Raw genomic sequence first — 144,179 nt, 5'->3', positions numbered from 1 at the left:
TTATTATAATCATTGCTTTACATGATTGGATATATTGAGAGTCTCTATATTTGTGCATGGTCCTTAATTCATATCCTTTATCACATGCCTTTTGTGAAGTTGACCTCAAACTCTTAAAATATACCACCGGAAATTTATTCCAATATTCTTATTGTCCTTGATAAATTGATACTCTTGTATGTGGTTGAATTTGTGGATCATCTACATATTGGATTGATTTCTATTTTCTTATCTTCTTTCCAAGAAATCTTTGTTTCTCCCATGTGTCTTCCTTTCTTTCCTCTTTGAAAAATCATTTTGACAAAACCTATTGATTCATATCAATTGTTTGTTCTTGGAAGACAAATGTTTTCTTTTTGGTACTTTGTGCCATTGTGAAAAGTGTAGAGGGTTTGGTTTATTTGTTGGAACATTACTCTTTTTGGAGTTTTCAATCTCGTTCCTTCTTCTATGTTTTATTTGCTTAAATGAGATAAATCTTTGAGCATGTTTGCTTTATTTCATCCTTTATGCTCAATGGTTTCTTCTAAGTTCATTTGTTCAAATTTTTTGAACAAGTCTTTTGTGATTTGCTTCTTTGATATAATTTGGACAACAAATTTGTTTGGTCACACCTTTCTGCCTTCTTGAATTCATTTGGTGTTTTTGTCCAAAGTGTATCTTTCTTGGATCTTTAAAGTTTTTGTGCATGTTTATATGTAATTTGTTTATATTTGTAGCTTGCTTTCTTTATTTGATCAAATATATAGGGTATACTCCATCAAATCCTAAATTGCTAATATGTGCATGAAATTCTAACTTCATCTATATTTATGCACATATATTGATATGGAGTGTATCCTATGTATTGTGGTTAGTCTAACCACTTTGGACCCAATAAGTTTGGGGACCAAGATGTACTTGAATGTTGTTTTAGGTACATTGGAGATGCAATGGAGGCTTGTCTCATCTATAAGGAAGGTGTTGTCACCATATGAGAACTGGAGCCAAGCTAGGATGATCGATGAACTCTTATCTACTACATCATGACATTTCTATCTCGGTAAAAAATATCTTTTTCATGTATACTCATATAGCATCCAACCTCTTTTAGGTTGCATCTTGGCATGAAATTCTTTATTTCGAAAATATTGCGGTTCTTGAAAAATCCTTTTAAAGAAAACTCCTTACTGTACATTTGAGTAATTTGAGAACATGCATACAATGGGAATATATATATATATCATGTTTATGATTCACCTATCCCAAATATGAAATTTATTGCATATCAATTCCTCGAAGAGCACTTATATGCAATATTGATGAAATTGCGAAATGAATCCCTATTTGTGATACTTGTTGCCTTTTCTCAAAACATTCCAACTAACTTTACTTCCCTTATTGTTAGTTGTGATGTTTTTGAGATTTTCTTGGTTGAAGTTCATTCATATACCATAAGTAAAATTGGAGCCATAGGCTATATATGCTTTTAAGCAAACATCCTTTGATATATTTTATGACTTCATCTTGGATATCATGTCTTATTTATTTTATTAACCTCTTGTGTGTGCTTGTTTCTTTATGGATCATCTTGTCCACTTTAGAAACTTATATACATGAAAACTTTAATCCATTACCTTGATATCCTTGTTCTTTGCCGACCATCTTTTTATCCTTGTGGTTTTAGTGGTGTTGGTAAGGACTTGATTTATGAGCGCTTGGCTTAATTTTATTGTATCTACATGCACTCATATCTCGTAAATATTTTAGACTAAAGTTATCCTCTTTATCTTGTTTGTCTTCTAAATGATATATAGGGAGTGAGGATTCCATGTTTGTGCATATTGTATTCAAATGCAAATATTATAATTTATGCACGAACCTTGGGGAGCTTTATTATTTCATTTAGAGCACTATATCTCTCTTATCATGGTATCTTTGTTTGTCCAATTGGATCTTTGATTTATTGCTTTATTTGTTGAAGATTTCTTCACCATGTTATCTTTGTGCAATCTTTGATCCTCAATATAGTTGAATTCCTTCAAGTATTCGACATTGGATATGTGTATTTGATTCCACTCAAATTATGAGAAGTGCACACCTTGGGGAGGAAATCATTGTATTGGCTTTCTAAATTTTTCACCCATTTTGGCACTTGTTGCCAATGGGGGAGAAGTTTAGAGGGTTTAAGGGAAATGGTTTTATACTTAAGTTTGGTTTATGCTTAAGTGTTTTGCCTCTCATGCATTCCATATTTATCATGTCCTGCATGGTTGATTATGTAGTGGAAACTCTCCCAAATCTTAATCTTGACAATGTATGTAATGAATTCATGCTCATCACACGTGCATACATTGTGGGGGAGTTTGCTCTATATATGTTGGTTCTACTCACATCCCTTTCATTAGTTGTAGTTGTGTGAGTAGAGCTGGTTTTCATATGGGCTAGTAGCTTCGTGTCACTTGAACATATCAAATACAATCTCTTGCATTCAACTTATTCTCGGATAAGTTGCATACTTGTTTCTAATATTCATCATATAAACCCTCTTGTTGTGGTTGTCATCAATTACCAAAATGGAGAGATTGTAAGGGTACATTGCCACTATGTGTGGTTTTGGTAATTAATGACAAACCCTATGGACTAATGTTTTCATTGAGTTTATATGAAGGAATATTACATAGGTACTACTTGTAGTCCATGTGTTGGATTCAAGTATGGATGCCATGAAGATAAAGATATATATTGAGTATTGGCATCGAGATCATTGATTTGAAGACATATATGTGATATGATCAAGAAGAAGAAATGAAGATAGAGTTCTTATGTGGAACTCAATATTAGCCATGTTCTAGCTTGTGTGTTAAACAATGAATGGTCAATATCTTGAGTGCTTGTTTCCAAGTGAAGAATTCAAGATATGGCTCTAAATCGGTGTCATGATAGTCTCATAAGTTGATCTATGGTTGATTAAGATTTAGAGCATGCAAACAAATAAAGAGCTCTTTATACACCTCAAGATAGTATGATAGAGTATGAGAAGATACAAGGTTGACCGATACAAAGAGTGAAGATTAGATTCAAGTCTGGTCAACACATGAAGCATGAAGAATGTGCCACGTGAAGTCATGTGGTATGGTAAGCCTTGTAAATTATGCTTTATGAACCAACCCGTCATATACATGCCCTTGTGTTGTCTATGTGGGCTAGGTATCTTTCCATGGGCATGCATCAAAAGTGAGATTTAATATAGCCCAAGAGAGGATGAGATCAAATGGTGATCATCATCAAGGTTGAGTTGGGAAAGTTCAAGATGAGCATCTCAAAAGGACCATATGCTTGAAGTTGTGTCGTCCATTTGGTGATAATGGACATGTGAAGATGTGCATCAATAGAACTTTCCCATCATGGTGTATGGGGGAGCATTTGTGAGTCTTTACGAAGCAATAATGACCAAGTGAGGCATTTCGGCTTGAGTGGAGCTTGAAGAGTTATCATCAAAATCAAGCGGGATGGGCAAGGCAAAGGTATGGCCTTGCTATGTTTTCCTTTTACCGGTCTCAAGGTGGTTGTTGGGAGACTGGGTTATAGGATAGAGAGCCGCACTATCAAGAGGGGCTTTCGGTTGGGTAACTTGATCACATCGTCTTAGGGAGCTCAACCATTTGCATGATTTTTATTCCATAAATCTTATTTCTTCTTGGTGTTTCTTTATTTGAGGTTCCTGATCTTTTTGCTAGCTTTACAACAAGTCCAACTTCATCTAAAACGGAATTCGTATGGATCTTCTATGCGTTTTCATGTTTTGACGTTTTACCGGTTTGATGTTTTATAGATAGGCCAAACCTTTTATATTATTTTTCTTACTCAATATTTGGACTATGATGTTTCTATGCATAATGTTTTAGAGCTCGTTGTCGTGATTCCAATGACCCCAAAATCATCGAAATCGGAGTCCGGATGTAGAAGTTATCGCAATTTCGCGTGTGGCTCGGCAGGCCGGGTGCTGCTGCCGGGCAGCCCCGTATCTAGCCCGGCATGACGGGTAGGATACCGGAAATTGCAGTACATGCCGGGTTCAGTGTCGGGTTGGCTCGGTTTTGGCCCAAACGGTCATATTTTTAGGGGCTCTAAAAGGGGCTTCTTCCCCATTGTTCTTAGGGTTCTTTGCCATGTTTTTGACTACCATTGTTGACCTTCTTGAGCTTGCTTCCCATCTCATTCCTCCCATGATTATTTCATATTATTGAGGGATTTGGAAAATGAGATCTAGATCTACAATCCCCACCAATCCATTTCTCCTCTAAGTGAGGGGAACCCTTTGGATCTAGATCTTGGAGTTATTTGTTGATTTCCTACATTGTTCTTCCTCTCTAATCTCATCCTAGCATTTGTTGTTTTGGTGGGATTTGGGTGTGAAGGATTTGAACACCTTTGGTGTTCTTGCTTTGCATCATTGCATAGTGTTGAGCTCTCCACCACGATTAGTTCGAGTGAGAGACCATGAGCTTGTTACTCTTGGAGGGTGACCTCCTAGTTGGCTTGGTTGGTGTCCCGGTGACCTCTTCGTGGAAGGTTGTGAAGGGACCCGGGCTTCTCCTTCGTGGAGATTGTGAAGTGGTTGTGGAGCTTGCCATATCCGGAGTGGAGGAAAAGCTAGCCATAAGGAAAGGGTTGTTCCTTCGTGGGATAGGCTCGGAGAAGAAGGTGAGCCTTCGTGGCGTCGGGAAATCCTTCGTGGGAGCCTCACCTCTCCAAACGTGACGTACCTTCTTGCAAAAGAAGGAACACGGGAATACATCTTCATCTCCGCGTGTCTCGGTTATTTCTATACCCGAGTTTACTTTCCTTTGTGATAGCCATCGAGCTTGAAGTATTTATTATATCTTGCTATCACTTGTTGTTGTGTGCCTATCTTTCTTAGCTCTAGTTGTTGTTATTGCACTTAGTTGAGCCTAGTATATTTAGGATTTGTGCTCGTAAATAAATATTAGTATAATTCCGCATTCTTACAAGCCAAATCCGTAAGAGTTTTAAAAACGCCTATTCACCCCCCCCCCCCCTCTAGGCGACATCTCGTCCTTTCAGGTTTTCTACGCATGAATGAAATGCACGCCTCTAATTTCTAGTTCCAAATGCTGGGGTGTTACAGTGCCTTCTCACCTCTCCAATATGGCTCTCCTTCTTCCCAACGCGACGAAGGCTCACCTTCTTCTCCGAGCCTATCCCACGAAGGGTACTCCTAGGCAATGCCCTCCGATTGGAGCTTAGGGTTGATGGAATCCTGTAGGCTGACACGAGACATCAGTTAACAGACAAGCGGGGAGAACGATTTACCCAGGTTCGGGGCCCTCGATGAGGTAAAACCATTACGTCCTGCCTATCTGATCTTGATTATGAAAATATCGGGTTACAATGGGGTGCCGAAGGTTTCGGCTGTGGTCTTGTCGAGAAGCTAAGTGCTACGTGGACCTAGCTCTAGACTTGCGGTGGGTAAAGTTGCTAAGATTGATTGTGTGTCCCTCGGCAGCCCCTCTCCTGGCCCTTATATAGGGGGCCAGGTCTCAAGAGATCTGTCCGGGTACGACTAGGTTACAAAAGACCTAGCTCTAAACTTTCCTTGTTCGGTTCCTCTTCGACTTGTTCTTCAACGAATCTTCTTGCACCGCCATAGTGGCCCACCTTGCCATCGGGTGTCTTCATGGGCCTCCAGTTGGGCCGTACAAGATAGGGCAATACCAGTTACCCGAAGGGTAATGCCACGTCAGTAGCCCCCGAGTGTCTAGCCGAAGATATTTTGGGTAGAGACTAAAGCATGCCTCCACCGAATGTTCTTCTCTCTATGATAGTTCTTGTCTATCTTGTAATAGCATCATCTTCTTCTATCAGGTGCGCGTTCAGCGCTCCCGATGGGAGTAGCCCCCGAGTCTAGGTACGGATGCTTGCAATCCGTGCGTAGACTCAAGTTGTGCCACTCGACTGTTTTATTCTGCCGAAGTTTTCGACAGGTCTTCATAGGCCAACCGATACATTAGCATCGGCGCATCAATTTTCCAAGTAAGATTTTAATGCGTAAAGGATATTGAGCAACGTGTCCAGCTTTGCTGGTTAACTACCGATGGCAAAACAACGTTACCCTACACAGAATCAAGTCCCCGGGCATGATCCTGGAGTGCAAAAAAGTTTATTGGGTGCGCGTTCAGCACTCCCGATGGGAGTAGCCCCCGAGTCTGGGCACGGGTGCTTGTGACCGGGTGCAGACTCGAGCTGAGCATTCCATCCTTTTCTTCAAATATTTCTTCACGCCCTTCTTTGTAGGAAAGTCTTCGAGTCCAAGTTTATCGGGTGCGCGTTCAGCGCTCCCGATGGGAGTAGCCCCCGAGTCTAGGTACGGATGCTTGCAATCCGTGCGTAGGCTTAAGGTGACCACCCGATAATTTTGACCTTTCTTTGGATACTTCAAGAGAGCTTCACAACGTCACTGATGACGTAATTACTGTTGCAATTATGACTGATAGGACACGACCTGTTGGGCCCATCCTACTTCTGCACGGTTCTATTTTAAGAAATGACCGCTACTTGCGTGCAGTTACCAAGGTGTCTCCTCGATTTCCGCGATCAATGATAAAAGAGGTCCTCTTAATAAATTGGACACAATGACACGTGCCCGCTCAATCCTCAAGTTTCCTTGTACTTTATAATCTTTCGGGGCAAACTCCTCCCTTTCCACACTCCATCCTTGCGTCCTCTTCTTCTTCATTCATCTTCTTCACCCATAACCACTGCGCCGCCACCGCCGTTTCTAGATCTTCCCCAGATCTCAAAATGGTGAAGAAGAAGGACTCCACTCGTCACCAGTGCCGCGAGCAGCGGCGCCGCCGCCAAGGCTTCTCCAAGTCCGTCGAAGAGAGGCGCTCAGGATGCTCCTCCTCCGGCTTCGGCGCCGCCGGCGCCATCGAGCTCCACGGCTAGGCCCAACCCCGGCGATTGGCCAGCGTCTACCACCACAAAGCGTGATGAGAAGAAGGCTCGAAGCCTTGGATTAATTTCTTCTGATGAGGGGAATGTCATTCTCCCAGGTGCGATTTCACGGCCCAATCCTCCCGCTGGTTTTACCGTGATGTTCTTATCTTTCTTGTATCGAGGTCTTTCACTCCCTACTCACAAATTCCTTCATCACCTCCTTCGAGTTTACGAGATCCAACTGTGGCAGTTGACTCCCAATTCAATCCTTCACCTTGCTATTTTTATCACCCTCTGCGAAGCGTTTTTGGGCATTGAGCCCCACTTTGGTTTGTGGAAGAAATTTTCTTCGTGAAAAGGTACAACAGTATTGGCGGATCCTTTGTCATTGGCGGAGTTAACTACTTCAAGTTTCCGATGAGAGAGTATGTGCAAGGGTGGAGGCTGAAGTGGTTCTATATTAGGGACTCTTCAACAATTGAATCCCAGCTCCCTCGCTTCTCCGATGGTCTTGAAGCCAAGCCCAAGAAGTCTTGGAAAAATATCCTTTCTCCCGATGAAAAGCCAGCAGTCGAAAAGTTGTTTGACAGATTTCTTCGGATCAAAGAAGACGATGGTCAGACCATGTAACACCCCAAATTTCAAAACAAAGAGAAAATAAATTTCCTTTTTTCCAAAAATGAGAACTAACAAAAACTTTTCCTATATAGAGTGCTATGCTTAGTGCTCCTACCTATTACTTGTGTTTTTGCCATGATGAGTGTTATTATGCTTATGTGATAAACCATAAAACCCTAAAGTGATCAAGTGAAGATCACAAACCAAATAAAATTAAAAGAGAAAGAAATCAAATAGGAAAAACCCTAAACCCTAACCTTCCCAAAAATCAAATTGATCTATGTTGAGAAACCTAAAATAAAGGAAAAGACATATGTGGGCATATAGCCCTAATATGGAGGTTTTGAACTCTACTTTTCTTACTTTGCTAAAATGGTGTTGAACCCTTGCAAAACTTACTAAACCCTAAACCTCATCCCTCTTGTCATCAATCTTTGAAAAATAAAATAAAAAGAAAAGATCTTATTTAAGAAAAAGGCATATGCAAGCCTATGGATACTTGTTGAAAATGATGAGCTTTGCCTTGTCTACCTTGAGTAGATGAATTGAAATACCTCAACACACTCAACAAAGCACTTACCAACCAATTCAAGTGTGAAACAAAATAAAATCAAACATATGAATAGAGGCATATGTGCCTATGGCTACTTTTGTAAAACTTTACCCTAGGCCTTTCTACTTTATTTAGAGGATTGGAAAACCTTCATAAACCTTATCTAGTACTTCTCAAACCCAATCCAAAGTGAAACAAAAGATTTTAAAAAGAAAGTAATAATGCCATAGAGGCATATGAGAGCAAAATATCAAATTTGTGAAATTGAGGATCTTGACCCTAAGACTTGTAGTGAATGGTTGGATCACTCCTATATACCATTTCAACACTCAACAACATCAATTGGGTCAAGCCTAGTCAAATTAAAAATCAAATGCCACATGTGCATAGAGGCATATGTGACACATAGCCATTTTTCACCAATTCTTGTGCTATGCACTTCTACTTTGACCAAATGGTGTGAAACCATCTCTAAACCTAATCTAACCCTAAATTGACCCTCAACCTTGCCCAAGTGAAGCAAGGGGAACACATTACAAGAATAAGAAAAATTGACATGTCACCTCTCATGTGTTATGGCCAATTTTGCAAATCTTTGAGCTAGACCTTTTGGAATGGTTTCAATAGTTGGGAAATGTTCCTAAACTAGTAAGAATCACTTTGGAGTCAAGAAAAATCAAATCAAAAAGAGAGAAAACAAATAGGGAGAAAATCTCATTTTCACTCACATACACATTTAGCCATTTTTGCAAATCTTCAACCAAGGCCACTTTGGCTTGTGCCATTAGTTGTAAAACACTTATATATCAATAACAAACACAAATGCATCAAAGAAACCAGAATCAAATCAAAGAAAAATGCAAGTTCAACTCACATAAGTCAATGGTCACTTTGCCCATTTATAAAATGTTACCCACTTTGCACCCCTGGTTTGGACTTTTTCTAAACCAACCTGGACCAACTCTTGCCATGTCATCCAAGACCTCATCAAGATGAACAAGTTTGATGTTGACCATCAGGGTTGACTCTGCCTAGGTTGACCAGAATAAAGGAGACAAGTAGAGACATTGAAATAAAGAGGAGATTCACCCCAATTTGAAATCTTGCAAACTTTCACCAAATTAACCACCACCACCACCTTTCTACTTCAAATAATATATGAATGCAATCCCCCAAAAATATTTCCAAAATTTGAAAACATTTTTCTTTCGGCCATCATAGCAAACACCTTGTGAGCAAATCTTACCCAAATCCAATTTCACTATTTGCAATAGTGTATAGCCAATTTCTGGTCACCACTTGCTCAGGCCTTGTCCCCTGGTCCTCTCCAACCCCAATGCCACCTGCTCAAACCCTAAGAACTAGGTAGACATGGCAATGCCATGCCATGCCGGCCATGTCCCCCATGGACATGCTTCCCCTCTCTCCCCACCTATCTAGCTTGGCCGACCATGTCCCTCTGCTTCTCCACACTCTACTGAGCCTGCCTATCCTAGCACTGGTCGGAGAGAGACACGGCAACGCCGGGGACGGGTCGTGCCCGACGCGGCCAGAACGCGCCAGGCGCGCGCCCAACACGCTCCGGACGCGCCAGTGCGTCGACGAGCGCCGTCGACCCAGGCCCCCTCTCGCCCTTTCCCATCTCCCACGCGCTCCCCTGGACGATAGCCGCCTGCCAGACACGCTCCCGTGCCGGCGCACGCGCCGGAACCGTCGACGTCGCGCCATGGCCTCCACGCCGCGTTCCCACCCCTGGACGCTATATAAACCCTGCCCCTGCTCTTGGACAACACCACACCACCCAGCAGCATCCTCCTCTCCCTCCTAGAGCCTCCCTCTCTCCCTCCCTGCCGCACACCGGAGCAAAGAGCTCGCCACGGCCACCGGCGGCAACCCTCAAAGCCGCCCAAACTTTCGCCACCCTAGCCTCCAACTCCTACCCCATCTTGTAGCCCTTGGAAAGAGCTTTCCAACGCAACCAACCCCGCCGTAATCCGAGCTCCGAGGTGAAAGTTATGGCCCCCGCAAGTTGGCAGCATCGGGAGGAAGATGACGGCCCAGCGCCGTCGGATCCCGATCCGACGCACCGCGTGCGTCGCCCGCGCCCGACGTGCATGCGCCATGCACGCGTGGCCCAGGCCGCAGCTGGGCCGGCCCACTTCTTTTCCCGCCCCCAGTTTGAATTCAAATTTCGTTATTTCTTTTTCAGTTAAATTGCAAACTGATGATGTGTTTAAAATTGAATAACTCCAAATCTACTTGGCCAAATTTTACAAATTTTATATATTTGGAAAGCCTATAGTTTTCTCTAGACAATGCCATTGGATTCAAACCCATATATATTATATAATTAATGTAGAAAAATAAACAAGACAGGGACTTTTCTGCCTTAGAATAATTATTAAAAATCAACCACAAATGATTTTAAGTCAATTCCAACTCCTATAAATCACATTACACTTGTACTAATTGTTTATGCAAAAATATACCATGCTTACTTTGAATGATCATGGCCTAGATTAATTAAAGACCTATATGGCTATTTCTAGTCAAAGATATTGTCCAAAACTATTAATAAATCATAGGGGAGTTTTTCTCTCACTTAAATCTTGTCATGAACAATTCAAAATGAGGTAGAGACTCTGGTCATATATGTCTCAAATGAATTGTTGATGATATTAAATCACCTCAATAGTAGTTGTTAACTTAGTTACAACTATGTGTTAAATCATATGAGAGGGATTCCTCTCATTTAAATCTCGTTCTCAAGTAATTCAACATGAGGTAGTGACCATGGTCTATAAAATCTCATATTGAGTTATTTGGTGACATTAAATCACTACCATGTTAGTATTAAATTGCATGAGGTATGGAACCTCATTTAAATCATTTTCTCAGATGATAAGTATGAAGAGGTTGACTTTGGTCAACCTAGGTCATATATTATTCATAAGAGAAATTAAATCTTAATAAGATAATGAGAGGAAATTATTTCTATAAGTAATTAAAAGTAACACCTAAGTTAGTATGAGAGGAAATTATTTTTCTTAAATAAGAAAAACACATTCACCAACTTAATAGTAAGGTGTGATGCTAGTTTAAGTTGTGTGAATCATGTGTGTGCTTAGTTTAGTAAATAAGTTTGGTATGATGATTGTGTATCCCGTATTGTATTTTAGACGCTAGTACCGGAGACTATCAGGAGGAGGAGGTCTTCTACAAAGAGGAAGGAGAAGAAAACTTTGACCACCACCTCAACCACCAAGGCAAGCTAGACTATTGCAAGTTATAATGTTGCAAGCTAACACCAATGCAAGATAATACTCTTGCAAAGTGCAAAGCTCACCATGAGCAAGGCATTACCCCATTTACTTTATGCTTATGAGCATATTTCCCAGTTTTACTTTACAAGCTTTATTTACTTTTGTTTATCAAAGTACTTCTGATTTATGATTCACTTGATTAGTATTGGATTTGTACTAGAGTATCAAGGGTAGCCTAGAAGCAAAGCAAAGTACTTAGCACCCCTCATACTTAGATGCTAGTGCTAAATTAAAAGTGACTACCTTAGTTGGGAACTTGTGAAATGAAATGACTTTGAAAACCTTGGAATGATGACTCATTCTATTTGAAAGATTTTGAAGGTGAATATGATCTGTGAATGACTTGGTGAACTTTACAAAAACTGATGGTTGGGTTTGGATGCGATACCATTCCAATTTTACAAGTACCCCCACAATACCTGAATTTGGGTAAGGCTTAGCTGGAAATTTAGGTGTCTTAGTATGGGTTCCCTCTGAACAAGCGTCATAGGGGTTATGCCGAGGCTGCCTCCGTTGAAAGTGAAATGACGTGAATTGAGGTGAATTGTACGGCCAAGCCCTGTGCAGCTCCCGGGTTGGCGGTTTGCTTTCACCGGGAGGCCAAGCTCATGGGGAGAGGTGCCTATACTAGGGTATGTAAATGAAAGGTTAGGATTGGTAGTTCGCGTACTGCGTACGATAAATCAGGGCCAGTTACCCCTGACGAGCTATTGCAATTGTTGTGGCACAAGTGTACAACCTCTGTAGAGTTAAACCTATTCGAATAGCCGCGTCCCCGGTCATGGACAGTTGGGAAGGCCATACTGTTCCGTCATCAGAACTTTTCTAAAAACTATGAATGGTGACTTGTGAATTTGAACTTGAAAGGTGACATTGATTTGAATCACAACGAAGTTGTGGGAATGACACTAATGTTCCCACTTGAGTTAGTTAGCACATGAAGAGTTGTTTACTAAAATGTTTGTGAACTAAAATTGGCTTTATGCAAAATAAACTAGAGCTTAGCACCCCTTACTAGAATTGTTAGCACTTACATTAGTATTAGTTTGCGAGTACTTTAAAGTACTCACGGCTGTGTCCCTGGCTATTCAAATGGCCAGACTATGAAGAGGAGCAGAACTATCAAGATGACGACCAGCAGGACGCCTACGACAACTAGGGAATCTTCTGACGTCAGATGTTGGCCTGTGGACTAGAGAGTCCCTTCTACTTACGCTTCCGCTATGAAACTATGAACTTTGTGTCTGTTGATCAATAGATCAACTATTTGTGTAATATTGGATCATGTGATCTCTATTTGTAAGACGACTATGGTATGTAATGAATGATGACTTATGGTATTCAACTGTTATGTCTCGCAACAACAATATTCATGGGATTACGATGTATGGCATAACAGGCATCTGGACTTAAAAATCCGGGTGTTGACAAGTTGGTATCAGAGCCATTGTTTGACCTTAGAAGACCCTAGTTAGAATGGACGTCTGAAAAACTTAGTTTCAAAACCAAAGAAGTGAATACTTGGAAAAACTTATTCCCCCTCTCATCCTTGAGATCTTTTTCAAAAATGAGTAATTCATGCCCTAATTTTTCCTTGTAGAACTACCTAAAAATTTGCACACTTAACTACTTCTTTAACTTACTTATCCTAATTGCTCACAGATGGAGTACCAATGGGAGTTCTATCAGCTTGGTCCCGGAGGCGACCTAAGGTTCGAAAAGGATTTGAAGCAACTAGTGGAATATCTAGGACACCCGTATCCCGAGTTCTTCGGAATACCCCTCAACAACCACTCCGGAGAAACACCTCGGTGGGAAGTTTCTACTGATCTATGAAGAAAGCTTGGAGCCCCGGTATGGGAAACCATCTGGATTTCTGTAACGGGAAACACTTGGAAGGAAGGACTAGTCAGAGCTATGCAAGAAGCAATTTCCCGTCTGTGTGGACAAAATGATAACAAGATCAAGAACACTCGCTTCATCTACTACCCAAGACATGACTCCATGGGACGATCGATGACCATGCCCCCACACACGGAGATGAACCCCTATGTAGCACACCAGGACTTCAGGCTGTACAAAACCCGCAGGGATTTTCGACAACGCCCTCGCCTCTCGCCAAGCACATCACCCGTGAAGACGAAGAATCCACCCGGAAGAGTAGTATCACCCTAGCACTTAAGTAGGTGTGAGTTGTATCAGGATCCCCTTGTATCGTAGAGCGAATGAATGGTTCTTCAAACCAACGGTGTGTTAGATTTGTCATGTGTGATGTTTGGTATGAATGAAAAAGTGTTGTTGGTTTTTACCCCCTCAACACTACTCAATTTTCAAGTTTTGAACTTCGTGAACTATAATTCAAAACAAACCGTAGAAATTTCCCTCTTATCTTATCATCCACTCCGATGTTCAGATGGCCCCACCAACCCGCAACGCCACCCAAGACGCCATGCTGCAGATGCTAGAGATGATGATGGCCGACCGAGAAGCCGAGAGAGCTGAACGCCAAGCCAACATTGCTGCACTGCAACAGCTCGCTCAGGACAACAACGGCCATGGGAACCACGACCACCCTGGGTCAAAACTGAAGAACTTTCAGAACACCAACCCACCTATCTTCAACAAGACCGAAGAGCCCCTCGATGCCGATGACTGGCTCCAGACGATGGAGAATAACTTGGAAGTAGCTGGAGTGGAAGCCAATGAGAAGGTCTTGTTCGCAACCCACTATCTTGCCGGACCAGCCCGCGCTTGGTGGACAAGCACCCGTGCCCTGAACGGAGGTCAGTTCATGACTTGGGAGGATTTCAAGCTCAAGTTTAGCAAGTACCATGTGCCCCAAGGACTGATCAAGATGATGAGAGACGAGTTCCGGGAACTCAAGCAAGGAAGAATGTCCGTGGTGGAATACCGCGACAAGTTTCTTACTCTGTCAAGGTACGCCCCGGATGAGACCGACACCAACGAGAAAAGGAAGGAGAGATTTCTGAACGGATTACATGATGAAATGCAAACTGTGTTAGTCAACATTCCCTTTGCTGACCTAGAAGCCCTGGTGGACTCCGCCATTCAGATGGAAGGGAAGCTTCACCAAGCCAACGAGAACCGCAAGCGCCGGATGATGAACCAGCATGGGTCCAGCAATACCCAGAAGTACCGCAACAACTCATCTGGAGGATATACTCCAAAATACAACAAGCCCCCTGCTCAGAACTACCGCCCAAGCTACACCAACAACCACGGAGGACCCCCGAAGCCCGGAGGTAACCACAACAACACCAATCACACCAACAACAACAACGGGAACAACAACAACAACAACAACAACAACATTGGCCCTAGGACTGGAAGCAACGCCATCCCCGTCGCCAACAAGGATAAGGCCACCATCACTTGTTATGAGTGTGGAGTGGTTGGGCATTACTCCAATGAGTGCCCCAAGAGACTCGCCAAGATTGCCGGCAACACCGCTGCACCTGCTCAGAACCAATGCCGCTTTGCCGCAAGAAAGAACCAGAACAACAACGGCTGCTACTACAACATGACTGCCACAGAAGCTCAAGAAGCACCTCAGAACATGCCAAGTATGTTCCCTGCTAAATCATATCGCCCAATCTCTCTTAGGAACCTAACTTTTCTTAAAATCTCGGGACGAGATTTGTTTAAGGGGGAAGGGTTTGTAACACCCCAAATTTCAAAACAAAGAGAAAATAAATTTCCTTTTTCCAAAAATGAGAACCAACAAAAACTTTTCCTATATAGGGTGCTATGCTTAGTGCTCCTACCTATTACTTCTGTTTTTGCCATGATGAGTGTTATTATGCTTATGTGATAAACCCTAAAACCCTAAAGTGATCAAGTGAAGATCACAAACCAAATAAAATTAAAAGAGAAAGAAATCAAATAGGAAAAACCCTAAACCCTAACCTTCCCAAAAATCAAATTGATCTATGTTGAGAAACCTAAAATAAAGGAAAAGACATATGTGGGCATATAGCCCTAATATGGAGGTTTTGAACTCTACTTTTCTTACTTTGCTAAAATGGTGGTGAACCCTTGCAAAACTTACTAAACCCTAAACCTCATCCCTCTTGTCATCAATCTTTGAAAAATAAAATAAAAAGAAAAGATCTTATTTAAGAAAAAGGCATATGCAAGCCTATGGATACTTGTTGAAAATGATGAGCTTTGCCTTGTCTACCTTGAGTAGATGAATTGAAATACCTCAACACACTCAACAAAGCACTTACCAACCAATTCAAGTGTGAAACAAAATAAAATCAAACATATGCATAGAGGCATATGTGCCTATGGCTACTTTTGTAAAACTTTACCCTAGGCCTTTCTACTTTATTTAGAGGATTGGAAAACCTTCATAAACCTTATCTAGTACTTCTCAAACCCAATACAAAGTGAAACAAAATATTTTAAAAAGAAAGTAATAATGCCATAGAGGCATATGAGAGCAAAATATCAAATTTGTGAAATTGAGGATCTTGACCCTAAGACTTGTAGTGAATGGTTGGATCACTCCTATATACCATTTCAACACTCAACAACATCAATTGGGTCAAGCCTAGTCAAATTAAAAATCAAATGCCACATGTGCATAGAGGCATATGTGACACATAGCCATTTTTCACCAATTCTTGTCCTATGCACTTCTACTTTGACCAAATGGTGTGAAACCATCTCTAAACCTAATCTAACCCTAAATTGACCCTCAACCTTGCCCAAGTGAAGCAAGGGGAACACATTACAAGAATAAGAAAAATTGACATGTCACCTCTCATGTGTTATGGCCAATTTTGCAAATCTTTGAGCTAGACCTTTTGGAATGGTTTCAATAGTTGGGAAATGTTCCTAAACTAGTAAGAATCACTTTGGAGTCAAGAAAAATCAAATCAAAAAGAGAGAAAACAAATAGGGAGAAAATCCCATTTTCACTCACATACACATTTAGCCATTTTTGCAAATCTTCAACCAAGGCCACTTTGGCTTGTGCCATTAGTTGTAAAACACTTATATATCAATAACAAACACAAATGCATCAAAGAAACCAGAATCAAATCAAAGAAAAATGCAAGTTCAACTCACATAAGTTAATGGTCACTTTGCCCATTTATAAAATGTTACCCACTTTGCACCCCTGGTTTGGACTTTTCCTAAACCAACCTTGACCAACTCTTGCCATGTCATCCAAGACCTCATCAAGATGAACAAGTTTGATGTTGACCATCAGGGTTGACTCTGCCTAGGTTGACCAGAATAAAGGAGACAAGTAGAGACATTGAAATAAAGAGAAGATTCACCCCAATTTGAAATCTTGCAAACTTTCACCAAATTAACCACCACCACCACCTTTCTACTTCAAATAATATATGAATGCAATCCCCCAAAAATATTTTCAAAATTTGAAAACATTTTTCTTTCGGCCATTATAGCAAACACCTTGTGAGCAAATCTTACCCAAATCCAATTTCACTATTTGCAATAGTGTATAGCCAATTTCTGGTCACCACTTGCTCAGGCCTTGTCCCCTGGTCCCCTCCAACCCCAATGCCACCTGCTCAAACCCTAAGAACTAGGCAGACATGGCAATGCCATGCCATGCCGGCCATGTCCCCCATGGACATGCTTCCCCTCTCTCCCCACCTATCTAGCTTGGCCGACCTTGTCCCTCTGCTTCTCCACACTCTACTGAGCCTGCCTATCCTAGCCCTGGTCGGAGAGAGACACGGCAACGCCGGGGACGGGTCGTGCCCGACGCGGCCAGAACGTGCCAGGCGCGCGCCCAACACGCTCCGGACGCGCCAGTGCGTCGACGAGCGCCGTCGACCCAGGCCCCCTCTCGCCCTTTCCCTTCTCCCACGCGTTCCCCTGGATGACAGCCGCCCGCCAGACACGCTCCCGTGCCGGCGCACGCGCCGGAACCGTCGACGTCGCGCCATGGCCTCCACGCCGTGTTCCCGCCCCTGGACGCTATATAAACCCTGCCCCTGCTCTTGGACAACACCACACCACCTAGCAGCATCCTCCTCTCCCTCCTAGAGCCTCCCTCTCTCCCTCCCTGCCGCACACCAGAGCAAAGAGCTCGCCACGGCCACCGGCGGCAACCCTCAAAGCCGCCCAAACTTTCGCCACCCTAGCCTCCAACTCCTACCCCATCTTGTAGCCCTTGGAAAGAGCTTTCCAACGCAACCAACCCCGCCGTAATCCGAGCTCCGAGGTGAAAGTTATGGCCCCCGCAAGTTGGCAGCATCGGGAGGAAGACGACGGCCCAGCGCCGTCGGATCCCGATCCGACGCACCGCGTGCGTCGCCCGCGCCCGACGTGCATGCGCCATGCACGTGTGGCCCTGGCCGCAGCTGGGCCAGCCCACTTCTTTTCCCGCCCCCAGTTTGAATTCAAATTTCGTTATTTCTTTTTCAGTTAAATTGCAAACTGATGTTGTGTTTAAAATTGAATAACTCCAAATCTACTTGGCCAAATTTTACAAATTTTATGTATTTGGAAAGCTTAGAGTTTTATCTACACAATGCCATTGGATTTAAACCCATATATGTTGTAGAATTAATGTAGCAAAATAAACAAGACAGGGACTTTTCTGCCTTGGAATAATTATTAAAAATCAACCACAAATGATTTTAAGTCAGCTCCAACTCCTATAAATCACATTACACTTGTACTAATTGTTTATGCAAAAATATACCATGCTTACTTTGAATGATCATGGCCTAGATTAATTAAAGGACTATATGGCTATTTCTAGTCAAAGATATTGTCCAAAACTATTAATAAATCATAGGGGAGTTTTTCTCTCACTTAAATCTTGTCATGAACAATTCAAAATGAGGTAGAGACTCTGGTCATATATGTCTCAAATGAATTGTTGATGATATTAAATCACCTCAATAGTAGTTGTTAACTTAGTTACAACTATGTGTTAAATCATATGAGAGGTATTCCTCTCATTTAAATCTCGTTCTCAAGTAATTCAACATGAGGTAGTGACCATGGTCTATAAAATCTCATATTGAGTTATTTGGTGACATTAAATCACTACCATGTTAGTATTAAATTGCATGAGGTATGGAACCTCATTTAAATCATTTTCTCAGATGATAAGTATGAAGAGGTTGACTTTGGTCAACCTAGGTCATATATTATTCATAAGAGAAATTAAATCTTAATAAGATAATGAGAGGAAATTATTTCTCTAAGTAATTAAAAGTAACACCTAAGTTAGTATGAGAGGAAATTATTTTTCTTAAATAAGAAAAACACATTCACCAACTTAATAGTAAGGTGTGATGCTAGTTTAAGTTGTGTGAATCATGTGTGTGCTTAGTTTAGTAAATAAGTTTGGTATGATGATTGTGTATCCCGTATTGTATTTTAGACGCTAGTACCGGAGACTATCAGGAGGAGGAGGTCTTCTACAAAGAGGAAGGAGAAGAAAACTTTGACCACCACCTCAACCACCAAGGCAAGCTAGACTATTGCAAGTTATAATGTTGCAAGCTAACACCAATGCAAGATAATACTCTTGCAAAGTGCAAAGCTCGCCATGAGCAAGGCATTACCCCATTTACTTTATGCTTATGAGCCTATTTCCCAGTTTTACTTTACAAGCTTTATTTACTTTTGTTTTATCAAAGTACTTCTGATTTATGATTCACTTGATTAGTATTGGATTTGTACTAGAGTATTGATGTCTACGGGAGCTTCTATTCTTGTAGACAGTGTTGGGCCTCCAAGAGCAGAGGTTTGTAGAACAGCAGCAAGTTTCCCTTAAGTGGATCACCCAAGGTTTATCGATCTCAGGGAGGAAGAGGTCAAAGATATCCCTCTCATGCAACCCTGCAACCACAAAGCAAGAAGTCTCTTGTGTCCCCAACACACCTAGTAGGTGCACTAGTTCGGCGAAGAGATAGTGAAATACAGGTGGTATGAATAAGTATGAGCAGTAGCAACGGCACCAGAAAAGTGCTTGCTGGCGTGTAGTTGATGGTGGTAATATTGCAGGCAGTAGAAACGTAGTAAAACAGTAAACAAGCAGCGATAGCAGTATTTAGGAACAAGGCCTAGGGATCATACTTTCACTAGTGGACACTCTCAACATTGATCACATAAATAAATAGATAGATGCTAGACTCTACACCCTTGTTGGATGATGAACATCATTGCGTAGGATTACACGAACCCTCAATGCCGGAGTTAACAAGCTCCACAATATTCAATGTTCATGTTTAAATAACCTTAGAGTGCATGATAGATCAACATAACCAAATAGATCACATCAATACCATCATAGTAATAGTTAACTTCACAATCCACAAGAGATCACGATCATAAACTACGCCAAGTACTACATGATGCACACACTGTCCACTTTACATCATGCAGGAGGAATAGAATACTTTAATAACATCACTAGAGTAGCACATAGATGAATTGTGATACAAAACTCATATGAATCTCAATCATGTAAAGCAGCTCATGAGATCATTGTATTGAAGTACATAGGAGAGAGATTAACCACATAGCTACCGGTACAGCCCTGAGCCTCGATGGAGAACTACTCCCTCCTCATGGGAGACAGCAGCGTTGATGGAGATGGCGGTGGAGATGGCAGCAGTGTCGATGGAGAAGCCTTCCGGGGGCACTTCCCCGTCCCGGCGGCATGCCGGAACAGAGACTCTTGTCCCCCAGATTTTGGCTTCGCGATGGCGGCGGCTCTGGAAGGTTTCTCGTACCGTGGCTTTTCCGTATCAAGGTTTTAGGTCGAGGACCTTTATATAGGCGAAGAGGCGGCGTCAGAGGGTCGAAGAGGCGGTGAGATGGTAAGGCGGCGCGGCCAGGGCCTGGGCCGCGCCGGCCTACCTCCTGGGCCCACCAGGGCTCCCCTCTGGCGACTCTCGGGTGTTCTGGAAGCTTCATGGAAAAATAGGATGCTGGGCGTTGATTTCGTCCGATTCTGAGAATATTTCCTTACTAGGATTTCTGAAACCAAAAACAGCAGAAAACAGCAACTGGCCCTTCGGCATCTCGTCAATAGGTTAGTTCCAGAAAATGCATAAATATGATGTAAAGTATGCATAAAACATGTAGATATCATCAATAATGTGGCATGGAACATAAGAAATTATCGATACGTCGGAGACGTATCAGCATCCCCAAGCTTAGTTTCTGCTCGTCCCGAGCAGGTAAACGATAACAAAGATAATTTCTGGAGTGACATGCCATCATAACCTTGATCATACTATTGTAAGCATATGTAATGAATGCAGCGATCCAAACAATGTAAATGACATGAGTAAACAAATGAATCATAAAGCAAAGACTTTTCATGAATAGTACTTCAAGACAAGCATCAATAAGTCTTGCATAAGAGTTAACTCATAAAGCAATAATTCAAAGTAAAGGCATTGAAGCAACACAAAGGAAGATGAAGTTTCAGCGGTTGCTTTCAACTTATAACATGCATATCTCATGGATATTTGTCAATGCAAAGTAATATAACAAGTGCAATATGCAAGTATGTAGGAATCAATGCACAGTTCACACAAGTGTTTGCTTCTTGAGATGGAGAGAGATAGGTGAACTGGCTCAACATAAAAGTAAAAGAATGGTCCTTCAAAGAGGAAAGCATCGATTGCTATATTTGTGCTAGAGCTTTGATTTTGAAAACATATAGAGATCATAAAAGTAAAGTTTTGAGAGGTGTTTGTTGTTGTCAACGAATGGTAGTGGGCACTCTAACCCCCTTGCCAGACAAACCTTCAAAGAGCGGCTCCCATTTTATTTTATTTTTGTGTGGCACTCCTTCCAACCTTTCTTTCACAAACCATGGCTAACCGAATCCTCGGGTGCCTGCCAACAATCTCATACCATGAAGGAGTGCCTTTTTATTTTAGTTTTATTTAGATGACACTCCTCCCCACCTTTGCTTTCTCAAGCCATGGCTAACCGAATCCTTCGGGTGCCATCCAATCAATCACATACCATGGAGGAGTGTCTATTTTTATTAATTAATTTGGGACTGGGAATCCCATTGCCAGCTCTTTTTGCAAAATTATTGGATAAGCGGATGAAGCCACTAGTCCATTGGTGAAAGTTGCCCAACAAGATTGAAAGATAAACACCACATACTTCCTCATGAGCTATAAAACATTGACACAAATCAGAGGTGATAAATTTTGAATTGTTTAAAGGTAGCACTCAAGCAATTTACTTTGGAATGGCGGAGAAATACCATGTAGTAGGTAGGTATGGTGGACACAAATGGCATAGTCGTTGGCTCAAGGATTTTGGATGCATGAGAAGTATTCCCTCTCGATACAAGGTTTAGGCTAGCAAGGTTATTTGAAACAAACACAAGGATGAAGCGGTGCAGCAAAACTCACATAAAAGACACATTGTAAACATTATAAGACTCTACACCGTCTTCCTTGTTGTTCAAACTCTTTACTAGAAATTATCTAGACCTTAGAGAGACCAATTATGCAAACCAAATTTTAGCAAACTCTATGTATTTCTTCATTAATAGGTGCAAAGTATATGATGCAAGAGCTTAAACATGAGCACAACAATTGCCAAGTATCACATTATTCAAGACATCATACCAATTACTACATGTAGCATTTTCCGTTTCCAACCATATAACAATTAACGAAGCAGTTTCAACCTTCGCCATGAAAATTAAAAGCTAAGAACACATGTGTTCATATGAACCAGCGGAGCGTGTCTCTCTCCCACACAAGCATTTATTCAAACAAAAGCAAAAAACAAAAACAAAAACAAACAGACGCTCCAAGTAAAGTACATAAGATGTGACCGAATAAAAATATAGTTTCAAGAGAAGGAACCTGATAATTTGTCGATGAAGAAGGGGATGCCTTGGGCATCCCCAAGCTTAGATGCTTGAGTCTTCTTGAAATATGCAGGGGTGAACCACCGGGTCATCCCCAAGCTTAGAGCTTTCACTCTTCTTGATCATAGTATATCATCCTCCTCTCTTGACCCTTGAAAACTTCCTCCACACCAAACTCGAAACAAACTCATTAGAGGGTTAGTGCATAATCAAAAACTCACATGTTCAGAGGTGACACAATCATTCTTAACACTTCTGGACATTGCTCAAAGCTACTGAAAGTCAATGGAATCGAAATATCCATCGAACATATCAAAACAGGCAATGCGAAATAAAAGGCAGAATCTGTCAAAACAGAACAGTTCGTAAAGACGAATTTTATTGAGGCACCAGACTTGCTCAAATGAAAATGCTCAAGTTGAATGAAAGTTGCATACATATCTGAGGATCACTCACGTAAATTGGCATAATTTTCTGAGTTACCTACATAGAATTAAGCCCAGATTCGTGACAGACAGAAATCTGTTTCTGCGCAGTAATCCAAATCTAGTATCAACCTTTCTATCAAAGACTTTACTTGGCACAACAATGCAACAAAATAAAGATAAGGAGAGGTTGTTACAGTAGTAACAACTTCCAAGACACCAATATAAAACAAAAGTACTGTAGCAAAATAACACATGGGTTATCTCCCAAGAAGTTCTTTCTTTATAGCCATTAAGATGGGCTCAGCAGTTTTAATGATGCACTCGCAAGAAATAGTATTTGAAGCAAAAGAGAGCATCAAGAGGCAAATTCAAAACACATTTAAGCCTAACATGCTTCCTATGAAAAGGAATCTTGTAAATAAACAAAGTTCAAGAAGCATAATGCAACAAGCATAGAAAGATAAAACAAGTGTACGTTCAAAAATTTCAGCACATAGAGAGGTGTTTTAGTAACATGAAAATTTCTACAACCATATTTTCCTCTCTCATAATAACTTTCAGTAGCAACATGAGCAAACTCAACAATATAACTATCACATAAAGCATTCTTATCATGAGTTTCATGCATAAAATAATTACTGTCCACATAAGCATAATCAATTTTATTAGTTGTAGTGGGAGCAAATTCAACAAAGTAGCTATCATTATTATTCTCATCATCAAATATAGGAGGCATATTGTAATCATAATCGAATTTATCCTCCATAACAGGCGGCACCAAAAGAGTACTATCATTATAATCATCATAAATAGGAGGCATATCATAATCAACATAAACTTTCTCCTCAATACCCGGAGGGCTAAAGAGATCATTTTCATCAAAACCGACCTCCCCAAGCTTAGAATTTTCCATAGCATTAGCAACAATAGTGTTCAAAGCATTCATATTAATAACATTCCCATTAGCATGCATATAAAGTTCCATGGGTTTTTTAATTCTCTCTTCAAACACATCATGTCCTAATTCAAGATAAAGTTCATAAAGATCTCTCATATTTTTGTTGTTTTCCATTATGCCTAACTAGTGTAAACAAGAAACAAAAAGATGCAATTGCGGGATCTAAAGGAAATAGCTTCGAGCACACACACAATGGCGCCAGAAAAGTACTGTTACCTGGAACCGGAGTATGAGTGCCTTTTACCTTTCCTCCCCGGCAACGGCGCCAGAAAAGTGCTTGATATCTACGGGAGCTTCTATTCTTGTAGACAGTGTTGGGCCTCCAAGAGCAGAGGTTTGTAGAACAGCAGCAAGTTTCCCTTAAGTGGATCACCCAAGGTTTATCGATCTCAGGGAGGAAGAGGTCAAAGATATCCCTCTCATGCAACCCTGCAACCACAAAGCAAGAAGTCTCTTGTGTCCCCAACACACCTAATAGGTGCACTAGTTCGGCGAAGAGATAGTGAAATACAGGTGGTATGAATAAGTATGAGCAGTAGCAACGGCACCAGAAAAGTGCTTGCTGGCGTGTAGTTGATGGTGGTAATATTGCAGGCAGTAGAAACGCAGTAAAACAGTAAACAAGCAGCGATAGCAGTATTTAGGAACAAGGCCTAGGGATCATACTTTCACTAGTGGACACTCTCAACATTTATCACATAAATAAATAGATAGATGCTAGACTCTACACCCTTGTTGGATGATGAACACAATTGCGTAGGATTACATGAACCCTCAATGCCGGAGTTAACAAGCTCCACAATATTCAATGTTCATGTTTAAATAACCTTAGAGTGCATGATAGATCAACATAACCAAATAGATCACATCAATACCATCATAGTAATAGTTAACTTCACAATCCACAAGAGATCACGATCATAAACTACGCCAAGTACTACATGATGCACACACTGTCCACTTTACATCATGCAGGAGGAATAGAATACTTTAATAACATCACTAGAGTAGCACATAGATGAATTGTGATACAAAACTCATATGAATCTCAATCATGTAAAGCAGCTCATGAGATCATTGTATTGAAGTACATAGGAGAGAGATTAACCACATAGCTACCGGTACAGCCCCGAGCCTCGATGGAGAACTACTCCCTCCTCATGGGAGACAGCAGCGTTGATGGAGATGGCGGTGGAGATGGCAGCGGTGTCGATGGAGAAGCCTTCCGGGGGCACTTCCCCGTCCCGGCGGCGTGCCGGAACAGAGACTCCTGTCCCCCAGATTTTGGCTTCGCGATGGCGGCGGCTCTGGAAGGTTTCTCGTACCGTGGCTTTTCCGTATCGAGGTTTTAGGTCGAGGACCTTTATATAGGCGAAGAGGCGGCGTCAGAGGGTCGAAGAGGCGGTGAGATGGTAAGGCGGCGCGGCCAGGGCCTGGGCCGCGCCGGCCTACCTCCTGGGCCCACCAGGGCTCCCCTCTGGCGACTCTCGGGTGTTCTGGAAGCTTCGTGGCAAAATAGGATGTTGGGCGTTGATTTCGTCCGATTCCGAGAATATTTCCTTACTAGGATTTCTGAAACCAAAAACAGCAGAAAACAGCAACTGGCCCTTCGGCATCTCGTCAATAGGTTAGTTCCAGAAAATGCATAAATATGATGTAAAGTATGCATAAAACATGTAGATATCATCAATAATGTGGCATGGAACATAAGAAATTATCGATACGTCGGAGACGTATCAGCATCCCCAAGCTTAGTTTCTGCTCGTCCCGAGCAGGTAAACGATAACAAAGATAATTTCTGGAGTGACATGCCATCATAACCTTGATCATACTATTGTAAGCATATGTAATGAATGCAGCGATCCAAACAATGTAAATGACATGAGTAAACAAATGAATCATAAAGCAAAGACTTTTCATGAATAGTACTTCAAGACAAGCATCAATAAGTCTTGCATAAGAGTTAACTCATAAAGCAATAATTCAAAGTAAAGGCATTGAAGCAACACAAAGGAAGATGAAGTTTCAGCGGTTGCTTTCAACTTATAACATGTATATCTCATGGATATTTGTCAATGCAAAGTAATATAACAAGTGCAATATGCAAGTATGTAGGAATCAATGCACAGTTCACACAAGTGTTTGCTTCTTGAGATGGAGAGAGATAGGTGAACTGACTCAACATAAAAGTAAAAGAATGGTCCTTCAAATAGGAAAGCATCGATTGCTATATTTGTGCTAGAGCTTTGATTTTGAAAACATATAGAGATCATAAAAGTAAAGTTTTGAGAGGTGTTTGTTGTTGTCAACGAATGGTAGTGGGCACTCTAACCCCCTTGCCAGACAAACCTTCAAAGAGCGGCTCCCATTTTATTTTATTTTTGTGTGGCACTCCTTCCAACCTTTCTTTCACAAACCATGGCTAACCGAATCCTCGGGTGCCTGCCAACAATCTCATACCATGAAGGAGTGCCTTTTTATTTTAGTTTTATTTAGATGACACTCCTCCCCACCTTTGCTTTCTCAAGCCATGGCTAACCGAATCCTTCGGGTGCCGTCCAATCAATCACATACCATGGAGGAGTGTCTATTTTTATTAATTAATTTGGGACCGGGAATCCCATTGCCAGCTCTTTTTGCAAAATTATTGGATAAGCGGATGAAGCCACTAGTCCATTGGTGAAAGTTGCCCAACAAGATTGAAAGATAAACACCACATACTTCCTCATGAGCTATAAAACATTGACACAAATCAGAGGTGATAAATTTTGAATTGTTTAAAGGTAGCACTCAAGCAATTTACTTTGGAATGGCGGAGAAATACCATGTAGTAGGTAGGTATGGTGGACACAAATGGCATTGTGGTTGGCTCAAGGATTTTGGATGCATGAGAAGTATTCCCTCTCGATACAAGGTTTAGGCTAGCAAGGTTATTTGAAACAAACACAAGGATGAAGCGGTGCAGCAAAACTCGCATAAAAGACACATTGTAAACATTATAAGACTCTACACCGTCTTCCTTGTTGTTCAAACTCTTTACTAGAAATTATCTAGACCTTAGAGAGACCAATTATGCAAACCAAATTTTAGCAAACTCTATGTATTTCTTCATTAATAGGTGCAAAGTATATGATGCAAGAGCTTAAACATGAGCACAACAATTGCCAAGTATCACATTATTCAAGACATCATACCAATTACTACATGTAGCATTTTCCGTTTCCAACCATATAACAATTAACGAAGCAGTTTCAACCTTCACCATGAAAATTAAAAGCTAAGAACACATGTGTTCATATGAACCAGCGGAGCGTGTCTCTCTCCCACACAAGCATTTATTCAAACAAAAGCAAAAAACAAAAACAAAAACAAACAGACGCTCCAAGTAAAGTACATAAGATGTGACCGAATAAAAATATAGTTTCAAGAGAAGGAACCTGATAATTTGTCGATGAAGAAGGGGATGCCTTGGGCATCCCCAAGCTTAGATGCTTGAGTCTTCTTGAAATATGCAGGGGTAAACCACCGGGGCATCCCCAAGCTTAGAGCTTTCACTCTTCTTGATCATAGTATATCATCCTCCTCTCTTGACCCTTGAAAACTTCCTCCACACCAAACTCGAAACAAACTCATTAGAGGGTTAGTGCATAATCAAAAACTCACATGTTCAGAGGTGACAAAATCATTCTAAACACTTCTGGACATTGCTCAAAGCTACTGAAAGTCAATGGAATCGAAATATCCATCGAACATATCAAAACAGGCAATGCGAAATAAAAGGCAGAATCTGTCAAAACAGAACAGTTCGTAAAGACGAATTTTATTGAGGCACCAGACTTGCTCAAATGAAAATGCTAAAATTGAATGAAAGTTGCGAACATATCTGAGGATCACTCAGGTAAATTTGCATAATTTTCTGAGTTAGCTACAGAGAATGCCGCCCAGATTCGTGACAGACAGAAATCTGTTTCTGCGCAGTAATCCAAATCTAGTATCAACCTTTCTATCAAAGACTTTACTTGGCACAACAATGCAACAAAATAAAGATAAGGAGAGGTTGTTACAGTAGTAACAACTTCCAAGACACCAATATAAAACAAAAGTACTGTAGCAAAATAACACATGGGTTATCTCCCAAGAAGTTCTTTCTTTATAGCCATTAAGATGGGCTCAGCAGTTTTAATGATGCACTCGCAAGAAATAGTATTTGAAGCAAAAGAGAGCATCAAGAGGCAAATTCAAAACACATTTAAGCCTAACATGCTTCCTATGAAAAGGAATCTTGTAAATAAACAAGTTCAAGAAGCATAATGCAACAAGCATAGAAAGATAAAACAAGTGTACCTTCAAAAATTTCAGCACATAGAGAGGTGTTTTAGTAACATGAAAATTTCTACAACCATATTTTCCTCTCTCATAATAACTTTCAGTAGCAACATGAGCAAACTCAACAATATAACTATCACATAAAGCATTCTTATCATGAGTCTCATGCATAAAATAATTACTCTCCACATAAGCATAATCAATTTTATTAGTTCTAGTGGGAGCAAATTCAACAAAGTAGCTACCATTATTATTCTCATCATCAAATATAGGAGGCATATTGTAATCATAATCGAATTTATCCTCCATAATAGGCGGCACCAAAAGAGTACTATCATTATAATCATCATAAATAGGAGGCATATCATAATCAACATAAACTTTCTCCTCAATACCCGGAGGGCTAAAGAGATCATTTTCATCAAAACCGACCTCCCCAAGCTTAGAATTTTCCATAGCATTAGCAACAATAGTGTTCAAAGCATTCATATTAATAACATTCCCATTAGCATGCATATAAAGTTCCATGGGCTTTTTAATTCTCTCTTCAAACACATCATGTCCTAATTCAAGATAAAGTTCATAAAGATCTATCATATTTTTGTTGTTTTCCATTATGCCTAACTAGTGTAAACAAGAAACAAAAAGATGCAATTGCAGGATCTAAAGGAAATAGCTTCGAGCACACACACAATGGCGCCAGAAAAGTACTGTTACCTGGAACCGGAGTATGAGTGCCTTTTACCTTTCCTCCCCGGAAACGGCGCCAGAAAAGTGCTTGATGTCTACGGGAGCTTCTATTCTTGTAGACAGTGTTGGGCCTCCAAGAGCAGAGGTTTGTAGAACAGCAGCAAGTTTCCCTTAAGTGGATCACCCAAGGTTTATCGATCTCAGGGAGGAAGAGGTCAAAGATATCCCTCTCATGCAACCCTGCAACCACAAAGCAAGAAGTCTCTTGTGTCCCCAACACACCTAATAGGTGCACTAGTTCGGCGAAGAGATAGTGAAATACAGGTGGTATGAATAAGTATGAGCAGTAGCAACGGCACCAGAAAAGTGCTTGCTGGCGTGTAGTTGATGGTGGTAATATTGCAGGCAGTAGAAACGCAGTAAAACAGTAAACAAGCAGCGATAGCAGTATTTAGGAACAAGGCCTAGGGATCATACTTTCACTAGTGGACACTCTCAACATTGATCACATAAATAAATAGATAGATGCTAGACTCTACACCCTTGTTGGATGATGAACACCATTGCGTAGGATTACACGGACCCTCAATGCCGGAGTTAACAAGCTCCACAATATTCAATGTTCATGTTTAAATAACCTTAGAGTGCATGATAGATCAACATAACCAAATAGATCACATCAATACCATCATAGTAATAGTTAACTTCACAATCCACAAGAGATCACGATCATAAACTACGCCAAGTACTACATGATGCACACACTGTCCACTTTACATCATGCAGGAGGAATAGAATACTTTAATAACATCACTAGAGTAGCACATAGATGAATTGTGATACAAAACTCATATGAATCTCAATCATGTAAAGCAGCTCATGAGATCATTGTATTGAAGTACATAGGAGAGAGATTAACCACATAGCTACCGGTACAGCCCCGAGCCTCGATGGAGAATTACTCCCTCCTCATGGGAGACAGCAGCGTTGATGGAGATGGCGGTGGAGATGGCAGCGGTGTCGATGGAGAAGCCTTCCGGGGGCACTTCCCCGTCCCGGCGGCGTGCCGGAACAGAGACTCCTGTCCCCCAGATTTTGGCTTCGCGATGGCGGCGGCTCTGGAAGGTTTCTCGTACCGTGGCTTTTCCGTATCGAGGTTTTAGGTCGAGGACCTTTATATAGGCGAAGAGGCGGCGTCAGAGGGTCGAAGAGGCGGTGAGATGGTAAGGCGGCGCGGCCAGGGCCTGGGCCGCGCCGGCCTACCTCCTGGGCCCACCAGGGCTCCCCTCTGGCGACTCTCGGGTGTTCTGGAAGCTTCGTGGAAAAATAGGATGCTGGGCGTTGATTTCGTCCGATTCTGAGAATATTTCCTTACTAGGATTTCTGAAACCAAAAACAGCAGAAAACAGCAACTGGCCCTTCGGCATCTCGTCAATAGGTTAGTTCCAGAAAATGCATAAATATGATGTAAAGTATGCATAAAACATGTAGATATCATCAATAATGTGGCATGGAACATAAGAAATTATCGATACGTCGGAGACGTATCAAGTATCAAGGTTAGCCTAGAAGCAAAGCAAAGTACTTAGCACCCCTCATACTTAGATGCTAGTGCTAAATTAAAAGTGACTACCTTAGTTGGGAACTTGTGAAATGAAATGACTTTGAAAACCTTGGAATGATGAGTCATTCTATTTGAAAGATTTTGAAGGTGAATATGATCTGTGAATGACTTGGTGAACTTTACAAAAACTGATGGTTGGGTTCGGATGCGATACCATTCCAATTTTACAAGTACCCCCACAATTCCTGAATCTGGGTAAGGCTTAGCTGGAAATTTAGGTGTCTTAGTATGGGTTCCCTCTGAACAAGCGTCATAGGGGTTATGCCGAGGCTGCCTCCGTTGAAAGTGAAATGACGTGAATTGAGGTGAATTGTACGGCCAAGCCCTGTGCAGTTCCCGGGTTGGCGGTTTGCTTTCACCGGGAGGCCAAGCTCATGGGAGAGGTGCCTATACTAGGGTATGTAAATGAAAGGTTAGGATTGGTAGTTCGCGTACTGCGTACGATAAATCAGGGCCAGTTACCCCTGACGAGCTATTGCAATTGTTGTGGCACAAGTGTACAACCTCTGCAGAGTTAAACCTATTCGAATAGCCGCGTCCGCGGTCATGGACAGTTGGGAAAGCCATACTGTTCCGTCATCAGAACTTTTCTAAAAACTATGAATGGTGACTTGTGAATTTGAACTTGAAAGGTGACATTGACTTTGAATCACAACGAAGTTGTGGGAATGACACTAATGTTCCCACTTGAGTTAGTTAGCACATGAAGAGTTGTTTACTAAAATGTTTGTGAACTAAAATTGGCTTTATGCAAAATAAACTAGAGCTTAGCACCCCTTACTAGAATTGTTAGCACTTACATTAGTATTAGTTTGCGAGTACTTTAAAGTACTCACGGCTGTGTCCCTGGCTATTCAAATGGCCAGACTATGAAGAGGAGCAGAACTATCAAGATGATGACCAGCAGGACGCCTACGACAACTAGGGAATCTTCTGACGTCAGACGTTGGCATGTGGACTAGAGAGTCCCTTCTACTTACGCTTCCGCTATGAAACTATGAACTTTGTGTCTGTTGATCAATAGATCAACTATTTGTGTAATATTGGATCATGTGATCTCTATTTGTAAGACGACTATGGTATGTAATGAATGATGACTTATGGTATTCAACTGTTATGTCTCGCAACAACAATGTTCCTGGGATTGCGATGTATGGCATAACAGGCATCTGGACTTAAAAATCCGGGTGTTGACAGACCATGATAGGTACGGAGGTAGCCGCTGTGTTCTTGAAGCGTCGAGTCCAGCCGATCATGGTTAGGGCTCATCCGATGTGGTTGTATTCGGGTCCCAAGGACGAGACTAGGATAAATATCGCTGAATTATCCGAAAAGGAACTGCTTGATGAAGTTCGGCGCCTCACTCTCTTCCGCCAGGAAGATTCAATCCCACTGATATCTTCCCATCCACCATTTGATGCTGATCATCAGCCAATCGAGGTAAATTTTTCCCTCCATACTCTCATTGTGATGTTTCTCCTGATCAATGTGACTGCCATTGTCCTTACTTGGTTTGCTTCGACAAATCCCCATAGCTCCCGAACATTTGCGAGACTTGTCGAACGATACCTCCGAGAGAAGAGATTCCTCAGCCCCCGTAAGATCTCATACGGAAGAAATCGCAAGCCCAAAAGATGAACATGATGACCCAATGAATCCTGAAGCCGTTTTTATCAATCCTCAATCTTCAGCCGGTGACATTAGCGACACAGTGGGATCAATGCATGATGATGACGCTGATCGTGCTGCCTTTGTTGATGCAGCTGTGGATGAGGCCGAAGCACTTCCTTTGAAGAGACCATCTGGCGGCTTCGCCGACGAAGATGATCTTTTCGATCTGTAAGTCCTTGCTTCTGTCCTCAGAATTGTGTTCTGGCTTTGTCATCCGCATCTTCTTTTGACTTTGCCAATTTTTTACTTCCGTAGTGATGAGGGTTTCTTCGAACCTCCGTCCAAGAAGGCCAAATCTTGTACCATTCTGCCGAACCCCGCAGCCTCCGAGGCTTCGGCCCCTGCTGCGGCCCCAACAACCCAGATGTCGACTGCTTCTTCCCTTTCCAAGGGGAAGGATATTCCTTCGGCAGCCGCAGCTCCTTCTTTAGAGAAACCTGTAAGTCTTTTTTTTTGTTTTAACGCAACATCTCCTGAATGGACCTTGATTAAATAACTAATTCTTCATCTGATAATTGTTTTTCCTTATTTCTTAAGGATTTGCGAGCTGTCATATCTTCTCTAGAAACTTTCGCCTCCCAATACACTTCTCTGGAAGTTGACAAAGCCCTACTGCAAAAGGAGGTCAAGTCTTCTTCCTCAAAGTTGGAGGGCACAATAAAAATGGCTGCCGAGACTCGCCAGGAGGTTGACTCCTTGAAGGGGAAGCTCGAGGGGCTGAAGAAGAGGCTGAAGGATGAAGAGGCATCCAGGCTAGCCGTTGAAGCTCGGGTGATTGAGAAGGATGATCTTCTTCGCCAATCTTCCTTGGCCTTGCTCAGTAATTCCCTTTTTGCTCTCTTATTGATTATTGCTTCGCGAATTCAATCCCTTCATTAACGAGCTCCTCCTATTTCGTTTTTCACAGAGGCTGCTGATATCCCAGTCGAGGCTCTGGACAAGCTCCCGAGCAATTCTCCGGCAAATGCTCTGTCGATGACCCTCGCTTCTCACCAGCTCGTTTAGGACCTCCTCCAGAAGGGCAAGGGAGCCATGGCACGGATGCACTCAATGATTTTCCCCAAGATCAATCAAGACAAGACTTTGGGGCAACTAATCGACGCATTTGCTGTCAACACAAAGGAGGTTATCGAGGTATTCAAACGTACTTCGCGTACCTATGGCGCCCTCCTAGCCTTCCAGCTTATGATGGGTCATGGCTTCAAAGCCGATATTGAAGAGATGTCCAAAGAGCTGCCGAAAGAGCAAGATGGGCAATTTGTCGACATGGGTGTCTTGAAAACCTCGGCTCTTAAGTGTGCTCGCTAGCTCCTTGAGCTGGTCTCGGCAAAGAAATAATCAGTTGGTCCAAGCTTGTCAAACCAGACCCAGGCCCCCTGATTCTTGTAATTCTGCTCGGTTAAGACAATGTCCTGTCATAAGACTTGAGTGGTTGTAATGAATTCCATGCTGGCAATGTTGCCAGTGTACTCTTGCTATAACATTTTTATTTGCATGCTCCCGATGGGAGTAATTTCCAGTGTTGAATCCATATAATCCATCATGCCCTTTAACGATGTTTTGCAGGTTTTTCCCGTGCCTGCATTTGTCGATGATTCTTCGAGTGCTTGCTCTGAAAGTGATCGACTCCAGCGTATGAAGGATCGGTTCGCGCAGGTGGAAAAGGATATGCGCAATACTTATGCCTTGGTTGCTATTATCAGAAAGAAGAATGAGCTTGCGGCTGACGCAGAGCGCTACGCTCTTGCCGAATTGCATAGAGCCACATAAAGTTTGAACTGTAAGCGCCCTCCTCCTCTTGCTCCTTGTTTTTCCACGAAATGCATCTTCTTATCTTCCCTTGTTTCTTTTTCTAGTTATAGCTCTGAACCCCGCTGAGGAGAACAAGCAGATTCACGAGCGTGTAAATGCATTGACTCAGCTATCATCATCAGATGAAGTTTTCTGCAAAGAACACTCGAAGGCTTCTACTGTCGCGAAGTTCCAAGATCGGGTCCAGTAAGTCCATCGTTTCTTCGACAAGTGCTATAAAGGGCTGAGAGTAATATGGAAGACGATGTTCCCTTTGAACGCGGTCCCTCCCACGCTGTTGACTTTAATGTCAGAATTTAGTAACGCCAAGAAGATCCGAAGCTTGGTTCGAGCACAACTTCTTGCAGGAGCTAGATTTACACTTGCCCTCATCCTTGTACGTTATCCTTCGGCAAACCTGCTGATGTCTACGCACGCTTCTATTCCCGTAGACAGTGTTGGGCCTCCAAGAGCAGAGGTTTGTAGAACAGCAGCAAGTTTCCCTTAAGTGAATCACCCAAGTTTTATCGAACTCAGGGAGGTAGAGGTCAAAGATATCCCTCTCAAGCAACCCTGCAATTACGATAGAAGAAGTCTCTTGTGTCCCCAACACACCTAATACACTTGTCAGATGTATAGGTGCACTAGTTCGGCAAAGAGATAGTGAAATACAAGTAATATGGATGATTGTAAGTAGTAATTGCAATCTGAAATAAATATGGCAGCAAGCAAACATGTAACAGAACTTGTTGGAAACGGTGTTTCAATGCTTAGAAACAAGGCCTAGGGATCATACTTTCACTAGTGGGCACTCTCAACATTGATCACATAACTGAATAAATAAATGCTACTTTCTACACTCTCTTGTTGGATAACAAACACCATTCATTGTGTAGGGCTACAAAAGCACACCTCAAGCCGGAGTAAACAAGCTCCACAACATCCGGAGTTCATATTAAAGTAACCTCTAGAGTGCATAATAGAACGTTGCAATTTAGACCGAGTACTAACATAGCATACACACTGTCAACAATAGCTATGAAAGGGGGAATAGATCGCATCAATACTATCATAGTAATAGTTAACTTCATAATCTACAAGAGATTACAATCATAACCTACGCCAAGTACTACATGATGCACACACTATCAACATTACATCATGGAGGAGGAATAGACTACTTTAATAACATCACTAGAGTAGCACATAGATTAATAGTGATACAAAGCTCATGATCACATAAAGATCACACCATGGGAGAGAGAGATGAACCACATAGCTACCGGTAGAGCCCTTAGCCTCGGGGGAGAACTACTCCCTCCTCATCATGGGAGACAGCAACGGCGATGAAGATGGCGGTGGTGTCGATGGAGATGACTCCGGGGGCAATTCCCCGTCCCGGCGGCGTGCCGGAACAGAGACTTCTGTCCCCCGAAACGGATTTTCGCGATGGCGGCGGCGTCCCTGGAGTCTTTCTGGAGTTTCGTCAATTGGTATCGAAGTTTTAGGTCACGAGGGCTATATGGGCGAAGAGGCGGAGTCGGAAGGGCCACGGGGCTCCCTCCCCATAGGCCGGCGCGGCCAGGGAGCCACCCGCGCGGCCCTATGGTCTGGGGGCTCTGGGCCTCCTCTCCGGCTCCCCTTCGGTGTCCTGGTCCGTCTCGGTGAAATATGATGTTTGGTCTTTGTTTTGTCGAATTCCGAGAATATTGCCCGAACAGCCTTTCTTGAACCAAAAACAGGAGAAAACGGGAACTGGCACTGTGGCATCTTGTTAATAGGTTAGTTCCGGAAAATGCATAATAATGACATAAAGTGTGTATAAAACATGTGAGTATCATCATAAAAGTAGCATGGAACATAAGAAATTATAGATACGTTTGAGACGTATCAAGCATCCCCAAACTTAGTTCCTATTCGCCCTCGAGTAGGTAAACGATAACAAGGATAATTTCTGAAGTGACATGCTATCATAATCTTGATCAATACTATTGTAAAGCATATGAGATGAATGAAGTGATTCGAAGCAATGGTAAAGATAATGATTAAACAAATGAATCATATAGCAAAGACTTTTCATGAATAGTACTTTCAAGACAAGCATCAATAAGTCTTGCATAAGAGTTAACTCATAAAGCAATAAATTCTTAGTAGAAAGTTTTGAAGCAACACAAAGGAAGATATAAGTTTCAGCAGTTGCTTTCAACTTCAACATGTATATCTCAGGGATAATTGTCAACACAAAGTAATATGATGAATGCAAATAAGCAAGTATGTAGGAATCAATGCACACAGTTGACACAAGTGTTTGCTTCTAAGATAGAAAGAAGTAGGTGAACTGACTCAACAAAAAGTAAAAGAAAGGCCCTTCGCAGAGGGAAGCATGGATTACTATTTTTGTGCTAGATCTTTTCATTTTGAAAACATAGAAACAATTTTGTCAACGGTAGTAATAATTCATATGTGTTATGCATAAGACATCCTATAAGTTGCAAGCCTCATGCATAGAATACCAATAGTGCTCGCACCTTGTCCTAATTAGCTTGGATTTACATGGATTATCATTGCATAACATATTTTTCAACCAAGTGTCACAAAGGGGTACCTCTATGCCGCCTGTACAAAGGTCTAAGGAGAAAGTTCGCATTGGATTTCTCGCTTTTGATTATTCTCAACTTAGACATCCATACCGGGACAACATAGAAAACAGATAATGGACTCCTCTTTAATGCATAAGCATTCAACAACAAATAATATTCTCATAAGAGATTGAGGATTAATGTCCAAACTGAAACTTCCACCATGATACATGGCTTTAGTTAGCGGCCCAATGTTCTTCTCTAACAATATGCATACTCAAACCATTTGATCATGATAAATCACCCTTACTTTAGACAAGACGAACATGCATAGCAACTCACATGATATTCAACAAGGTGTAATAGTTGATGGCGTCCCCAGAAACATGGTTACCGCTCAACAAGTAACTTATAAGAGATAAGATACATAATTACATATTCAATACCACAATAGTTTTTAAGCTATTTTCCCATGAGCTATATATTGCAAAGACAAAGAATGGAATTTTAAAGATAGCACTCAAGTAATTTACTTTGGAATGGCAGAGAAATACCATGTAGTAGGTAGGTATGGTGGACACAAATGGCATAGTTTTTGGCTCAAGGATTTGGATGCACGAGAAGTATTCCCTCTCAATACAAGGCTTTGGCTAGCAAGGTTGATTGAAGCAAACACAAGTATGAACCGGTACAGCAAAACTTACATAAGAACATATTGCAAGCATTATAACACTCTACATTGTCTTCCTTGTTGTTCAAACACCTCACCAGAAAATATCTAGACTCTAGAGAGACCAATCATGAAAACCAAATTTTAACAAGCTCTATGGTAGTTCTTCATTAATAGGTGCAAAGTACATGATGCAAGAGCTTAAACATGATCTATTTGAGCACAACAATTGCCAAGTATCAAATTATTCAAGACAATATACCAATTACCACATGAAGCATTTTCTGTTTCCAACCAAATAACAATGAATGAAGCGGCTTTCAACCTTCGCCATGAACATTAAAAGTAAAGCTAAGAACACCAGTGTTCATATGAACGAGCGGAGCGTGTCTCTCTCCCACATAAGCATGAATTTATTCAGAGAATGAAAATAACAAAATGAAAATAAAAGCACACAGACGCTCCAAGTAAAGTACATAAGATGTGACGGAATAAAAATATAGTTTCACTAGAGGTGACCTGATAAGTTGTCGATGAAGAAGGGGATGCCTTGGGCATCCCCAAGCTTAGATTCTTGAGTCTTCTTGAAATATGCAGGGATGAACCACGGGGGCATCCCCAAGCTTAGACTTTTCACTCTTCTTGATCATATTGTATCATCATCCTCTCTTGACCCTTGAAAACTTCCTCCACACCAAACTCAAAACAAACTCATTAGAGGGTTAGTGCATAATCAAAAATTCACATATTCAGAGGTGACATAATCATTCTTAACACTTCTGGACATTGTACAAAGCTACTGAAAGTTAATGGAACAACGAAATCCATCCAACATAGTAAAATAGGCAATGCGAAATAAAAGGCAGAATCTGTCAAAATAGAACAGTCCGTAAAGACGAATTTTTCTGGGGCACTTAACTTGCTCAGATGAAAAAGCTCAAATTGAATGAAAGTTGTGTACATATCTGAGGATCACGCACGTAAATTGGCAGATTTTTTTGAATTACCTACAGACGGGGCTACTCAATTTCGTGACAGCAAGAAATCTGTTTCTGCGCAGTAATCCAAATCTAGTATCAACCCTACTATCAAAGACTTTACTTGGCACAACAATGCAAATAAAGTAAAGATAAGGAGAGGTTGCTACAGTAGTAACAACTTCCAAGACACAACAAAACAGTAGCAAAATAAAAACATGGGTTATCTCCCAAGAAGTGCTTTCTTTATAGCCATTAAGATGGGCTCAGTAATTTTAATGATGCTCACATAAGGATGAGAGTTGAAGCAAAGAGAGCATCAAAAAGCAAGTATGAAACAAATTTAAGCCTAACCCACTTCCTATGAAAAGGAATCTTGTAAATAAACAAGTCATGTAAGCATAACGCAACAAGCATAGAAATGCAACACAAGCGCAACTTCAAGATTCTCAACATAAAGAGGGGAAACTTAATATTATTAAGATGCATATAACCAGGTTTCCCTCTCTCATAATAGCTTTCAGTAGCATCATGAACAAAATCAACAATATAACTATCACATAAAGCATTCTTATCATGAGTCTCATGCATAAAAGTATCATTAATTTTGGCATAAGAAGAATTCCTCTCATTAATAGTAATTGGAGCAAGATCATTATCAAGAATTTGAACATGGTAAACAAGTTGCATACTAAGGGAATTGTTTTTGGCAATCCCATCATAACTATGACAAGTTTCATAAGGATAATTATAACCTATGTCATAGCATTCTTTATAATAATTGTCAAAGGTTGGAGGCATAGTGTCATCATAAGAAATAGAATAGTTATCTTCCACAGTATGTCCATCTGTAACCTTACCATCATTGTTACTAGAAGGAGATGTATCAAGCATATGATCATCAGTATCAAAAGGATTTTCAAACACCTCATCCCCAAGCTTAGAGCTTTCTATATCATTATGGGAAGAAGCATGGATAGTACTAATACTATGGTAATTATTAACATCATCATTTTCAGAATTAGTTTCCCAGAGATTTTCAATATCAAAAGTAGTGTGCTCTTTCAAATCATGATCACTAATGTAGGTAAAGGGCATAGGAAGATCATTGTACTCAGATTCATTATCATAATAATCATTAGGAGCAACATACTTACGGTTACCTATCGTTATCTCATACACACGGGGATATGATGTTACCTCTTTCTTTTTATTCCCCCTCTTCTTCTTCTTCTTCTTCTTCGTTCCCTTCTTCTTGTTCTTTTCCTTCTCCTTGTTCCCTTCTTTAGGAGGAAGAGGCTTGAAGGGAGGCTTCTCCACAAAACCTGATTTATTTCCAGAAACAATAGAAGAAACTTGGGAGGATTCCTCCTTTTCATTAATAAGTTTAAAACACACAGCGGTCCTATCATATTTTTGCAAAGTGTCATCTTCTAAAATATTCTGTATGTAAGTATTTGTATGGAAATTATTAATGCAATAAGAAAGACACCCATGCAGGACATCATCAATATCAAGATCACTCATATGTAACAAAGAGATTTTTCTTGATAACTCTTCACACTTCAAAAATAAAGTAAGTTCATCATGCTGATTAGGAGTGATTTCATCATCACAATACAAATTTGCAGCACTCATGGGGTTCGAATTATCATTGGAGGAGCATTGAAAATTAAAATGACCCACTCTATGGCAAAGTTCACAAATAAAAGGATAGAGGGCACAAAAAATTTCACCAAGATCATCTAGAGCCCTAGACCACTTTCTAGTTTTTTCATTCCTATGATGGATACAATATTCATCTCCGATTTGATTAATTCCACAAGGTCTATGCATTCCACAAAAATTAACATGCTTATAAGAAGTTTGGGTATGTCTATTGCAATCATTAATAACAATTTTATTTTCCATGCAAGTGTCTTTAAAAGGTTCATGATGCATGTACCAATTTTCTTTAAGAACATTAATATGAGAAGCAAAGGCCCTATAGTAATCGACCATAATTTGAGGATCAAGACCATATTTAGCACTAAGCTCTTGAAAATCAACAGTTTCGATGAAAGACTTAATGCATTCATATTCATAGTTTATACCTGATTCTTTACCTTTGTCGTTCTCCCAATCTTCAGCGTTCTCCTGAATCCGATCAAGAAGGTCCCTTTTAAACTATTCTTTATTGCGCGTGAATGATCCAGAACAAGTAGTATCCAGCAAGGTTTTATCTTGAAAAGAAAGTCTTGCATAGAAATTATCAATGATGATATTACCAGGAAGCTCATGAATGGGGCATTTGAGCATTAAAGACTTCAATCTCCCCCATGCTTGGGCAATACTCTCTCCATCATGAGGCCAGAAATTATATATGCGATTCCGGTCTTTGTGAATTTCACTTGGAGGATAGAATTTAGAATAAAATAGAGGCACAATATCCTTCCAATCAAGAGAATCCCCATTATTCAGCAATTGATACCAATGCGGCGCTTTACCGGACAGCGACATAGAGAATAGTTTCTTCCTCACTTCATCCATAGAGATACCTGCACACTTGAATAACCCGCATAATTCATGCAAAAACAGTAAATGATCTCCAGGATGGATAGTTCCATCCCCTTCATAGCGGTTATCCATAACACGTTCAATAATTTTCATGGGTATCTTGAAAGCAATACTTTCAGTAGGTGGATTTAAAATATCACAAGCATCATTAGAGTTATCGCATATGGGAGATAAAGTATTATCAGAGCAAATTTTCTCCCCTAAAGATGGGACGCTAAAAAGATCGTAAAAACTAGCTTCCCCAAGCTTAGACTTCTCCATAGCATTAGCAGTAATTGCGTTCATACTAATAACATTGCTACTACCATGCAAATAAGGTTCCATAGGTTTTTTAATTTTTGCATCACACAATTCATGTCTTAACTCAGGAAATAGATTAAAAAGCTCACTGTTGTTTTCCATTATGCCTAACTAGTGAAAAATAAAAACAAGAAACAAAAAGATGCAATTGCAGGATCTAAAGGAAATAGCTTCGAGCACTCACACACCGGCAACAGTGCTAGGAAATAGCTTAGTAGTCGGAGGATGTGAATACCTTTTACCTTACCTCCCCAGCAACGGCGCCAGAAAATAGCTTGATGTCTACGCACGCTTCTATTCCTGTAGACAGTGTTGGGCCTCCAAGAGCAGAGGTTTGTAGAACAGCAGCAAGTTTCCCTTAAGTGAATCACCCAAGGTTTATCGAACTCAGGGAGCTAGAGGTCAAAGATATCCCTCTCAAGCCACCCTGCAATTACAATAGAAGAAGTCTCTTGTGTCCCCAACACACCTAATACACTTTTCAGATGTATAGGTGCACTAGTTCGGCGAAGAGATAGTGAAATACAAGTAATATGGATGATTGTAAGTAGTAATTGCAATCTGAAATAAATATGGCAGCAAGCAAACATGTAACAGAACTTGTTGGAAACGGTGTTTCAATGCTTAGAAACAAGGCCTACGGATCATACTTTCACTAGTGGACACTCTCAACATTGATCACATAACTGAATAAATAAATGCTACTTTCTACACTCTCTTGTTGGATAACAAACACCATTCATTGTGTAGGGCTACAAAAGCACACCTCAAGCCGGAGTAAACAAGCTCCACAACATCCGGAGTTCATATTAAAGTAACCTCTAGAGTGCATAATAGACCGTTGCAATTTAGACCGAGTACTAACATAGCATACACACTGTCAACAATAGCTATGAAAGGGGGAATAGATTGCATCAATACTATCATAGTAATAGTTAACTTCATAATCTACAAGAGATTACAATCATAACCTACGCCAAGTACTACTTGATGCACACACTGTCAACATTACATCATGGAGGAGGAATAGACTACTTTAATAACATCACTAGAGTAGCACATAGATTAATAGTGATACAAAGCTCATGATCACATAAAGATCACACCATGGGAGAGAGAGATGAACCACATAGCTACTGGTAGAGCCCTCAGCCTCGGGGGAGAACTACTCCCTCCTCATCATGGGAGACAGCAACGGCGATGAAGATGGCGGTGGTGTCGATGGAGATGACTCCGGGGGAAATTCCCCGTCCCGGCGGCGTGCCGGAACAGAGACTTCTGTCCCCCGAAATGGAGTTTCGCGATGGCGACAGCGTCCCTGGAGTCTTTCTGAATTGGTGTCGAAGTTTTAGGTCACGAGGGCTTATATGGGAGAAGAGGCGGAGTCGGAAGGGCCACGGGGCTCCCTCCCCATAGGCCGGCGCGGCCAGGGAGCCACCCGCGCGGCCCTATGGTCTGGGGGCCCTGGGCCTCCTCTCCGGCTCCCTTTGGTGTCCTGGTCCGTCTCGGTGAAATATGATGTTTGGTCTTTGTTTCGTCAAATTCCGAGAATATTGCCCGAACAACCTTTCTGGAACCAAAAACAGCAGAAAACAGGAACTGGCACTGTGGCATCTTGTTAATAGGTTAGTTCCGGAAAATGCATAATAATGACATAAAGTGTGTATAAAACATGTGAGTATCATCATAAAAGTAGCATGAAACATAAGAAATTATAGATACGTTTGAGACGTATCACCTGCTGACAATTGCCAATGCGGTAGGCGGTTTGGAGCCGCTTTACCCGAAGGTGGGCCTACCTGCCGCCATTATTGTCGAAAGGCTTGAGGGAACCTCGATGGCATCCGAAGAAAAGGAAATTCCACAAGAGTAATTCAGAGTCATGTCCCTATTGTATATAGAAGACTTGGTTACTTACTACATCCGAGTGTTTGTATGATTATGGTTAAACTATTTTTATCGGTAGGTGCATATATATGCGCCTTTAACATGTTAATGCCGTTGGCAAATTTTGAAGGAGCAAATCTTAATTACTCGTTTTAGCGTATGTGTGTTTATCGGTCAGCAAATTATTTGAGTGATCAGCTCATGTTGCGGGTCTTGCTAAACCCGTTCTATGTGCAACTTTGCTTTCAACCGATTCATGTCTTGACATCAGCTCCTGAATATATCGGTAGCACTAGTTCTTTCGATGACTCCGTCGCTCTTTGGTACTTCCATAATTATAGTACCGAGCGTGGGTCGTTAGTGTACGTGTTTCATGATCCTTGCTATTTGCGGCACTCTTTGAGGCATCTATAGCAAAGGAAAAGAGCAGGATCCCCGTTGATTTTATATCATAGCACTCGTAATTTCAGAGGCTTTTTTAGAGTGCAATCTCTGGGCGTGTTTTTCATCGCACCAATGTTCGCTGAAATATGCAAACAAGGTTCATGATGATGTGGTTCGGGTGTCCCGAATTACTGCAATGTTTCAAAGAAACAAAACTTAAGTTTTCATTAATAAAGTAAGCAAAAAACTAAGGGGCAAAAAAGAGCCCTGCCGAAAAGAGAAAAACTAAATGCTATCCACCCTTTTAAGCAAGAGGAGGGTTCTTCTTATCTTCGAGCTTGTCCCTCGCGTAAGCGGTTTTGGAAGCGTCACTGGTTTCACCAGGACTCCTGGCGGTGATTTCCAGGGTTTTGTTTTCTTCTATGACTGCCGTGCCATCAGCTGCCAAAATTTTTACGGTTGGAGCTTCGAGAGCAAGATCGGCTGGCTTCTTCTTCATCTTCCTGACGCGTTCATCTTCCTTGTTATCGTGTGCCGACAATTTTGAGGGGAGATCGAAAGCTTCCTGTCTTAGCCCAAACTTTGCAGCGATCCTCTGAAACTCGCGATCACAATTATTCGAGCGTGAGAAACTTCTAGACTGTGATGTTTGTCCCATTGTTCCCAGGCATTTTCAGCTTGAGGTATGCGTAATGTGGCACAGCCATGAACTTAGCATAAGCTGATCTTCCGAGTATAGCATGGTACTGCGGTTCCCAGATTACGACTTCAAACTCGATCTTTTCCTTCCTGAAGTTGTCGGGTTTGCCAAAGACAACGTTCAAGTAAACTTTGCCAAGAGAGTACACCGGTAAGGTGGGGAGAATCCCATGGAAACAGGTGTCTATTTCTTCTAGCATCCTCATTGTGATCCCCATACTTTTGATCGTGTCGAGGAATATCAGGTTTAATCCGCTTCCACCGTCCATGAAAACTTAGCTCATCTTGAACCCTCCGATTTGCGCCTCAACTACTAAGGCAGCGTGCCCTGGTTTTGGTATTGTCATCGGATGATCCGCTCTGCTGAACATAATGCTCTGAGATGACCATTCGATATATTCAGGAATGTTGGCCATAATGCTTTCCGCCAGATTGATCTCTTGGGTGAGCTTCTTCATCTCCCTTCTCGAAACAACGGTCATGTGGATCATGCTCATCTACCCACGTGGTGGCGGAAAGGACTCGTTGGGGTTGTGAGGCTGAACCTGTTGGACCTGGTGCTGAGGGGGAGGCGGCGGTGGTGTTGGCTGTTGCTGCTGAATCAGCTTCTGCATCTCGATGAACTGTCGACAATCTCTGAGCATGTGACTTGACTTCTTCTTATTGTCTTTAGAATCGATGTACGCGTGCAGGTAGCAAGGAGCGTTTATCTGCTCAGCGAAGGGTAACACGGGGGTCCTCTGTGGCCGCGGTTTGTAGTTGCCCCGGTTGTCGTCCCGTTGATCGTCTCGCCTGTCATCGTACCGATCGTCCTGCCGATCGGAATATCCTGCGGCTACCAGGTTGCTGTCATCGTAACTGCGGTCTTTTATTTTCTTGCGGCGGTCCCTTCGTCCACCCGAATCGTGCTTCGGTTGATCGTCGTCTTCATCGTCACTGCGTTGTCGTGGTCTTCGTACGTTGTCTCCGCCATCAGCCAAGATGTTGGCGATTTCCATTAACTTGGTTATGGTCTTCGGCTTCTTGCGCCCAAGTTCCTCTATGAAGGCATCAATTTCTCTGTCAACGGAAACATCTTCAACAGCGTTCAGGAGTTTGGTGAATCTTCCGATGTATGCGTGCATCGACTCCTTCTGCTTTTGTTGGCAATGCCGTAAATGTTCGATCCCAACAGGCCTCTTGTAAGTTGCTTGGAAATTCGCGACGAAAGCGTCTACCAGGTCATCCCACGATTTTATGGAACCCTTCAGCAGGCCTCTCACCAAGCTCGTGTCGAATCTTTTAGGTAAAGCTGCAAACACTGCATTGCTGCTATCTGATTTCTTTTGTGCAGGATCATAGTCTGCAGGTAATCGTCTATCCATGACCTCGGCTCCTGCTGTCCATCGTACTTAGCAGCGATAGTGGGGGTAGGTTTGAATTTTTGGGGCGGCATCGTCTCACGGATCTTGTAGCTCAAGCAATCAGCTCCCCTTAATTCGCCGTCGTACTCTTGGCTTTCGTCTGAGGCATCGCTATCGTACTCTTCCCTAGCGGCGCACCGTCGCCTGGCTTTGTCGATTCTACTCTGGGTGATTTCGTCTCGAGCATCCCTTGAGCGATGCTTTGAACCGCTGGCTTGGAGCACAGTCTTCTCCTTTCGTGGGACCAGGTTATCTCCCAAGATTGCGAGGCTTTCTAAGGCTCCCCGGTGAGCTTGAGCCATAGAACCTTCGGGTCGTTGGTTGATGAGGTATGCCGCGAGGTTGGCAGTTGCTCCCTCGACGGTTTTTGGTCTTAGCATACCCGCAGTGTCCGTGGTCATGAAGGACTTGGACAGGTTTGAAGTTATTTCCCTAGCATCGTCTTCTGACAGCCTGGATAGCCTCGATCGGTGCTTCCCCACACCTTGACTACTTTGGGAAGCACTTCCTCGCGAGCCCCTTCGTCGTTCACTAGATTGTTCTGCAGCGAATAGACGTTTCTCGAGGGTGGCTTGCTCTTTTGATAGACGCTCCCGATTTTTCTCCAATATAGAGCGATAGGCATTGAGGGTTCCAACCAAAGTTCCGGCGTGGAGCGATGTGTTATTAAGCACGGCTGCCCTGGCTGCTGCCCACTCTTCCTCCGCGATGGTGTAGTCGCTATTGTTGGTACTGGCACTGTTTTCAAAGCTTAGCCGCCTGCTGGAGCTAGGGATATGATCTCCATCTCCCCTATTCCTTGCGTTTCCTATGTTATTGGCGGCATAGACTTGGTGGTGCGCCACTTTCCAGGTGACCTCCTTGATAACGCTGTCGACATTGTCCTCTCCCGATGAATACTGGGCACTGCAGATGAACGGTGTGTCACTCGATCCCAACCCGTGCCTGGTGTCGCAGTTTAGGCAGTAGTACGAGGTCATCTATGATGGCACGGGGTTATCGGATCCAACCGACATCGAAGACGTCGACCGAGGGGTCGACGACGGGGTAGAATTCGTCGAGTCTGTCAAACCTGCCGAAAGGTCGACTGATGATGACATGATCGATCCTGCAGCTGATGGAGGCGATTTCCTTGCTGATCTGGGGGGGGCGAGCGGTTCCAGCAGACGTAAGACTCCTTCCGCGTTGACATTGTAGTGGACACTCCCGAACGCGTCATCTCCATGTTTCCTTGTAGATTCGAGAAAGTCGAGCGAGAAGAGCTGTTGTGCTGGGTGAACTCGTAGGAGCCGAATCGGATCGGACTTCCTAAGATTGGCGATGATGATGGCGTCGACGAAGCTGCCGACGACATGGCTGGATCTTCCGATGACGGATCTTGTGCCAACAGGGTTCCCACAGACGGCGCCAATTGTCGAGGATACTCCTCGACAATGCCCTCCGATTGGGGCTTAGGGTTGATGGAATCCTTTAGACTAACACGAGACATCGGTTAACAGACAAGCGGGGAGAACGATTTACCCAGGTTCGGGGCCCTCGATGAGGTAAAATCCTTACGTCATGCCTGTCTGATCTTGATTATGAAAATATCGGGTTACAATAGGGTGCCGAAGGTTTCGGCTGTGGTACGACTAGGTTACAAAAGACCTAGCTCTAAACTTTCCTTGTTCGGTTCCTCTTCGTCTTGTTCTTCAAGGAATCTTCTTCGGCACCGCCGTAGTGGCCCACCTTGCCATCGGGTGTCTTCATAGGCCTCCAGTTGGGTCGTACAGGATAGGGCAATACCAGTTACCCGAAGGGTAATGCCCACGTCACCCGAGTTTACTTTCCTTTGTGATAGCCATCGAGTTTGAAGTATTTATTATATCTTGCTATCACTTGTTGTTTTGTGCCTATCTTTCTTAGCTCTAGTTGTTGTTATTGGACTTAGTTGAGCCTAGTATATTTAGGGTTTGTGCTCGTAAATAAATATTAGTTTAATTCTGCATTCTTAAGCGCCAAATCCGTAAGAGTTTTTAAAACGCCTATTCACCCCCCCCCCCCCCCCTCCTCTAGGCGACATCTCGTCCTTTCAGGTTTTCTACGCATGAATGAAATGCACGCCTCTAATTTCTAGTTCCAAATGCTGGGGTGTTACAGTGCCTTCTCAAAATAATTCCTTCCACAAGGCCATTTAGCACAACCAATTAATGTCAAACCTTGATTTTCATCGTGAAAGATAAGACTCCATACTCCTCTTGTTCCGCCACCCCTGCTTTCCGATGTTGTTGCTGCAAGACAAGAAACACCAAGCAAAGTCCTCTTCACCACGAATACTCAGTTCACCAATACTAGACCTCAGACCTCAGCCGCCATAACATTCTTCGCAACTGTATTCTTCATGGAAATCGAAAATCAGCATGTCACATGATGGCAACAGACAGCAAAGATTCACGTCATTTCCTCCTGAAGCCGCACGACTAAATCACATCCGATCCAGCAATCTACAGGCATGAGGCATCCAAAGAAGAATGCCAGCGAGGCCTTCCGGAACTAGTCACCGGCCTAATAAATGAAGGTCGACATCAAGCAGAACATCGTGTTGGTGTGAGCAGAACTAGGCAGATCGGCAGGCCCCCACGCCATCGCCCGCTGGCTCAACAGCAGACCGGATCTCCACGGGCATCGCCACCACCACCCGCACCACACGGGGATGAGGGGTTAAGCCATACCGATTCCCCCGAGCCTGGCGTCATGCCACCCTTGTTGCCGCATCGATCGCCAAGGTCGCCAAAGAAGTCTGGGGCCACTGCCACATCGTCCATCTCCTCGGACGAGCCGCACCGTCCACGACCGCTGCAAAGTTCCACCATGCAACGAGTAGGAGGCCCCCTCTACCACCAGACGCGCTCGGAGATGAGAGCCCGCGACCACCATCTACCAGAAGGGGCTTTGCTCACCGGGTTCTTCCGGTGAGAGTGGGGACATGTGAACGAGGAGAAGTGAGGGGCGGCGGCTAGGGATTCGCCCGAGCCGCGGGGGAGGGGGGGTGGGGGGCTAGGAGGGGGGCGAGGATTTTTTTGGTCTCAGCTCTTGATCAGCATTTGCCATATCTCAGCTAGAAAACTTTGTTGCAATCCACTGGCATCAAGTATACATGCAACTTAGCTAGTAGCTACATACGGCCATACGGGAGTACATTCTAGGTACGGAGTACTATGTTTCCCGCGTAAAGAAATTTCTAGCTAGCTAGGCCTAGGCGTATGTCACCGACGTCTTCTTCCTCCTCCGGCTCTTCCCTTCCGAGCACTGCGAGCTCGCCGTCGCCCGCGAGCTCTTCTTCCTCCTCTCCCCGGACGGGCCGAACATGGCCATCCGCCCGATCCCCCTCGATATCGACGCCAGGAACGCGCGGCCGTGCTCCCCGGGGCGGCCGTCCCGCATCCCCTGCTTCATCATCCCCTGCTCCCTCTCCAGCTCCGTCAGCCGCACCCGCATCCGCGACACCTCCAGCTTCAGCTCCCGGTTCTCCCGCCGCAGCGACGCGTAGCTGTCCGCCGCGCCCGCGGCGCGCGGCGACACGCACGAGCTCGGCACGCCGCTGCCGCTCATCGGCATCGTGATCCGCTGGGAGAAGGAGCAGTATTCGCCGCCGCCGGAGTGGCCGTGCCCACCGGAGAAGGACGATTTGAGGCGGAGCTGCTCGAAGTAGAGCACGCGCACCACCATCTGCATCGGGAGACGGTCGTTCTGCGCAGCGTGGCTCGACGCGTCCTGCGACAGCTTCTGGCAGTCGATCAGCTTGCATAGCTTCTTGCACTCTGACTCCGTCAGAGATGGGTGTGCCTGAGCGATCACAAATAAATGCAGTGTTTTCAGGTGCAACACTTTATTCAAATCAAAATGTAAAAGTTATAGTACTTATTGTGTAGATCATCACACTTTTATCTACATATATTTTTCCAACTCTGATGGCAAATTCATAATCAGAAGTTGCTCCATCAAATTCAGAAGTTGGCAACACAAAACCACCAAAGTTATACACATCATCACATTTTTATTTGAAGATATCATGATGTCTCTGTTGGCAAACAGATGATTAGGAATTGCTTCCTCAAATTCAGAAGTTGGCAATACACAACTACCATTCTACTAAAAAGTGCCGTTGTGATATAGTGCAGTGTTTTATACCTTTAGGTATATGTCGATGGCTCGGTACAGTCCGTCGTCAACAATACGAGCATAATCCGGCAACAATTCGATGAGAGTCATGAACTTCTGCAGTTTCAGGTAAGGATCTGGTGCTATTTCTGCAAGATAACCATCCATTAGTCTTCCGACCTTCAGCACCGAGCTGTGGCTCGGAGACTTGAGCCCATCGGACTCGTATCCGCAGGGTGACGAGTCTCCCGAATCATCCTCCTCAATCCTTTGCAAGAAGTTCACCAATATGCGATGGACAGTGTCGACGTCGAACATGGAGTCACTCGTTTGCATCGACGGGATGAGAAGATCATCAAGCGATGCCATCTCGAGATGGAGGCCGATCCTTTTCTCGACCTCAATCCTGTAATCTAGTCCTGCGTCAACCTCTATTGCCATTCTCAGCATGCCGAACAAGAACAAAAGGGTAACAGCTGTGATCTTCTCAGTTGCCATCAAGTTGATGAGAGTCTCCACAATCACTCTTTGGTTGTCTCCAACAAGTGGACCAGAATCCCACACGTGCCGCCTTTCGATGCATTTCAGAGCCGTTTGCGCATAGTGCACGATGGAAGTGCCAATGCTCTCTGGCCTCACCCCACTTCTCCTCATCGCAGCGATAACTCGCTGATAGTAGTCGATTCTTAGAGCAGAAAGATCCTCAACCCACCAGTCCTGGCAGTGCATCCGCAACTTCCCGGATCCCGCATCACATTCCAAGTGAGCCAGGCCTGAAACCAGCTGCTCCTTGCTTGCATTCATCGCAATTGCATCTACACACCTATCGACAAATCCAACTTCCTCCACCATTGGATCCAAGCCATCGCACGCACAAAGAACTTCCAAGGATTTCTCAAGGTTCTTCACTACAAGATCATTCAGATACATTTCTGTCCGAACGATGAGGTTCTCGTCTTGATAGTCTTCTGTCATTTCCAAATATTCTGCAATGCACCGGAGATGAGCTACATTGACTGTAGTTATCTCAAAGTTACTCCCATAACAGAACTTGGCAGCAAGTTCAAATGCTAATGCTCCCCCTGGTACATTTACAAGCTCCAGTTTTGAGAGATCTGGATCCTTGGAGTCAGCTACCATTCTTCGTATTCTTCCGCACCGAGAGACTAAAGGAAACTGCAAAATAAGTACAACTCGACTGATGAAGCTTATTATTTAGCATCAGTGCATGCAATATACATGGATTATGCCGAAAGAAGTATTCATTCCTAATATATACAAGAAACATACTGAAGATAAAAACCAATCCTCCAATCTTTCAATTAGTTATTCTGCTTTATCAAAAAAAAATTCTAATTCCCTTATATCCTCTAGCCTCTCGATGATAACTGATTACTAAATAACAAAATAAAAGGCTGCATGCATCAATCAATGCAGAGGCCACGGCTCTTTTGCCCTTTTGGAAAAAAACATACTCCTCTAGCCTCTCGGATGGCTTGAAGTCCATTAATCCAAGACCACAACATACATTGGACTGGTACTTCCACAATTTGCAATGCTGTTACATCTTCAAGAATTTTCTTCCCATGAACACCAACTTGTTTGGGTTTCACCTCTAGCCTACCCTAACTTGTTTGGGAATAAAGGCTTTGTTGTTGTTGTTGTTGTTGTTATTGTTGTTGTTGTTGTTGTTGTTGTTGTTGTTTGTTGTTTGTTGTTGTACATTACTATACATTATTTAGCATATGTAATTTAATTCTTCATATTTTCAAATATAACTACTTCACTTCAGTCAGTGTTGATTAATGGTTATTTTATTTAGAAATTGTTAATGGAGAAGTAGCACACCACGAAATGTGATTGGCTTAAAATTATTTAGACAAGATTCTGTCATGAAGTAGGTGTGACTGAAAATGATTTCGAATGAAAAATAAAACAGTGTTGGAAAAAGGAAAGAAAATGGCAACTATAAATAAAATTAAGTAGACGAGGCACCTTATGGAGTAGAAAGGATTGGCCATCCACCAACACCGTTATATCCCCAGCAACATCTGAAAATATCCTGCACAGTGATGTTCCAGAAGCGTTAATAAACAAAGATTTCCATTTGATGCAAGTAACAGCAAGCATAATGATTTTTAGACTAGTTCACTATGCTTGGAGTGTCTAAAGATGGAAAACTTGAACTTGAAGTAACTATCCCTTCTTTCTGAGGAACTGTCACAATGTCATGTAATAGGTGCATTTTCTTACAGTTCAGTGAGAAGATATAATTCAGGTTTTGGTTCCGAATCAGTACTCGATGAAAGACTTCAGATAAAATTAAAATAAACTGCAAAAAGGGACCAGTACAAAACCAATCCATCGGAGTTCATGGTGGTAGTACATGAAGTCTGCTGTACAAGAATCTTCTGCCTGAACTTATTCAGAAACTGCTGAGGTATCCAGGTGGTATGTACTCGCAGGAGGGGCCTGAATCTAGCTAAAATCATGTGAGATCCAAGACAAGTGTGCATTCATTTTGTTAACCCCAGGACCATCTCCTGGTAATAATAATCCTCTGAGGATCTCCAGAAAGAACATTGTCAGGGCAGCATGAGCTTCCTTTTTTTTTAAAAAAAGGAAAAACCACAATTGGTTTCTTCAGTTTATCAAACGGTGCTTCAGGTGTCATTTTTTCCTGTCGTCTGAAACCCATGAAATCATTCGGACCTTGTTCTAAACCGCCAAGGATTCTGAATTTCTGACCCCAAAGAAAGAAAGAAAATCCCCAAGGACCACTGCGCATTCGCGTCTTCTGCGGCTAGAACTTGAACCGCGGCAAAGTGGCAAACCCGACCTCGGAGAAGAAATCAACAGAAATCGGCAAAGAAGAGATGGGATGCGAGGCATTTACCTCCTGCTCATAGGGTTGCAGAAGCGCGGCGAGGGGGCGGCGGAGAGCTTGGCGGAGAAAGGGAACCCGGCGTTGTCGCCGGCCAGCCCCATTGCTGGACCTCCTTCTTGCGAAACCGATGCTACCTACCAGCACTGCCTCTTGTCGGTGAAGGTGAGCGAAAAAAGAGGCAAAGCTCGGAATGATGAACAATAGAGACGTGAGACGTCCCACACAAAGAGGAAGATATTCAATGACAAACATTCCAAATTTCTTAGTTTGATTGTCCCCTTTCCGTTTTCACGTGGCACTCTCTGACAATTTGCTAACACGCCCCTCCTCTCTTCTCTTTTTTTCTTTAGTGCAGCCCTTTCTCGAGGAGCAAAAGATTATGTTTGAAGATCAGGACGCAAATTCAGACCTCTGCGTGAGACACCTGACTTTGACATGACGAAACGGTTAAATTTTAGCAGAAACCGCAAAGTTTCCCCTTGCTAGTGTTGAAATGTTTTTATGATCTTGAAGCCAGTTAGGCTAGGTAGACAGAGCTACAAGGTGCTACTAGGAATAATGTTATATGTCAAGGTGCAAAGCGACAGAAGTGTTTCTCAGAAACTCTTCAACAGGAAGGAGCTAGATGACAGAGTATTGTGTCTTCGGTTTAGGGGATTAGCTTAGCTGAGAAAGTGACACTGATGATAGAGGAATAGTTGGGTGACTAGGGGACAAAGGCTGGTCTACTGTCAGCTTGTGGGTGCTCAAACAGAGACCTGATCCTGTGTGGCCATTGCTTATGGGTTTAGCCCATGTTGCCATGTTTGGTTATTCCTAAAGTGGTGTGCTTTGGCTTTTCTCTTCTACGACAATTTAAATTTTATGTTATCAATAAGTTAAATAAATAAAAATAGTGTTGTGTGATATAATTAAACAAAGGATTACACTATAAATAATTATATGCGCATTGGTCGGTAAGAGAAGATATTCAACTAGACCGGGGGTCTCAACCTCCTTTTCAAAAAAAAAAAAGGAATTGAGTCGGTCATTAATAATATATTACATACATCATAGCAGGCGTAAACCTCATGATAGAAGTTGTATCGTCTCTAAGAACAACCAGTAACGGCCGTGTTATTGTCTATGTATGTAACATTGCTGTTTCTGATAGAGTGCAATAGGTTTATCACTATAACAACATCAAAACTTGTTATCAATAGAATGCTTCATGTAATAGTACTTGCCTGAGAATTCCATGTGAATATTATTTTTTTATAATTGATGCCTTATTACTTACAAGGTTTAAATAATACCTGGCCTTGGCTTAACTAAGATCTTCATGTGAATATTCATATTGATACATATTTTTAGATGCACCAAAAAGATCGAGAACAAGTTAGTAGCGTTATTCAGTTTGCAGGAATCACGTCAATCACTCGCTTTCCATCGAGGCTCAAACCAAGGATGATGAGTTTAATCAACCTTCTATTAGAGTTGCTAGGGTTCTTTAATAACTTTGAAAACATGAGGAAGAACATTCCCCTTCTCCAATTACTTAATCGTTATTTATTTTTATTTTTTATAAAAATATTACTGATATTAATAATCATCAACAGTAATACAAATGCCCAAAAAGTAATAAAAATTATAAATATGTACTCAGGCCACTTTTTTGCGGAAAAGGCATAAAGCCATATATTATCTGAAACCAGCCCTTACAAGAACATCCTTACAAAAAGAAATAAAACACAAGTCATTGAAAAGAAATAAAACACAAGTCATTGAAAGTTCGGCACCATCTTCTTTCAGTATCCCTCGACAACGCGCCATGAGCAAAGCTCGATGCCGCCTCTGGCCTCGAGCGCAGCAAAGCTCGTGTTGGAGAAATCTTGAAAAAAATCAGGCGTAGAAGCATCGGCCGAGAAGTCGTCGACGTAGACCAGAAGATGCTGGTGACCACGATCTCGAGAGATCTCCTTCCCTAAGAAGCTAGTACCGAGAAGGGCCAAGAGATAATCCCAGCTCCGACCAGACGGAGATCAGGGCGGACCTAGAGCATGAACTACCCGGTGTCCTCCAAGTGACCATACACAATTTTTCAGTTTAAGTTGGGGTGTCACACACTCTAAATACATGCACTCTATAGAAGAAAATGGCTTTGGACCTGGTGTCCTGTGACCCCTGGTACGTGAACGTAGGTCCGCCCCTGACGGAGATGGGGGACACCAAACTCGTAAGTTTTCTCGTAAGTTCCCCAACAAATCCGTACTGAGCTTCATCAGGTGGAGGCGGAACTTGAGGACACCAATACGATGCGAAATCATCCCCTCTACTGAACGATGTCGTTGTAGACAAAACTTTAACACGCCAGACCTAGTGTCCGACGATCGACTCCAAACTTCAACCCGTCGAAGCTCCTCCATGAAAGAACAACGATTCGGGGCGGGCTGAAGGACCTTTATTCTCGTCGCCGCTGATGCCCCTAAATCGAAGACGGAGAACTCGAACATCCTACGAAACCGGTCATCCTGATCCGAGATTCCCCCACCCTCCAGTCGTCGGAGCGGCCATCGGAGGACAGGGGAACTAGCGGCGGAGGTGCCTGCATCCAAGGGTCAATAGATCGCTTAGGTACTTAGACCACCTAATGATGACTATAGATAATAGCACCTGTCGAAGAAGCGCCATGGTCCACCACAGCTCCAAGGCCCCAAGGCGCAACATGGTCGTTTATTATTGTCTAAACAATATACACAATGTAATTAGGAGTACCTCTAAAGTCTACAAAGAGCCGCAATATTAGGATACAAATTGTAGGTGGTAGTAAATCCATGAACATGGAAAACATAGTCGCAGTGTATAAAATATTGTGGAGAGTGGAGTCGGGTGGAAGGCTGTCGGTGCAGCTGGAATGATTTTGATGCTCCTTGCTCGGGCTGCCTGTCTTGTCCACCCCACGCCACAATGGACACCACTTTACTTTTGCAGAGAGGAGAAAGAGAGCTGCCTCGGAGTTTGCTCCACCACGAGAAAGCCACAAGAATGCTGCCGCTCACACTCCATTGCACTTGTAGCTGGTCAGACGCACAAGCGAGCTCATGAGCTTTGCAGGGCTGATGCGTGTACAGTGAGAAGTTGCGTTTTGTGTTCGTGCAAGCAAAACTTGATCTGCCTTGAACTCATGAAGGATATCCGCGGCATTATGATGCAATCAGTGGCGTTTGGGCGTGTATTATTCGAAGCTTTGAGCTGAGGTTTGTACTGCTTTTTGTGGGGTGAAAGGGGATGAGAGAAAGAACACGTAGGGGCACGTATCCAAACGGCAGCAAAAGCTTGAGCTGTTTCCGCTGCGATGCTTTTCATTTTCCTTTTTGTTTTGAAAACTATGTCGACAAGACGATATTTGTGTGTCTTTCTACATTTCTACTAGTGAAATGTAGCGCAAGAGATCACGTGGCATGTGTAGGGTTTAATTTTTCCGGTTTTATTTATATGGTTTTTTCTCGGTAGAATTTCCTAAAAAATATTTTTGAGGATTATTACATTTGCTCGCTTTTATCAACTCCACTAAGTTTTTCCAAAAAAAAGGAGGTTAAAACCCTGGTCTCTGGATTAAAATGATGCATGTAGCCTTCTTTAGCATTAAATTTGATGTAAGGCAACGATGTCAATATCATCAACAAGTAGATTACATAACATATATAACTACTGCCGAACCTTTACAAGATAAAACAAAATCAACAGCTACAACTTCTTCTCCCGCAAATGCCTTCAAGAAGAAAACATGCCTTCGCGCCATCGTCACCACATCCGGCTAAAATAGCACGAACAAAAAAAATTCATCCTGATTGCTGAGACCAACCAAGGAAGGACAGCAGGTGGAGAATGATGCAAGAAACAAAAGCTTGAGGTGTTTTCACTGTGATGCTTTTCGGTTTCCCTTTTGTTTCGAAAACTATGTACAAACGCTTGGTGTGTCTTTTCTTTTCGAACTTCAAACCAGCTTTATTAGCTAGCAATAAGACTTACATCATCCAAAAGAATTTGAAGTAAAAATTCAGTAGAGGTATCAAACCAAGCATTCGTAGGTGCTCTACGTGAGTAGCTAGCCAATTCATGTGCAGCCTCGTTTGCTGGAGGAGAAGTCTTGCGCCATGCCATAACATTCTTCATAAGCAAACAGCAATCGGGCCAAGCAAGTGGTCGATCTCCAGCCTTCATCAATTCAATGACCTCCATGGTTTCAAAATCAACAACAAGACCACATCCCTTGGGCAAGCGAAAGACTCAACCGGAGAGCTATTGCTTCTTTTTTTTTTAAACGGAGGCAAAATCTTTGCCTCATCAATTAATTAAGAAAAGAGTGTTATGTTTTTAGGAGAAAATCAGACGAAAACCAACAACAGGGCTAAGCTCACACAAACCACACACCCACTCACAACCAAACCTAATAAAGACCAGAACAACAAGACCGCACCCATTTTACCCAAGACAAGGGACCCCATGACGACACGAATGAACTTCAAACACGACACTTCAACACCGCGCCGACATTGGCAGGCCATGACATTGCAGGGCACCCATCAATCAACCGCGGATGCAGGGTAGGTAGCAGCCAAGGTGGCAAGAAAATCGTAAACCTCTCTAGCGACGATAGCTCCGGGTACCGTTGCCAACAAACTTGACCTAGCAACCTCATCACCAATAGAAATCACATGCCCACCGGACTCAAGCGAGAGAGAGAGAGAGAGACATCAACGTCAACTATACCACTCTTCTCAAAGCCAAGTGTCTCACTCGGCGGAGAAGCCACAACCAAGATCCCGTGCGAGTTGGACCTCACTTCCTCGACGGAAGGAGGCATAACCACACCACTACTCAACTCCGTGAGCTCAGGCAGCACAGATGAATCTCCACACAACTCATGTAGCACTGGTGTGATCTCAACCACAGATGACTTGTGCTCACCGGAGTCAAACAGAAACGAAGCCTGCAAGGTGGCGAGCTCCTGCCCACCAGAAGAACACGCCGTCGTCGGCTCCAAAGGAACATCAACGTGTGTCAACAACAGCCTGATACCTGCCACCTCTTCATGATTGGGGCGAGACGCCTCCTCGACGCAGTTACCAACCAACTGAGCAAGCTCCAAACGCAGGAAGGCAAACTAGCACTGAATGTCAGAGCCGAAACATGTGTCGACGTTGAACTCCACGCAACACCTATTGCTTTCTAGTGAAATAGCTAGTATATCGCAAGAGGATCGTGTGGTTCTGATTTAACTTGTGTGGTTTTATTTTTATTTTTGGCCAAAAGGTTTACGAATCTATTAATATAGTGATCAATGGTAATATTACAAAGATAGCAAGAGGTAATAAAAAAATACAAATATGTCCTTGGACTTTTTTTTCTTGGTAGAATATTCCCGAAACATCGCTTTTTTGACGATTATTCCCTTTTTCTCACATTTAATATGTAATATGGTTTATTAGCTATGGTTATGGACACTGAGAACATGAGTTAAGCGTCCTTTACCTAAAAAAAGATCACGGAGACTATCTCTCGATCGGCAAGAAGATGAAGCCGATCAAGGCAAGCAGAGCACGCCGTGGAATGTAATAATCGTTGCTACAACAAGCAGCCAATGGCTGGAGCAAAATGTGGAAGAGGGGATGCAGAGAGCGTGACACGACGAGGCACAGAGCTCGATAAAAAGTGCAGACGGGACGAAAGTAGAGAACCATCATGGCAGCAGCGGCCAGTGACCCTAGCCCAGCAGCTCCTAGTGCCCCCTTGTCTCTCATCATCAACTTGCTACTCCCTCTATAATACTACACGTAATTTATTTTTCTTCAAGTTTGTCCTTCCTACTGCATTTCTCAAGGATGTTGAAGCCACTTCTTCCATTTTCAAACAATAAATGCAGCATAATTACACGGTAAGTAATATTTAAGTGAGAGCTTCTTGGACGATATAGCTATGGAGGGCAGAGATGCATGTATGCTCTGATTCAGGAAACTGTACATGTACGAATCTTCTTTACATGATGTGTGGTGTGGTGTGGACTGTGTGTATGCGTGCTATGTCTATGTTATGGTAAGATAAGATGATGCTTTAACCACGGGCATCTTGTAAATGGGGAGCTTTTACACCATGTGTGTGTGTCTCTTTGCATGTGGTCAAGATCGATCATGGAGTGGGAACCAAGATCGCGCTTTTGTTTTCTAGCTCAGGATCCAAGGCCAGCCACCCAGGGGCCACATGCATTTGCATTTGCTGTGGATTGGATAGGAGCTACTACTTTTTTCTCAAGATGAAGAGGATAGAGGAGGAGGATTGAGAGTCGATAGCAATTAGCAAAGTCCTTTATGGCCCAGGAACAAGTGTTGGGCTATGTGTGGAGAGACAGCTCACAAGTCTAAGATGGGTGAACTGTTGAGTGGTTTCAGATATGCACACAACCAGAAAAGAAAACGACCCAAGGGAAATTCGGTCCAGCCAAAAATAGTCCTCCTGGGCTCGAAACCTCCAACAGAGAGTTGACATTAGGGTATCTCCGGCACGACGCATTTTCATATCCGTTTGCGTTAGGTACGAACATAAAAATGTCCACATGTTCGCATGCGTTTGTTCCTTCTCCAGTGGCAGAGATGCATTTTTTTGACCGCATGCATAATTAGAAAGGAGAGAGAGGGAAAAGATTTCATTTGTGTGGCTAGGAATGGCCAGCACATAGGTCCTCTTTGCATTAAAGGAGGAGAGAGCAGGCCATGCACCCTAAATGGACGCAAACGGACGCGCGGATGCATCCGCACAGACGTATTCCTGGCGTATATTTGGTCCACGTTTGCGTCAGGACGGACGCTGCGGACGTTTTGCGTCTAGCCGCTGGAGCGCGTTTTTTGTCCGCGCAGACGCAAATGGACGAAAAGCATCCGTCTGCATCGTCCCGTTGGAGATACCCTTAATAAAATCCCGCATCCCCGACAGCCCGACACAAACATATCGACGCAGTTCATTTTGGTTCACCGGGTCACTAGGATATTGGTTCTAGTGAAAAAGACAGCTTATCCACTTGACGCAAACCAACCAAAGTTTCGCGATGGCCCATTCCCAACCCAAATTCAGGCTAGAAATAGTCGTCGCGAATACAACACGGACCGTTCGTGTGTCCTCCCTCTGTTGTCTTGGGCCCTCCAGGCAATGTCTGCATCCGCTTCGTCTTCTGCAAGTCAATGCTGGCGGGGCGACAACGATGTGGACTTTTGCGTCGTGATTAATGCCACTTGTTGCACCTTCTATGCGCCAGTGTTGGTGGGGCAGCGAGGACACCCGTGCCACCATCAATGCCTATACCGCTCGAAGGACATAGTCGACATTGATGGCGCGGAGCACGCCCGTGCTTTTTAGGATGTGGTCGCACTAGCCGTTTTTTCCACACCCGCGCCATTGCCACACCCACAGAGAAAGCAATGCCCCCTTCCCTAGAGAATCAAGCACGATCAATGGGCAAGTCTTGGCCATTCACGAAAACCCGGAACGACCAGGAGGCGGGGTCCTCGCATGAGGCGGCCGATGCAGGGATCCGGGTCGATGATACGTCCCCGTCGACGAGTGTCGCTATTCGTATGAGACGAGAACAACCGTGTCATGGTTCATGCCCGCAAGTTGGCTTTTGAACCCCAGAGAGTGCTGATGCTGCCAATGCATGGGAAGGGCGCGAACGACGCGATGAGATCCGCCGCCAGCAAGCCCTTCTCTCACCTGATTTAGTGGTCGACCAAGCGTTCGTGGCGGACGCATACACATGGGATACCCTCGGTTCGTGCGAGTTCAACGTGCAGTGCCACACCCGGTACGTACCCTGCCACAAGTAGGGCCCCTTGGTGGATATGGTCGAACCATGACCATGTCGTCTAGTACTCTAGCCACTCCTTGTCGAGAGCGCATGTACACTGCTTTAGTGCGTGTGGCAGCCCGCCGCACCCGCTCCTTAGTGGGCCGGCCTAGGTAAAGCTTTCTCCCGTTTTCTCTTTTTCTCTTTGCTTATTCAAAGAACTTTAAATTTAAAAAACTTTAGGGTTTTTTTTAGCAAAATGTAATCAGATTTGGAAAATGTTCAAACTAAAAATTACTACAAAAATTTTGTTAATTTTTTTCAAAATTTTTGCAAAATTAAAATTAAATTTATGCAAAAAGTATTTTTGCTCCAAATTTTTTTGTTCCTAATTTATTTGTTCAGAAACAAAATTCGTTGATTTTTTTATTCATAATCTTTTTTTTTCAGAAAAAATAATTCTCAAAAAAATACTTATATTTAAGAAAATGTTAATAAATAAATAAAACCATCCAAACCAGAAAGAACCGAAGAAACAGGAAAAAAAACCACGCAGAAACTTCGAAAAACCAGACTGAACCATTGCCATATGGTGGTAACGGCCCCATGTCGCTCTTTTTTTTTTACTACATACATGATTCACCATAACGTTAAGGTGGTTTGTAGATCGCTGATATCATGCTTTCCACAGGATGGCCCCATGTTGCTGTATTAGCATTGACGATGTATAGGTTTTTCCCTCCTTGTCAAATATAATCCAGTAACGGAGGAGCACAGCGCTGGCGCCAATTTGGGATGAAACAATGTGCGCGCCTTTGTGGACCGCTAGCTAACTGGGCTATTCGGCCTACAAGAGGCTTTACAGCCCAAATTGGTCGTGCACGATGATACATGGGCTAATTTGGCGCTCATTCCCCTAACGCCTTGTTTGGCACTATAATGCCCACTAAATCCTAAATTTCCACTTACTTCTAGAAACATGTATGGTACTTTCCTCCTTTCACAAATGTTGTCTGAGATTTGTCGAAATTTAGATCTACCTAGATACATTCAAATTTAGATCTACCCAGATACATCTAAACTTTTGACAAATCTCACACAACATTCATGAAAGGGAGAGAGTATTGAAGTATTAAACGAGTTTAATCTCCGCTTATCTCTTACTTTTCTCTAAATCTTATTGTATTTTTTCTTATCTTCCATACTCTATCATTACCTAGTGGATTGATGATGGGATTTTATCAAAATTGGGTGAAGGTAGGGGTTTCACCCAATATTCTAAGGATCATCCCCACTAATCTCCACGAATAATCTAATTTTAAATAAGACTTAAATGATAATGAGTATATTGCTAATGCAGATCGGGAGACTGTTGTTGAACTTGGCGTTTCCCTTCTTCAATTCCAATTACTTGTTGTTGGGTAGAGAAAAACGGAAGTACCGAAGAAACACTCCCAAGAGGGGGGAAAAATGGACAAATGTGTCTTGCACAAGGATGGTGGCATCAAGGGACACCAAACAAGGCTTAGGGCCCCTTTGACTGCAGGATTCTCAAACCACATGAAAATCAAAGGAACCGGGCGGCGTGTCCTCTTGAATCCTCAAGGTTTAGGAAACCAGGTATGTGTTTGATTGACACAAAAACAAAGAAATTCAAACATGAAGTTAGAGTGGATGGAAATTTTCCTTGAAAAGTGAGTACAACTGAATCCTTAGAAAAAAATCCTATGGATTTGTGAATCAAACAACCTAACGTAGGAATATTTCTTGAGAAACCAAATTCCCCATAAATCATTTGAAATTCCTTTGAATAAAAGGAGCCCTCAAGGAAAAGTGAGTCTTTGCGCAAATTTGCACAAGCATACTTACGAACTTGCACACGGTTACCGCTAGTACTATATACTCCTTGTCTCCTGGGTGCAGCATAGATCCAAAACAAGTGATCTCAGATATGATGATCAATTGCTGCATGAAGAGAGCAGACATACTTACTAAACCGGAACACTCTGTTGTAACAACTAATAATATAAAATGGAGAGAGTAGCACTCGTCACTGCCCTACTTCCATTTGATACATTCCGCAGTTCTGTCGCATGCATTGGATTTATCTATCAAGTCTAGATGCAAACGATGTATCAAGTATGTACAGCCATGACGAGACAAAGGTTTTCACCGTCTCAGTAGTTAGCAAATCGAATCGCGAGCCAGCTGCAGCAACTAATTAACTAGCACGCAAATCAAGTGCTGACTTAACTAATCCAACAGCTTAATTAGTTTAACCAGCCAGCTCCATCACAGGCTTACAGTACTATACTGAATCAGCAAAGATCCAGCTGTTTTCTCTAGCCAGAGAACATTACTAGACAGATTAGACATTAAGACCCAGCTTCAGTTTCATCTATTTCAGATTAGCTTCAGCTGGCATGCATGTTTCTTCCTCCTTAGATTGAAGAGCACCCCACATGTGCGAAGGACTGTCCTGTGATCATACCCTAATAACAGACATGTATTCTGCATTTGCTTGCGGATGCAGCATGTGCTAGCAACCAATTTAGCAACCCAGGTTGCTTCCGCCAGATACTTCAGCTTACACATCCGCTGGCAAACCACATCTGGCAACCAAAACATAATCAAGCAACAGCTAATCATCGGCTTCCTCGCGCCATATATAAGATAATCCAACATAGGAGTGAACGTGCGCCCACGAAGAGCCAGAAAGAATGAGAAGCACATGCTCAGATAGTTTGGCCTGAAGCCAGGTGGTCACAGATTGTTGGTTGTTCAAGCTCTCCTCTGAAAGAAATTTGAGGAAGCATTCCGACAGTCTGGACCTGGGAGTGCATACATTTGTTAGATTACCTTGTTTTCATGTTTGAACATATAAAAGCTTCTACAACAAACCCATGCTGAAACCCAAATTGTTGGCGCTGGCTGTTGAACAATGAAAATGACACTGGTATCCCTAGGAGCTTGTTTGGCGCCCATCATTTTATTTCATCTGGTAGAAATGAAATGAAATGGCATTGATGATATTATTTCATTTGAAACATCCATAGAAATGACAGGGTACCAAAAAGGAATTAAGGTTAAGCATATGGGATGAAAACCATGGAATTCTCAAATGAATTCCGTGGCAGCCAAACAAGTTAATTCTTGGAATCACAAATGAATTCTTTGATTCTAGCCCCAAATGATGGGAGCCAAAGGAGCTCAAAGAAAATAGACCATAAGGCCAATCGCCAAATCATCAACAGAAATCCCACCTAGAAATGTAAAGAAATATAATAAAAAGTTCTCACTTCATACAGACTGAATGTCAAAACAAGTTACACTCAAATATAAACTATCAGGCTAACTACCAAACCAGCATGTACAACATCTTAGCAGTTGTCTAAACAGGAGAAGCCAAACGGCGCAAAAATTGGAGGTGAGTTAAAACTAGATTGCAGTTAACTGAACTAAAACAACCTGTTGCTGACCTACTTCCTTAGAATACAGCCACCCAAAAAAATAAGAGGACTCAAAATCTGACTCGATGAATTCACTTCTTCGTTTGCTTTACAGATGAGCAAAGCACCTTGGTATGAACATGGCAACTATGAACACGAACTGTAGTCATTGCAGAACAATGAACCTTCCACCAAGAGAATTTTCTTGGACCAGTAAGGGCAGAGGCAGAGAGGCTCATTCCAGAACTCATAAATAATTGTGCAGCATCTGACTGACTGATGGAACACTTGGTACCTTGAAGCAGACGATGACCAAATTCCATGTCTGAAGCCTTGTGGTGTTGCCTGAACTCTGAAGAAAATCCAAAACCATCTACGCAGTCTGCTATGCAGCATACTCGCTCTCGATCACCGGTTGAGTCCGAGTCCACAGCGCCACAGGTGCTTGCGCCCGCCCAACCTGCGCCATGCGCAGCGTCTCCCCAACCTCAGAATTCCGCTCCATCACCTCCAGCTTCCTGACCCTCTTGTACCTCACCAGGCACAGGAGAGCAGAAGCCAACAGCCCCAACGCGGCGGCGCTCCCGACCACGGTGCCGGCAATCTTCCAGGCCTGCGAGTTGCCCGTAGCACGGCCTCCAGTGCCCGGTACCAGCGGCGCAATCGCGGCCGGTGACGCTGGAGCAGGAGCAGGAGGAGCGACCACAGTAGAGTTCACCGCGATCGAGAAGTGCCCTCCGCGGTACGCCGCGCAGACGTTGCCGCTTGCCTCCGGATCCCGGAACTGCGGCGCGCCGTCCAGATCGAACCACACGCACCGCGGCGCCGGACCGCCTGACGGCAACGCCCGGACACTGCCGAAACTGACGAGGATTGGGGTTGTCGAGGCGACGAGGCTCAGCTCGGGGAGCGCCACGGCCGAGAGGTTGGCAGCGTCGTAGGCGAGCAGCCCGAGCACCGGCGCGAGGTAGGCGTACCCGGGCGGGAGCGGGTAGTAGCGGTCCGACAGGTTGCCCAGGTCGCTGTACACGAGCACCGCCCGCTCCACGCGCGGCCGCGCGACGGCGCCCGCGGGCAGGGCGAACTGGAAGTAGTTGGGGAAGCCTCTCCTCCGGAGGCTGCCGCTGCGCAGGCGGAGCGCGGACACCGCGACGCCGGCGAGGTCTGCGGGGACGGTGCCGTTGTAGACAATGCCGGTGCGCGGCCGCCGCGCGAGGGCCCGGTAGGCGTAGTCCTGCAGCGTTGCGTCCAGGGCCCTCGCCGGCGGCGTCGGCGGCTGCTGCGCCGCCGCCGCCGGAGATGAGCCCAAGAACAGCAGCTGGAGGAGGCAGACGCATGCCAAGAAACCCATCGGCACCACTGCTCCGACAGGTATCCAGGAATGGAGAGCAAGCCGGAGGTGGCCCGAGAAGAAGAGTCAGGTCGGGAGGATCCAGGACCTCGGCTAGCTAAGAATGGCGCGCGCGCGTCCGAGAATTACTAGCTAGCAGCTCCGACTCTTAACTCTGGGAAAGAAGAAGCAGTACTGGAGATTCGGAGCGGGAAAACCTGGGATTCTCTGCCAGTACGCGAATTAGCTCCAACGGAGCGGGCTCGATCACTCCCCCCGCCCGCAGGCAGCAGCAATGTGGACGGAAGCTGGGCAGTAGGACGGGGACAAAGACGGGACTGAGAAAACAAGATTTGGAAATGTATAAATTTTCCCGGGAAAGTAGTAGAGATTTGGTTCCAGAATTGGTAAGGAGACGAGGAGCGAATCAATTTAGGAGGAATCAATCAGAGCAGGGAGACCGGAGGCCGCGGGACTTATGACGATTGCGACGCCGGTCGCCGGGGAGGGGATTGAGATCGACGGGAGGAGGGAGTGAAGTGGACGAACGGCGAGCGAGAGAGCTCTTGGTTGGTGAGGGTCCTGATGGGAATTACTGTACTTTGGAGGTTTTAGTGGGAACTGGAGACACGAGGATTACAGTTGTCACGGCGCCGGTAGTTACCGATCTGCCCCTGGGCTGTGGGCGGCTGAGCTGTGTGCCTTCCCTGCTTGTCCAGGGTGTCCTTTTCCGTAACGTATGGATTTTTCCGAGGGGCTTTAGTGCAAGTGAAACTTCTCCTCCGGTGTAGCCTGTAGCCTGTAGTAGCTGTAAAGGAGAGGAGGTCACTGGCGTTGTGGGACCAAAAGAACATGAGGCCCAACGGTCAGTCACACGTTGACTGACTTTCCCGAAGCTATTTCCAACGTATGGATTGATAAAGACAGCAATTACAAACTCAGGAAACCTTTCGCATTCGAGCTGTCACTCTAAGCTGGACCTGGCCCCACTGTCGTGGCAATTGTGTAGAGATCAGTGGAGCACTTGTGCTGGCAGGCGACAGCTGATCTTTGACACCCGGCCAATCTCCATTCTCCTAGACTTGCAAAGTTGCATGTGAGCTCCGATCAAAGATCTACTTATAGTTTATTTTATGATTTCTCCGTTCTAAAAAAAGGATGTCTCAACTTATCAAAATATGTGCTAGATATATTTTAGTGTGTACATGCATGCAAATTTAGACAAAGTTAAGATACTTTTTATGAACATAGAAAGTACAAAATTTAGTTTCAAAATTTGAACTAGAATTGATAAAATAAACTATAAGTGGGATACCAATTAACATCTTACATTCTCTGGTATATCGGAGAATGGAATTAAAAAGCCTAGGCAGGGTGAAGAGCCATTGGTTTTTCTATTATTAAGAGATCGGTGTGCACAACACCAGCTTGCCTGGGTTCGAGTCTCTCAATATACATGTGTGTTATTTCTTCAAGATTTATAAAACTTACAAATGTTGTGAAGTGTATATGTGGATTGTCTAGCCCTTTCCATCAGTTCGGACTTTTGGTTCAAGTGGCTAGTGCATGAAGCTTAACATGCTATCAGAGCCCCAGGTCTCAAGTTCAAATCCTGGTTTTTGCAATTAAGCCTAAAAATTGCTGTTGCCCCCCTCTTTAGCCACCGTTGATGCCCTGTTTCGGTGTGCTCTTCTTCTTTCACGTGTTGACTTTCTCTTCTCCCGTCACACGCGAGTGGGGGTGTTGTGAAGTGTATATGTGGATTGTCTAGCCCTTTCCATCAGTTCGGACTTTTGGTTCAAGTGGCTAGTGCATGAAGCTTAACAACAAACACATTATTTTTTCTAATTTTTCAAAGCGGATTACACCAAAATCAAGCTGCTAGAGTTTAGTCACATTTGTGGCTGGGGGGCAGATTCATCTTTCATATGGATGAAAATAAATTATGGCAATGTATACACTTGTGTCTTTTTTGTGCTTTAATTTTCCGAAGAGTCAGCGCAGTATTACAAGGTAGTGGCGCCCGAGTCTCGATTGCAGCATCATGAGGAGATATGTTGTAGATGTGACGCAACATGGTTGGCACCCAGTGTTTCTCCCATTGTACATGTGGTTTCATTCTCTCTCGTTTCAATCATGGACATTCTCTTGCTGTTCAAGGGATCAGAATTCGTTAATTAAAGCCACACCGCACACGACACAGTAGCTAGCCACTACCATGAGAGCACTCGTCGATAGTGGCTGACTAATGATCGAAAAGGTCAATACTTGATCACGATTCCATTCGTGTGAGTTAGTGGTCACGAAAAGGTCCACAATCTAATTGAACTAGTCTAAGTATGTTCTACTCGAGTTTCGTTTTGATGTATAGAATATTAAATTTTTCCACACCTTATTAGGCCCTCAATTAGAGTACAGCAGTAGTCGTCTAATGGATCGCCATGTACGCTCGCCTTAGTTAATTGTGTCATCACATGCATGAAATATTGAAAATGATCGTATCGGATCGGATCGAATTATCGGAACACGAGTACTTTAGTAACCCATTTCAAGTATGTGAGCCCCGTGTGGAAGTTATTCCTCCATCTTTGTTGTGGGGAACTCATCTCAGTAGATGGTCTGTTTCCGGTGGCACACCATGAATGTTGGATCGCGATCTAGCTAGGCAGATTAAATTTGTCATGCCTTCATGTATGCATGCATGCTGCTGACAGGGAAGGACCATCGGCCATGCATGCATCTTGGTCCTGCATACGTACATGGGACGATCTTAAATATGGATTCATCCACACTACCACAAACAGGATTGCGTGTAGCCAAATTTCAGGACATTAACTCCTCCAAAGTACTCATACGTTCGTACATGAAGTTGTACGCGTAGAAATTGATGACATATCGTATAATCAAACATTTGTCCTATACAAACCGTGTAGTATTGATACTAGTACGTAGGAGCGGAATGTTGCTAGTTGATGGAGTACTATATCAAATCCGCGACTCTAATTAATGACTAGAGATAATCTGAAAATTTTGGAAATTTGGAAATAATATGTTCTTTAATGGTCAACCCCGGCTCAATTTGAACCAGATTCCGAAGATCTTGAACTCAGTGAAGAGATGGAATCTAATTTTCAAAGAGGAAATGTCAGCAAGGATGGACTAATTCCGTGGTCGTCTATTGGTGATCCTTCGACAAGACTTACGCCTGGTGTGTGTGTGTGGGTGGGTGGGGGGGGGGGGGGGGGGGGGGAAACCTTCCACGACACCCATGGCGGACTCGTAATGTTGATCGAAGCTGAACCCAAGGCACATGGGCCATGCCGATATAGTTGGGGGGGTTTATGGATTTGTTTTGCTCTACTTGCTATTATGCTCTTCTAGCCTGTGTGGATGCACCTTGGATTTTTTTAGTCTTCCTTATCTTTTATCTCACTTTTGAAGCAAGACTTTGAATCCTCCCACACATGATTTTCATGGTAGAAAACATTGTATGGTGGTTGGGTTTCGTTGTTTATCACTAGGGCTGGGGATGTCCGTCCCCGTTGGTCTAAAAAAGAGAGAAGGGGGCGCCAGAGCATGGTCTCAGCGGCAACATCGATGGAGGCGACCGGCTCGCCGAGGGAAAGAATAGGAGAACGGAATATGTCCTCCTATTTGCCCATGGGATGACATTCTGATGTCACAAATTTACTCTGAACAAAAAACGGTCGCACCAAGTAGGATACAAAGAATGCATTTTTTTCTCAAGATTAGAGACTCTTAGGTGATAATTGATACGGAGTATTAAAAATATTCAAAAAAGAAAGTCACCACAGAATAATTGCTTGTTGGTCTTACCTTATTACACCTTCAATTTGGGAAGGAGACATGAAAGAAGAAGGAGAAATAAGATGGAGAAGAAAGAAGGGCGAGATATGGTGACTATTGCGAAGAATCAGGACATCCACGGATGTTCACCGTCCACGAGTAAGATCGAAACCAAGTCCCTGAGCTTTAGAGAGATGGTGTGATCAAGGCACTAGCGCTCCACGTCGTCGCCATTTTGTTGTGGATTCAATACATTGCAAGACACTGGGAGAAGCAACGAGGCAGAACGGTAATAGGAGGAAGAAATGATACATAGGGGGGTGGGGGTGGGGGTGGAAAGGACCATTTCTACGGTTCTAGTTCATACAAATCTACGGTATTACGGTTTTGACAATTATGATTCTGCATTTTGCGATCTCCTTCATATGGGTTTTGATCGCGATTAGCCGAAAAAATCGGCATTCGCTTGTTTGTGATATGTGTGATCTTATTGCAACAAATTTTCGTCCCACATTTCTCTCTCGCTAAACCATCGGCTAACATTATTGTGTGGTCTCTCTCGTGACGATGGGTGAAACGAGCTACTGTAACCGCCATGCTTAGAGCATCTCCAGTCGTGTCCCCTAAATCGTCCCCCAAAAGGATTCGGGGCGCGCCAGACAAAAAAATATTCCTAGCCGCGTCCCCCAAAGCCGCTTTTTGTCTCGGCCCGATAAGGTGTCCGGTGCTCCGAGGCCGTCCCCGGCCCACAGGGGACGCTCCGGGCACGTCGGACATAACGAAAAGCGAGGCGGGCTCCCACATATCGGCGACTATATCCATAAACCGTTGGTTTGGCGCTTTTTTTCTCGTCGCTCCTTCCCTTCAGCGCCTCCCACCCCTCCGCCGCCGCTGGATTTGCCGCCTGTTTCGGCGACTGATCTCTTCTGAGAGTCAGCACCGTCGTCGCGGCTGGCACTCTCGCCAATCGTTCCGCCGCCGCCGCTTCGCCTGCGCGTCCCAAAACGCGGCTTCAAATCCACCCCACCTCCACGCACACAAGGTGCTCGATGACTTGCCAGGTACGCGCGATTGGCCGCTGTTCATTGCCTCGTCTGCCGCGGCGCAATTTTAACCATTAATTTTGCTTCAGACATGGATAGCGACAACGAGATGATTGCCCTACTGCTGGAGGACGAGCAAGCCTTCGACGACGACCTCCGGAAGCATTTTATGATCATCGCGGCCCTCCAGGACGCGCTTAATGCCGAGGCGGAGAAGAGGAAGAGGCCGCGCCGCGGAGGATCAAGACCGAGGAGAAAGAAGTCGAAGCCCCGACAGAGGATGGAGGGGCATACCATGCTGCACAACCACTACTTCGCAGATGACGCAACACATGGCGGCAATTTTCGGCGCCGGTATAGGATGAGCAAGGGTTTGTTCATGAATATCCTCCACGGCATTCGAGAGTTCGACCCCTACTTTAAGCTCAAGCACGACGGTGTAGGCGATGTCGGGTTCTCAAAGATTCAGAAGTGCACCGTCACCATGAGGATGCTTGCATACGGAGCACCTGCCGATAGACAGGATGACTACCTTCGCATGAGTGAGTCTACTGCCATTGAGTGCATGTACAAGTTTGTCGAGTTGTGGTGGGAAAGTTTGGTAAATACTACTTGAAGGGCCAACTGAAGAAGAAACTGCAAGGATCATGGCACAAAATGCTGCCAGAGGCTTCCCTGGAATGCTTGGAAGCATCGATTGCATGCACTGGTCATGGAAGAACGGCCTGTTTGCTTGGCAAGGTATATACAAAGGACGTCATGGATATTGCAGTGTGGTGCTTGAAGCTGTGGCAGATTATGATCTGTGGATTTGGCATTCTTTCTTTGGCATGGCGAGGTCACACAATGACATCAATGTGTTGCAGCAGTCTCCGGTGTTCAGCAGACTAGTGGAAGGTCATGTTCCACCATGCAACTATGAGGTCAATGGCCACCAATATACCAAAGGCTATTATCTAGCAGATGATATATATTCAGAATAGGCCACTTTTGTCAAAACAATCTCGAATCCATCACGTCCGAGGAATTCCCACTTTGCTTCGCGACAGGAGGCTTGCAGGAAGGATGTCGAGCGGGCATTTGGTGTGCTTCAAGATTAATTTGCAATTGTCCGGTACCCTGCTCTAAGCTGGTCTCACGACCAAATGTGGAAGGTGATGCAGGCTTATGTGATCATGCACAACATGATCATCGAGGATGACCGCAAGAATCAAACAGGACACATGTTGGTCCCTATGAGTGTTAGGGTCCTCTTGCGGAGGTTGATCGTAAGTTGCCTGCAGATTTTACTGATTTCCTCGTCATGCACGTAGAGATCCGCGACAACAATGTTCGTGAGCAACTTCAAGCTGATCTCGTTGAGCATTTGTGGAGGATCAAAGGATTATCAGTAAATGTCGCGGCACCTTGATCTAGCCCTATTTGTTTATTTGTTTTATTGTTTGTTGTATTTTAATTTGAAAATAATATCGGCAAACATATTTATTTGTATGCTATATTTAATAAATGGTTGTGTTTTGAAAAACTCTTTTAAAAAGTTTGAGGGGACGCGACTGGGGAGCGATGTCCCCTAAACGCAGCACCAACAAAACACACCCTCTAAACGCTCAATCCGTCGTCGTTTGAAGAACGGTTTTAGGGACGCGATTGGAGATGCTCTTAGAGCATCTCCAACAGGCGCGCTATATCGCGGCGCGCTAAACCTCCGATTATGCGTGCTGTAAACCGATAGCGCGCGCGGTGCCGATTTTTCCTCCGCCGGACGCGCTAATTTGCAGCGCGTGCGCGAGCTGAAAAAATGGTCCTCCGCCAGGTGCGGTAAAATACAGCGCGCGCGGGCGCGGAAAACAGATTTCTAGACTATTTTGCATTCACAAAGATCAAATAAACACACATAATTCATGAAACAAATGACACAAAGTGCAACAACATCACGGAGTTCAACAACGACACAACAAAATGACGTAGTTCAACAATGACACACGACATATGGTTCAAATGGACAAAGTGGAACACATAATGCATATCACAAATGCATATCACACTTCCGCACTTTCCAAGTCAACACCTTCTTCTTCCTCCTCGTCATCTTGGGTTGAAGGAGGAGGCTGCCGGCGGGGGACGGGCTTCTTCGCTTTCTTCGGCGGCGCGACGGCGGCGGGGCCGAGGTGCGGCCGTTTGTTCGACAGCGCCTTCCCCCTCCTCGGCGCGGTGCCCTGCGCGGCCATCTGCGCCGCGGCGCGCAACGTGTAGTGCCCGCGCGGCGGGACGAAGAGCGCGCGCGGCGGCCGTTGGGTTGCCGCCGTCGGCGCCGCTAGGGTTTGGCGGTGGCGCGGCGGAAGTGGCGGCAGCGGAGGGTTGGACAGGGTAGGGAGGGGTCGGCGGGTTGCCAGAGGGGTCGTCCATCGTCGGGATCGCCGGCGGCGCGCGGAGACGACGGATTGGGCGCTCGGGGCGGCGACGCGGAAGAGGAAGTTTCAGCGCGGGGGATTTTTCGCGCTTGGACGAGCGTTGCCGCGCGCTGTAGCCGACGCGTCAGATATGCCGCTCCGGTTTGTGCAAAACGCCGCGCGCTCTAAATTTTTTAGCGCGCCGCGCCGTTTACCTCGTCTGCTGGAGCGCCACGTTCCCTCCCACGCGCGTTATATCGAACGTTTTTATACCGCGCGGCCTATATAGCGCGCCTGTTGGAGATGCTCTTAGTCGGCAGATCATCCAAATTTCGAAGTGGTGGGAGCATGTAGCTAGCATAGCATAGCATAGTACACATACTCCGTGCGAGTACGAACTACACGTCGCTACCTCGCGGATTACACCCTCGTCTATCGTGCCACTGCCCGTGGGCCCCACGCAATCCACGCTAGCTTCCGGCGAATCCCACCCGCCCGCCCGCCCGTCGGCTTCCCGCGCGGCGCCGGCTGGGGCTTGATCAGATGCGGATGCTCCTCCCCCTCCGGCCCCCGCCGCCCGCCGTCGCAAACCATCTCCCCGCCGTGCAGAGCCGTCCTCCTCCGCTGCTCCGCTCTCGCCGCGCGGCCGGTCCTCCCCCGCCGTCCGCCGCCGCCGCCGCCGCCGCCGAGTTCCCTGCTGGTACTTCCGTTTCTTGCATTGCCGGCGAAAGATTTTGCATTTCGTCAAACTAACCCTCTGAACTCTCCCCAACCACAAGCACCACACTGAACCCTGAAAGCAAACGCGCGCAGGACCGGTTCCGGGCGCTGGAGCGCAGATGCCGCCGCGCCGCCGCCGGACCGTGGCCGGCATCGACCAGGACGACCTCCTCGACCCGGAAGCGCTCGCCGACCCGGACAGCAGCTTCTACGAGATCAACGGCGTCAGGGTCCACCACAAGGTCTGCGCCCACGACGACGACGACGGCGGCGACCAGTCCTACTCGGGCTCCGCCGTCGCGAGGGCTCAGATCGGGCTGCCCATAGTGCTGCTGCACGGCTTCGGCGCGTCCGTGTTCTCCTGGAGCCGCGTCACGCGGCCGCTCGCCCGCATCGCGGGCGCCAAGGTCCTCGCCTTCGACAGGCCGGCGTTTGGCCTGACTTCCCGGGCTGGCTGGTCCGGCGATGACACCAAGCCTCTCAACCCCTACTCCATGGCCTTCTCGGTCATGGCCACACTGGCATTCATAGACCAACTCGGCACCGGGAAGGCCATCCTTGTCGGGTACAGATGCACACTCTGCACTGCATTCTTCAGCCCGCGTCAGTGCATTTGCTGGTTTGTTCGATATAAGAGATGCTGAGATTGGTATCTCGGTTTGGGTCATCACAGGCACTCAGCTGGTTGCTCTGTCGCTGTGGAAGCATACTTCGAGGCGCCGGAGCGGGTGGCAGCGCTCGTGCTGGTTGCACCGGCAATTTTCGCGCCGGCGAGGAAGGGCGAGCCGAACAACGGCGTAGGGGAGCAGCAAGGGCCGGAGAAGAAAGATTCTGATGATAGCAATGTACCATCAAATCCATTTGCTAGGATCTGGAGAGGATTTCTTGGCATCTTTATGTGGCTTGCAGGGCTTATTCTGAAGGCGGCAATGGCTGTGCAGGATATGGTCAGTGCTTTGTCTCGTAAAGTTCTTGTCGCTTTTCTCCGATCTTCACTAGCGGCGACTATGGTAAGATGATGTTCCCTGGTTACTGACTTAATGCAATATCTAGAATTTATTTGCTACTTAAATTGTCAAAATACAGATTCTCCTTGTTCCTACAAATTTTGTGGTTCCATTCCATTTCACTTTCTTGATTGGACTTTGGTGACATAGGTGAGACTGGTCATGGATAAATTCGGCATAACGGGTGTCCGTAATGCATGGTATGACCCAAGCAAAGTAACTGACCATGTTATTCAAGGCTACACCAAGGTGAGTCCTCTCTGTGACAATTTCAGGAAAGACAATCTTCAACTGAGAAATACCTACCCATATTGATGTTCGTGGAACTTATTTCAGCCACTAAGATCCAGGGGCTGGGAGAAGGCTCTGTTGGAGCACACTATATCCATGATCACAGATACACCCAAGTCAAAAGTGCCAGTCTCAAAGAGGCTCTCTGAAATCTCATGCCCAGGTTCAACTATATGCTGCTTCTTTTGGCCTTCTTATAGCTGTGTACAATTAGTCCTTCTACTGAACTAAATGTTGTGTGATGTCCCTAGAAATTTTGGATGAAGTATAGAATATTCTAACATAGAGATTCATAAATAATGTTACTTGCTAAACATTTTTGGTTGTCTTACCGCTGCAGTGCTAGTGGTGACTGGTGACACCGACCGCCTTGTTCCAGCTTCAAATGCTGAACGCTTAGCACGCGCCATTCCTGGTGCGACATTTGAGGTGATCAAGAATTGCGGGCACTTGCCTCAGGAGGAACGAGCTGAAGAATTTCTTTCAGTCGTCGAACGGTTCCTTCAGGGAGCTTTTGGAACTCCAGTTGAGCAAATGTTCCAACCAGCTGTGTGATTATCCATGCTCCTAAATGCATATGCAGAAAACATGGACATGCAGCCCTGTCTCAACAGGGGTAAAGAGAAAAAATTATTGCAGTGAAACAATTGGAGATTCATCATCTAAGATCCGTGGATGTTGATATCAATGAAGTCAAACATTAGTGTGCAAAATTGCAAGAGAATCTTACTGCACAAAAATCCAGATACAGAGAAGAAATTCAATGGATAGGTTGCTCCAGTCCAACCCGAAGCCAGCGTTTTGCTGTAACTAAAACTTCTCATTGTGTAAAGTGGTAAATCAGAGGGTGTTTACAGAATGTCATAGCTGTGTCAATCTTTGTTAATCTTTGTATATAGTTAGAAACCTGTGCATCTCTCCCTTGACTCATTTATCTTGTTGGCTTATCTTGTACCAGTACTTGATAAAGGAATTCCGCGCAACAAATTTCCGACATCACTAACTTTGCACAGATCTATAATTTTTGTATATGTTCTCTTCCAGTGATGACATACATAAACTTCAACAACAAAAATATGCGTACAAGTATTCATTTGTGTAACCACAGTAAGCTTTAACAATCAGTGGCAAAATTTACAGATGCTAGTCTGGACTCTGAAACATGCTTGGTAATGCCAACTTCCACACATACTAATATGGTATACCGTATACACTAGTATATCTAATTTCTTCAGGTGGTTTTCCTCTTACAAAGCCAGAAAAGGCTTGCACACATTGGATACCATATCCAGCTGGAGGAGGTAAATAATTACTGCTGGATCTCAATACTTTTCACTGTCAGCATTCTGAAGTAGCAGCAGTTAACACGTCAAAGGAGCCACCAAATCATGGTGTGGATTTGCAATCATCAGGAGGAATGCTATTTCTGGATGCTTTTAGTGTACATCATCGTGGTGGAACCCATTGCATCATTATCAAATCCACATGATTCAAAAAATGGCCTGCAAATGGTTCCGTAAAATGAATAGACATCATCATATACCGTCATAAGATGTACACTTCAATCTTTACTGATAACAGATATATGGTACGCAAAAGATAGTACAAACGGACATTCACGAGTCTACCAAATTAGATAAGAAGGCCATACCTCTCCTTTCCTGTACATAACACGGAAATGTCATAGATTCCTCTGCTATGGAGTACCCTGAAAAAATTATTCCAGTAACAAAGTTTTAGATGAAGCTTGAGCTTTGGACAGGAAATCAACTAGTCAGCTATTGAAGTAACATGTATCTCTACTCAAGAAGTTCAGATTGCATATTAGTATGATGTTCTAAGATTAGCTGATCCAGGGAAACATTAATCCTCGAAACAGGCTTTCGCTCGCTTTATAAATAAAGGCAAACAGCTGAACCGATACATAGTGATGAGGAATTCCTCTTACAAGCGGATCAAAGATAAACAACAAAAACAAAGAAGCATCGAGCTTGCCGCTGAAGAAAAAACATTAATCACAGGGGTTCGCTTATGCTGTCAAATAAACACAACAATTAGGTGAAGTCCGTACACCAAATTCTGGAACAATTAAAAAGATCACTCAGTAATCTGTGTGTCATTTACTTTTTTGAAACAACTGTAGATAAGGAATTACTTACTACCTATGAACTCCATGGTAATGTTGTCAATCCAAGGTCTTCTAAAAAATAGATATCGAAAGGAAAGATTTCATATTTTGTTCCTTTCTTCTTGTTGATTTGTGTACAAGGTTTTTTTATTCAATGCAAGCGGTCTATTCATTTTGCCTAACTAACATAAACGATTTATTGCTTTGGTACCACTAGCTGGATTATTTATTCTTCCTCTGTTACAATTAACTAGCTCAAGTAAGACCCTTTCAAACCCGCCAGAAAATCCCCACTGTAGTAACCTACCTCGTAATTTTCTCAAGTATTTTTCTGCCAATTCCTCTCCTCTGAAGTGATGGATGAACCTGTAAGTCACTGAAGGTAGTCATATGAACACATGATGAGGCGATAAACTTTGGTCAACTGTCGAGGAGGAGTAACTTGGACACATGAAAGAATATCGCCCAAACCAACAAAACTCCCCTTCACATTCAAAGACTCGCGCCTAATAAACTTTTCCACTGAAATGAGCTATAATCAGTGCACAAGGACATAATTCATAATTGACCAATTTCATTTTGCCAATACGTGTGATCTTTGATTTCATTTGGAAAACATAGCACAACTGTGATAAATCCAGCTTTGAGAAGGATACATACATACTCCCCCTTGTGCACTTAATTTTCAATTCAACCTAAATTAGTCTTTTCCATTCAAGTTGTACTGCACTTAAGATTGCCCAATGAGGCTATGATGGACATTGTGGCGGTCTTTATCGAGAAAAAAGGACATTGTGGCAGTAGTATTGTTATTTTCTAATATTTGCTTGGTTATTCTTCATTCGATCGAATTCATTCGCCAGGTTGGTAATTCGGAAAACTAATTAACTGGTTTCAGAATGCCATACAAAATTCAACCTAAATTAGCGTTTTCGCAGCGACACTATAAAATCAAGAAGCGCTTCCTTCACAGGCAATTGCACGAACGACAAGAGAGGAGAAGATCACCACGACGTCATGGACGGACGCGGTGAGCCCCACGTCGGAGACGGCCCGTCCGAACCCGACGAGCCGCTGCTCCCCGCGCCGCCCGAAACCGAGGTCCAGGTCCAGGTCCAGGCCCAGGAACCGCCGCTCGTCCGCTCCGTCGCCGTCCTCCAGCTCCAGGAACCGGGCGCCGCAGAAGACGGACACGACCAGGAAGCTGTGCGCGAGCGCGGTGCGGAGCTTGCGGATGTCGACGGGTTCCGGCCCCGCCGGCGGCGCGGACAGGCGGATGGCGCAGGAGTGCGCGCAGGCGAGCATGAGGGCCTGGACGTGGGCCGGGTCGGCGAGGGCCGGGTCCATGGAGATGGAGATCGGCGGGAGCCTGGGCCTGGCCCTGGCGACGCGCCTGTTGTTGGGGCTGAAGGGGTTCGGCGTCGGCGAGGAGGAGTAGACCGCGAGCGTGGTGAGACGCGGCGGCAGCCTGCTCACGCCGGCGGCCATGGGGAGCGTGAGTAGGGGGGTGAGTGGTGGTGGAGCTCTGCCGGCGGTACGTGGTGGGCGGGCGATTTACACGAAACTAATAATCCTTCGTGGGAAAAACTCTTCGGTCAACCTATTTCATACATCTAACCTTTGCGAAGACCCCACACCTGTATATGTGGCGCATGTAGAAACGGTGCCACATTGTCGGCAGTAGACTCGAGCCGCCACGGGTATAATAGAATGTGAGGGCGTCACACAAGGGAGACACATAAAAGGGTTAGCATTCCGTTGGATGGTTATTTCGTGCAATTCTTTACCCAAAAGGGTTATTTTTATGTAAATCGACTGGTGGGTGGGGCAAATCAGGTAGGGTGTATTTGGTAGCATGTGTCATCTCGAATTCACTCTCCCATTTGAGATATCTCATCTCGTACAAGCTGACTTGAGATTGTGTGGCGTGTTTCATATTCTGGTTGTGTTGAGAGAATCTCAGCATCTCTGGGTTGAGATTGGCTCAAAACATAAGAAATTAAAGAAAATTAAAAATCAATCAGGTCCTTTCTCTCCAAACCCAGCCTCGGTGAGCCAAAAAAAAGTTTCACCCCTTGGGCGTGGCTCAAGCGGGCGAACCCTAGACCCACGCGTCTCCACCCTTTCTTCCCTCCTTCTCCTCCGTCGCTGCGAAAGAGGGCCGCCTAGCAAAGCTCGCGTGGTGCCAGCGGCAGCGGGACCTTCTTTACCCGCTCGCACGGGCCCTGCGCGAAGCAGGAGCGGTCAGGGGCGATGCGCCTAGGGGCTCGTGGAGCTCGGTCTGGAGAAGACGGCGAGGCTTGGCGGCGACGGTTCTCGGCAGAGGTGTGGGCTGCCGCAGCTTCTGGCCGTGGGCGGCGGGCGGAGGGCGGCCGCAGAGGAGGTTGCTGGTGGCGCGGCCCGGGTTGGGGCCAGGAGGGCCCCGATCTAGGCCAAGCAGACCGCGTCCAGGGCCAGGAGGGCGGTGGTGGTGGCCAGCGCTGGCGAGGCTCCTCCGAGGTTGCACCGCAGCTCGTGCTAGATCCTTCGCAGCACGGTTGTGCGGTTCCTCTTCTGTCCAGGAGGGTCAAGGTGATGCTCTTGCTTGAGTCCGATGGCGAGTTCTTCGATGCCGACGAAGTGTCCGGCTTGACCGGCGACATGGCAATGAACGTTGGTGATGGCGACGAACCGAGTGTGTGTGGTTCTAAGTGGGCCGAGTTTTCACATGGGCATATTCGAATGGGCCTACCGGATATCGTTCTCCTCTTTTCCCTTGGGAAAAAATCTCGAAGGAAATCCCGCAGCTGTTTATAAGAAAAAGAGAGAAAACTGCAACCTCTCTCCTCCTCCGCAATCTCCATTCTCCCATCCCCAATCCCGACGCCGTCGTCCTCCTCCAGCCGAGCCCCAGGATCGCCGGAATCGACCCCCGTATAGATCGCCGTCCCTGCCCGCGAAGGCCCCTCCCGCCTCCCGCCCTAGATCTTCGAGTTCGAGGTAATTTTTCTTCCAACCCTTCGACCTTCCCATGAACAACCGTCTATTCGCTCGTACATCGAGAATGTCTCCGAGGCTCTTACCCAAATCCGCTCAAAGTATTGCCGCCCGCGGTTGTTTTTCGATGTAGTGGAAGTAGGCGAGTTATAGCCGTTGCTTTTGTGAAGGGAGCACGATCTCGGTACCCCTGCCGCGGAGCTAGCCGTTTCTTCTAATCTGATTTAGTTGGTCCGCGTGGATCTCTTGCGGGTGGGGATGGAATTGATTGGATCGAACTGTTAGTTTCTGACCCGATTTTGTGGGGTTCCTTCACTGCGTGTGCTGGATTGCGCCTCTGTTAGCATCGCGTTGATCCATGTATTTTCGTTAGAAAAATCAGGCTGTCCGATGGATTGAATCCACGATCCCTGTCCAGATGATATCTGTTAGGAGAAACTCTGCGGCGTCAAGAAATAACTTGGTTGGCTTGGTTGCCGGTGATACCCTTTTGGATATCGGGTGCGTTTGGTTTGAGCCCAAACTAGCCTAACCAAAATCTCGGCATCAACAAAGCAAGGGCACAACCAGAATTTTGGTACACTATTGTTGTTTGGATTGTAGCCATTGTACGTTGCCGATTTTTCGGCCAAACCATGAGCCCCCGTTTGGTTTGTAGCCAAACTGATATATCTAGCAACTTGGACTGGCTTTTCCAGTGGACGTTAATTGGATTTCTAGCAAACTGAAAACCGTAGATAGTAGGAAGGATCTGGAGGCCCAGCTTTTATTTTTGAGCAGAACCTCAAGGAATCACGGCTTCTTCTGGCCATCAAAGAAACAGACTCGCAGAAGGGGAGCAGTGGACTGGACACACCTTGAAGGAATCGCGGGCGCGGGCGTTACCAGTTTGTGGTCGCAGGTTTTCACCGCCCTCAGGTTGCCAGCGATTTGGCAAGAATAGCAGAGGCGCGGGCGCGGCGAGCCAAATATTTGGTGTCCGTCCAAACAACAACCAATTCTTGTAGGCTCGCCAATTTTTTGGCATGGTAGCCATTGGTTGTAACCAAACATACCCATCAACCAAACTAAAAAGTCAGTTTATGTCCAGTTTGGTCATCTGGTTGCTTTAACGGTTACATTCTAATTGCAGATGTGCTTTATTGCTTCTCCATTTATATTGAATCTCCGTAATTCTCACCATCTGGTTTAGTATATGCTGCATTATATGTCTTCCTTTCATCGATAATTACTGAAGAAATCGCGTGCTCTCCTTTTGCAGGTTGACATTCAGGCAAAAAAAATTGCAACGTGCTCAATGGCGTAGTACTTCTGTTTCCCTTCGGGCCATTTGTCATCTGCAGCGGCCCCTTGCGCTTTTCAGCGGCGGACAGCTTGCACTGTCAGATTTACTAGTACAAGATGCCCATGTCTGGCAATCAGACGCAGTCGAGCGACTATGAGCTACCTGATGCTCAATGCCTGGTTTGCACAAGACCTTTTACTTTGGATACTGAGGTGACCAATAGCTTTGAGGCCTTGGCCATATGCAGGGAGTGCAAGGCGACTGTGAGTAATGACAACGGAAGAGATGTAACAACCAGCAGTAATCAGCAGAGACGGCAAAGAAGACGGAGGTCGAGGAATCCGAGTCTTGATTCTAGCGAGGACGCGTTCTCGCAGCAGTTCTCCCAAGTCATCAACTTAGCCAGACAAGGCAATGAAGCAGATATTGATTCTCCAACAGTTGTGCGGCAGCTGGCATCTTATAACTCTACACCAAACCAGTCCCAAAGGTGGCATCCTTCAGATGATGAGAGTGATGGCCTCAATTACGCTGATTCTGTGTTTGACGAGCTTGAATCAAACATCAGCTTTGGTGGGGAGTCAGATATTTCTCTAGATCAACATAGCATGATGGGAAGAGAGATTGCTGTTCAACTTGACAACGAGAGCTACATGAACACAGATACAGATATTGATCCCATGAATGCTGGAATGGATCAGTGGGATTCAGATGACCAAGAAGATGAAGATGTGCAATTGGAAGAATCTGATTTTGATGAAGCAGTCAACACAGTGCAGCAGCATCAGCAGCAATCGCGTGGCATTGGCCCAAGCGAATTGACCGGGTGGGAATCTGAAGATGGGGCATGGACTTGGAGAATGAATGTTAATCGAAGAGCAAATATGATCAACTTGATGGCAGAAATGGAAGGGCCAGATATAACGACACCTTTTGTGGGGAATCCTGGTGATTACGCTGATGCAAGACAGTTTGAGATGATTCTTCAACAATTTGCTGAGGACAACAATTCCAGAAGAGGAGCTCCACCTGCAGCGACATCCTTTGTTGGAAATCTTCCATCTCTGATTATCTCCACAAGGCACACGGCAGATGGTGGTGTCATCTGTCCAGTCTGCAAAGACTTGATGCCCATCGAAACTAGAGCAAAACAGCTACCATGCATGCATCTGTATCATTCGTCGTGCATCTTGCCGTGGCTTAGTTCTAGGAATACATGTCCAGTTTGCCGATATGAACTTCCTACAGATGATCCAGAATTTGAGAGGTCTAAGCGAGCTACAATCAATGAAAGAGATGTCCATGGGGTGGAGGAACGCACTCATGTACAGGACATTGTTGAAGAAATTTTTGATGAACCAGAGGCTGAAGAAACTCACTATACAGTTGGTGGTGCAGTGGAAGTGACTAATACAAGTGAACATGGTATTCATGTTGCAGAGCAGTCAAACAGAGCACGCAACCGCAGTAGATGGCTGTTCATGGCAGCTGCTCCAGTAGTAAGCTTTGTTGGTTTAGCTATAGTTTTGTGCTTTGCAAACCCTAGTAGTAGTGGTAGAAGGCGACTGTGCCGTGGATCTCAGAGTTCCTCTGCAGGACATGTAGATACCAAAAGAAGTTGGTGGTCCATGTTCTAGATATCCAGTACATGTATGCCTATACCAAATATACTGTGTGATGGCACACGTGTGTTGGCAGTGCCCCATAACAAGTTTGATTTGAAATTTCGGTCAATGTGATCAGTGATGCGATCCATTGAGTTGTCCTTGTAACCGAGCTAAAAAACCATAAGTTCTTCACCAGTTTGCTCAGTTCAACAATGTGTATTGGTGCTTGCTGTTATTCAACTGCTAATTGGGATTGGATGTCCTATGCTTCATTTTGCTGTAATTGTAATTATATCTCTGCTTCAAGATTCAACCCATGTGTCAGCAGCCTGGAGCCTCAAGATGCCTCCAGTTCGCCTCCTGTTGGAAATTTACCCAGTGCATGGTCGTGAGGTAATTCTTCTACCATTAGAGCATCTCCAGCCGCGTCCCCCAAATCGCGCCGGATTGAGCGTTTGGGGGACGTGTTTTGTTCGTGCCGCCTTTGGGGGACGTCGCTCCCCAGCCGCGTCCCCCAAACGCCGCCCCCAAACATTTAAATTACTTTTTTTAACACATAAACCATTTATCAAATGTAGCATATGAATAAAAATGTTTGCGAGGATTGTTTTCAAATTAAATTACAACAAACAATAAAACAAGTAATCAAATATAATAAATAGGGCTAGATGCTACATCAAGGTGCCACAGTATTTCCTTTGATCCTCCACAAATGCTCAACGAGATCAGCTTGAAGTTGATCATGCACATTGCTGTCACGGATCTCTGCGTGCATGGCGAGAAAATCAGCAAAATCTGCAGGCAACTCATGATCAACCTCCGCAAGAGGGCCTTGACAATCATAGGGACCAACATGTGACCTAACATGATTCTTGCGGTCATCCTCGATGATCATGTTGTGCATGATCACACAAGCCTGCATCACCTCCCACATTTGGTCGTGAGACCAGCTTAGAGCAGGGTACCGGACAATGGCAAATTGTGCTTGAAGCACACCAAATGCCCGCTCGACATCCTTCCTGCAAGCCTCCTGTCGTGTAGCAAAGTGGGAATTCTTCAGACCTGATGGATTGGAGATTGTTTTGACAAAAGTGGCCCATTTTGGATATATACCATCGGCTAGATAATAGCCTTTGGTATATTGGTGGCCATTGATCTCATAGTTGCATGGTGGAGCATGCCCTTCCACTAGTCTGCTGAACACCGGAGACCGCTGCAACACGTTGATGTCATTGTGTGATCCCACCATGCCAAAGAAAGAATGCCAAATCCACAGGTCATAATCTGCCACAGCTTCAAGCACCACACTGCAATAACCATGACGCCCTTTGTATATACCTTGCCAAGCAAACGGGCAGTTCTTCCATGCCCAGTGCATGCAATCGATGCTTCCAAGCATTCCAGGAAATCCTCTGGCAGCATTTTGTGCCATGATCCTTGCAGTCTCTTCCTCAGTTGGCCCTCTCAAGTAGTATTTGCCAAACTTTCCCACCACAGCTCGGCAAAACTTGTACATGCACTCAATGGCAGTAGACTCACTCATGCGAAGGTAGTCGTCCTGTGTATCGGCAGGTGCTCCGTATGCAAGCATCCTCATGGCGGCGGTGCACTTCTGAATCGACGAGAACCCGAGGACGCCTACAGCGTCGAGCTTGAGCTTGAAGTAGGGGTCGAACTCTCGAACGCTGTGGAGGATATTCATGAACAGCCCCTTGCTCATCCTGTACCGGCGCCGAAAATTGTCGGCATGTGTTGCGTCGTCGGCGAAGTAGTCGTTGTGCAGCATGGCATGCCCCTCCATCCTCTGCCGGGGCTTCGACTTCCTTCTTCCCGGCCTTGATCCTCCGCGGCGCGGCCTCTTCCTCTTCTCCGCCTCAGCGTCAAGCATGTCCTGGAGGGACGCGATGATCAGCAAATGCTCCCGCAGGTCGTCGTCGAAGGCTTGCTCGTCCTCCAGCAGCAGGGCAACCATCTCATCGTCGTTGTCCATGGCTAAAGCAAAATCAATGGTTAAAATTGCGCCGAGGCAGACGACGGAACAAACAGCGGCCAATCGCGCCTACCTGGCAAGTCGTCGAGCACCTTCTGTGCGCGGAGGTGGGGCGGATTTGACGGCGCGTTCTGGGACGCGCTGGCGACGCGGCGGCGGCGCCACGCCCGGCGGGAGCCCCAGCCGCGACAACGGTGCCGACTCTCAGCAGAGATCAAACGGCCGGGAAATCCAGCGGCGGCGGTGGGGTGGGAAGGAAGGAGCGACGAGAAAAGAGGCGCGGGAAGGAAGGAGCGACGAGAAAAGAGGCGCGAACCAACGGTTTATGCAAATAGTCGCCGACATGTGGGAGCCCGCCTCGCTTTTCGTTGTGTCCGGCGTCCCCGGTGCGTCCCCTGTGGGACGGGGACGGGTTCGGGGCGCCGGACACCGTATCGGGGCGCGCCGGACAAAAATGGGCTTTGGGGGACGCGGCGGCTGGAACGCATTTTCTGTCCGGTGCGCCCCAAATCCCTTTGGGGGACGCTTTGGGGGACGCGACTGGAGATGCTCTTAGTCCCTCATGTACAGGTTTTCTGTTTGTTTTCCTGAAGTTGAGCTCTTGGCTAGCTAAACTAGCAGCTTGCAGCATGAGTGTATGCCTGCTGCAGAGAAGGGAAAATAATACGCTAGCAGATGGGAGAAACCAATATACTCAAATCCTACTGATGAATAGACACCACCCTGCATTCGAGATCAGTCAAGGCTGCATACTTTTTTGTGGCCTTGTGGATCCCTAGTATGATCTGAAACCAATGTAAACCATGAGAAATCAATATATTAGGAAAGGAGAGATGATTATTCATGTCAGAGAAGTCTAGGCATGCATATGAGCTCAGAGGAAAGGAGAGGTGATTTTAAGCTAAAACACTATATACACTACCTCCCACCGGAAAACTCTCGAATTATTGTTGACATATATTCCACCCTATGGCTAAGTCTGGAGAGAATAATGAAGACATGTAAGGCACTGATTAGAGGGTCTGAAGCCTACTTTACTCTATGGTAGTACCAGGAGGCAGGAGATGAAGAGGAACCAACAGGAGCTCATTCGAGCTACATCTCCATTCTCTTTCCTCATTTCCTTCTCTGGAAGAAGAGTTGTGGAGTTTTGGTATGTATAGAGAAGTTTGATCCATGCATTCACAGTTGTATGTGTATGTATATCTACCTTAGACTGACGATTTGATCACGATCACTTGCTACATTTTGTAGCCCCTTTGCTATGGTGAATCAAATTTAGATGCTACATCTGGCCATACAACTTTGGCAAACAAAGCTCCAAGCATATCATCGCATAAAAGCCAGATGATAACTTAGGCAGTACTAGTGAAAGCACAATTTGACTTTCTCCGATCCATATTGTTTACCATTTTTGTTCTCTTATGGTAAAAGATCAATTTCCCACATACAAAACTTGTCAGGATAGTGCAATAACTACTCCATGTGTAGCAGCGTTATATGGTAACTTAGTGTATATGAGGCTCCACTTGCATTATTTCGATCTTGTGTGAGCATGCTTTTTGTATCTGAAAAATCGTTGGTGAAAGCGACCAGAAATTGACCTAAGAATATGAAATCTTCGCCTCTGAATATTATATCGTTATGTTTCAGGATCGCAAGCTATGATGTAATCTTACATATCCTTCACTGTAAAGTTTGCAGTTGTCCCTGTCACACTCTTATATAGTACAGTTTCCTCTGTTGTTGAAGGCTTACATTTTTTGCTTCATAATCAGGAAAATTTACTAAGAGCAAGGGAGAATGATTACTCAACACATGTATTTTCTCACGTGATTATATTGTCCTAATCTTGTGGTCTGTATATGCCTCTTGGCATCATTGTCAGGTCTCACTCATGCTACATGCCTGGACCTTGGCAAGGAGACTCAAGTGTGGAGATCAGACGCTGACCAGTTCCGGTTTACCAATTCCGCTGCTGTGGCATGCAAGCCAGTGCAACTCCAAATATGAAGCTCCTGTACGTGTGCCACCTGGCTAAGCTTGCCTTTTCGCCATCGCTCATCGCTGAGATACTGGCACATGCCACTTTCTCTGTTGTATGCCGAGCAAGAACGTCTTGCTTTTGATAATGAATAAACTTGTTATACATGTAAAATCTACTTGGCAGTTGCCTTGGATGCTGTGATATCTCAAAGTACATATATTAGTTGCCACAACTCTCTCCTAGACCTCGCTAACTGGTGCTGCAAGTGGCATAGATCATCTAACAATAAACTAATTGATACTGGGGACTGAATCTGAGATCAGCCTACTATTAAACAATCATACACCAGAATAGCAAGTCAGAGTATACTCGGGAGTCTCAAACAAATACTATAAGGCTAGTTCTGGCATTGCCTTGTATCTGAATGTTTGACAGGAACACTTCCCCATCTCCAGTTCCATGCTCCTTCTCATGGAGAACTTACCTGCGCTGTTATTTGTTCTTCTTGGCTTAGCTCTGTTTTACTTGGGTAACATCCTATGGCTAAGACCGGAGAAGATAAGGAAGAGGTTGAGAAGGCAAGGAGTGAAGGGTCCCAGGCCTACTTTGCTTGATGGCAACACCAGAGAGATGAAACGTATCCGACATGAGCTCAAGCCTATGAAGAAGCAAGACAGCAACAACTACATTTCCACCCTCTTCCCTCACCTCCTTATCTGGATGGAAACTTATGGTATGTATGCAAGTGTTTCTTGATGCTATGATCTTGCTATGTTAGTATGTGAATATTTCAGACTGAAGATGTGATCTTGATCCTAATTGGATAGACAACTCTAGTCACTTTCCAACTACTTCAGTAGTACTATGCAAGTTATACTTTGATAGCAGGTATTTTAGAACCATAGCGATGATCAGGTTTATTCATAGTTAGACGGATATTGGATGCCAATTTATTCTAAATCCATCAAAGCTATATTACAATGAGGTAACTGAAAACATGAATCTGGAGCAGGCTCTGTATTCCTGTACTCATCAGGAGGTCGGGAGATATTGCATGTTTCTCAGCCAGATATGGTGAAGGACATAGGCCACTGGACACCATCAGAGCTTGGGAAGCCTAATTATCTGAGGAAATCTCGCAAGGCTCTTCTTGGAAGAGGCATATTTACGGTGAATGGCAATGAATGGGTCTATCAGAGAAAGACCATGGCGCCAGAGTTCTTCATGGACAAGATTAAAGTAGTGACACCCAGTTTTTCTTACAGTTAACATGGGTTAAAAATCTGGACTAGTATCATGGCTGAAGGTGTGGTGTATATATGCAGGGTATGATACAGCTGATTGAGGATTCAACTGCTCCGTTGTTAGAAGTATGGGAGAACATTCTTGATAGTGCAGGAGGGAGCAAGGAGATAGTAGTCGATGATTATGTGCGGAACATCTCAGCAGATGTAATCTCCAGGGCTTGCTTCGGCAGTAGCTTCTCAAAAGGCGAGGAGATATTCTGCAGGCTTAGGAAGCTTCAAACGGCAATTTCTCAACAGGATGCACTTGTAGGACTCTCTGCACTGTGGTAAGTAAATGGTATTATTAACCATACTCTGTACTTAATCTGGTTTCTCTCTGTACGTTTGATCAGGAGTTAGCGCAAAAATGTAACTAGGGCACTTTTAAACGTGAAACAACTAGGCAGGGGTCAATGACACTAGTTCTTCCATGCTCTTGCAGGAAGCACCTGCCTACCAAGAGCAACCGAGAGATACGGAATCTGGTTGAGGAAGTTAGGCTACTGATCCTGGAGCTGGCAAAGGCCACCACGAACAACAATGGAGCTGAGCATTCGGGCACTTATAACAGTCTTCTGCATGCCATCATCAACGGTGCAAGCGGGCCTGGCCATGGTGGCACCTCCGAGGACTTCATCGTCAGCAACTGCAAGGCCATCTACTTTGCAGGGCACGAGACCACGGCGGTAACCGCCGTTTGGTGCCTGATGTTACTGGCCACACACCCGGAGTGGCAGGAGCGTGCCCGCGTCGAGGCACTGGAGGTTTGCCATTCGAGGAGCACATTGGATGCCAATGGCCTCCAACGACTCAAAACTGTGAGCAACTAATATATCCTTCAATCGTTTCTTAGAACTAGACATGATGCATTTTCAATCATGTGGTGCTATCTGACAACAAAACGCAGCTGACGATGGTGATCCAAGAAACTCTCCGTCTGTACCCACCGGCATCGCTGATGCTGCGTGAAGCTCTGACGGACATCAAGATCGGCGAGCTGGACGTGCCCCGTGGAACGATCCTCCAGGTGACCAGATTGATGCTGCACCTCGACAAGGAGGCCTGGGGCTCGGACGCCGACGAGTTCCACCCCAGCCGGTTCGCCAACGGTGTGGCCGCGGCGTGCAAGCCGTCGCATATGTATGCGCCGTTCGGGCTCGGGCTGAGGACCTGCATCGGGCAGAACCTGGCGATGGCGGAGCTGAAGGTGGTCCTGGCACGCCTGCTGAGCAGGTTCGCCTTCTCGCCGTCGCCGAGGTACCGGCACGAGCCTGTGTTCCGGTTGACCATTGAGCCTGGGTTCGGCATGCCGCTGGTGGTGACGAGGCTGTGATCTTCGTCGTTGATTTGTATTTGTAGGGCCTGAACATTTTCGCATATCTTGTGTAAGCTTGTCGAAACAGCCGGTTCTTTCTATGCAACAAGAGAGTACGTTTTTGAATGGGGAACACGGGTAACTCGCCTACAGAATTCGTTACTAACTTTGCTACCCTTGTCTTGCCTTCGCCGTCGACGGTGCTGTTGGATGCCCGAGTGGCCTCACAGCGGCACTCCTCGGCCGCGCGGAAAAGAGTACACATCCCGGCGGGAATCCCTTTCTCGTTGAGCTAGGTGTGTCCTTTGCTGGTCGGGCAAAGAGTGGCGGTTGTTTGGCCGGCCGGCCGGCGGCGGCGGAGGTCCAGCCCGAAATACCACGGTGCGTATCACTCGTGTTCGTCTCTGCTCCCGCCTCCATCCTCCATTAGGTCTGGTATAAGGCTAAATTCCTATGATGGGTACAATTACTGTCAATTACCTGTTTGCTTCGGATTTATTTTTTGAGAGCCTGTTTGATTCGGAAATTGGATGGGGAATGAGTGTATAAAACATGAGCTCCATTTCCAGTTATGGGCAGGAAAATAAGAAGCTCCTTTGAAATTGCTAGACTGAAAATTCAGGCATGCTTCTGATAGTATGTGCACATTTGACGAATTTAGGGCGTCCTCTTGTTAGAGTATATCACGTCCGGGTTATATTAGGTAGTTTAAGATTGTACTACAATTCTATCTCTACTAGGCTTCTTGCCATCCAAGTCTTCTCTACTATATAAACAGTCCAAGAGGCTCAATGTAATCACCAATTACCGCATATCAATACAATCATATTCCGCAATTCTACATGGTATCAGAGAAGTTCTTTCCACGACCTAAAGTTTAGCCACCCACCGCTTCCGCCGCCCTCGGGGAGATCGATCTGCATGATCTCCGCCGGGGGCATCCAATCTCGTAGCTAGGTTTCTCTTTAGATTAGTTTCGTAGTTTAGAAAATTTTGTTCTAGATTTGTTTCTTTCTCTCATTTTCTTTAGCTACCAATATCCGATTAGCAACTCGTCTACCCTGCCAAGCCGCCGAACTACTCCAAGCCAAGCTGCATCAAGTTGTACATCTACATCGCCAAGCCGATCTACGTCCAGCCATCATCGCTGGTCATCACCGACAACCGCATCGTCGCCAACACTCATGGTCATCGTCAACACCAACGGGGATCTTCTTCGACACCGCGACAATCTACGCGGAACCCGGGTTTAATCCCCGGAATCTACTTCAACAACTAGATCACCGTCTTCGTCCACCACGACCTCGCCGTCAGAGTTGCAGTCTATTTTTATTTGCACACTCGTGCTTAATTTTTCTTCTTAAAGCTACTTCGTCTACTCCAACAATCGGCGGACAACTTCTACACACCGACCGATCACGGAGGCCTTCTCTGCTACTCCATCCAACTCTGACGCGCATGGCTCATGGTGGTCCCTGTCTTCGCACGCCCGGTACCGGCAACATCGGCACGTGCCTTCGTCCCCGGCGCGCTCCCGAGCCCGGCAAGTTCGGCGCGGCGTGTCACCTACTACATCTACCTGAAGGAGATATGCCCTAGAGGCAATAATAAAGTGGTTATTATTTATATCTTTATGTTTATGATAAATGTTTATATATCATGCTAGAATTGTATTAACCGAAACATTAGTACATGTGTGATATGTAGACAACAAGAAGTCCCTAGTATGCCTCTTAAACTAGCTTGTTGATTAATGGATGATTAGTTTCATAATCATGAACATTGGATGTTATTAATAACAAGGTTATATCATGAACATTGGATGATTACAACCAAAATCGGATGAATGTCTTTGTTGGTTATTGATTGGAAATTCTTCCCACTATGGAGACAAAGACAAAAGTGTTTGTCAATGTTTCTTATTTCCAAGAAATTGTTTCTAGTGAAGTTTTTGAGTGGGAGGACAATATAATTTGATAAGGTTTATGAACCTGAGCATAATGATCAGAGTAGCGCAGCATCGGAATTTGTTTCGGAAGCGGCCACGACGATCATGGCTCCCATGACTACAAAGTGTTTTAGCCATGGAGATCGAAGTATATATTGAACCTTGTAGGTATGGTTTACTTTGTGATCAAATAAATGATTTGTGAACAAAGGATTGATTTTGAGCAATGATAAACCAACTAAAAACAAAGAAGTTATGATGGGCCCTGACTCCGTTAAAATGGCTATACGCCATAAAATCCAAGATAGATGAATACTTTTTGAAAGTAAATGGATCTATGAAATTGATAGACTTGGATGAAATATCCTTGAAGAAAGCTTGACTTGTCGAAAAATTGTTTACGACAAAGTTCAAAGAGTTGAATACGATAAGATTAGATCTTCCGTAGCAATGCTTATAGTCTATGTGGATTATTCTAGTAATCACTACATATTTCTTTTATGAGATATGCTAGTAGGATGGCAAAATACACTACTTAACAGAAGTATGTATACAAGATACAACCAAGAGTTTTGCTGGTCCGTGGAATACTAGATAGCTATACAAGCTTCAATTGGATGAAGTAAGTATCACGGAGTTGGAATCTTCACCAGATGAAATAGTCAAAGAGTTTTTTTTTTTGATTTCATCAGAGACGATGAAGAGGCTTGCATTTGCAAGAAATTAAGTGGGAGCGCTAAGACACATTTATAATACTTTATGTAGGTGACATATAGTTGGTTATAAATGATGTAATTATATACTTGATTAAAAGGTTTCATTGAGAATTAACTTCAATGAAAGGATATGGACTGAAACAAATTTAGTGTCAAGATCTATGAAGATAGATTGAAACACATAAATAAGTTTAAGTCAAAGTACATATGATGGATATTGAAGTAGTTCAATATAGAAATATTAAGAAAATGTTCTTGTCATGTGAAGGTTTAACAAGACTTGAGTGTATCTGACACTCAATGAGTAAAAACACATGAGTGATTATAGATCACGAATAATATGTACACAATCAGATATCATGTGCTATAAAGTGTTATGAGCATATACCGAGAATGATTCATATGATGATTATTGGACGATAAAGTAAGAATATCCTTGAGTACTTTAGAAGAACTAAGGATATACATATATATTTTTGTATGAAGAAATGACAAACAAATCATTGTAAGGTGTTACACCGATATTTATTTTGTCACATATCAAAATAGAATTTCAATCTCAAATTAGACTAAGTGTTGTTTTAAAGGTAGCACAATGAACTAGAAGTTGTCTATGTTAGATTTAGAAGAGTTCTAAATATTGTGATGGATTCTACAAAACGAAGGCAGAGTATGTCATTTGTTTTGACAAATGACTGAGGATGTTGAGTCAAGAAGTTCTTTGAGAACTTGGTGTAGTTCCGATAGTGTCAGAACTTTGAAGCTATATTGTATGTGACAATATTAGTGACTTATTTCAGACCGCGGAATTAAGGTTCCACCATAAGATCAAACATATTTAATGCCAACTCATTTGGAAATGAGTGATGCGTTGAGACGCAAATGAATTACAAAATACATACGGTTCTGAGCATGTCAGATCCGTTGACTAAAACCTCTCCCGTGAGCAAAACATGATAAAGCACCGGAAGGCCAAGGTGTTATATCTTTACAAATGTAAACTAGATTATTGACTCTAGTGCAAGTGGGAGACTGAAGGAGATATGCCCTAGAGGCAATAATAAAGTGGTTATTATTTATATCTTTATGTTTATGATAAATGTTTATATATCATGCTAGAATTGTATTAACCGAAACATTAGTACATGTGTGATATGTAGACAACAAGAAGTCCCTAGTATGCCTCTTAAACTAGCTTGTTGATTAATGGATGATTAGTTTCAAATCATGAACATTGGATGTTATTAATAACAAGGTTATATCATTATATGAATGATGTAATGGACACACCCAATTAAGCGTAGCATAAGATCTCGTCATTAAGTTATTTGCTATAAGCTTTCGATACATAGTTACCTAGTCCTTATGACCATGAGATCATGTAAATCACTTATACCGGAAAGGTACTTTGATTACATCAAACGCCACTGCGTAAATGGGTGGTTATAAAGGTGGGATTAAGTATCCGGAAAGTATGAGTTGAGGCATATGGATCAACAGTGGGATTTGTCCATCCCGATGACGGATAGATATACTCTGGGCCCTCTCGGTGGAATGTCGTCTAATGTCTTGCAAGCATATGAATAAGTTCATAAGAGACCACATACCACGGTACGAGTAAAGAGTACTTGTCAGGAGACGAGGTTGAACAAGGTATAGAGTGATACCGATGATCAAACCTCGGACAAGTAAAATATCGCGAGACAAAGGGAATTGGTAATGTATGTGAATGGTTCATTCGATCACTAATGTCATCGTTGAATATGTGGGAGCCATTATGGATCTCCAGATCCCGCTATTGGTTATTGGTCGGAGTGAGTACTCAACCATGTCCGCATAGTTCACGAACCGTATGGTGACACACTTAAAGTTGGATGTTGAAATGGTAGTACTTGAATATGGAATGGAGTTCGAATATTTGTTCGGAGTCCCGGATGATATCAGTGACATCACTAGGAGTTACGGAATGGTCAGGAGAATAAGATTCATATATAGGATGTCATTTTATGTGAATTAAAATGTCGCGGAAGGTTCTATGGAAGGTTCTAGAAGGTTCTAGAAAAGTCCGGAAGAAACCACCAAGGAAGGTGGAGTCCACATGGGACTCCACCTCCATGGCCGGCCAACCCTAGTGGGGGAGGAGTCCCAAGTGGACTCCCCCTTGGGGGCCGGCCAACCCCCCATATGGGAGGTGGAAACCCCACTTTTGGTGGGAGTCCTAGATGGGCTAGGTTTCCCCCTCTTATGGAAGGTTTTTGGTTCGGGTCTTATTCGAAGACTTGGACACCAACCCTTGGGGATCCACCTATATAATGAGGGGCCAAGGGAGGGGGCCGGCCACCCCAAGACTACAAGCTGGCCGCCCCATTGAAGTGGCCGGCCACCCCCTCCCAAACCCTAGCCGCCCCCCTCTCCTCCATATCTCCCGCGTAGCTTAGCGAAGCTCCGCCGGACTTCTTCACCGCCACCGACACCACGCCGTCGTGCTGTCGGATTCAAAAGGAGCTACTACTTCCGCTGCCCGCTGGAACGGGAGGTGGACGTCGTCTTCATCAACAACCGAACGTGTGACCGAGTACGGAGGTGCTGCCCGTTCGTGGCACCGGAACCGATCGTGATCAAGATCTTCTACGCGCTTTTGCAAGCGGCAAGTGATCGTCTACCGCAGCAACAAGAGCCTCCTCTTGTAGGCTTTGGAATCTCTTCAAGGGTGAGACTCGATACCCCCTCGTTGCTACCGTCTTCTAGATTGCATCTTGGCTTGGATTGCGTGTTCGCGGTAGGAAAATTTGTGTTTTCTATGCAACGTTATCCTACAGTGGTATCAGAGCCGTGTCTATGCATAGATGGTTGCACGAGTAGAACACAATGGTTTGTGGGCGTTGATGCTCTTGTTATCTTTAGTTTGAGTACTTTGCATCTTTGTGGCATAGTGGGATGAAGCGGCTCGGACTAACTTTACATGACCGCGTTCATGAGACTTGTTCCTCGTTCGACATGCAACTTGTATTGCATAAGAGGCTTTGCGGGTGTCTGTCTCTCCTACTATAGTGAAGATTCAACTTACTCTTCTATTGACAACACTAGTATCACCGTTGTGGTTCATGTTCGTAGGTAGATTAGATCTTACACGAAAACCCTAAACCACGTAAAATATGCAAACCAAATTAGAGACGTCTAACTTGTTTTTGCAGGGTTTGGTGATGTGATATGGCCATGATATGATGATGAATATGTATGAGATGATCATTATTGTATTGTGGCAACCGGCAAGAGCCTTATGGTTGTCTTTAATTTTCATGTTGAGTAGTATTTCAAAGTAGTTGTAATAGTTGCTACATGAGGTGAACAACCATGAAGACGGCGCCATGAACCTTGGCCTTCGCCGATAATGATGGAGATCATGCCCGTTGATGATGGAGATCATGTCCGTGCTTTGGAGATGAAGATCAAAGGCGCAAAGACAAAAGGGCCATATCATATCACATATGAACTGCATGTGATGTTAATCCTTTATGCATCTTATTTTGCTTAGATCGCGACGGTAGCATTATAAGATGATCCCTCACATTAATATCAAGATAATAAAGTGATCTACCCTAGAATGCACCGTTGTAATAGTTCGTCGTTTGAAGCATCTCGTGATGATCGGATGTGATAGATTCAACGATTCACATACAACGGGTGTAAGCCATGTTGCACACGCGGAATACTTGGGTTTGCTTGACGAGCCTAGCATGTACAGACATGGCCTCGGGACAACGGAAACCGAAAGGTTGAACACGAGTCATATGGATGATATGATCAACATGTTGATGTTCACCATTGAAGCTACATCATCTCACGTGATGATCGGTTTTGGTGTAGTGGATTTGGATCGTGTACCACTTAACAACTATGAGGGATGTTGTATTAAGTGGGAGTTCATTAGTAATTAGATTAAAACATGAACTAATTATCATAAACATAGTCTGAGTAGTATTTTGAATTAATTTTGTAGAATTGGCATCCGTTTTCTACTATGCGCTAGTCTTGTTATTGAGATAGAAATACTGTTAAAATCTGACAAGAAACTTTACGGATTGGTACCGTATTGTTAAAGAATCAAGAATTGATTAAGTCCTATTGCAAACTTTTAGTAAACCTCACATTGTTGATTCAAAGAGCTATGTTTTCAATTAGTACCTAAAGTTATCTTGTCTCCGTCAAACTTGAAGTTCAAATTTGTTTGAAAAGTAAGGAGCTGAAAATTTAGTTTTCAGAAATAATCAAGGTATGAGATATATGTGATATCTAAGACCTTATTACAAGATAATAGAATATAATTTGGTGAGACTACATAAACTCATAAGTTTTATGGGAATGTATGAAGGTTGAAGACGCCAGGCGTCACAATCCTCCAACTATTGGGGCACTAACAATATTCGCATATCCATGAAGTGACCATCCTTAATATGCACCGTTATTAAGACTCGTCGTTTCGAAGCATCACGTGATGATCGGGTGTGATAGATTCTACGAGTGCATACAACGGGTGCAAGCTAGATTTGCACATGCAAATACCAAGGTTAAAACTTTACGAGCCTAGCATGTACAGACATGGTCTCGGAAAGTCGTCATGATATGATGGATAAAATTATGAGTGAAATTGTTCATCATATTACAAAGTTACTAATAGTGAAATCTGGAACACTTGTCATATGATGATCAACTTCAAAGTAAGAACCTCAAGGTTATTGGTATTCGACCAACAAACCGAGAAGTTATTGAAGTTGATATGTTTCTCTGAATAATGAGGAAAGCTAAAAGAGAAAGCGCAAAAGATATTTTGGCAAAAGAAAAAGAAAAGACTAGAAAGTCTAGCTCAGGTGTATATAAATGATATACATGTTATGGTTGTATTTCTAGTTAAGTCACACTATGAAATTCTTGGGTATTAGTACTATATTGGTTGGTATGAAGTGTCATACAAAACAACGCAATACAAGAATACAATGGCCTAAGTGACTAACAAGGAATATGATAGGAATGCACGTCAGAAACAAAAATAAAGTGTTATTATGTTCATCGTTGGCATTCTATCTAGCCCTTAGAATTTATAATAAAGAGCTTAATAAATTGTTATTTTGCTTTGGTCAAATAAAACAATGAGTTGTTTAAATTATGACATTACTCCATGTACGATGGATAAGTTATTATAAATCTTAATGGTGAAACACACATACATAACACTGACGCTAAAATGCCATAAGGCAAGTGATTTGAATTCCACTTATTTGTGGAACCGCCATTTAGGTCATGTTTGAAAGGAACGCATGAAGGAACTCCATGCAAATGGATTTTTGGAGTCATTTGATTTTTGAATCATTTGGTGCTTGCAAATCTTTTCTAAAGAGAATGATTAAAATACCGTTCATAGGCCAAAAGTTGAACGTGCAACTAACTTAGTGAAAAATACATGATGATGTATGTGGTTCACTGGGCATAGTTGTGTGCGGGAGATTCTTCTACTTCATGAAAACTTTCAAACAATGAATTGAGTATATATGTGGATATATTCAATAAGGAAAAGCTTGAAACTTTTTGAATGGATTCAAATAAATTTCAGCATGAAGTGGAAATCATCGTAATAGAAAAGTCAAATATCTATGATTGGATCATGGTGGAAATATTTGAATTACAAGTTTTAGCGAACATCTAAGAGAGTTATGAAATTGTTCTACAACTCACGTTTCTTGGAGTATCATAGTGATGATGAAGTATCCGAGAGATGTATCCAAACCTTGTTGGATTAATGATGAGATAAAATATTATGACGCCATTATATTTTTGTGGATTATGCTTTAGTGACTACCGCTTTTTACACCTTTGAATAGAGCATCATCATGATCCGTTGAAATGACACCATACGAGTTATGGCATGGGTATGAAACCTGATAGTCTTTTCTTAAATTTTGGTATGCATAGCATAAGTAAATAAGTTTACAACCAAAATCGGATGAATGTCTTTGTTGGTTATTGATTGGGAATTCTTCCCACTATGGAGACAAAGACAAAAGTGTTTGTCAATGTTTCTTATTTCCAAGAAATTGTTTCTAGTGAAGTTTTTGAGTGGGAGGACAATATAATTTGATAAGGTTTATGAACCTGAGCATAATGATCAGAGTAGCGCAGCATCGGAATTTGTTTGAGCGGCCACGACGATCATGGCTCCCATGACTACAAAGTGTTTTAGCCATGGAGATCGAAGTATATATTGAACCTTGTAGGTATGGTTTACTTTGTGATCAAATAAATGATTTGTGAACAAAGGATTGATTTTGAGCAATGATAAACCAACTAAAAACAAAGAAGTTATGATGGGCCCTGACTCCGTTAAAATGGCTATACGCCATAAAATCCAAGATAGATGAATACTTTTTGAAAGTAAATGGATCTATGAAATTGATAGACTTGGATGAAATATCCTTGAAGAAAGCTTGACTTGTCGAAAAATTGTTTACGACAAAGTTCAAAGAGTTGAATACGATAAGATTAGATCTTCCGTAGCAATGCTTATAGTCTATGTGGATTATTCTAGTAATCACTACATATTTCTTTTATGAGATATGCTAGTAGGATGGCAAAATACACTACTTAACAGAAGTATGTATACAAGATACAACCAAGAGTTTTGCTGGTCCGTGGAATACTAGATAGCTATACAAGCTTCAATTGGATGAAGTAAGTATCACGGAGTTGGAATCTTCACCAGAGATGAAATAGTCAAAGAGTTTTTTTGATTTCATCGAGACGATGAAGAGGCTTGCATTTGCAAGAAATTAAGTGGGAGCGCTAAGACACATTTATAATACTTTATGTAGGTGACATATAGTTGGTTATAAATGATGTAATTATATACTTGATTAAAAGGTTTCATTGAGAATTAACTTCAATGAAAGGATATGGATGAAACAAATTTAGTGTCAAGATCTATGAAGATAGATTGAAACACATAAATAAGTTTAAGTCAAAGTACATATGATGGATATTGAAGTAGTTCAATATAGAAATATTAAGAAAATGTTCTTGTCATGTGAAGGTTTAACAAGACTTGAGTGTATACGACACTCAATGAGTAAAAACACATGAGTGATTATAGATCCACGAATAATATGTACACAATCAGATATCATGTGCTATAAAGTGTTATGAGCATATACCAGAATGATTCATATGATGATTATTGAATGACGATTAAGAATATCCTTGAGTACTTTAGAAGAACTAAGGATATACATATATATTTTTGTATGAAGAAATGACAAACAAATCGTTTGTAAGGTGTTACACCGATATTTATTTTGTCACATATCAAAATAGAATTTCAATCTCAAATTAGACTAAGTGTTGTTTTAAAGGTAGCACAATGAACTAGAAGTTGTCTATGTTAGATTTAGAAGAGTTCTAAATATTGTGATGGATTCTACAAAACGAAGGCGAGTATGTCATTTGTTTTGACCAATGACTGAGGATGTTGAGTCAAGAAGTTCTTTGAGAACTTGGTGTAGTTAGATAGTGTCGTAACTTTGAAGCTATATTGTATGTGACAATATTAGTGACTTATTTCAGACCGCGGAATTAAGGTTCCACCATAAGATCAAACATATTTAATGCCAACTCATTTGGAAATGAGTGATGCGTTGAGACGCAAATGAATTACAAAATACATACGGTTACGAGCATGTCGGATCCGTTGACTAAAACCTCTCCGTGAGCAAAACATGATAAAGCACCGGAAGGCCAAGGTGTTATATCTTTACAAATGTAAACTAGATTATTGACTCTAGTGCAAGTGGGAGACTGAAGGAGATATGCCCTAGAGGCAATAATAAAGTGGTTATTATTTATATCTTTATGTTTATGATAAATGTTTATATATCATGCTAGAATTGTATTAACCGAAACATTAGTACATGTGTGATATGTAGACAACAAGAAGTCCCTAGTATGCCTCTTAAACTAGCTTGTTGATTAATGGATGATTAGTTTCATAATCATGAACATTGGATGTTATTAATAACAAGGTTATATCATTATATGAATGATGTAATGGACACACCCAATTAAGCGTAGCATAAGATCTCGTCATTAAGTTATTTGCTATAAGCTTTCGATACATAGTTACCTAGTCCTTATGACCATGAGATCATGTAAATCACTTATACCGGAAAGGTACTTTGATTACATCAAACGCCACTGCGTAAATGGGTGGTTATAAAGGTGGGATTAAGTATCCGGAAAGTATGAGTTGAGGCATATGGATCAACAGTGGGATTTGTCCATCCCGATGACGGATAGATATACTCTGGGCCCTCTCGGTGGAATGTCGTCTAATGTCTTGCAAGCATATGAATAAGTTCATAAGAGACCACATACCACGGTACGAGTAAAGAGTACTTGTCGAGACGAGGTTGAACAAGGTATAGAGTGATACCGATGATCAAACCTCGGACAAGTAAAATATCGCGAGACAAAGGGAATTGGTAATGTATGTGAATGGTTCATTCGATCACTAATGTCATCGTTGAATATGTGGGAGCCATTATGGATCTCCAGATCCCGCTATTGGTTATTGGTCGGAGTGAGTACTCAACCATGTCCGCATAGTTCACGAACCGTAGGGTGACACACTTAAAGTTGGATGTTGAAATGGTAGTACTTGAATATGGAATGGAGTTCGAATATTTGTTCGGAGTCCCGGATGAGATCCCGGACATCACGAGGAGTTCCGGAATGGTCCGGAGAATAAGATTCATATATAGGATGTCATTTTATGTGAATTAAAATGTCGCGGAAGGTTCTATGGAAGGTTCTAGAAGGTTCTAGAAAAGTCCGGAAGAAACCACCAAGGAAGGTGGAGTCCACATGGGACTCCACCTCCATGGCCGGCCAACCCTAGTGGGGGAGGAGTCCCAAGTGGACTCCCCCTTAGGGGGCCGGCCACCCCCCCATATGGGAGGTGGAAACCCCACTTTTGGTGGGAGTCCTAGATGGGCTAGGTTTCCCCCTCTTATGGAAGGTTTTTGGTTCGGGTCTTATTCGAAGACTTGGACACCAACCCTTGGGGATCCACCTATATAATGAGGGGCCAAGGGAGGGGGCCGGCCACCCCAAGACTACAAGCTGGCCGCCCCATTGAAGTGGCCGGCCACCCCCTCCCAAACCCTAGCCGCCCCCCTCTCCTCCATATCTCCCGCGTAGCGTAGCGAAGCTCATGGGACTTCTTCACCGCCACCGACACCACGCCGTCGTGCTGTCGGATTCAAGAGGAGCTACTACTTCCGCTGCCCGCTGGAACGGGGAGGTGGACGTCGTCTTCATCAACAACCGAACGTGTGACCGAGTACGGAGGTGCTGCCCGTTCGTGGCACCGGAACCGATCGTGATCAAGATCTTCTACGCGCTTTTGCAAGCGGCAAGTGATCGTCTACCGCAGCAACAAGAGCCTCCTCTTGTAGGCTTTGGAATCTCTTCAAGGGTGAGACTCGATACCCCCTCGTTGCTACCGTCTTCTAGATTGCATCTTGGCTTGGATTGCGTGTTCGCGGTAGGAAAATTTTTGTTTTCTATGCAACGTTATCCTACACTACCACAACAACAACTTCCTCCTTCCGAGCGTCTTCCCGGGCTCAGCGACGACAACGACCAAACCGTCATCTACCTCACCTTCGTTCTCCAAGGCGACACACGGCACCATCGACCACGACAACAACGGCTTCATCGACATCGGCATCAAGGCTACACCACGTCTTCAGCTTCTCCTCCAGTCGGACCGTCCGCGTCACTACCGATCCGACTGCGGGGGGGTGTTAGAGTATATCACGTCTGGGTTATATTAGGTAGTTTAAGATTGTACTACAATTCTATCTCTACTAGGCTTCTTGCCATCCAAGTCTTCTCTACTATATAAACAGTCCAAGAGGCTCAATGTAATCACCAATTACCGCATATCAATACAATCATATTCCGCAATTCTACACCTCTAATCACAGAGTTTGTGTGTGGGGTTTGAGCGTAGGACTTGATCATTGGATTTCAACACTTGCTATTACGCTTACATGGCCGACTGAGTTCAGCGCCAATCGTAGATGTATCACTGACTATCTGTAGCCCCTTTAACAGGGAGCATTCCTTTGCTGCATCTTGTAAAATATGTGGAAGCATGTGCGTTTTCTTGCAATTAGCCTAATTGGCATTTTTATATCTTTCCTTATTTGTTGCTGTGTTTTAATAGGGATGTAATTTGTTTCCTTGTTTATAAAGTAAATTGTCCATATTAACCAAGGAGCCAAGGAGGTAATAGTAACCAGCCGTTGGATAGTAACAAAAAAATGGATGGTCCATATCTATTTTGGAGCATGTTAAAACCTTGCAAAGCTTATTAGGAGTACTAGAAGATTGCCCAACTAAAGGCTCTACCAACTACACTGTCACCTGTCCAGGATATACTCATTTTATATCCCAAATTATGTTACTGTGCTGGGTGTGCTTTAGACATAGCAACGAGACAAAACTTGCCCCTCGAAGTATGTTCAAATATTGTCCTCTAGTCTTTCTATCACCTATTGTTGTATCTTCATGCGATAGAAACTGACTCTGTCTTTTGTGCCAGCAGCTTTCAGAGTGCGTGACTAATTTGTAGCCTGGCATCTGTCCTGCTCCAGCTCCGAATGGACCACCCAGCAATATGCATATAAGCATGTCCTCTCTCTCCCCCATTCTCTCCGACACGCGCATGGAGATAATTCTCTCATCATCACCATGGCTAGTACTCTTACCTCCGGTCTTCCTCTCTGTTCTTCTCTTCTCCTACTTGTACACCGCCCTATGGCTAAGGCCGGAGAGGCTCAGGCAGAAACTGAGAAGCCAAGGAGTGAGGGGGCCCAAGCCTTCTTTCCTTTTCGGAAACATACCAGAGATGAGGAGGATCCAGAAACTTCCCACCTCTGATCGAGAACAGGAATTAGGGAGGTGTACCGACCGTTTCTCCTCGAATTTTGTGGCTACTCTATTCCCTTACTTACTCCACTGGAGCAGAGTTTATGGTATGTTCAGAAACTTGTAACTAGTTTCAGTTAAGGAATTTCACTTTAAATTTTGTTGAGTTCTAGTTTATTCTGTGTCCAGGATCATTTTTTTAGGTATTGTGCAGAGCAGTTTTATTTACTTGTGACCTCATTGGTTCGTAGGATTCTGAAATCATAGTAATAGGAAAGACACAGAACTAGGAAAGGAATGCTAATCAACACCAAACCAGGTGAAAATAGTGTATTTAGGTGTTTATTATTCCATTAAATAGCTAGGCATGGTACAGTATGTAGCACTGAAAAAGAGGTCAAGTGGATTGTTAAATTCCTTTATTTATCCTTTTAAACTGAGACCAAAGGAAAAAAAATTCTCTGGTTTTCTTTACTCCATTATTTCGAACCACATGGATGAATAGCGCGGCCAATAAAATTTTCCTACTCCTATGCTTCTCTTCTATTTTTCCTATGAATCAAAGAGGCTCTTACTTGTCCGGAAAGAGGAGAGATCTCTTCTTTTTTGCAAAAGCGGAATCTGTGGTTCATATATGGGGAATGCCAACATGTAATCAGAATATTTTTTTGGGTTCTCTTGTTGTTTCAGTTTCAGATACATACATGACACTATAAGCTGAAACTACTAAAATGGCATATTCTTTGTTAGGATTCATAAATGATGGTTCATAGTATCTCCTAGAATTCATAGTTGTTCAGATGATGTACTTTATACTTTTGCCTCGTCATGTCGGCAGTCTTTCTTTTATGCCCTCATTTTGTGTTATTGATTTAATGTGAACTTTGCTTTGGAAATTTGATGTTGTGTCAGGTTCCATCTACTTCTATGCCACTGGAAGCATACAAGTTCTAAACGTAACAGATTCAGACATGGTGAAGGCACTGGCCAACTGCAAGGCTTTGGATCTTGGAAAGCCTTCCTTTTTGCAGAAAGAGCGTGGAGCTCTTCTTGGTATGGGAATTCTGACCGCAAATGGTAAACTATGGGTGCACCAAAGAAAGGTTATTGCACCTGAGTTCTTCATGGACAAGGTTAAGGTAATTTCACCTTTGCGGTGTATTTATTTGATGACTGCATCATGCTTCAGACACTTGTTTCAGAAAAAAAAAATGAAATTTTAGACAACAAGTGTTGTTTCATGAAGCTATACGACAATAATATCTGTGGAAAAGGTACTAACTACCACATGTACTATTAGACTAAAATTGTTTGTGGAAAATGTCCACAGGGAATGGTGGATTTGATGATGGATGCTGCAGTGTCAATGTTGAATTCATGGGAAGACAAAATTGTGAGCCGAGGAGGCAGAGCAGAGATTGTGGTTGATGATTTCTTGAGAAACTTCTCAGCTGATATCATATCAAGGACTTCTTTTGGAAGCAGTTTCACTGAAGGGAAAGAGATATTCTACAATATTCGTAAACTTCAGAAAGCAATGGCAAAGCAGACCATGCTTATTGGAGTTCCTGGAAACAGGTATGTTCTATGCATTTATATTATTGTTTATGGTGTTAACTTCATCCCCAGGATTGACGCATACTATAATAGCAGTGGCACTCATAACAGAAATTCATGGTACCTGAAAGCCTGTAACTTTCAAAAGAAATGCTCTGCTTGAAGAAAATAATTTTAGCACAAAAATGAGTGTGGACATATGATAGTGGATTTTTGTTGGTTCTGAACTGCAGTTCGTCCCATGCAATGGCTCACAATTTTCATGTAAATGCATGTGCCAGTGCAAAAATTTGTTAGAAAGATCTAAAGTTAGAGGGTGGATATTTTGATCTAGTTATCCTGTATTACAGTAGATCAAAGTTGAGGCCCTGTTTGGCACCAAAGTTTTTTTTTTTAAGTATTCACAGAATACTTTAGTTTCTAAAAATACTGAAGTATTAAATACTTCAAAGTGTTTGGATCCAACAAATACTAGTTTTAAAAACTGAAGTATGCCTCAAAACTGCATTTTTTGCCATCTTGAGAACTTCAGTCATGACCTTTTTTTCAAAACTGAACTACTCCATTCCCAGACACTGAAATACTTTATTTTTGGAATACTGTGGTTTTTAAAAAAGGAGCTCCCAAACGGAGTCAAAATCTGTATTATTCTAACTCCTACATGAATTTAATTATAAAAAAGTATATGTACAGTGCCCTCTTCAATGGGTGTTTTTCATGTTTTATCATCTAATAGCCATAATTTTGTTTTGATTTCCTTGACTTTTGCTGCTGGGATAACCAGATATTTACCAACAAAGAGCAATAGAGAGATTTGGAATCTGGAGAGCTGCATCCGTACCCTTATTTTAAACGTTGTGAAGAAGCACGAACGTGATTCAGAAACCTCTCCAAATAAGTTTCTCCTGCACTCCATCATTGAGGGTTCCAAGGCCGCTTCCTTCTCTTCATGCACGCCCGAGGATTTCATTGTCGACAACTGCAAGAACATCTACTTCGCAGGGCATGAGACAACCTCGAGCACTGCTGCGTGGTGCCTGATGCTTCTTGCGTCGCACCCTGAATGGCAATCCCGCGCTCGGGTGGAAGTCCTTGAAGTTTGCCATGGGGAACCGCTAGACTTTGACATGCTACGGAAGTTGAAAACGGTATGATAATTCCCGATAGCTCTTCTGAACGAGAGAGTTTTTTGTGTGTTTTTAACAAGATCAATATCATGTTTTATCTCAACAAAATGATAACTACTGAGTAGAGAGCTTTGATGGCTACCTGACTGCATAGCTTTTGTTCCTTCTGACTCCTGCAGAAGTGCTAATCCAGTCATGCTTTTACAGTTAACAATGGTGATCCAGGAGACCCTCCGCCTCTACCCTCCAGCCTCCTTCGTCACCCGGGAAGCTCTGAGCGACATCAACCTTGGCGGCATCGACATCCCGAAAGGCACCAACATCAGAGTCCCGATCGCTCTGGCTCACCGGGATCCTTCTGCGTGGGGCACCGACTGCGACAGGTTCAATCCAGGCAGGTTCGCCGGCGGCATAGCGCGCGCCTGCAAGCCCCACCACATGTACATGCCCTTCGGGGTCGGTCCCCGGACATGTGCCGGCCAAAACCTGGCGATGGTTGAGCTCAAGGTCGTGCTGTCGCTCGTTCTGTCCAGGTTTGAGTTCGAGCTCTCGCCAAACTACGTGCATTGCCCGGCGTTCAGGTTGACAGTGGAGCCCGGGGATGGCGTGCCGCTGATTTTTAGGAAGCTATGATGGCTCATTCATTATTTTTGTTGGAAAATTGTTGAAGCTTTGCGGGTGTTGCGTGTTATGTTGTGTGGATAACAAGACCAGGCATGTCTGGGAGGAACGGCTGGACATCGACTGTGAATACATGTGTTGTTTTACATAAGACTAAGAATAACAAGTATTGTCACTTTGGATGCTCAGAGATACCGAGTAGGTTGTAGACCGTCCTGCCCCAAAATGGTTGTCGCGGCACTTGTTCTTTCGGTAGTTTGCTCTTTTTCTGTGTCATGAATCAAAAAAGAGTTGTTTGCCGTGGTTAACCCCAACCGGCTGGCTTGTTTATATATTATGATCAACTTGTACAACCAGATTACATCGGTATAAAATACCGTATATGTATACAAACGTATATACAACTCTAACACTCCCCTCAATCTAAACCGTCGTGAACAAGGTTAAGATTGGAACTAAAACGACGAAGCGCAAGCTGAGTAGCAGGCTTCGTAAACACATCAGCCAGCTGGTCGGCGGTGGAGATGAAACGAACATCAAGCGCACCAAGCGCGACCTTCTCGCGAACGAAGTGAAAATCAATCTCGATATGCTTCGTGCGAGCATGGAAAACCGGATTGGCAGATAAGTATGTGGCACCGATGTTATCACACCATAAGACAGGAGGTCGGGGTTGAAACACCCCAAGCTCCCGTAGCACAGACTGAATCCAAACAGCCTCGGCGGTGCCATTGGCCAGAGCCTTATATTCTGCCTCGGTACTCGAGCGAGACACAGTCGGCTGCTTGCGAGAACTCCAGGACACAAGATTAGGACCAAGAAAGACTGCAAACCCGCCCGTGGAGCGACGATCATCAGGGTAGCCAGCCCAATCCGCATCAGTAAAGATACTGAGGTCCATAGAAGGAGAGCGACGAAAACGCAAGCCAGTTGACACAGTGCCTCGAACAAAAAGCAGAATACGCTTGACCGCCTCGTAATGGGCAGTAGTCGGTTGTGACAGGTACTGACAAACCTTGTTGACAGCAAACAACAAGTCAGGCCGCGTCAATGTGAGGTACTGGAGTCCCCCAACCAAACTCCTGTACTTGAAAGCATCCTCTGAACCAAGCGGTGTGCCGAGATCGCGTGTCAACTTGTCAGAAGTGGACATAGGCGTAGAGACCGCCCGACTCTGTTCCATGTTGGCCCGATGTAGGAGATCAAGGGCATAACGGTGTTGTGACAACACAAGCCCCGAAGGAGAGTAAGCAACCGAGTCCCCTCGACTCGCCGGCCTCGTCCGCAGCACCTGCCGCTGAGCCACCTCGGGTCATCATCACGCGGCAGCGCACTGGTGTCGTTCGTCCCAAGATTTATCAGGACGGCACGGTTCGCTATGATCCCTATCGCCGTCGTGCTCTTCTGGTGGAACCAGCCTCACATTGCACTGCCTTGACTGAGCCTGCTTCATGCACTAGCCACTTGAACCAAAAGTCCGAACTGATGGAAAGGGCTAGGCAATCTACTTTATACACGTCAACACCCCCTCTCACGTGTGACGGGAAGACGAGAAGACAGTCAACACGTGTAGAGAGGCAAAGAGGCAGCGGAAGGCCGGATACACACGGCAGGAAAGAGGCTGCGGAGATTTTTTTTAGAATAAATTGTGAAAGCCAGGATTTGAACTCGAGACCTGGGCTCTGATACCAAATCAAAAAAGAGTTGTTTGCCGTGGTTAACCCCAACCGGCTGGCTTGTTTATATATTATGATCAACTTGTACAACAAGATTACATCGGTATAAACCGTATATGTATACAAACGTATATACAACTCTAACATCATGAACTGCTCAAACTTAATATAATGACGTGTAGGATGATGTAGTAAATTCATCTTGTATGCAATATATATTGTATGGAACCAAACATGGGGAAGATGCGAAAGCAGGGCTTGACTTTGCAATCCTAAGTTTATATGTTTGTGCATTTCAAAACTCGTACAAAAGAAAGTCAAGCTGATAGGGGAAATGGAAATTACGAAGGTATAGATAAGTTTTTAAAACACGTATAACATCAAAGTCAGGATGGCCGAGTGGTCTAAGGCGCCAGACTCAAGTTCTGGTCCTCTTACGAGGGCGTGGGTTCAAACCCCACTTCTGACAAATTTTATGTTTTGTTCTCTTTTTTTTTTTTTTTTACTTAACCCATATCACACTCCCATCCTCTTTTTTAGTACGGTCTATGTGCAGCATCGCCCGACGTGTACAACTTTGGTTAGACATCCAAAGTCCATGATAATTCCTCTATGTATCAATGTAAGATGTTTTAGGCATTTTTAAAGTTCACTAGATACAAGTCAAAGTGAATATTTAATTTATAGGATGGAGTCCATATCCCTCTCTTTTTTTTACTTCATGGATCTTGTCAGCATAACTGATCGAACGAGGGTAGGGTAGGGAGCGGTTGGTAGATAAAACGGAAAGAGGCCCTGTCTTTGCACTTATTTATCAAACGGGATGTAGGGGTTGATTTGGCAGCTGATCTGGGAACCATCCGTGTGGTGTGGAGACTGAAATCGGATGCACCATTCGTCCAACTTGCTTTGAGCAACAATCAGCTGGATTCCTCGGCAGCGGCTGAGGTGATCGAAGACATGAAGTTCCAGTGCAAGACATGGTTCTCTGCGTGTACCATCAGCACCCTGCCAATTAGGCAGCTTTAAGGTTTGGCAAAACTTGTTGCATAGTTGAAGAAACAAAGTGTCCCTGTCCTTAGCACATGGTCGTTGCAGAAACGATGTCTCTTAAAAAGAAGAAGATATCATTGAAAAAGTTCTTCGATAGATTCAGTACTTGAGAGGCGTAGAAAAAGGCGTCTAATCTTAATTAAAGAAGTCAATATTCATTCAGTGGGCGGCGATGTTTCTGTCGATAGCGAGGCTTCTGTGGTGATTTCGTCAATTTCAAGATCTGATCTGCGGCTCAGTCTTCCGGAGGTGCTCATAGGGGTAGGATGTGCGTGTATGCATTCATAGGGGTCAGTGTTTGCGCGGATATGGGAGTGTCTGCGTTTGTACTATGTTTCTCAAAAAAAACATGGAGTAAAAAAAAGTTACAGATTAAATCATGTGGGCGGGGCTCTTGCGGATTCAGGAGTTGTACCGGCATGCTTGAGGTCTCATAAACCGAGATGGATTCTAAAAAAAAGATGGATGATGAAGATGTGATCCTTATTTAATTTATATCTTTGAGTCCAGAGAAAAACAACAGTACTACCACGGATGTTACATAGTCAAGGAAGAAATTATAACTTGCTCAGACACAAGATTGAGTTTTCGGGGATGGTCCAGTGTCCATGGCAGGGTGTTGTACCACAATGACGTTTGTAGATCACTAATTTCAAGAACCACCGCGGCGAAATTATGGTAAGGGTCCACACTTAAGATACAAAGGTATGGTTTAAAGTTGTTCCCATCATAACTTACCACCTTCGTATGTTTTGCATATTTTTTATGGACGACTTGACCAAGATAATAAAAGAGAATTAGATTTGTTATCTGGTGGAACTTTTATGGACCTTACTACTGAACAAGCTTGGATACGTCTAGATAAAGTTCACAAAAATATAGAAACTTGGGGCTTTGATCTTGAGAGTGAAGGTGAAACAGAAATAGAATATGATTGTCTAAATGCTTTTAAAGAAAATAGAAAAGTAAAAGAAACAAACGGCTAATGAACTTCACCTTGATTATGTTATGGTATTAGATGTTCTTTAGGCTTTTACAGAATTCACTGGAGCACCAAAAAAGGAATGGCTCCATTATACTCCACCACCCAACCAGTTGAAGGAGTGCAAATGGTAGTTGATACACCTAAAGAAGTGATGATTGGGAGACGGCCTTATGAAGAGCCGCTCCCTCCTTGCAGAGCAAATGGAAAAGGAGAAGGATAAGGAGAAGGTAAACGAGCCGAAGAAGGAGTTAATAATGAGGAACCCATTTATGAAGCTATGGAAGAAGAAAAGGAGGTAACTAAGGAGGAGATATTGTCTATGTATGCATATTGCAATGTAGTTGAACTTGACTCTGAAGCCTCCCAGTTCGTCGAAGGTATAGTTAAAGCTAAGAATGTTGGTAAGCCCATCCTTCCTTGCACTTTTGGTGGATCTTCTTATTGTGGTCTTTGTGTGATATTGGAACAACTATTAATGTTATTCCTTATATATTTTAGTTTAGTATTCAGGGTGAACTCGAACAAGAAAAATTGGAAGACATAGATATGGCAATAATGCTTGCTAATAAAACTCTTCGAGTCCCTATGGGAATAATAAGAAATGTGCCTATTAGCATTGGACTTTATAAATATCCTATTGATTTCGTTGTCATTGATATGCCTCTTGACTCTCATTGTCCAATCATTTTAGGAAGAACATTCTTAAACACTGCATGGACTAACATTGATTTTAGGAAAGAAACTATCTCCCTCAAGTTTGGGGAGGAAGTTATGCACTTCCACTTCTCAAAATTTGAGCACAAGCCAATAGTCAATAAAATTGAGGAACAAGAACCTGAGGAAGCAGGTAATCTTACTAGTCTTGTTGTTGTCCTTTATGATACCCCTGAAGATGAAATGGAAAGATGTTTTGTTGGGAATGATAATGTTATAAAAGATATAGATAAAGAGGAGATTGATGAGTATCTAGACTCCTCTCCTGTAGTTGATCCTTTTATGAAAAAAAATATGAAATACCTGAAAGAAAGGGAGATGAAGCTTTGCCACCTCCAGAACTCAAGCATCTCCCACCAGATTTGAAATATAGGTTTCTGGATGACACAAATAAATAGTTAAATACTCTGTTATTATAAGTGTTAACCTTGCATAGAAAGAGGAGGAAAAACTCATGATGGTATTGAAAATGCACTGTAAATCCCTTAGTTATTCCTTAGCTGACTTGAAAGGATTAGTCCCTCGATAGCCACCCACAGAATATTCATGGAAGAAGGAGCTCAACATGTGGCAGATTTCCAAAGGGAACTTAAACCTGAAATGAAGGAAGTGGTAAGTGACAAGGGATTAACTTGTCAATGCCTACGGATTGTAGACTTAGGGTTTTGTAGAAAGTAGAGGGCAAGTAGATCTCGAAGGTTCAGCCGAAACAGGTGCTCGACTCAGAAATTAGGGTTTGTGTTGACAATAGATTTCGATCCTTTCTTTCTCCCTCGGCTCCCCTTTATATAGGAGGTGGAAGCGAGGCTTTCCGTGTCGTGTAAGTTACAAACTATCGAGAGGTACATTGGGCCTTTCCTATCTTGCTACACGATTTCTAATACAACTATATTTTCCTTATCGAGGATCTATGGGCTTCTGGGCCTTCAATGCTTCGGGTCGTGGGCTTCCAGATAACCTCGGGTACTTTATTCGGCAGGCCTATTCAGCATGCCTATGTCAGTAAGAAAGGAAATCATTCGCCTACGTGATGCAGGTATTATTTACCATGTCAGAGAGAGTGATTGGGTAAGCCATGTTCATTATGTCCCAAAGAAAGGAGGGTTTATTGATGTACCAAATAAACACAATGAAATGGTTCCTACTCGAATTGTCGTAGGACATACTATGTGCATTGATTTTAGAAAACTAGATAAAGAAACTAGAAAGGGTCATTACCCACTACCATTTATACCTCAAACATTAGCGAGGCTTTCCATCCAATCCTACTTTTCTCATCTAGATGGATAATCTTGTTTTTTTCTCAAATAGTTGTCCATCCTAAAGATCAATTGAAAACAACTTTCACTTGTCCGTTTGGATTATATGCTTACCGCATAATGCCTTTTGATTTATGAAACACACCAACTACCTTTTAGAGATACATGATTCTCTATTTGCTGATTATATTGAGCATATAATGGAAAGAGGATTTTCCCCTATCTTTGTGATGGTTTGAGCAAACATTTTCTACCAACCATATACGAAGGAAAAAAGGAAAATAATCTAATAAGTTTCAAAAGACAAAAATTGACCAAGAGTGATGGTAAGTGGCACAGAGGTATTTCTGTCCTTTTCCAATTCGTAATCTCTAGTTTTCTATTTTTAGTTCTTGTACGGTCGGCCGGTACGGGCTACGTGGTACCGATGGTCGCCGCGTGCACCACAATTTCCTTTTTGATTTTTTTCCTTCTTTATTTTGTTGGGATTCTTTTCTTGCACGATTATAACTCCAATCCCACGATATTTTCATGTTCTTAACCCCTCATAACTCCCATAACAAGTCGTCTCCTCTTAAATCAACAAATCTCATCCAAGCTTTTACCTCACTTCATCGATGTGATCATGTCTCGCCCATGGAACATCACACCACCAACCTGTGGAGATCAATGTACCCTGGAGGCTTGGAAGAAGGACACTGGAGAGGAGAAAGAAGCGGAGCGATGGTGGAACAATGGCGATCCTGAAGATGGCCTTAAGTTGAGAGAGAAGATCAAAGAAGGTAAGAAAGTTTTCAGCTTGCTTGTAGGTCAATATGGCAATCATGATAAGAACACTATGGATATTGAAGATGATGGTGAATTCTTTATAAACAAGATGAAGCTAGAAGAGAAAGAGAGGCAGGAATCTCTAGACAAGTTAGATCAACGTGTTAAGAGAGCTGAAGAGAGGGCTCCATGGTCTGTAGAGCATGTCAAGCTGCTACGCCGCTACTTGGATCAGATCGACGAGAAGATCATAAAAGGATTGGAAGCAAATCTTGATATTTGTCTTCGTTCTCTTGACACCCAGAAGAAGACGATTCATGAGTGCATTTTTTCTTTTTTAGCATGTTTTTGTATCGTTATTTCATTAAGTTATCGTTAAGTAGTGATAGGAATTTTTTATTTCACCGCGCTACCGCACCCTTTTATGCTTGTCTACACAGGATCTCCAAATAATAAGTCAATAATGAAATATCAATGAAAACTATCATTTCCTGGCATTTTGACATGATAAAAATCATTTTTGCACTTAATTATGCACCTGGGCGAAAGGACAATGCGAGTACAACCTCCTGTAAATTTAACGGGCATCAGTACGGGTGGGCCTTTCCTGTATCATCCGCCCGTACCACCCATCAGAAGCACCACCTCGTCAAATACTTTCACCTCCCGCAGATGGATGTGAGATCCAAGCACGTGCGCGAACAGAAACACCATAACACTGTCCCAAAAGAGATCTGAAGGAAGATCAAGAAGGAGCCTCATCCAAGCTGCTACCCGGATCATCGGAGGACAAGGCATCATCACCTTCATCATCATCTACAACGAATCACCATCTCCATTCTCTCCATCTCATTAGATTGTAATCTCCATTACCATTGTGGGTTTGTACTTGGATTCACACCGTTATCCCTTTTCCATACGCAAGTTTATGATGATGAAGTTTTTGATTGTCTCCATGTGTGAGTAGTTCATCCTGTTCTTGGGTGAGATGGAGAAACCCTAGTAGTATTATTATATGAATTAAGATAATTTATAGCTTTGCACTATGCTTGTATTTTAGTTTTCTCTTGTGATTGATGTTGCATGATGTCGACCATGTAATATTTGCCTAAGGGTCATAGGAGGGAACTACCGTCGGAAGTTCAGTAGTGTATACGGTGGGAAGTGACATCCCGTGTGCGGTGCACTATTGTACGGAAGAGGGGGATGAGAAGGGACTCGCAAAGCTTAACAAATAACCACGGGGTAATCCCTTAAAGGTGGCTTGCCGAAGGTCGTTTCGGTAGTTATTTAGGGGTGTGTTATGAGATACATATTCCAACTTCGAGCATTTCCCACATACAACGAGGGCTAAGATATGAGTTATCTAGTTTGTGTCTTTAGTTAATACTAGAGGTGGAACCAACAACCCCCGAGAAAATTTTAGTATTATTGCAGTCCAAACATAATATTTAGTCTCATTTCCATTCTTCAATTTTAGTTATTTACTCTACAAAAACACCCTACAGAACCTTTTTAATTAAATCCTTCGTTGAGATTTGAGACAACTTTAAGTAATTTTAGATAAATAGTAACAAGGGGTATTAAGATCACTACTAATAGCTCCTTGTGGTTCGATACTCTTATTTCGAAAGTAGCTACATCTGATCTGTATTCTTGCAGTTATGAAGCTATTTTCTGGCGCCATTGCCGGGGAGCTCAGCGCTTTTGGTCTTTGCTTTTAGTTGCTAATTTATTTTTTTTATCCTACTTTAGTTGTTTTTGAGTTAAAGGTGAAAAACCATGGAGGGTTACCAACGTGAGATACAGCTCCAAACTGTAAGGAGCTCTGGCCCTCCAATGAACGATTTTATTATTTTTTTGCATGGTAATACGATTCTCATTGATAAATAAAAGACGAGATACAAAGTACGTATACACCGATCTTACAGATCTGAAAAGATAGGGTAAACCTATGTGACAAACCAACGCCTATCCATCTTCTTTGGCACCACCATAGCAGCGACCAAGGAAAAAATGGACAGATCACCTCTTCACCTGAGCTCGACGCGGCTCCATCGCTGATCATCAGCTTTTCGGACCTCCAATGTAGTTTGCCATAGGACAAACCATTGCCGTTGAAAGAATCAGACCAGGGCAGCATGTCCCTGGACACGCCATCGAACTTCAGCACTGGCACCCACGCACGACGATGTCGGAGTAGGGAACCAGAACCATCAGCCTTCAACCACGAACCCACCACAAGATGCACCATCTTCCAGCTGTCACCAGTGCAGACCACCGTCTGCATGTACTCCTGGACGAATCCTCTCTGCTCCACCTTGGCGCCGGAGACAACGCCGCAGCAACGGGGACAGAGCAGGAGGAAAAAACCATCTGATGGAGTCGTCGCCGCCGCCTCGCCGACACCATCCATGAACCCTAAAGCCACCGATCTGAAAGATCGGCAAGCACACAGTGCCACCAACTCCGAGACGCCGCCATGAAAGACAACGTCGGTGTGGGAGAAGAGTTGAGGCAGATTTATTTGCCCGGGCGCCGCTCCCACCACCCCAACGGCGCGCCATGCCAGAGAACTCCTAGCCCTAAGTACCATGCAAAAAACGGGGTCCCCCCTCCCTCCTACCGCCGGAGCGGCAAGCGGAAGGAGAGGGGCCCAACGCAGATGCCGGAGATTGGAGCAGGAAATTTGTTTCCGCCGCCGCCGCCTGGGAGACGCGCGGAAGACCTAAGAGTCCCGCAAAGTGGACAGTGGCTGCTCGAGCTACAGAATACAATGAACGATTTTATTAAATCATACATACCCATCAATCCAAGGGGGGTATGAAATACATCCCACACTATTAGACTTACTGCAATCCAAGATGTTTGCAGGAGACGACACTTAATATCCATATGGACATATTGAATATTTTGAAGATGTTTGTGCAACTTTCAATTTAAACATATTTTCAGAAGATGAGGTTAAGTTTAAGCTCTTTGGACAAACTCTTACTGATAAAGCTCTAACTTGGTATAATGATTATCCTATTTTACATTTTTCTGAATGGAAAAAATTGTCTACTAAATTCCTTCAGACATTTTTTCCAGAAACCAGGTCTCTAGGAGCAAGGCGAATGATTACAAACTTTAAAAGTTTACCGCAAGAACGCTTGTATGAAAGCTACTCAAGATTCAGAGAGATTCTTGGAAATTTTCTTCGTCATGATTTTCCACCTTGGTTAATCATACATACTTTCTATGCATGAGTTAATTTGGAGAATAGAGATTTGTTAGATTTACTTACTGATGGATCTTTTACTGAGTATGCAGTCGATAAGGCTTGAAACTTATTAGAAACCATACACAAAGATAAGATTTCGAAAGAAAGCGAAGAACCTGATTCAAAGTCTCTAGTGGAGTTAGAATATATTATCAATTTCATGAATTCTAGAAAGGTTGTCGAATTACTTGTTAATAACAAGCTTCAGCCTAAAGATATCATTCTAATTGTTAAGAATTATGCTAAACATCTACAACTTCCAAATGATTAGAAACATTATGAACCTTCTTCCATTAATGAATCTCTTAAGAAAATCTCGACGGGTAAACAGATTGAAGAGAAGTTAAAGCAGAAAGAGGAAGTGTGGAACAGTAAGCCTAGGAAGTTGACTAGAAACCTAGGGGTGATCAAGATGAACATAGACATAGTAAAGGAGCTCCTGGAACCTGAAAGCATTGAAGGCGAGGAAGTAAGAATTAATAGGAAGTCCTCTCAACTTACAAGAGGAAAGCCACAAGGTAAGAATGAAAGATATAAAAGTATTAAATTTAAGCTAGGAGAAATTGATTTTGAGGGTATGAGAGATCAAAGCTCAAATATAAACACTCTCCCTTAGCATGTTTATACTTTATGTCGCTATTACCTAGATGATCATGAATTAGAACCCTCATATACTACTCTGGTACTCTACTACTCATAGATAGAACATATCAAAAATGCCATGGTATTCTTCGCAATGCTTAGATTACGACTGAAGATTTTTTTTACCCAATAGACTTTTACATTATTGATATATTGCAAGACCCTTTTTGTCCAATCATACTGGGAGTACCCTTTTGTGTTCTAACTAAACTAAATATCGATAGCAAAAATGAGGTTATGTCTTTGCAGCTTGCAGAAGAGGAAGTAAGTGTCAAATTCAAAGAATTAAAGAGATTCCCTTATGAAAAGGAAGCTGAAGTTAAAGAAGAGAAGACCATTGAGGAATTAACTGTAATTTACTTTAATATTCCTCAGAATGATCTAGAAAGATGTCTAACCAATGATGAGTCAATCCCGAACAACGAAGGTAAGAAAGAATTAGATGATATTTTGAACAATTCAGCAGAAATAGAAGACCTCCGAGAGTCTGAATATGAAGAATTGGTGAGGAAGGGAGATGAAGATCCACCACCTTTAGAACTAAAACCCCTTCCTGCGGACTTAAGGTATGAATTTCTTGATGAAGAAAAGAAATGTCCAGTAATAATAAATAGAAAACTTTCTTCTATTTAGTTTAGATCTTTGCTAGATGTTCTTATTAAGCATGATAAAGTTTTCGGGTATTCTCTTAAAAATATTAAAGGCATAGTGATGTGGGCATTACCCATCGGGTACCTGACATTAGTCTACCTCCCATGGCCTAACCAGGGGCCCATGAAGATTTCCCAATAAGCAAGGTGGAGCCGTACGTCGGTTCCAATAAAGGAGATCTATCAGAAGACGGATTCTTGATGAACAAGGCAAGGAGAGGTCAATAAAGGAAAGACTAGAATAGATTTCGTTGTAACCTAGTCGAGTTCGGACAGGACTCTCGGGACCTGGCCTGCTATATAAGGGCCAGGAGAGGGCATGCCGAACATCAGAACAACAATACGTAGAACCACCGCAACTTAGAGCACAAACCCTAGAATCCTTGCCTCTCGGCGAGTCGACCATAGCAGCCTATCGGCTACCCCATTGTAACTCGACATATTTGATAAATCAAGATCAGACAAGCAGGAAGTAAGGGTTTTACCTCATCGAGGGCCCCGAACCTGGGTAAATATCTCTCCCCGTTTGTTTGGTATCCGATGTCTCGTGCTAGCCTGCGGGATTCCGTCAACCCTAAGCCCCACATGGTGGGCCTTGCCGAGGAGCTCCCTCGTCAATTGACACCATTTGTGGGAAACCTGCCAGTACAAGGCACTTCATCAGTTTTGTTGATCGCATCGGCTACGACTTTGCCGACATTTCCGTCATCATGGGCTCCATCATCGCCCAGCTCGGGGAACTCGATTCGTTTCGGGTCCTTCGAGTTCACCCCGCATACCGACATGTCGTGATCGGCCTTCTCGGGCATGTGCGGCGGGATGGACATTACGTTCGGGAGCGTCCACTTCCGTGTCGACTCCGGGGGTGTTCTTCGGCTCCCTAGCCCGATCGCTCCAGGCGCAGCAATGACCAGGACTTCATCGACAACTACGTCCACCGCTTCATCTCCAACTACAACCGATCTATCGGCTGCATTATCACCTTCGACTCGTCATCAGCGTCGTCGTCGCATCGTACCTTGTCCACCATATCCGTCGGATCCGATGACTCCGGATCATCGGATCTAACGTCGTATTACTGCCTCAACTGTGGCACCAGGCACGAACTTGGATCATACGCTTCACCGTCGTTTACAGCGCCAAGTACTCATCCAACAAACAAAGTATCAACTAGATCACCCCTACAGTCGCAACACAAGCGGCTCATCTTCAAATCTGCGTTATTCTCAACCCCCAGACAGGAGTCGAGATCTCTGGGGGAGAGCGCACCCCGTGTGTCAATTGTAATGGGCGACAAGATCCCGAAGCTAGCGCCAGCAATGCCGACAGCACACATACCGTCACCAGGGAAGAGTGGGAAGCTGCTCGCAATGCCATAGTCACCAACACTCGACTCCCCATCGGAGTGTCGGCGGGCACCCTCAATGCATATCATGTCATCCTGGAGAAAAATCAAGCTCGGTTAGCAGATGAGCAAGCCGACCTTGACCGATGCCGACAGGCAGCCGACCTATCGAGTGAGCGAAGGAGGGGATTATCCTCCCTTGGGAGCGCTTCCAGAAGCAACAAATGATCTAGGAGGTACCGCCCACGCATCCCCCGCCTTTCGGAAGCTGAGGCCTGGGAAATCACATCGAACCTCTCCAACTCTTTCATGACAACGGACACGGCCGGCAAGCTCAGACCCAAAACTATCGAAGGAGCGATGACGAACCTTGCAGCTTACTTGATCAACAACCAGCCAACATCCAACGACCTGGTGGCACAAGCTCATCGGGCGCTCTGGAAAGTCTAGCAATCCTCGGATACAAGCTCACCCCGAGGAAGGAGAAAGCCACGCATCATGGTAGTGGTTCTAAACACCGTTCAAAGGACGCCGTGATGACATCACGCAGAACAAGATCGACAAAGCTCGCCGCCGACGCGCCGCGCACGGTGGCTTTGACAGCGATGACTCTGAGGAAACTCAATAACATGATGGAGAGCTCTGTGGTGCTGATTGCATGAGCCACAAAATTCAGGAAGCGATGGCACCAAAGATATTCAAACCAACACCCACTGACGTTGCTAAATACAACGGACAACAGGAGCCGAAGTCTTGGATAGATGATTGTCTGCAAACTATAATCTTGCACAAAGGAAATCAAGTGGCAGCGATGCAATGTCTGCAGTTGTATCTGAAAGATTCAGCATGAGCATGGCTGAGAGGCTTGGCGAAAGGATCCATTAGATCCTGGGAAGACTTAGTCGATGCTTTCGTCAAAAACTTCCAAGCCACTGATACGTCTCAAACGTATCCATAATTTCTTATGTTCCATGCTAGTTTTATGACAATACTCACATGTTTTATACACACTTTACATCATTTATATGCATTTTCCGGCACTAACCTATTAACGAGATGCCGAAGCGCCAGTTCCTGTTTTGTGCTGTTTTTGGTTTCAGAAATCCTACACAGGAAATATTCTCGGAATTGGATGAAATTAACGCCCAGGGTCTTATTTTTTCACGGAGTTTCCAGAAGACCGAAGGAGATACGAAGTGGGTCCACGAGGTGGCCACACCATAGGGCAGCGCGGCCAAGGAGGGGCCCGCGCTGGCCTATGGTGTGGGCCCCTCGAGCCTCCCCCGACTCTGCCCTTCCGCCTACTTAAACTCTCCGTCGCGAAAACCCTATTACCGAGAGCCACGATACGGAAAAAGTTTCAGAGACGCTGCCGCCGCCAATCCCATCTCGGGGGATTCAGGAGATCGCCTCCGGCACCCTGCCGGAGAGGGGAATCATCACCGGAGGGCTCTACATCACCATGCCCGCCTCCGGATTGATGCGTGAGTAGTTCATCCTTGGACTATGGGTCCATAGCAGTAGCTAGATGGTTGTCTTCTCCTCTTGTGCTATCATGTTTAGATCTTGTGAGCTGCCTATTGATGACCCACAAGTATAGGGGGTGTATCGTAGTATCTTCGATAAGTAAGAATGTCGATCCCAACGAGGAGCAGAAGGTGTTGACAAGCAGTTTCGATGAAGGATTCACTGTAAATGCTCACAGACAAGTATTCAGGGGGGTTTGATGTAACAGTTGAATAAAGTACGAGTATGTAAAGTGCGAGAGTAATAATTGCAGCGAGTGGCCCAATCCTTTTTAGCACAAAGGACAAGCCGGTTTGTTTACTTATAATGACCAAACGTTCTCGAGGACACACGGGATTTTAGTCTAGTGCTTTCGCTACATACGGCTAAATAATCTTCATTGTTGTGATAAGTGTTGTGTGGGTGAACCTATGCTAATGTACCGCCCTTCCTAGGACTAATACATACTTGTGATTATACCCCTTGCAAGCATCCGCAACTACAAGAAAGTAATTAAGAATAAATCTAACCACAGCCTTAAACTCTGAGATCCTGCGATCCCTCCTGCATCAATATACCAACGGGGGTTTAGGTTTCTGTCACTCCGGCAACCCCGCAATTAGCAAACGAATACAAGATGCATTCCCCTAGGCCCATAAATGGTGAAGTGTCATGTAGTCGACGTTCACATGACACCACTAGAAGAATAACACCACAACTTAAATATCACACCATTGAATATTACTCAACCATAGTTCACTACTAACATTTAGACTTCACCCATGTCCTCAAGAACTAAACGAACTACTCACAAGACATCATACGGAACATGATCAGAGGTGATATGATGATGAATAACAATCTGAACATAAACTTGGTTCAATGGTTTCACTCAATAGCATCAACAACAAGTAGGAATCGATACCGGGAGAGTTTCCCCTATCAAACAATCAAGATCAAACCCAAATTGCTACGGCGGTGACGGTGTCCAGCGGTGGAGACGGCGGTGATGATGATGGAGATGATGATGATGGTGATGGAGATGATGTCCAGCTCGATGACGGTGACGATGGCGTCGATTTCCCCCTCCCGGAGGGAATTTCCCCGGCGGATTCCTGCCCGCCGGAGAGCTCTTTTCTCTCTGGTGTTCTCCGCCCCGCAGAGGCGGTCAGAACTCTTCGCGAGGTACCCTCTGTGGCTTAGGTCTTCGGGACGAAGGGTTTGGCGAAGAAAAGGAGGCGAAAAGGGTCGTGGGCCCCAGACCATAGGCCGGCGCGGCCAGGGCCTGGGCCGCGCCGCCCTAGGGTGTGGGCCCACCCTGGCTCCTCCTGGCTCCTCCTTCTGGCTTCCTTCGTCATCTTGAAAAATAGGATTTTTGGTATAATTTCCTTCCAGAGTTGATCTTCCGAAATATTGCGTTCTGACGGTGCTTTTTCCAGCAGAATCCTGGCTCCGGTGTTCGATCCTCCAATAATGATGAAACATGCAAAATAGATGAAATAACATAAGTATTGTGTCCCAATATGAAATATATCAATGAATAACAGCAAATTATGATATAAAATAGTGATGCAAATTGGACGTATCAACTCCCCCCAAGCTTAGACTTCGCTTGTCCCCAAGCGAAACTGAGCTCGATAGACATGACCACATGTTTATGGAGTGAAGAGTCGATGAATAAAATACGGACAAGAAGCATCATATTCATTTACACAGGACATTATAGTAAACAATCTCTTATAACTCATATTGAAACAAGTATAAGGTAATCACAAGTAAAGGTGCATAAGAAATCATAATTGGTGATGGCAAACTTCGTTCTTGGTCAGAGAACAATTAACAGATTATATCTCATTGAGCAGCGCTCCCATGTTAAAGTTTATAAGGCACAACTTGCATACTCAATCATAATGGTTTTCTCATGATCATTGATAACTTGCAAAGCTATATTCATTCAGATAAAACTTGTACTAAACAAAGAAGAATAAAAGACATGATGTAGCAAATCACAATATAATGGTTTGATCACAACTACTCAAATGCTTGCTTGAGATGGAGGGAAATAGGTTTACTGACTCAACATAAAGTAAAAGACAGGCCCTTCGCAGAGGGAAGCAGGGATTAAATCATGTGCTAGAGCTTTTTCAATTTTTGCAATCATATAGAGAGAATAAAAGTAACATTTTGAGAGGTGTTTGTTGTTGTCAGCATTGGTAAGCGGGTACTCTAACCCCCTTGCCAGACAACCTCCTAAGAGCGGCTCCCATATTATCTTCATTTTGTGTGGCACTCCTTCCAACCTTTCTTTCACAAACCATGGCTAACCGAATCCTCGGGTGCCTGCCAACAATCTCATACCATGATGGAGTGCCTTTTTATTTTAGCTTTATTATGATGATGACACTCCCCCCAACCTTTGCTTACACAAGCCATGGCTAACCGAATCCTTCGGGTGCCGTCCATCAATCACATACCATGGAGGAGTGTCTATTTAGTTTAATCAATTTGGGACTGGGAATCCCATTGCCAGCTCTTTTTGCAAAATTATTGGATAAGCGGGTGAAGCCACTAGTCCATTGGTGGAAGTTGCCCAACAAGATTGAAAGATAAAACACCACATACTTCCTCATGAGCTATGAAACATTGACACAAATAAGAGATACTAAGTTTTGAATTGTTTAAAGGTAGCACATGAAGTATTTACTTGGAATGGCAGAAAATACCATGTAGTAGGTAGGTATGGTGGACACAAATGGCATAGGTTTTGGTTAAGGTTTGGATGCACGAGAAGTATTCCCTCTCGGTCTGTGTCTTTGGCTAGCAAGGTTAATTAGCAAGCATAAGAGTCGAGGGAAACAAACAAATATACATGTGATAGAAACAATCATGCATCTTCCTTGTAAGTACAAACAATTTTAACTTCAGAATAATAAGCTATGAGCTAACAAGAAAGACAATGAAACATCTACATGTATTTCTCTTTTCTATTTAAACCTCAATGTGTTGTTGCTATTGACCAATGCTAAGTTTGCCAAAACCAAATAGATTTATTCAATGCTCCCAAAGTGATACCAATACTAACAACAAGGTGAATCATATAGTAGAGATTGCAAACTAAAATAAGATGTGCAATATGTAAATGATAAGACTTCTCATTAATATTCCATAACGATAACTCACACCAAGGGATACATAGACAACCAACTAAAGGAGAGACACTTCCAACTGCAACCCATCTTATATGATAACTTCCCTACTCATGATATGACACTACTTGACAATAAAAGTAAAAGGTAGTGATAATGTGATACCGCGGCACTCCCCCAAGCTTGGAACAAACCAAGGGGATGCCAATACCGATGATGAATTACTCCTGCGGTGATGGTGGTGATGAACTCCCGTCATCAAACTTCCAAGGAAGAGGCTCTCCATCAAGAAACGACATCTTGGTCTCGGGGATCCTGAAACTAGCAGCACGGCTTATGTATTTAAACATGTTTTCATACTCACGATTCTGATTAGAAAATCATAGAGTTGTGCTTGGAGCTTGTTGGTGGTGTCGTGAAGTGAGAGGATATCGCTCCAAAGCTTTGTAGTTTCCTTCTCATGTTCAGCAATGAGTTCGGACACAACTCGTGGAAAATATCCACCTCACGCTCGGCCATCTTCTTGTATTTGAAAACCTCTTGTTCTAGCTTCTCCATCCTGTCTTCCAGGCTTCCTTCTCCTTTAGGACCCTGGACATCCTTGACTGCAGTTCTCCTTCAACGAGCGGCAACTCCTTGGGGTGCATCCTCAGCTCCTCCATGTACAAGTTGCCAACATCCTTGCTGGAGCTGCCCTTCGGAGTTTCCGACGAAGACATGATGGCTCTAGATCCGAAGCAAATCCTGGCAGAAACAACTCGAAACAAAACACGTCGAGAAAACGATATACGGACCTCCAGGTCCGGGGATTATATAGCAAAAATTTTCTCGTCAAAAGGAAAGCACCGAGATCGAACCAGTCGGAAAGGGGCGACGAGGCGGCCAAACCATAGGCCGGCGCGGGCCCCAGTCAGCCGCGCCGCCCTATGGTGGCACCCCCTCGTGCGTCCTTTCCACTCCGTTTCGAACTCGTAATTTCTCATATTTTCCAAAAACAGCAAAAATATAGTTCGGAAAGTAAATTGCGTACTTTTCATTACCGATCAAGTTACCTATTCAAAGTCGAGTTCTCAAGTGACTGTCAATTTGTCCTTTGATGAAAGCTTCCGGTGTTTCCACTTGAATAATATCAACATCAACATTATAGGAATCACCTGAGATATAATGCTTGAGTCTTTGTCCATTCACCACTTGCGTAGCATTGCCTTGGAGAGAGATAATTTTGATTGCTCTTGAACGATACACCTCCTCGACAACATATGGTCCTTCCCATTTCGAGAGTAATTTCCACGCAAAGAATCGAGACGAGACCGATACAATAGGACTTTATCCCCAATATTATATTCTCTTTTGATGATCCTCCTATCATGCCATTTTTTAACTTTCTCTTTAAAGAGTTTAGCATTTTCATAAGCTTCACTTCTCCATTCATCTAGAGAACTCAATTGCAACAACCTCTTATCACCGGCAAGTTTAGGATCTTTATTTAATTCTCTAACAGCCCAATAAGCTTTGTGCTCTAGTTCTAGAGGTAAATGACAAGCTTTCCCATAAACCATTTTATAAGGTGACATTCCCATGGGATTTTTATAAGCAGTTCTATAAGCCCAAAGTGCATCCTTCAATTTACTAGCCCAATTCTTTCTAGTTTTATTAACGGTCTTTCCCAAAATAGATTTAATCTCTCTATTTGATAATTCTACTTGACCACTAGTTTGAGGATGATAAGCAGAAGCAATTCTATGATTAATACCATACTTAGCAAGAGTTTTTCTAAAACCTCCATGAATAAAATGAGAACCTCCATCAGTCATAATATATCTAGGTACTCCAAATCTAGGAAAAATAATATCTAAGAGCATTCTTAAAGAGGTCTCACCATCAGCACTTTTTGTAGGTATAGCTTCCACCCATTTAGTAACATAATCAACAGCAACAAGTATATGAGTGTTACCTTCCGAAGACGGAAAAGGTCCCATGAAGTCAAATCCCCAACAATCAAACGGTTCAATAACAAGAGTATAATTCATAGGCATTTCATTGCGTCTGGAGATATTACCAACCCTTTGGCATTCATCACAAGATAAAATAAACTTTCTCGCATCTTTGAAGAGAGTTGGCCAATAAAAACCTGATTGTAAAACCTTTTGCGCGGTTCTTTCTCCAGCGTGATGTCCTCCATAAGCACTACCATGACATTTACTCAATATTTCTTGTTGTTCATACTCGTGGAACACATCTTCGCATAATACCATCCACTCCTTCTTTATATAAGTGTGGGTCATCCCAGAAATAATGCCTCAAGTCATAAAAGAATTTCCTCCTTTGCTGAGCTGAAAAGGTTGGAGGCAAGTACTTGGAAACAATAAAGTTAGCATAATCAGCATACCAAGGACTGTCTCGCGAGCTCACCTTTATTACAGCCAATTGTTCATTTGGGAAACTATCATTAACAGGAACAGGATCATAAGCAATATTTTCCAATCTAGACAAATTATCAGCAACAGGATTATCAGCACCTTTCCTATCTACAATATGTAAATCAAATTCTTGCAAAAGAAGTACCCATCTAATAAGCCTCGGCTTAGCATCTTTCTTTGTCATTAGGTATCTAATTGCAGCATGATCAGTATGAATAGTAACTTTTGAATCAACAATATAAGATCTAAATTTATCACAAGCAAAGACTACAGCTAATAATTCCTTTTCAGTTGTAGCATAATTTCTTTGAGTAGCATCAAGAGTTTTACTAGCATAATGAATAACATTCAGTTTTTTATCTACTCATTTGTCCAAGAACAACGCCTCTGATAAAATCACTAGCATCACACATAATTTCAAATGGTAAGTTCCAATCGGAGGTTCAACTATAGGAGCAGTTGTTAAGGCTTTCTTAAGAGTTTCAAAGCTTCCTTACAATCATCATCAAAAACAAATGGTACATCTTTTTGAAGAAGATTAGTAAGAGGCTTTGAAATCTTGGAGAAATCTTTAATAAATCTCCTATAAAACCCAACATGACCAAGAACACTACGAATACCTTTAACATCCCTCGGATAGGGCATCTTCTCAATTGCTTCAACTTTAGCTCTATCAACTTCAATACCTCTCTCAGAAATTTTATGTCCCAATACAATTCCTTCATTAACCATAAAGTGGCATTTCTCCCAATTAAGAACAAGGTTAGTTTCTTCACATCTCTGCAAAACTTTATCAAGGTTTCGCAAGCAACTATCAAAAGAATTCCCATAGACGGAAAAATCATCCATGAATACCTCTACAATACTTTCACAAAAACCATGAAAAATAGCAGACATGCATCTTTGAAAAGTAGCAGGAGCATTACATAAACCAAAAGGCATGCGTCTATAAGCATAAGTTCCATAAGGACAAGTAAAGGTGGTTTTCTCTTGATCTTTAGCTTTAACAATTTGTGAAAACCCAGAATAACCATCAAGAAAGCAAAAATGAGTATTTTTAGACAATCTTTCTAGCATTTGATCAATAAATGGTAAAGGGTAATGATCTTTCTTAGCAACTTTATTAACTTTTCGAAAATCAATGCACATTCTATACCCTACAACTACTCTTTGAGGAATGAGCTCATCATTATCATTAGGCACAACAGTCATACCTCCTTTCTTGGGAACGCAATGCACAGGACTAACCCATCTACTATCAAGAATAGGATATATAATACCAGCTTCAAGAAGTCGTAATACCTCATTCCTTACCACTTCCTTCATCTTCGGAATTAGACGACACTGAGGTTCAACAACAAAGCTTTGCATCATCTTCCATATTAATAGCATGTTGGCATATAGACGGAGAAATCCCCTTCAAATCATCAAGAGTGTAGCCAATAGCGCCTCGATGCTTCTTCAATATTTCCAATAACCTTTCTTCCTCAATCTCTGAAAGCTTAGAACTAATAATAACAGGATATATTTTCTTATCATCAATATGAGCATATTTAAGATTATCAGGTAAAGGCTTTAAATCAAAAACAGGATCTTCCTTTGGTGGCGGTGTTGTACCCAAATCTTCCACCGGTAAATCATGCTTGAGAATAGGTTGGCGAAGAAAAATTTCCTCAAGATCATCTCTTTCTTTCCTAAAAATTTCGCTCTCGCTATCCTCCAAATGTTCTTTGCAAAGGATTATTAGGAACAAGAACAATAGATGCACATTGCTCCATCTTAAAATCATTACTAGGCAAATCAGCTTTATAAGGAGTTTTAGTAAATTTAGAGAAGTTAAACTCATAAGATTCACCAGCAAATTTAGTCAAAATTTTCTCTTTCTTGCAATCTATAATAGCTCCACAAGTATTTAGAAAAGGTCTACCAAAAATAATTGGACAATAATCACTAGCAGCAGAACCAAGTACCAAAAAGTCAGCTGGATATTTAATCTTACCGCATAAAACTTCCACATCTCGAACAATACCAATTGGAGAAATAGTTTCTCTATTAGCCAGCTGAATAACCACATCAATATCTTCAAGTTCACAAGAATCAATTTCGTGCATAATCTCCGTGTAAAGCTCATACGGAATAGCACTAACACTTGCACCAATATCACATAATCCATAATAACAATGATCACCAATTTTAACAGATAGCATAGGAACACTAGCTTGTTTGGGTTTATTAGGATGTGAGACAATATTAGAAGCATCTTCACAGAAAATAATATGACCATCCTCCACACTTTCAGTCACAAGATCTTTAATTATTGCAACAGCAGGTTCAACTTTTATTTGTTCTTCAGGTTCTACAGCTTTCTTTTCACTTTTATGAACCGCACTATTTATAACAGAGTACTCCTTCATTTTAGCAGGGAAAGGAGTTTTTTCAATATAAACTTCAGGAATAACATGATCAGCAGTTTCAACTACAACGCATTTATTAATAGATGAATCAATTTTATCTTTATACGGTTCATGATACTTATCAAAATTCTTCTTTGGCAATTCATAATGAGAGGCAAAAGCTTTATAAAGATTTACAGCAACTTGAGAATCAAGACCATATATAGCACTCATATTACTAAATTTATCGGTATCCATAAAAGCTTCAATGCATTTATAATCATAAATTATACCTGATTCTCTATCCTTATCGTTCTCCCAACCTTCAAGTATTTTCTTGGATCCGATCAAGAAGGTCCCTTTTAAACTCTTCTTTGTTGCGTGTAAATGATCCAGAACAAGAAGTATCCAGCAAGGTCTTGTCTTGAAAAGAAAGTCTTGCATAGAAATTATCAATAATAACATTACCAGGAAGCTCATGAATGGGGCATTTGAGCATTAAAGACTTCAATCTCCCCAAGCTTGGGCAATACTCTCTCCATCATGAGGCCAAAAATTATATATGCGATTCCGATCCTTATGAATTTCACTTGGAGGATAGAACTTAGAATAAAACCGGGGCACAATATCATTCCATTCAAGAGAATCCCCATTATCCAGTAATTTATACCAATGCGCCGCCTTACCGGACAGCGACAAAGAGAATAGTTTCTTCCTCACTTCATCCATAGCAATACCTGCACATTTGAATAACCCACATAATTCATGCAAAAACAGTAAATGATCACCGGGATGGACAGTTCCATCCCCTTCATAGCGGTTATCCATAACACGTTCAATAATTTTCATAGGTATTTTATATGGTATCACTTCCTCACCTGGCGCCTCATCCACTACCGTTGCAGTAGTAGTAGATTTCCCAAATAGAAATTGAAGAGAAGATCTCTCCATAATGACTTATAGCAGCAGGCAGAAATAAAATCAGCACAACAGTAAAGGTTTCCTTACCAATTCCACTTACCAATAGCGCTTCACTCCCCGGCAACGGCGCCAGAAAATAGTCTTGATGACCCACAAGTATAGGGGGTGTATCGTAGTATCTTCGATAAGTAAGAATGTCGATCCCAACGAGGAGCGAAGGTGTTGACAAGCGGTTTCGATGAAGGATTCACTGTAAATGCTCACGAGACAAGTATTCAGGGGTTTGATGTAACAGTTGAATAAAGTACGAGTATGTAAAGTGCGAGAGTAATAATTGCAGCGAGTGGCCCAATCCTTTTTAGCACAAAGGACAAGCCGGTTTGTTTACTTATAATGACCAAACGTTCTCGAGGACACACGGGATTTTAGTCTAGTGCTTTCGCTACATACGGCTAAATAATCTTCATTGTTGTGATAAGTGTTGTGTGGGTGAACCTATGCTAATGTACCGCCCTTCCTAGGACTAATACATACTTGTGATTATACCCCTTGCAAGCATCCGCAACTACAAGAAAGTAATTAAGAATAAATCTAACCACAGCCTTAAACTCTGAGATCCTGCGATCCCTCCTGCATCGATATACCAACGGGGGTTTAGGTTTCTGTCACTCCGGCAACCCCGCAATTAGCAAACGAATACAAGATGCATTCCCCTAGGCCCATAAATGGTGAAGTGTCATGTAGTCGACGTTCACATGACACCACTAGAAGAATAACACCACAACTTAAATATCACACCATTGAATATTACTCAACCATAGTTCACTACTAACATTTAGACTTCACCCATGTCCTCAAGAACTAAATGAACTACTCACAAGACATCATACGGAACATGATCAGAGGTGATATGATGATGAATAACAATCTGAACATAAACTTGGTTCAATGGTTTCACTCAATAGCATCAACAACAAGTAGGAATCGATACGGGAGAGTTTCCCCTATCAAACAATCAAGCTCAAACCCAAATTGCTACGGCGGTGACGGTGTCCAGCGGTGGAGACGGTGGTGATGATGATGGAGATGATGATGATGGTGATGGAGATGATGTCCAGCTCGATGACGGTGACGATGGCGTCGATTTCCTCCCGGAGGAATTTCCCCGGCCAGTTCCTGCCCGCCGGAGAGCTCTTTTCTCTCTGGTGTTCTCCGCCCCGCGAGAGGCGGGCTGTAACTCTTCGCGAGGTACCCTCTGTGGCTTAGGTCTTCGGGACGAAGGGTTTGGCGAAGAAAAGGAGGCGAAAGGGTCGTGGGCCCCCAGACCATAGGCCGACGCGGCCAGGGCCTCGGGCCGCGCCGCCCTAGGGTGTGGGCCCACCACAGCTCCTCTGGCTCCTCCTTCGGCTTCCTTCGTCATCTTGAAAAATAGGATTTTTGGTATAATTTCCTTCCAGAGTTGATCTTCCGAAATATTGCGTTACGACGGTGCTTTTTCCAGCGGAATCCACGGCTCCGGTGTTCGATCCTCCAATAATGATGAAACATGCAAAATAGATGAAATAACATAAGTATTGTGTCCCAATATGAAATATATCAATGAATAACAGCAAATTATGATATAAAATAGTGATGCAAATTGGACGTATCAACTCCCCCCAAGCTTAGACTTCGCTTGTCCCCAAGCGGCGGGCTCGATAGACATGACCACATGTTTATGGAGTGAAGAGTCGATGAATAAAATACGGACAAGAAGCATCATATTCATTTACACAGGACATTATAGTAAACAATCTCTTATAACTCATATTGAAACAAGTATAAGGTAATCACAAGTAAAGGTGCATAAGAAATCATAATTGGTGATGGCAAACTTCGTTCTTGGTCAGAGAACAATTAACAGATTATATCTCATTGAGCAGCGCTCCCATGTTAAAGTTTATAAGGCACAACTTGCATACTCAATCATAATGGTTTTCTCATGATCATTGATAACTTGCAAAGCTATATTCATTCAGATAAAACTTGTACTAAACAAAGAAGAATAAAAGACATGATGTAGCAAATCACAATATAATGGTTTGATCACAACTACTCAAATGCTTGCTTGAGATGGAGGGAAATAGGTTTACTGACTCAACATAAAGTAAAAGACAGGCCCTTCGCAGAGGGAAGCAGGGATTAAATCATGTGCTAGAGCTTTTTCAATTTTTGCAATCATATAGAGAGAATAAAAGTAACATTTTGAGAGGTGTTTGTTGTTGTCAACGACTGGTAGCGGGTACTCTAACCCCCTTGCCAGACAACCTCCTAAGAGCGGCTCCCATATTATCTTCATTTTGTGTGGCACTCCTTCCAACCTTTCTTTCACAAACCATGGCTAACCGAATCCTCGGGTGCCTGCCAACAATCTCATACCATGAAGGAGTGCCTTTTTATTTTAGCTTTATTATGATGATGACACTCCCCCCAACCTTTGCTTACACAAGCCATGGCTAACCGAATCCTTCGGGTGCCGTCCATCAATCACATACCATGGAGGAGTGTCTATTTAGTTTAATCAATTTGGGACTGGGAATCCCATTGCCAGCTCTTTTTGCAAAATTATTGGATAAGCGGGTGAAGCCACTAGTCCATTGGTGGAAGTTGCCCAACAAGATTGAAAGATAAAACACCACATACTTCCTCATGAGCTATGAAACATTGACACAAATAAGAGATACTAAGTTTTGAATTGTTTAAAGGTAGCACATGAAGTATTTACTTGGAATGGCAGAAAATACCATGTAGTAGGTAGGTATGGTGGACACAAATGGCATAGGTTTTGGTTAAGGTTTGGATGCACGAGAAGTATTCCCTCTCAGTACAGGTCTTTGGCTAGCAAGGTTAATTAGCAAGCATAAGAGTTGAGGGAAACAAACAAATATACATGTGATAGAAACAATCATGCATCTTTTCTCTCTGGTGTTCTCCGCCCCGCAGAGGCGGCTGTAACTCTTCGCGAGGTACCCTCTGTGGCTTAGGTCTTCGGGACGAAGGGTTTGGCGAAGAAAAGGAGGCGAAAAGGGTCGTGGGCCCCCCAGACCATAGGCCGGCGCGGCCAGGGCCTGGGCCGCGCCGCCCTAGGGTGTGGGCCCACCCTGGCTCCTCCTGGCTCCTCCTTCTGGCTTCCTTCGTCATCTTGAAAAATAGGATTTTTGGTATAATTTCCTTCCAGAGTTGATCTTTCGAAATATTGCGTTCTGACGGTGCTTTTTCCAGCAGAATCCTGGCTCCGGTGTTCGATCCTCCAATAATGATGAAACATGCAAAATAGATGAAATAACATAAGTATTGTGTCCCAATATGAAATATATCAATGAATAACAGCAAATTATGATATAAAATAGTGATGCAAATTGGACGTATCACCTATTATGATCAAGATCATCTATTTGTAATGCTACATGTTGTGTTTGTTGGGATCCGATGAATATTGAATACTATGTCAAATTGATTATCAATCTATCATATATGTGTTGTTTATGTTCTTGCATGCTCTCCGTTGCTAGTAGAGGCTCTGGCCAAGTTGATACTTGTGACTCCAAGAGGGAGTATTTATGCTCGATAGTGGGTTCATGCCTCCATTGAATGCAGGACAGTGTGAGAAAGTTCTAAGGTTGTGGATGTGCTGTTGCCACTAGGGATAAAACATCAATGCTTTGTCTAAGGATATTTGTGTTGATTACATTACGCACCATACTTAATGCAATTGTCTGTTGTTTGCAACTTAATACTGGAAGGGGTGCGGATGCTAACCCGAAGGTGGACTTTTTAGGCATAGATGCATGCTGGATAGCGGTCTATGTACTTTGTCGTAATGCCCTGATTAAATCTCATAGTAGTCATCATGATATGTATATGCATCTCTATTTCTCAATTGCCCAACAGTAATTTGTTCACCCAGCATGATATTTCTTATCGGAGAGACACCACTAGTGAACTGTGGACCCCGGTCCATTCTTTTACATCTGAAATACAATCTACTGCGATCTCTGTTCTCTGTTGTTCTTCACAAGCAAACATCATTCTCCACACCATACGTTTAATCCTTTGTTTACAGCAAGCCGGTGAGATTGACAACCTCACTGTTAAATTGGGGCAAAGTATTTTGATTGTGTTGTGCAGGTTCCACGTTGGCATCGGAATCCCTGGTGTTGCGCCGCACTACACTCCTCCACCAACAACCTTCATGTGGCCTTCATCTCCTACTGGTTCGATAACCTCGGTTTCTTACTGAGGGAAAACTTGCTGCTGTACGCATCACACCTTCCTCTTGGGGTTCCCAACGGACGTGTGCTTCACGCGTTATCAAGCTCTTTTTCTGGGGCCGTTGCCGGGGAGATCAAGACACGCTGCAAGGGGAGTCTCTCACATCCAATCTCTTTACTTTGTTTATTGTCTTGCATTACTTTATTTACTGTCTTGTTTGCGTTCTCTATATTAAAAACACCAAAAAAAATTAGTTACTTGCTTTACTTTACTTTATTTAATTTGCTTTACTTGTCTTTATTAATGTTAAAATGAATACTCCTGAAAATACTAAGTTGTGTGATTTCACTAGCACCAATAATAATGATTTTATATGCACTCCTATTGCTCCACCTGCTACTACAGCAGAATTCTATGAAATTAAACCTGCTTTACTAAACCTTGTTATGAGAGAGCAATTTTCTGGTGTTAGTTCTGATGATGCTGCTGCCCATCTTAATAATTTTGTTGAACTTTGTGAAATGCAAAAGTATAAGGATGTAAATGGAGACATTATAAAACTGAAATTGTTTCCTTTCTCCTTAAGAGGAAGAGCTAAAGATTGGTTGCTATCTTTGCCTAAGAATAGTATTGATTCATGGACTAAATGTAAAGATGCTTTCATTGGTAGATATTATCCTCCTGCTAAAATTATATCCTTGAGAAGTAGCATTATGAATTTTAAGCAATTGGATAATAAACATGTTGCCCAAGCATGGGAAAGAATGAAATCTTTGGTAAAGAATTGCCCTACCCATGGACTAACTACTTGGATGATCATCCAAACCTTTTATGCAGGACTGAATTTTTCTTCGCGGAACCTATTGGATTCAGCTGTTGGAGGTACTTTTATGTCCATCACCTTAGGCACCGCAACAAAGCTTCTTGATGATATGATGATAAATTACTCTGAATGGCACACTCAAAGGACTCCACAAGGTAAGAAGGTAAATTCTGTTGAAGAAACCTCCTCCTTGAGTGATAAGATTGATGTTATTATGTCTATGCTTGTGAATGGTAGATCTAATGTTGATCCTAATAATGTTCCTTTAGCTTCATTGGTTGCTCAAGAAGAGCATGTTGATGTGAACTTCATTAAAAGTAATAATTTCAACAACAATGCTTATAGGAATAATTCTGGTAACAACTATAGGCCATATCCTTCTAATAATGGTAATGGTTATGGTAATTCTTACAACAATAGTAGAAGTGTACCCTCTGGTCTTGAAGCCATGCTTAAAGAATTTATTAGTACGCAAACTGCTTTTAACAAATCTGTTGAAGAAAAGCTTGGTAAAATTGATATTCTTGCTTCTAAGGTTGATAGTCTTGCCGCTGATGTTGATATTTTAAAATTGAAAGTTATGCCTAATGAAGATAAAGATATTAAGTCATTTGCTACAGCAAACGCCATCCAAGTTCGAATTAATGAAAATATTAGATTGATGGCTGAACTGCATGCTAGGTGGGAAAGAGAAGAAAAAGAAGAAAAACTAGCTAAAGAGAATAATGTAGCTAAAGTTTGGACTATTACCACCACTAGTAATGTTGATGCTTCACATGTTGCTAAACCTCCTACTAACAATGGTAAAATAATTGGTGTTGGCAATGTTTCTACTCCTAGTGCAAAGCGTGCAAAACTGCTCAAAGCTGCTAAAGCTATGAAACTGTTTGTGATAAAACTGCTGAAATTTTTCAAAATATTGGGGACAATGATCCCATTGCTGTAGACCATAATGGTTTAGATTTTGATGATTGTCATATCTCTGAAGTTATTAAGTTCTTACAAAAACTTGCTAGAAGTCCTAATGCTAGTGCTATAAATTTGGCCTTTACAAAACATATTACAAATGCTCTTATAAAAGCTAGAGAAGAGAAATTAAAATTTAAAACTTCTATTCCTAGGAGGTTGGAAGATGGTTGGGAGCCCATCATTAAGATGAAGGTCAATGATTTTAATTGTAATGCTTTATGTGATCTTGGTGCAAGTATTTCTGTTATGCCTAAGAAAATCTATAATATGCTTGACTTGCCACCATTGAAAAATTGTTATTTGGATGTTAATCTTGCTGATAATTATACAAAGAAACCTTTGGGGAGGATTGATAATGTTCGCATTACGGTTAACAATAACCTTGTCCCTGTTGATTTTGTTGTCTTGGATATTGAATGCAATGCATCTTGTCCCATTATTTTGGGAAGACCTTTTCTTCGAACTGTTAGTGCTATTATTGATATGAAGGAAGGGAATATTAAGTATCAATTTCCTCTCAAGAAAGGTATGGAACACTTCCCTAGAAAGAGAATGAAGTTACCTTTTGATTCTATTATTAGAACAAATTATGATGTTGATGCTTCATCTCTCGATAATACTTGATTCACACTTTCTGCGCCTACCTGAAAGGCGTTAAAGAAAAGCGCTTATGGGAGACAACCCATTATTTTACTTCTGCACTTTTGTTTTATATTTGAGTCTTGGAAGTTGTTACTACTGTAGCAAACTCTCCTTATCTTTACTTTATTGCATTGTTGTGCCAAGTAAAGTCTCTAATAGTAAAGTTGATACTAGATTTGGATTGCTGCGCAGAAACAGATTTCTACCTGTCACGAATTTGAGTAGATCTCTCTGTAGAAGAATCAAAAAAATCTGCCAATTTACATGCGTGATCTTCAGATATGTACGCAACTTTCCTAGTTTTGAGCTTTTTCATCTGAGCCTGTTAAGTGCCACTAAAAAAATCGTCTTTACGGACTGTTCTGTTTTGACAGATTCTGCCTTTTATTTCACATTGCCACTTTTGCTATGTTTTATGGATTTCTTTGTTCCATTAACTTTCAGTAGCTTTGGGATGTAGGGATTCGTTGCATAGAAAACAAAAAATTTCCTACCGCGAGAAAGCAATCCAAGCCAAGATGCAATCTAGAAGGTGGGAGCAACGAGGAGATGATCGAGACTCACCCTTGAAGATTTCCAAAGCCTACAAGATGAGGCTCTTGTTGCTGCGGTAGACGATCACTTCCCGCTTGCAAAAGCGCGTAGAAGATCTTGATCACGGTGCCACGATCGGGCAGCACCTCCGTACTCGGTCACACGTTCGGTGTTGATAAAGACGACGTCCTTCTCCCCGTTCCAGCGGGCAGCGGAAGTAGTAGCTCCTCCTTGAATCCGACAGCACGACGGCGTGGTGGCGGTGGCGATGGAGAATTCCGGCGGAGCTTCGCTAAGCGTGCGGGAGAGGTGGAGGAGAGAGGGGGCGGCTAGGGTTTGGGAGAGGGGGTGGCCGGCCTCAAGGGGTGCGGCCAGCTTGGTGGCTTTTGTGGTGGCCGGCCCCCTCCCCTATGCCCCTCATTATATAGGTGGAACCCCAAGTGTTGGACTACAAGTCTTCGAATAAGACCCCAACCCAAAACCTTCCATGTAGTAGGGAAACCTACCCAAGGTGGGACTCCCACCCAAGTGGAATTCCCACCCTTCCATGAAGGGGGGTGGCCGGCCCCCTTGGTGGAGTCCACCTTGGACTCCCCCCTCTAGGGTTGGCCGGCCATGGGGAGGTGGAGTCCCTCCGGGACTCTTCCTTCCTTAGTGATTTCTTCCGGACTTTTCTAGAACCTTCCATAAATGCACCGGATCATTTCCAAACTTGGAATATGACTTCCTATATATGAATCTTATTCTCCGGACCATTCCGGAACTCCTCGTGATGTCCAGGATCCCATCCGAGACTTCGAACAATACTTCGAACTCCATTCCATATTCAAGTTCTACTATTACAACATCAAACCTTAAGTGTGTCACCCTACGGTTCACGAACTATGTAGACATGGTTGAGATCTCTCTCCGACCAATAACCAATAGCGGGATCTGGAGATCCATAATGGCTCCCACATATTCAACGATGACTTTAGTGATCGAATGAACCATTCACATACGATACCAGTTCCCTTTGTCACGCGATATTTTACTTGTCCGAGGTTTGATCATCGGTATCACTCTATACCTTGTTCAACCTCATCTCCTGACAAGTACTCTTTACTAAAATAGTGGTAGGTGGTCTCTTATGAACTTATTCATATGCTTGCAAGACATTAGACGACATTCCACCGAGAGGGCCCAGAGTATATCTATCCGTCATCGGGATGGACAAATCCCACTGTTGATCCATATGCCTCAACTCATACTTTCCGGATACTTAATCCCACCTTTATAACCACCCATTTACGCAGTGGCGTTTGATGTAATCAAAGTACCTTTCCAGTATAAGTGATTTACATGATCTCATGGTCATAAGGAGTAGGTAACTATGTATCGAATGCTTATAGCAAATAACTTAATGACGTGATCTTATGCTACGCTTAATTGGGTGTGTCCATTACATCATTCATATAATGATATAACTTTGTTATTAATAACATCCAATGTTCATGATTATGAAACTAATCATCTATTAATCAACAAGCTAGTTAAGAGGCTTACTAGGGACTCATTGTTGTTTACATAACACACATGTATCAATGTTTCGGTTAATACAATTATAGCATGGTATATAAACATTTATCATAAACATAAAGATATATAATAACCACTTTTATTATTGCCTCTTGGGCATATCTCCAACAGTCTCCCACTTGCACTAGAGTCAATAATCTAGATTACATTGTAAGGTACCTAACACCCATGGCATTCTAGTGTTGGTCATGCTTTGCCCTAGGGAGAGCTTTAGTCAACGGATCTGCTACATTCAGATCAGTGTGTACTTTGCAAATCTTTACTTCTCCATCTTCGATGTACTCGCGAATCGAATGATAACGCAGCTTGATATGCTTCAGCCTCTTGTGTGACCTTGGTTCTTGTGCATTGGCGATGGCACCCATGTTGTCACAATAAATGACTAGTGGGTCCAATGCACTAGGAACCACACCGAGCTCTACAATGAACCTCTTCATCCATACCGCTTCTGATGAAGCCTCTGAAGCCGCTATGTACTCGGATTCTGTTGAAGACTTTGCCACCGTGCACTACTTCGAGCTGCTCAGCCATCGCAGCACCATTCAATATAAACACGTACCCAGATCGTGACTTAGAGTCATCGGGATCGGTGTTCCAACTTGCATCGGTGTAACTTGTTACAACGAGCTCTTGGTCACCTCCATAACAAAGAAACATATCCTTAGTTCTTTTCAAGTACTTCAGGATATTCTTGACCGCTGTCCAGTGTTCCATTCCTGGATCACTTTGATATCTGCTAGTCAAACTAACAGCATGTGCTATATCCGGTCTAGTACATAGCATGGCATACATGATAGAGCCTACTGCCGAGGCATAGGGGATCTGACTCATCCTTTCTCTTTCTTATGCCGTAGCCGGACCTTGAGTCTTACTCAAGACCTTGCCTGGTAACATAGGTAAGAATCCTTTCTTACTTTCGTCCATTCTAAACTTCTTTAGAATCTTGTCCAGGTATGTACTTTGTGATATCCCTATTAGACGTCTTGATCTATCTCTATAAATCTTGATGCCTAATATATACGATGCTTCACCAAGGTCTTTCATTGAAAAACTATTATTCAAATAACCTTTTACACTGCTTAATAGTTCTATATCATTCCCAATTAATAATATGTCATCTACATATAATATCAGGAATGCTACAGAGCTCCCACTCACTTTCTTGTAAATACAGGCCTCTCCATGACACTGTATAAACCTGAAGTCTTTGATCACCTTATCAAAGCGTCGGTTCCAACTTCTCGATGCTTGCTTCAGTCCATAAATTGAACGCTGAAGTTTGCATACTTTGTCAGCATTTTTAGGATCGACAAAACCTTTGGGTTGTACCATATACAACTCTTCCTCAATGTCTCCATTAAGGAACGCCGTTTTGACATCCATCTGCCAAATCTCATAATCGAAAAATGCAGCTATTGCTAACAAAATCCTCACAGATTTTAGCTTCGCTACGGGTGAGAAAGTCTCATCGTAGTCAACACCTTGAATTTGTCGGAAACCCTTTGCGACAAGTCGAGCTTTATAGACAGTAATATTACCATCAGCATCTGTTTTTCTCTTGAAGATCCATTTATTCTCGACAGCCTTGCGGCTATCAGGTAAGTCTACCAAAGTCCACACTTTGTTATCATACATGGATCCCATTTCGGATTTCATGGCTTCTTGCCATTTGTTGGAATCTGGGCTCATCATCGCTTCTTCATACGTCGCAGGGTCTTCATCATTGTTGTCCACAATCATGATATTTAGACAAGGATCATACCAATCAGGAGTGGCACGTTCCCTTGTCGATCTGCGAGGTTCAATAGCTATCTCGTTTGAAGTTTCATGATCATCATCATTAGCTTCCTCTGTTGACGGTGCAGGCGGCACAGGAACATCTTCCGGTACTGCGCTAATCTGATCAATGAGTGAAGATTCATCAATCTCATCGAGTTCTACTTTTCTTCCAGTCACTTCTTTAGTGAGAAATTCTTTCTCAAGAAAGGTTCCGTTCTTAGCAACAAAGATCTTGCCTTCGGATCTGTGATAGAAAGTGTACCCTATAGTTTCCTTAGGGTATCCTATGAAGACGCATTTCTCCGCTTTGGGTTCTAGCTTGTCTGGTTGTAACTTTTTTACATAGGCTTCGCAACCCCAAACTTTTAGGAACGATAGCTTAGGTTTCTTATTAAACCATAATTCATACGGTGTCGTTTCAACGGATTTTGATGGTGCTCTATTTAAAGTGAATGCGGCTGTCTCTAATGCATAACTCCAAAATGATAACGGCAAATCAGTAAGAGACATCATAGAACGAACCATATCTAAGAGAGTTCGATTACGACGTTCGGACACACCGTTTCGTTGAGGTGTTCCAGGCGGTGTCAATTGTGAAAGTATTCCGCATTTCTTTAAATGCATGCCAAACTCATAACTCAGATATTCACCTCCGCGATCAGATCGTAGAATTTTAATCTTCTTGTTACGTTGATTTTCTACTTCACTTTGGAATTCCTTAAACTTCTCGAAAGTTTCGGATTTATGTTTCATTAAATAGATATACCCATATCTACTCAAATCATCTGTGAAGGTTAGAACATAACGATAACCACCGCGCGAGGCTACACTCATTGGTCCACACACATCGGTATGTATGATTTTCAATAACTCAGTAGCTCACTCCATAATACCAGAGAATGGAGTCTTAGTCATTTTTCCCATTAGACATGCTTCGCATCTATCAAGTGACTCAAAGTCAAGTGATTCAAGTAATCCATCAGTATGGAGTTTCTTCATGCGTTTCACTCCAATATGACCAAGACGACAGTGCCACATATAAGTAGAATTATCATTCAATTTAATTAGCTTAGCATCAATGTTATGAATATGTGTATCACTACTATCGAGATCTAACAGAAATAAACCAATCTTTTCAGGTGCTCGACCATAAAAGATATTATTCATAAAAATAGAACAACCATTATTCTCAGACTTGAATGAATAACCGTCTTGCATTAAACAAGATCCAGATATAATGTTCATGCTCAACGCGGGTACAAAATAACAATTATTGAGGTTTAAAACTAATCCCAAAGGTAGATGTAGAGGAAGTGTGCCGACAGCGATCACATCGACTTTGGATCCATTTCCAACGCGCATCGTCACTTCATCCTTTAGTAGTCTTCGTTTATTCTTTAGTTCCTGTTTCGAGTTACAAATATGAGCAACCGAACCAGTATCAAATACCCAGGTACTAGTACGAGAACCAGTAAGATAAACATCTATAACATGTATATCAGATATACCTTCTTTCTTCTTCTTGACAAGGCCGCTCTTCAGATCCGCTAAATACTTGGAGCAATTACGCTTCCAGTGTCCCTTCTCCTTGCAGTAATAACACTCAGCATCAGGCTTAGGGCCAGTCTTAGGTTTCACAGGAGGCGTGGCAGCTTTCTTGCCACCCTTCTTGTTCTTGCCTTTAGACTTGCCCTGTTTCTTGAAACTGGTGGTCTTGTTGACCATCAACACTTGGTGCTCTTTCTTGATCTCAATCTCAGCAGATTTCAGCATGGAGAAGAGTTCAGGTAACTCTTTGTTCATGTTATGCATATTGTAGTTCATCACAAAGTTCTTGTAACTAGGTGGCAGTGATTGAAGGACACGATTAATCCCCAGTCGGTTAGGAATCACTATTCCCAAATCACTGAGTTTCTTCGCATGCCCGGTCATGGCGAGCATGTGCTCACTAACGGAGCTGCCTTCTTCCATCATGCAACTGAAGAAGTGTTTCGATGCTTCATAGCATTCCACGGCCGCATGAGTTTCAAATATAGTTTTCAACTCATTGACCAACTCATGAGGATCGTGGTGCTCAAAACGTTTTTGAAGATCGGCTTCCAGACTGCATAGGATGGCACACTGAACTTGAGAGTACCGAGTTTTCCGAGTCGCGTAAACGTTCTTTACTTCATCGGTTTCAGTTTCTGCAGGAGGGTCACCTAGCGGTGCACCAAGCACATATTGCAGATTTCCGCCATTGAGGAAGATCCTCACATGACGGAACCAGTCGGTGAAGTTGCTACCGTTGCTCTTAAGTTTTTCTTTCTCTAGGAACTGGTTAAAATTGATTGGGGATGCCATATCTACAACATATATTTGCAATAGTTTAGACTAATGTTTATGACAAATTGAGTTCAAATTTTAATTTAACAAAATTAAAAACTAGGTGAACTCCCACTCAAAACAATATCCCTCGCATTGTCTTAGTGATCACACTAACGAAATCCACCACACCAAGTCCGATCATCACGAGACAAGATGTAACTTCAATGGCGAACACTCAAAGTGTTCATCATATCAATCATATGATTCATGCTCTACCTTTCGGTATCACGTGTTCCAAGACCATGTCTGTACATGCTAGGCTCGTCAAGGCCACCTTAGTATCCGCATGTGCAAAACTGGCTTGCACCCGTTGTATGCACTTGTTGAGTCTATCACACCCGATCATCACGAGATGCTTCGAAACGACAAGTCTTGGCAACGGTGCTACTAAGGATGAACACTTTATTATCTTGATATTTTAGTGAGAGGGATCATCTTATAATGCTACCGTCGCGATCTAAGCAAAATAAGATGCATAAAGGATTAACATCACAGTGATATGATATGGCCCTTTTGTCTTTGCGCCTTTGATCTTCATCTCCAAAGCACGGACATGATCTCCATCATCAACGGGCATGATCTCCATCATCGTCGGTGTAGCGTCAAGGTCAATGACGCCGTCTTCATGATTGTTCTCCCATGTAGCAACTATTACAACTTCTTTGAAATACTACTCAACATGAAATTTAAATACAACCATAAGGCTCCTGCCGGTTGCCACAATACAATAATGATCATCTCATACATATTCATCATCACATTATGGCCATATCACATCACCAAACCCTGCAAAAACAAGTTAGACGTCTCTAATTTGGTTTGCATATTTTACGTGGTTTAGGGTTTTCGAGTAAGATCTAATCTACCTACGAACATGAACCACAACGGTGATACTAGTGTTGTCAATAGAAGAGTAAATTGAATCTTCACTATAGTAGGAGAGACAGACACCCGCAAAGCCACTTATGCAATACAAGTTGCATGTCGAGCGTGGAGCAAATCTCATGAACGCGGTCATGTAAAGTTAGCCCGAGCCGCTTCATCCCACTATGCCACAAAGATGCAAAGTACTCAAACTAAAGATAACAAAAGCATCAACGCCCACAAAACCATTGTGTTCTACTCGTGCAACCATCTATGCATAGACACGGCTCTGATACCACTGTAGGGATTCGTTGCATAGAAAACAAAAAAATTCCTACCGCGAGAACGCAATCCAAGCCAAGATGCAATCTAGAAGACGGGAGCAACGAGGAGATGATCGAGACTCACCCTTGAAGATTTCCAAAGCCTACAAGATGAGGCTCTTGTTGCTGCGGTAGACGATCACTTGCCGCTTGCAAAAGCGCGTAGAAGATCTTGATCACGGTGCCACGATCGGGCAGCACCTCCGTACTCGGTCACATGTTCGGTGTTGACGAAGACGACGTCCTTCTCCCCGTTCCAGCGGGCAGCGGAAGTAGTAGCTCCTCCTTGAATCCGGCAGCACGACGGCGTGGTGGCGGTGGCGATGGAGAATTCCGGTGGAGCTTCGCTAAGCGTGCGGGAGAGGTGGAGGAGAGAGGGGGCGGCTAGGGTTTGGGAGAGGGGGTGGCCGGCCTCAAGGGGTGCGGCCAGCTTGGTGGCTTTTGTGGTGGCCGGCCCCCTCCCCTATGCCCCTCATTATATAGGTGGAACCCCAAGTGTTGGACTACAAGTCTTCGAATAAGACCCCAACCCAAAACCTTCCATGTAGTAGGGAAACCTACCCAAGGTGGGACTCCCACCCAAGTGGGATTCCCACCCTTCCATGAAGGGGGGTGGCCGGCCCCCTTGGTGGAGTCCACCTTGGACTCCCCCCTCTAGGGTTGGCCGGCCATGGGGAGGTGGAGTCCCTCCGGGACTCTTCCTTCCTTAGTGATTTCTTCCGGACTTTTCTAGAACCTTCCATAAATGCACCGGATCATTTCCAAACTTGGAATATGACTTCCTATATATGAATCTTATTCTCCGGGCCATTCCGGAACTCCTCGTGATGTCCGGGATCCCATCCGAGACTTCGAACAATACTTCGAACTCCATTCCATATTCAAGTTCTACTATTACAACATCAAACCTTAAGTGTGTCACCCTACGGTTCGCGAACTATGTAGACATGGTTGAGATCTCTCTCCGACCAATAACCAATAGCGGGATCTGGAGATCCATAATGGCTCCCACATATTCAACAATGACTTTAGTAATCGAATGAACCATTCACATACGATACCAATTCCCTTTGTCACGCGATATTTTACTTGTCCGAGGTTTGATCATCGGTATCACTCTATACCTTGTTCAACCTCGTCTCCTGACAAGTACTCTTTACTCGTACCGTGGTATGTGGTCTCTTATGAACTTATTCATATGCTTGCAAGACACTAGACGACATTCCACCGAGAGGGCCCAGAGTATATCTATCCGTCGTCGGGATGGACAAATCCCACTGTTGATCCATATGCCTCAACTCATACTTTCCGGATACTTAATCCCACCTTTATAACCACCCATTTACGTAGTGGCGTTTGATGTAATCAAAGTACCTTTCCAGTATAAGTGATTTACATGATCTCATGGTCATAAGGACTAGGTAACTATGTATCGAAAGCTTATAGCAAATAACTTAATGACGTGATCTTATGCTACGCTTCATTGGGTGTGTCCATTAGATCATTCATATAATGATATAACCTTGTTATTAATAACATCCAATGTTCATGATTATGAAACTAATCAATATTAATCAACAAGCTAGTTAAGAGGATTACTAGGGACTCATTGTTGTTTACATAACACACATGTATCAATGTTTCGGTAAAT

At 43.3% G+C, this 144,179-nt stretch overlaps 8 protein-coding genes and 1 non-coding gene across 11 annotated transcripts; 5 read left to right on the top strand and 4 right to left on the bottom strand.

Moving 5' to 3' along the window:
• Window positions 1-48,327: 48,327 nt before the first annotated feature.
• On the bottom strand, window positions 48,328-52,511 carry LOC127300054 (BTB/POZ domain-containing protein At3g08570). Its single transcript, XM_051330132.1, has 4 exons — window positions 52,292-52,511; window positions 51,391-51,457; window positions 49,426-50,571; window positions 48,328-49,080 (listed from the first exon to the last, which is right to left on the bottom strand). The coding sequence occupies exons 1-4, from the start codon at window positions 52,381-52,383 to the stop codon at window positions 48,490-48,492; spliced, it is 1,896 nt and encodes a 631-aa protein (XP_051186092.1). The 5' UTR covers window positions 52,384-52,511; the 3' UTR covers window positions 48,328-48,489.
• Window positions 52,512-63,618: 11,107 nt separating this feature from the next.
• LOC127300053 (uncharacterized) lies at window positions 63,619-65,474 on the bottom strand. The gene has a single exon (XM_051330131.2). The coding sequence runs from the start codon at window positions 64,896-64,898 to the stop codon at window positions 63,933-63,935; it is 966 nt and encodes a 321-aa protein (XP_051186091.1). The 5' UTR covers window positions 64,899-65,474; the 3' UTR covers window positions 63,619-63,932.
• Window positions 65,475-72,446: 6,972 nt separating this feature from the next.
• LOC127300050 (uncharacterized) lies at window positions 72,447-75,134 on the top strand. 2 transcript variants are annotated; one of them, XM_051330128.2, is made up of 6 exons: window positions 72,447-72,817; window positions 72,931-73,402; window positions 73,511-73,847; window positions 73,995-74,093; window positions 74,181-74,298; window positions 74,476-75,134. In XM_051330128.2, exons 1-6 carry the CDS (start codon window positions 72,661-72,663, stop codon window positions 74,688-74,690), a joined length of 1,398 nt encoding a protein of 465 aa, XP_051186088.1. In that variant the 5' UTR covers window positions 72,447-72,660; the 3' UTR covers window positions 74,691-75,134. The 2 variants fall into 2 exon arrangements, with proteins under 2 accessions (XP_051186088.1, XP_051186089.1); XM_051330129.2 differs by having other exon boundaries at window positions 72,693-72,817; window positions 72,897-73,402.
• Window positions 75,135-75,196: 62 nt separating this feature from the next.
• LOC127300051 (GCN5-related N-acetyltransferase 3, chloroplastic) lies at window positions 75,197-77,851 on the bottom strand. The gene is made up of 4 exons (XM_051330130.1): window positions 77,272-77,851; window positions 76,571-76,629; window positions 75,787-75,843; window positions 75,197-75,637 (listed from the first exon to the last, which is right to left on the bottom strand). Exons 1-4 carry the CDS (start codon window positions 77,749-77,751, stop codon window positions 75,556-75,558), a joined length of 678 nt encoding a protein of 225 aa, XP_051186090.1. The 5' UTR covers window positions 77,752-77,851; the 3' UTR covers window positions 75,197-75,555.
• Window positions 77,852-79,038: 1,187 nt separating this feature from the next.
• Window positions 79,039-82,344, top strand: LOC127300049 (uncharacterized). The gene is made up of 2 exons (XM_051330127.1): window positions 79,039-79,242; window positions 80,501-82,344. The coding sequence occupies exon 2, from the start codon at window positions 80,641-80,643 to the stop codon at window positions 82,159-82,161; it is 1,521 nt and encodes a 506-aa protein (XP_051186087.1). The 5' UTR covers window positions 79,039-79,242; window positions 80,501-80,640; the 3' UTR covers window positions 82,162-82,344.
• Window positions 82,345-82,388: 44 nt separating this feature from the next.
• LOC127300048 (cytochrome P450 714C3) lies at window positions 82,389-88,834 on the top strand. Of its 2 annotated transcripts, XM_071820013.1 has the most exons (6): window positions 82,389-82,524; window positions 86,010-86,841; window positions 87,121-87,347; window positions 87,434-87,681; window positions 87,837-88,212; window positions 88,302-88,834. In XM_071820013.1, exons 2-6 carry the CDS (start codon window positions 86,568-86,570, stop codon window positions 88,725-88,727), a joined length of 1,551 nt encoding a protein of 516 aa, XP_071676114.1. In that variant the 5' UTR covers window positions 82,389-82,524; window positions 86,010-86,567; the 3' UTR covers window positions 88,728-88,834. The 2 variants fall into 2 exon arrangements, with proteins under 2 accessions (XP_071676114.1, XP_051186085.1); XM_051330125.2 differs by lacking the exon at window positions 82,389-82,524 and having other exon boundaries at window positions 84,119-86,841.
• On the bottom strand, window positions 82,453-84,286 carry LOC139831609 (uncharacterized). The gene is made up of 3 exons (XM_071820910.1): window positions 84,195-84,286; window positions 83,774-84,123; window positions 82,453-82,491 (listed from the first exon to the last, which is right to left on the bottom strand). The coding sequence occupies exons 2-3, from the start codon at window positions 84,119-84,121 to the stop codon at window positions 82,453-82,455; spliced, it is 387 nt and encodes a 128-aa protein (XP_071677011.1). The 5' UTR covers window positions 84,122-84,123; window positions 84,195-84,286.
• A 13,176-nt stretch (window positions 88,835-102,010) lies between the features above and the next one.
• On the top strand, window positions 102,011-105,836 carry LOC127300047 (cytochrome P450 714C2). The gene is made up of 5 exons (XM_051330124.2): window positions 102,011-102,460; window positions 103,266-103,492; window positions 103,684-103,931; window positions 104,695-105,058; window positions 105,245-105,836. Exons 1-5 carry the CDS (start codon window positions 102,103-102,105, stop codon window positions 105,668-105,670), a joined length of 1,623 nt encoding a protein of 540 aa, XP_051186084.1. The 5' UTR covers window positions 102,011-102,102; the 3' UTR covers window positions 105,671-105,836.
• A 1,883-nt stretch (window positions 105,837-107,719) lies between these two features.
• TRNAL-CAA (transfer RNA leucine (anticodon CAA)) lies at window positions 107,720-107,803 on the top strand. Its single transcript has one exon. It is a non-coding gene; the product is annotated as a tRNA-Leu (tRNA).
• Window positions 107,804-144,179: the final 36,376 nt, after the last annotated feature.

The sequence above is a fragment of the Lolium perenne genome, chromosome 5 (genome assembly GCF_019359855.2).
Source record: "Lolium perenne isolate Kyuss_39 chromosome 5, Kyuss_2.0, whole genome shotgun sequence".
Classification (NCBI taxonomy): domain Eukaryota; kingdom Viridiplantae; phylum Streptophyta; class Magnoliopsida; order Poales; family Poaceae; genus Lolium; species Lolium perenne.
The sequence above is the reverse complement of the archived record's forward strand: the minus strand, read 5'-3'. Positions and strand labels throughout refer to the sequence as shown.

What these genes read in the sequence shown, in the direction of transcription:
- LOC127300054 (XM_051330132.1), bottom strand. Translation starts at nt 52,383, where the DNA reads ATGGGGCTGGCCGGCGACAACGCCGGGTTCCCTTTCTCCGCCAAGCTC. An exon ending in TGCAACCCTATGAGCAGGAG is followed by an intron (nt 51,458 to 52,291) that starts GTAAATGCCTCG and finishes ATCACTGTGCAG; the next exon opens with GATATTTTCAGATGTTGCTG. An exon ending in AATCCTTTCTACTCCATAAG is followed by an intron (nt 50,572 to 51,390) that starts GTGCCTCGTCTA and finishes CTTATTTTGCAG; the next exon opens with TTTCCTTTAGTCTCTCGGTG.
- LOC127300053 (XM_051330131.2), bottom strand. Translation starts at nt 64,898, where the DNA reads ATGGGTTTCTTGGCATGCGTCTGCCTCCTCCAGCTGCTGTTCTTGGGC.
- LOC127300050 (XM_051330128.2), top strand. Translation starts at nt 72,661, where the DNA reads ATGCGGATGCTCCTCCCCCTCCGGCCCCCGCCGCCCGCCGTCGCAAAC. An exon ending in CGCCGCCGAGTTCCCTGCTG is followed by an intron (nt 72,818 to 72,930) that starts GTACTTCCGTTT and finishes AAACGCGCGCAG; the next exon opens with GACCGGTTCCGGGCGCTGGA. An exon ending in CTTCACTAGCGGCGACTATG is followed by an intron (nt 73,848 to 73,994) that starts GTAAGATGATGT and finishes TTGGTGACATAG; the next exon opens with GTGAGACTGGTCATGGATAA.
- LOC127300051 (XM_051330130.1), bottom strand. Translation starts at nt 77,751, where the DNA reads ATGGCCGCCGGCGTGAGCAGGCTGCCGCCGCGTCTCACCACGCTCGCG. An exon ending in ATACTTGAGAAAATTACGAG is followed by an intron (nt 75,844 to 76,570) that starts GTAGGTTACTAC and finishes TAATTTTTTCAG; the next exon opens with GGTACTCCATAGCAGAGGAA. An exon ending in TTATGTACAGGAAAGGAGAG is followed by an intron (nt 75,638 to 75,786) that starts GTATGGCCTTCT and finishes AACCATTTGCAG; the next exon opens with GCCATTTTTTGAATCATGTG.
- LOC127300049 (XM_051330127.1), top strand. Translation starts at nt 80,641, where the DNA reads ATGCCCATGTCTGGCAATCAGACGCAGTCGAGCGACTATGAGCTACCT.
- LOC139831609 (XM_071820910.1), bottom strand. Translation starts at nt 84,121, where the DNA reads ATGGACAACGACGATGAGATGGTTGCCCTGCTGCTGGAGGACGAGCAA. An exon ending in TCAAGCTCAAGCTCGACGCT is followed by an intron (nt 82,492 to 83,773) that starts GTAGGCGTCCTC and finishes AATTTCCAACAG; the next exon opens with GAGGCGAACTGGAGGCATCT.
- LOC127300048 (XM_071820013.1), top strand. Translation starts at nt 86,568, where the DNA reads ATGCTCCTTCTCATGGAGAACTTACCTGCGCTGTTATTTGTTCTTCTT. An exon ending in TCTTCATGGACAAGATTAAA is followed by an intron (nt 87,348 to 87,433) that starts GTAGTGACACCC and finishes GTATATATGCAG; the next exon opens with GGTATGATACAGCTGATTGA. An exon ending in GTAGGACTCTCTGCACTGTG is followed by an intron (nt 87,682 to 87,836) that starts GTAAGTAAATGG and finishes ATGCTCTTGCAG; the next exon opens with GAAGCACCTGCCTACCAAGA.
- LOC127300047 (XM_051330124.2), top strand. Translation starts at nt 102,103, where the DNA reads ATGCATATAAGCATGTCCTCTCTCTCCCCCATTCTCTCCGACACGCGC. An exon ending in TCTTCATGGACAAGGTTAAG is followed by an intron (nt 103,493 to 103,683) that starts GTAATTTCACCT and finishes AAATGTCCACAG; the next exon opens with GGAATGGTGGATTTGATGAT. An exon ending in ATTGGAGTTCCTGGAAACAG is followed by an intron (nt 103,932 to 104,694) that starts GTATGTTCTATG and finishes TGGGATAACCAG; the next exon opens with ATATTTACCAACAAAGAGCA.